At 41.5% G+C, this 116,744-nt stretch overlaps 1 protein-coding gene across 1 annotated transcript; it reads left to right on the forward strand.

Annotated features, from left to right (window-relative positions):
- The first annotated feature begins 431 nt into the window (after nucleotides 1-431).
- Nucleotides 432-96,081, forward strand: LOC124622987. Its single transcript, XM_047148777.1, has 8 exons — nucleotides 432-653; nucleotides 19,509-19,652; nucleotides 29,789-30,288; nucleotides 40,970-41,069; nucleotides 64,772-64,885; nucleotides 73,539-73,593; nucleotides 74,681-74,836; nucleotides 95,884-96,081. The coding sequence occupies exons 1-8, from the start codon at nucleotides 432-434 to the stop codon at nucleotides 95,967-95,969; spliced, it is 1,377 nt and encodes a 458-aa protein (XP_047004733.1). The 3' UTR covers nucleotides 95,970-96,081.
- Nucleotides 96,082-116,744: the final 20,663 nt, after the last annotated feature.

The following is a 116,744-nucleotide window of genomic DNA, read 5'->3' on the forward strand; positions in this document are numbered from 1 at the left end:
CACCCCTCCGCCGCCCCACACCGAACCCAGGGTTATTGTGTGGTTCGGCCCCAGGTAGACACCGCAGGGAACGTCTCACACCAGACAAGTGTAACCCCTATGTTTGCGTGGTAGAGTAATGGTGGTGTACGCGTACGTGGAGAACTTGTTTGCGCAGCAACCGCCGACATAGTGTAACTGAGGCAGAATAAGGAGAACCAGCCCGCATTCGCCGAGGCAGGTGGAAAACCGCCTAAAAACCATCCACAGACTGGCCGGTTCACCGGACCTCGACACAAATCCGCCGGGCGGATTCGTGCCGGGGACTAGGCGTACACGGTCTTAGCATGACGTGCACTGGGAATGACTAGTTTTTTGTCCGGTGTTCTCAGCCGGTGGTGGCTCAGCGCCCCCGCACCCCGTGTCCCGGTGGCTAGGCCGCCCTGCGCAGGATGCGCGACGAGGTGGACGACCTGCTGGCGCCGTGCGCGGCGGCGCTGCGCCTGCTGGGCATGTGGGGCGTGGCGACGCGGCGCGGCGTCTTCGTGCTGCTGCTCAACCTGGCCGGCACCGCGTGCGCCGCCGTCACGCTCGCCTTCCAGCCCCCGCGCGACCTCGAGCGCCTCGCCATGAACGCCTACGTCTGCGCACAGGGCACCCTCCTCTCCGTCAAGGTACCGCATCCGCACAGTGTGACCGAGCAGTCACAGCACCCATAGCTCACTAGAATGAGGTGGCGAAAGTCGTGGGATAGCGATATGCATTTATACATATGGGAGCAGTACCGCGTACACGAGGTACAAAATGGCACTGAATTGCTGGAGCCGTCATTTGTAGACAGGTGATTCACGTGAAAAAAATTCCGACGTTACTATGGCTGGACGACGGGAATTAACAGACTTCGATCGCAGAATCGTAGTTCGAGCTAGACGCATAGGACATTCCATTTCGGAAATCGTTAGGGATTCAGTATTCCGCGATAGTCAAGTGTGTGCCGAGAGTACCACATTTCAGGCATTACTGCTGACAGCCTTGGGACAGCCAGTCCTGACAAAACTCTACCATCTGGTGAGTAAATTGTATGAGTCAGGCGAAATACCCTCAGACTTCAAGAAGAATATAATAATTCCAATCCCAAAGAAAGCACGCGTTAACAGATGTGAAAATTACCGAACTATCAGTTTAATAAGTTACAGCTGCAAAATACTAACACGAATTCTTTACAGACGAATAGAAAAACTGGTAGAAGCCGACCTCTGGGAAGATCAGTTTGGATTCCGTAGGAAAGTGGGAACACGTGAGGCAATACTGACCCTACGACTTATTTTAGAAGCTAGATTAAGAAAAGGCAAACCTACGTTTCTAGCATTTGTTGACTTAGAGAAAGCTTTTGGCAATGTTGACTGGAATACTCTCTTTCAAATTCTGAAGGTGGCAGGCGTAAAATACAGGGAGCGAAAGGCTTTTTACAATTTGTACAGAAACCAGATGGCAGTTATAAGAGTCGAGGGACATTAAAGGGAAGCAGTGGTTGGGAAGGGAGTGAGACAGGGTTGAAGCCTCTCCCCGATGTTATTATTCAATCTGTATATTGAGCAAGCAGTAAAGGAAACAAAAGAAAAATTCGGAGCAGGGATTAAAATCAATGGAGAAGAAATAAAAACTTTAAGGTTCGCCGATGACATTGTAATTCTGTCAGAGTCAGCAAAGGACTTGGAAGAGCAGTTGAACGGAATGGATAGTGTCTTGAAAGGACGGTATAAGATGAACACCAACAAAAGCAAAACGAGGATAATGGATGTAGTCGAATTAAGTCGGGTGGTGCTGAGGGAATTAGATTAGGAAATGAGACACTTAAAGTAGTAAAGGAGTTTTGCTATTTGGGGAGCAAAATAACTGATGATGGACGAAGTAGAGAGGATATAAAATGTAGACTGGCAATGGCAAGGAAAGCGTTTCTGAAGAAGACAAATTTGTCAACATCGAGTATAGATTTAAGTGTCAGGAAGTCGTTTCTGAAGGTATTTGTATGGAGTGTAGCCATGTATGGAAGTGAAACATGGACGATAAATAGCTTAGACAAGAAGAGAACAGAAGCTTTCCAAATGTGGTGCTACAGAAGAATGCTGAAGATTAGATGGGTAGATCACATAACTAATGAGGAGGTACTGAATAGGATTGGGGAGAAGAGGAGTTTGTGGCACAACTTGACTAGAAGAAGGAATCGGTTGGTAAGGCATGTTCTGAGGCATCAAGGGATCACCAATTTAGTATTGGAGGGCAGCCTGGAGGGTAAAAATCGTAGAGGGAGACCAAGAGATGAATACACTAAGCAGATTCAGAAGCATGTAGGCTGCAGTACGTACTAGGAGATGAAGAAGCTTGCACAGGACAGAGTAGCATGGAGAGCTGCATCAAACCGGTCTCAGGACTGAAGACCACAACAACAACCCCACACCAAGGACAATGCAGTGACCGACAGTTATCATTTAACGACCGAGATCAGCGGCATTTGTATAGAATAGTCAGTGCTAACAGACAAGCAACACTGAAACAACAGCAGAAATCAATGTGGTACTTACGACGAACGTATCCGTTACGACAGTGCTGCAAAATTTGGCGTTAATGGGCTATGGCAGCAGATGACCTACGCAACTGCCTTTGCTGACAGGACAACATTGCCTGCAATGCCTCTCCTGGACTCGTGACCATATCAGTTGGAACTTAGACGATTGGAAGACCGTGGTCTGGTCAGATGAGTCCCGATTTCAGTGGGCAGGAGCTGATGTCAGGGGTCGAGTGTGGCGCAGCCCTCACGAAACCTTGGTTCCAGGTTGTCAAAAAGGCACTTTGGAAGCCGTTGGTGGCTCCATAATGGTATGGCGCAAAATGTTTTGCGTGAGAAACAGACAAGCTTCGAGCCCAGCACACGTGGCAACCATTGTTAATCCAAAATCAAGACCTAAATCCAAGTGGTGTAACATCTTGGCATTACTCAGTTCTTGTTTAATGCATCGAAAGATGGTTGGATTTCCACTGTCCACTTCCACAGCGTATGCTTCTTTGTCATGCTGTGTTGCAATTCGCTGTGTATTATCTGTTTCGAAACAAACCAATGGCAAAAGCTATCCATCACTATGAATAATTTCTATCTCCTTTCACTGCATGCTGCAGGAATACTTTGTCCTTCTGTAATCTTTCTTTAGTTAGGTGCTATTTCTTAGAATAAAAATGAATGGCCAAAATGTTCAATCTCCCTTTTACCAAATTTTGACTTTTTAAGATTTTCTGTTAGTCCAGCCTTTCGAAATACTTGTATTACTTCGTTTATCGGATCCAGACGTTCTTGCCAGATGGAAGTAGCTATTAATAAGTCATCAATATAAACATGTACTCGATCCAGTAATTACAGCCCCATTACTTTGGGCAAGCCTGCAGTAAGTACAACTGCACTTACATTCAAGAGGTAGAACTTTAAATCGGTAGCTTCTTCTAGAAAATCTAAAGGAAGTGTATTTTCATGATTCCTCTTCTAAGGGAATTTAACATGATGATCATATATATTAATGCGTGAGTTATGTGTTCTCTATAAAATCTCTGAAAATACTCACCCAAATTTTTCAACTGTGATATAAGTGGTATTAAACCATGATTAATGAAGCTTGTATTCAAAAATAGTTTTGGCGCAGCTATAAGTTTGCTACAGTACAGGCTAGTTGAAGTTTCTGTGATCAGCCAATCTAACATTTGTCTAATTTCTATGTTGACTACTGATCTTCTGGCCAAAGGAGTAGGATAAATGGGAAGACAATGGGGTTCGTGGAGATTCATTTGAGGATGACGTTCATATTCTTTAATTATGTCAGATGAGTTCACAAAACCATCTGAAAAATTTCACACTGCATCTGTCAATTCTTGCTTGTATGTGTCATTCAAATGTTCTGAGTCGTTTATTTTCTGTTGCTTCCAATACATAGAATTCAGCCCGTTTCATCACATATGCTTCTTGTGGAGGCATATTTTCAGTACTTACTACTGGCGTTTGTACTTTATCCAGAACCTTTCATGTGTGGTGTTTGGTCTTGGGAAATCAACTTCAACAGCATCTTTTTCAGTATGCAGATTGCTGGCAGAGAGAAGTCTGTCCTTACATCCTTTTCCAGCATTAAAGTCAACCACTAAAATGCTGTCGACCAACATATCTCCTAACACCAAAAAAATATGTTCCACTCTTTTACCATTCAATTCTAATTCTGTTCAGGCTTTTAACTCACTGGTTTTGTTCTCTGTCCAACAGATCCTATCAATTCTGCGCCACTTATTAGTAATGTTATGTTTTTTTTTCTCTTCACTTAGTCTGGAGACTAGATTTAAATCTAGCACATGTGTTCTTAATCACTATGACCATTATTTCATTTACATTAACATGAATTGATTGCTGACTGGTTTCCTGGTTTAAGCATTTAGTAGTTTCAGTTCTCAGTTGCTCTTTGCATGTTTCCCATTATTGTATGTTAATAGTATCAATGCATGTGTTTCATCCTTTACTGTATCTTCAGCCAGCGATTCAGAGCCACTAATGACGGTCCTTAGTTTTCCCTTTCATTTTGCGTGCATCCATCTTGTTTACTGTCTGAATCTCATTATTTTGCTCTGTGCCCGATTTCGGTTATTATTCCAGTACGTTCTGGGTTTGTCTTGAAACAGCTCCTCAGAAAAATTTATAAATGACAGTGCTGGTAAACCTCTACGTTATTTGACTTTCAAACAGCTGAGAAAAACTGAACGTACTCAGAAATTTCTCTCTTTACTTATTCTGATCAAAAGTAAACTGACACACATTTATTTATTTTTTTTTTTTTTTGCGCAACGTAATCTGACTTTTAATAATCCCCACAAAAGAATGGCCCTGACTAACAATAACCTATACCTTACCTCACAAAAATCTTCGTTACTCGCACTACTGCAATACAGCGAGCGCCAATACTGCCACCTAAATAAAAGATTCTAACTACTGAAGGTACTAACTACTGATAGGCATAGTTAGCAAATGAATGATTTTGATAGAGAACAAACAATGTATTTACCTTAATAGTGTTCAAAACTCAGTTCATGACATCCGGTCTCACAAATTTCGTTTTTCTGACGGACACACGTCCAGATCGGCCGCTCTCAGAACTCTGCCATCTCTCTCCCCACATCCACCACTGCTGGCGGCTCACCTCCAACTGCACAACGCTACGCACTGTTCACATCCAACTGCCCAACACTACAATAGCAAATATTCTAACAATGCAAATCAGCCACAGACTGCACACAGCACAATCAGTGATTTTCATACAGAGCGCTACGTGGCGTTACCAACATAAAAACCTAAACAGTCTCTAGTTCGTTTCACTTCAATAGTCATGACTGCCAGTGCCTTCAATTGTTGTTTACTCATGCGTGTCCTCAGTCGATTCTCTTCCGTTTCTTTCTCGTATCTCACGTAGATATCTCTTCCAGTTACCCTTGTGGCTCGCGTATTGTACAGTTGTGATATATTTCCTACGTAATTTCATGTCACTCCTCCAACAATCTCCGCTAAAAATTACCTGGCGTTCAGTAAAAGTTTTCCTTTCACAATATGGGAGACGCACACGAGTAAAATATCTAGCCCACAGATCACTTTGTTTACGTACTTTTCAAAATATTCTCTGAACGTTCCTTGTCTGAAAATACGCAGTTTCGGACTAAGAACATCGTTTTGTGACTTCTCTTGCACTCCATACGATCAACATTTTGACTATAATAACTTTTTAAATTCTTTGTATGTCTCACTTGTGCTGGTGACTTCGACTGCCCATAATGCAGTGTCAGCTTGCTTGTAATATCTGACAAACATTATTTTCTGATTTTGCATACAGTTTTGCTGCAATACACCGATGATTTTATGAATTCTACTGGGTATATGTTGCATCTTCCGCATGTAAACGTAGAAAATTGCCGGTGTTTTAGTATACTATCTTCTAGTACGTATGTAATCGCCATTGCCTCTGCCCCTATACCATTGGTAGTTTTCACAAAATTTCTTTTATTTGTTCCATTAGCAACTTGCACTCACAGTTTATTTAACCTTTTCGCAAATTTTGTAATAACGAGTCATCGACCTTGGGCTTCAAAAAAAAATGGATTGTCTGGGCTTTGATTTCTCCAAAGCGGTTTCCATTTTATGGAATTTTACGAATAAATTCGTTCCTGTTCTTGAAATCTTCCATCCGTACCCTGCTCATGTTAACTGAACTTGGTTGTTAAAATGACTTCTATCAGTACATTTTTCCCGAGATAGCATCAACTTCCACGGCTAATTCTTTTTGTCGTCTGGCCACTTGGGATCTTGGTTTACCACGGACAACAACATAAAAATGGACATCAAGGAAAGAATAGCAGAGGGAATAAAATGCATGCATTCACCCAGAGAGACACTCGGTTCTAAATCGATCTCAGTGACCACTAAGATGAAAATCTACAACAAAGGGAAAAACTATTAACACGTGAAAGAAGAGTAATGGGGAAGATATGGGGACCAGTTTCGGAAAACAGAGAATGGAGGAGGAGGAAAAACGAGGAAATCTACCTTATGATGCGAAAAACAACTATTCTGCAGAAGATAAAGAGCAAAAGAATACAATGGGTGGGCCATGTAGGCCGTATGTCAGATGGAAGACAGGCGAAGATGTCACTAGCGGGGAAGCCAAACACCAAACGCCCCATTGGACGACCAAGGCAGCGTTGGATGAACGATCTGGCGAAGGGCCTAGCAGCCCTGGGAATTGAAGACACCTGGAAGAACGGGGCCAAAACAGGAAGGAATGGAGGCAGTTTGTTGAAGCAGCGCGTAGTCTGCAGGGCCTGTGATCGCTGAATATCTGCCTATCTAGCCACAGCTTTTGTTCTTCTATCATGTTGCCATTTTCAGAACTAGGTATTTAACTACTGGGACAGCTTAGTCAATTGATCATTTTAATCCGTATTTTATCAATTATTATATAAACCGTCTGAGCAAAAGTATCCGGACACCCCTATGACCACTAGATGTCACGAGAGGCGAGCCGCCAGTACAAAAATGGGTCCGTCGGGAGAGCTTATTGGCTTCGAACATAGACTAGTTAATGGATGTCACCTGAGTAACAAATCCATCTGGGACGTTTCAACCCAGTACCGGGCAGACCTCATCTACTGTCGGACAGGGAGTTTCAAGCATTGCGGAGGGTGGTTGTAAAAAATGGCATGAAATCAGTGGAAGGAATCACTTGAGTTAAAAAGTGCTGCCAGCAGTTCCGCTGGCACAGTGAAGATTTGGGTACAATGATCGAGAGACTCCTCAAACGCCACACGTTTCTGTAGTCAGTGCTAACCGACGCTTGAAGTGGTGTAAAGAGCGACGTCATTGGACAGTGTGTGATGGAAACGAGTGACTCGGAATGATTAATCACGCTATACCCTGTGGTACCGAGGAGGTGGTGTTAGGTAGGAGATGTTTTTGTGGTTAGGTTGTGGTCCCCTTATTGTGCTTTAAAAAATGCTAAATGCAGAAGGATCTGAACACATTTCTCTGTATCCCGCAGTGCTTACAGTAGGGGAATATTTTGGGAATCGATGATTGTTTCCATCAGCTATACAATACACCCAGTCTTAAAGCAACAGCTATGAGGTAATGATTTATGGACAATAAAATCTCTGAAATGGACTGACCTCCCTAGAGTCCCACGCTGAACGCAACGGAACACCTTTGGGATGAGTTACGGTGTCGACTTCGCTCCTGACGCGTGTCCAATTGTGACTTCGGCTTTTGAGGATGAAATGACCGCCATTTCTCCACAGACATTCAGACACCTCACTGAAAGTGCCCCCAGTAGAGGTCAAGCCGTCATAAAGGCAAAGGGCGGGAACATCCCACAATAATGTCCCTAATGTACATCTGGATACTTTTAATCAGGTAATGTAGTTCCCACTCACACAAAAATAAATTTCATTGTTGGATGTTATATTATATTAACCACATAAACCGATATTCTTAGATTTTCAGTTTACATTAGCATAACTAAAATATATTAACGCATACTGTTGCATGTTCAGCATCCGCCATTACCCGAACTGCATTGCCTAGCTGTGCGTATTCAGTCACCAAGGAATAAAAATTTGTCCAGTAGCATATACACAACCAAAGTTACTTCTACAATGAATATGGTACTGACATTCCAGTAAACTGGAACATGCGTATTTTATCCCGTGATGATTCTTCTCTCTCTCTTTCTCTCTCCAAAATCACATACAAAATCTACTCGCTATAACAGCTACCAGAACATGGAGCGGAAGCAACCTCTTTTATTTCCCTTTTTCCGTCGGTGACAAATGAATGTGAGTCGGGTGCAGAGATATATTTGCTCAAGTGAGCCCGTAATCAATGTAAAAAACTTTGAATGAAAAAATATTGCATCGAACGCCGCATTATAACCACGAAACTAAACGGAATATGCCGATGTAGGTGTGAGGTATTCCACTAGATCATTTTAAAAAATTGGATACTACGTAATATCTCTATACCAATGAAATGAAAGGTACTATAGATGAGACGTTGATTGCAAAATAAATAAATAAATAAACAAAATAAAAACCTCTTTCTTTTTGACGAAGTACCTGTGTGACATGAAGTCTACCTTTCTGGAAAATATATTTGTTCATCACATTCGGCATTCTGAATTACACGTATGTTCGTACATCCCTGCAAAAAAAATTATGTGTAACAATCATTCCGTTTTCGATGATTAGGTTACGGGGTCTTTAGATGAAGGTTTTGTAGACTATGTAGGATCATATTACAAATATGGAATCGCCACATCAGAAAACGTTGGAAAAAGTGTATTAACTTGTAAACATTAAGATTCTTTATTTACCTTCTCACAAATGCGCTTGTTTCTCACTCATCAGGGAATGCTGCAGATTTAAAAAGACGCCAGCGTTCAGGAGAGGGTTAGCAGTTTTCTTAAACATGATGACTAAATATTTCGTCGCAGCTAATGACTCAAGAACAATATTTCTTTTTCTTTTTTAGTCTACGAAAAATCTAATGCACGTGTTTCTAGGGAAAAATTAGGCGATCTGGTCATACACAAAACGAAACAAGTCTATCCATCTGTTTGAAAATTGCCGTACACGTTTCAAGTTTACTAACTAAAGCGGCTGTTCAATTCTTTGTGACGACGACTGCTTTCAGTTTCATCGATGAATAATAATTGAAAGGTAATCAGTAATGAAACTTACATCATGTGTAACAATCATTCTGATTTCGATGATGAGGTTATGGCGTCTGTAGATGAGAAAGCTGATAGGACTGCTAATCCCAATGCAAAAAAAATAATTTTATAATTAGGTGGAGCATCGCTGATTGTGCACTACCGATGCTACTGTCTACAGGAAAATAACATCGCTAGAAGATTGCAATGGAATACAGTACGCCATAGAGAATATTTTCGTTTGACACAGACTGTCCATTCGACCTCAGAATAGATCACTACAATGTATTGCACCTAAACAGGATGAAAATCCTTTATTTTCACTTAAAGCTCCAGTGATAATCCTCTAGACCGTCACATCAGTTATGTATCTGCAAGTAATGCTACTAAATGACACAGAGCGGAGTACAATATACTTGTTCTCACCTACGTTGCTTGTTATCAACTACGAAAAATTAACAGCTGAGAGCATTATGGTCCAAAGTAACGCGAATTTTGCGCATACAAAGAAATGAGAACAAGTAGTATGATTAATTTTTTATTTATTTGGCCACTCTTGTTGCACCTTTTCATTTGTTGTAGCTCATTGTTAATCATTCTCCTCAGGTTTTTCAAACTCAGTAGTGAATTATTTATATTTTTGGTTAACACTAGAAGAACAGTGCCAGTCAATTTGACTAGTGAGCGTTGTTTTAACATTTAATAAACAGCGTACGTTGTAATTTAAGGGGCTTATATTTCACGACTTTTAATGTACTTTAGTGGTTTATAATTTCTGTAAAACTGAGCGAATTAAAGGACCAATGCAGTCATTTTCACCGGTGTGATATTTTTTATGTTTCATGTCTCTAAACGCACAATAATGGATTTTTACATCCACTTAGCTTATTTTATTTCATTGTTGTGATCTCGTTCCCTTTTTCATGTTTCCATTTCACTTTGTTTAGTGGAACAGTGAACATATGTCAGTTGCTGTTCTCATTGAAAGTGGTGTTGTACTCTGTAGAATTTTAGTACTCCTCATCATTACGGTGAATGTTTTCGTTCAGATGAGCTTTCACTATTTCACAAAATTACGAGTTAACATTCACGACCAGTGGCCTCGTCTGTGCCTATGCACCTTTTTATCATCGTGCTAGACCTTGCTGGAACCAACGCCTGGATCCTTTACAGAGAGACAACAGGAGAAGTTACCTGGTGAATGTTTCTTTTCAGATTAGCAGAAGAATTCTCCTCTGTATATGTGCAATCAAGGAAAGGGCCTGTTCATACATGAATTGCGAAAAACACTTAAGTACGTAAGACCTACCAGATAGAAGTATGCTAAAGTTCAAACAAAACCAAATCTGTGTGTGCAGTGCAAGAAATTAGTATGTGGTCCATTTGCTGGAAGTGTTCAGTACGTATGTGCCAAGTGTTTTGATGTAGGTAGTGGATTGATTGAAAACATGTCGGAGAAAAAGACAGTGTTACTTTCTCGTAATTGCCACAGCTATATACGTCCATTTTACTTTCTGTTATTAAAATATATATATATATATATATATATATATATATATATATATATATATATATACATACATATTTATGGCCTGTTTGGGGATTTGACTGAGAATAAAACAGAGAGATAAAAATATTGTTTTATAATTATATGTTTATTTGCAAGTTTAGTATCAAAGTTTAGTTTCAGTGAATATTGTATCTACGATGTTTACCTAGATCGTTTCTTCCTTATTTGAATATAGTTTCTACAGAAAAATTTAAGCACAGCACATTGATAGGATAAGCATAATATGTTGGTGACATTTAAAGATACCGTATTGAATTAATTTAACAAATATAACTGAAAAAAGAAGAGAAACATTATCAGTCAAAATAAACAGCAGCAGTCCATCTAGGTAGTTCGCTAATGCTGGTCCTTCTAGTGTTAACTCGAAATTTTGAGAAATAATCGAAGAGTTCCAACATTTTCATTTTTTCATCAAATATACACTTATTGTAGCTAAAATAATACGTTTCTTCCCGGCATGACTCCACGTTGAATCAACTCAGGTTATCACCACATCCGAACTCTTCTAAGATACATATGCTCACCAAAGATGATACAGTAAAAAGAGAGATAAAAAGTACAGAAATGTAAACTGAGTGCTTCGACATGTGAAACCATTATAGCTAATATTTTTTGTGTGCTTACAATTGCTGATGTTCATGAAAGTTGATTTCAGTGAAACAAAATAAAGTTGTAGGTGTTTCAAATTTTGTATTGCCATAAAAATTACTTCATAGTTAATTTGGCTGTAACAAATCCGTATATGCACAAGCGTTATTTGCACAAACACATTTTGAAAAAGAAGATTCAATGATCAAACTGAGCGCTATGCCACAAAAATTCCAAAATTATTTAACCAATATTATATCGCTACAACAAATGAAGATACCAATAAACAAGGGAACAAAATGCCATATAAAAACTTTACAGGAAACAATGCGTTAAGTCGCATGTGGAGAGCCAGACTTGCACCAATGTCGTGCACTATATTCCAGACCTCTTCACAGTGCCTCACAGAGTGACGTCCTGGTGTCAGTGTTTCATCCGATAGATGGGGTGTTAAGGTAGGCAGCGCCGTTGGAGCTTTTTGAGGCATGTTCTGTTTCCAGATTTCACCCTCTTCTGTGATCTACTATATTTTTGAGTGTTACTTCGCGTTAAAAGTGGAAACTTATCCAAATAAGCCACATGGAACAGGTCGACTGAATTCAGAGCTTTAACATAAATCAGATAGTTATAGTTAAATTTTCCCTATGTAACAAGTTATAACACGGAAACTAATCACCGTAAGAATACCAAACTTGGTAGCCTAAATGTCCAGAGTATGCGATACATGATTTCCATGCATCACAGCGCCACCGTCCAGTTCCAGCTATTGCCACCAGGTGCCGATGTGAGTCAGCGTGATTCGTAGTCCCACACACCTGACACGTCGTAGTGCACTTGTTGACGTGTCAACATGAGCTTGGAAAAAAGGAGCAGTGCATTATTGGTGAAAGTCTATTATCAAAACAACAGTAATGCGAAGCTGCACTCCGAGAATAGCATCGGCTGAAAGGATTACAGAAGGGTTCTCTTTCTCCACCAGCTGTGCGGAGCATGATAAAAAGTTTCAAATCAACTGGAGAAATGGGCGTCTCTCTAGGAAGAGATTGACGACCGGTTGCACCATAGACTGTTGATGAAATCACTGTTGCTATAGCAGCCAACGCTGCGATCAATTCCCAGTCGTCAGGCAGTTCGCGTGCTGTGTCACGACAACTGAACATCCAGTGGTCCACTGTACGGAACGTGCTTCAAACCATTTTGAAATGGTATGCATACAGGATCATATTGTACAGCAACTTGCACCAAAGGAATCACAACGACGTGTTGACTTTGCTCTCGACTTTCTCGCAAGGACTGAAGTTGACTAGGGCTAGCCCTGGACCATCCTATGGACAGACGAAGCTCATTTTTCTCTGATGGGTGACGTGAACACACAGGATTGCAGAGTGTGGGGATCTTCAACTCCAGTCACCATGCACGAAATTCCTCTGTATGGTGAACGTGTCACCGTATGGTGTGGCTTGATGGCTACGTTCATCATTGTCCCATTGGTTTTTGAACAGGTTGGGGCTCAAGGACCACAGACTAGCAGTGTGACTGGCCAGCGTTACTGCTATATGCTTCGCCAACGTGTTATACCCGTTCTGCAAGATGTGGCCCCACCGCATATCGCTCGTGAAGATCATCTGCTTCTCAGAAACACGTTTTGAAACGATCGAATTATCCGGCGATGGTATTCAAACGCTTGGCTAGCACCACTACCTGATCTCACTCCCTGTGATTTCTGATTTTGGGGCTACCTGGAGGACAGGATTTACCAGGGAAACATTCACACATCTGCTGATCTGAAGCGCAGCATATCAAGATAGGTAGCTAGCATACCTAGAGATATGCTTCGATCTGCTGTGCAGAATGTAATCCTGCACTTTCAGACTCTCCTGGGCACTGATGGGCGCCATATTGAGACCCTTTTGAAGCAGTAACGGTACCGGTATGTAATGGTATGATGGACCGTAGCAGTACATTAAAAGTGTTTCAGTTGAACTGATTCTGCATTATTTCTCTTCCCCAGGTCCCTGACATTAGTGCTACCAAGTTTGGTACACGTATGGTAATGAGTTTCCATGTTATAACGTGTTGAAGAGGCAAGTTTAATTATATCCACCTGGTATAAGTGTTACAGAGATCCTTTGGGCATTGAAACAATATTAGCTCGGAGAAGGAAGCCACTGTTTTCAAGAAAGGCATTTTACATTATATTGCAATAACTTAACATTGCCAAATGTTATTGAAGAGTGCCAGATGTTGACGACCACTCACACAGCCTCTGTATAGTGTAGCTGCACTCATGGTGTTGAATGGGTGGTGGTGATAGGCCGGTAGGCCCAGTTGGAGCACTGTTAACAGTACAGAATGCCTTTATTCAATTCCAGTAGATGAGCGAGGCAAACACGCCTCATTCTGTTGTCCCTAGTCAGCACTGACGTATAGGTGGCGGCTTCCGCCCTGGATAGTGAGTAGGCACCCTGCGATGCTGACAGAACACCTGTGGCGGCCTTTTGGAGACCACGATCGTGTTATGTACGTATGTGAATCGGGCCAACGGGTCACCAAAGATTGTTCGTGTCTTGATTTAGAATTAACATGCGATATAATATTTATAACACGATTCTACACTCCTGGAAATGGAAAAAAGAACACATTGACACCGGTGTGTCAGACCCACCATACTTGCTCCGGACACTGCGAGAGGGCTGTACAAGCAATGATCACACGCACGGCACAGCGGACACACCAGGAACCGCGATGTTGGCCGTCGAATAGCGCTAGCTGCGCAGCATTTGTGCACCGCCGCCGTCAGTGTCAGCCAGTTTGCCGTGGCATACGGAGCTCCATCGCAGTCTTTAACACTGGTAGCATGCCGCGACAGCGTGGACGTGAACCGTATGTGCAGCTGACGGACTTTGAGCGAGGGCGTATAGTGGGCATGCGGGAGGCCGGGTGGACGTACCGCCGAATTGCTCAACACGTGGGGCGTAAGGTCTCCACAGTACATCGATGTTGTCGCCAGTGGTCGGCGGAAGGTGCACGTGCCCGTCGACCTGGGACCGGACCGCAGCGACGCACGGATGCACGCCAAGACCGTAGGATCCTACGCAGTGCCGTAGGGGACCGCACCGCCACTTCCCAGCAAATTAGGGACACTGTTGCTCCTGGGGTATCGGCGAGGACCATTCGCAACCGTCTCCATGAAGCTGGGCTACGGTCCCGCACACCGTTAGGCCGTCTTCCGCTCACGCCCCAACATCGTGCAGCCCGCCTCCAGTGGTGTCGCGACAGGCGTGAATGGAGGGACGAATGGAGACGTGTCGGCTTCAGCGATGAGAGTCGCTTCTGCCTTGTTGCCAATGATGGTCGTATGCGTGTTTGGCGCCGTGCAGGTGAGCGCCACAATCAGGACTGCATACGACCGAGGCACACAGGGCCAACACCCGGCATCATGGTGTGGGGAGCGATCTCCTACACTGGCCGTACACCACTGGTGATCGTCGAGGGGACACTGAATAGTGCACGGTACACCCAAACCGTCATCGAACCCATCGTTCTACCATTCCTAGACCGGCAAGGGAACTTGCTGTTCCAACAGGACAATGGACGTCCGCATGTATCCCGTGCCATCCAACGTGCTCTAGAAGGTGTAAGTCAACTACCCTGGCCAGCAAGATCTCCGGATCTGTCCCCCATTGAGCATGTTTGGGACTGGTTGAAGCGTCGTCTCACGCGGTCTGCATGTCCAGCACGAACGCTGGTCCAACTGAGGCGCCAGGTGGAAATGGCATGGCAAGCCGTTCCACAGGACTACATCCAGCATCTCTACGATCGTCTCCATGGGAGAATAGCAGCCTGCATTGCTGCGAAAGGTGGATATACACTGTACTAGTGCCGACATTGTGCATGCTCTGTTGCCTGTGTCTATGTGCCTGTGGTTCTGTCAGTGTGATCATGTGATGTATCTGACCCCAGGAATGTGTCAATAAAGTTTCCCCTTCCTGGGACAATGAATTCACGGTGTTCTTATTTCAATTTCCAGGAGTGTATATTCTGACAGTATTGTTCCTTCAAGTTTGAAAGTAGCATGTACACTTGTTAAAGGACTTACAGGTGTTTCTGTTATGTGCTTTCGTGCGCCAAACTGTGTACTTGCCCTTTTTGTCTGTATCTTAATGCCCATGGACAAATTGTGAGGCTGGATGCGGGTATCAATACACGGACAGTGGATAGTTGTAGCATATGAGAAACATATTAAGTGGCTGTAAATCAGACTACAAATACTCTAGAAATACATTTCTGCATTATCATCTAGTTAAATATGCGATCCACATTTTAACGATAAGAGTAGCAAAAATTCAATAAAAACTGCACGTAGCTCAGATCTGCAGTCTATACTGAAAATGCACCACTCCATATTATATAGCCTATAAAACAGCAGTTGACCTAAGCTCGGCCCAAAAATCCGAGGTTCAGGAGAAATGTTCTACGAGCCTAAAAAAAAAAAAAAAATACCAGCAATCTCCCTCAAAGTAGTGCTAGGCACCTACCTACATAGGTTCAACATTACCGATCAGACCAGAATTGATTAATCCTTCTGTGCATGACGTGTTGATGCACATAGGTTTTATCCTTGATAATTCCAAGTCAGTACACGTGTAATACCTTATTACTCAATTTTAACAAATGTAAGATACGTTCACTTTATCAAATATATGTTGCAGTATAACTGATTGAAAGTAACAAAATAAATCAGCTTTATGCGTGATACTTGCCAGTCGATAGCACTTTATGACTGTGCTTGAACTCTGGAAATTAACTGAATCTACAGCACGCCGCACAACCCAAAGTGTCATCATGTTTAAATGGAATGGCGAAAGGTCACTTCGCAACCGTAAATGTTTCTCACATCGAAGGGCGTAGTATACCACTGCTGCAGCGACATAGGTGACATAATCTTAGAGAGATAGAAATCCATTAAGGTGCAGTTCGTGCCTGGTGGGTGAATGTGAGCTATGGCGAAAGTAGAGAACGCCAAACGAGCTCCATTCAAGATGAGTTCCCTCCTCCCCTCCCGCAAAATACATCTTTAATTTATTAGTAAATGGAAATGCTTAGAACGCACTTCAAACTTCACCGATTTCAAGTCACTAAGCTGTTTCTTGGCAGTTCCTACGATTTTCACGCTCAGGTGACGGAAGTTGTGGGACAGCCATATCAACACATACAGATGGCGGCAGTACCACTACACAAGGTATAAAAGAGCAGTGCATTGTCGCAGCTGTCATTTGTACTCAGTGATTCTTGTGAAAGGTTTCTGAAGTGATTAGGGCTGCACGAAGGGAATTAAAAGACTTTGACCGTGGAGTGGTAGTTGGAACTAGATGCCTGGGACAATCCATTTCGGAAAACGTTTGGGAATTCAATATACCGAAATCCATAGTATCAAGAGTGTGCCGATAATACCAAATTTCAGGCTTTGCCTCTCATCATGGACAACGCATTGGGCGCCGTCTTTACTTCATGACCGAGAGCAGCGGCGTTTGCGTAGAATTGTAAGTGCTAACGCTAGGCATGTTTTTTGATTTAACTAAGGCGTTTGATTGTGTTGATCACAAAATATTGCTCCAGAAGTTGGACCATTACGGAATATGGGGAGTATCTCTCAATTGTTTCACCTCCTACTTTAGCAACAGACAGCAAAAGGTCGTTATTCACAATGTTGAGAATGGCTGTGATGTGGCGTGTGGGTGGGGTACAGTCAAGGGGGAGGTGCCCCAGTGATCAGTGTTGGGGCCACTCCTGTTCCTTATTTATATAAATGATATGCCCTCTAATATTACAGGTAACTCTAAAATATTTCTGTTTGCTGATGACACTAGCTTGGTAGTAAAGGATGTTGTGTGCAACATTGGCTCGGTTTCAAATAGTGCGGTTCATGACAAATTCATGGCCTGTAGAAAATAAACTAACGCAAACTCACTCTAAGACTCAGTTTTTACAGTTTCTAACATTCAATTCAACAAAACCTGAGGTTTTTATATCACAAAATGGGCATATGATTAGTGTAACTGAACAGTTCAAATTTCTAGGTGTTCAGATAGACAGTAAACTGTCGTGCAAAGCCCACGTTCAGGATCTTGTTCAAAGACTTAACGCTGCCATTTTTACTATTCGAAAGGTATCTGAAGTGAGTGATCGTTCGACACGAAAATTAGTCTACTTTGCTTATTTTCATTCGCTTATGTCGTATGGTATATTTTGGGGTAGCTCTTCCCAATCTAAGAGGATGTTTTTGGCTCAGAAACGTACGGTTCGGGTAATAAGTGGTGTAAGTTCACGAACCTCTTGTCGACCCCTGTTCACAATTCTGGGTATTGGCCTCTCAATATATATATATATATATATATATATATATATATATATATATATATATATATATACTACCTACATAGGTTCAACATTACCCATCAGACCAGAATTGATTAATCCTTCTGTGCATGACGTGTTGATGCACATAGGTTTTATCCTTGATAATTCCAAGTCAGTACACGTGTAATACCTTATTACTCAATTTTAAGAAATATATATATATATATATATATATATATATATATATACATTCCTTACTGTCATTTCTTGTTCACAGTATTAGCTTATTCTCAAGAATAAGCAACTTTCACTCAGTTAATAGTCCGCAGAAATCAAACCTGCATTTGGATCGCACTTCCTTAACTCCTGTGCAGGAAGTTGTACAGTATACTGCTGCATCCATTTTCAATAAGCTACCACTCGAATTCAAAAATCCTAGCAGTAATCCACGCGCTCTCAAATAGAAATTGAAGAGTTTCCTCATGGGTCACTCCTTCTATTCTGTCGATGAGTTTCTTGAAAAATTAAGCTGATTCCTGTTGTATTGTTGGCTGCGTTTACTTAAACTTATGGATTAACTTTTTCGGATTCATAAACATTTTATTTTTGTCTGTTATTACTTTTATGTTGTAATGTTATATACTGACACGTTCCATGACCTTGGATATTTGCTCCTCAGTTTGGTCCTACGGAACTTGACGAGTAAATAAAAAAATAAAAATAAAAACAAGCAGCACTGAATCAAGAAAGCACAGAAATCAATGCGGGACGTATGCCGAAAATATCCGTTAGGACAGTGTGGTGAAATGAGCTAATGCAGCAAACAAACGACGCGAGTGCCTTTGCTATCAGAATATAGCTTTCAGCCCCTCTCTTGGGCTCGCTATCATATCAGCTGGGCTCTAGCCGGCTGGAAAGCCGTGGACTGGTCAGATGAGTCCCGATTTCAGTTGGTAATAGCTGATGGTAGGGTTCGAGTGTCGCGCAGACCTCACGAAGCGTGGACATAAGTTGTCAATAAGGCGCTGTGCGAGCTGGTGGTGGTTCCGTAATGGTGTGGACTGTGTTTACATGGAATGGACTAGGTGCTGTGTTCCAACTGAACCTATCATTGACTGGAAATGATTATGTTGCGCTACTTGGAGATCTTTTGTAGCCATTCGCGGACTTCATGTTCCCTGGACAAATCGAGTGAATGGTTCGGCCACGTAGATCGCCCAACATGAATCCCATCAAACTTTTATGGGACCTAATCGAGAGGTCAATTCGTGCACAAAATCCTGCAACGGCCACAGTTTCGCCATTATGGACGGGTATAGAGGCAGCATGGCTTAGTATTTTTGCAGACGACTTCCAATGACTTGTGGAGGCCATATCGTGTCCAGTTGCTGCACTATGCCAAGCGAAAGGAGGTCAGACAAGGCATTAGGAGCCATTAGGAGGTATATCATGACTTTATCAGCACAGTGCATGTTTGGTCTAACTGGATGAATAAATCTCTGTAGAGGATCTTGGGCTGTTATGTAAACGAGTATAATGCTGTAGAATCGCATGGAAGGAAGTGCATGAAAATATTTTCTCATGTCCATATTTTCTGGGACACTGGATCATTTATAAAAGGGCTCGTTTTTTTTTATCTGCCAGATCCATAACATTACAGCCCCGCACTAATTTACACAGCTTCAGATGCATTAAGCAGCTGATCTCCCGTGCACTCACTGTCGCATCGTGTGCAGGTGGCGGCCTTCTTGTGGCACAGAAAGCGTCTGCGGCAGCTGGCGCTCCAGCTGGTGAGCTGCTGGCGCCAGTTTGAGGATGTAGGCGGCGGCGTGCGCGCCATCTACCGCAGCCAAGCTGCCAGGGTCGTGCGCTACATGCAGGTAAGTCGCTGCTGACTTATTCTCGCTGCCAACCGGAAACACATGCCTGTTAGAATAATTGAAACACATAAATAGTACTCGATAACTACCTTTAACCTCTCGATTAGCGCTGATTCTGCTCGTACTGGGTATGCAACAAGCAACACTGCATCAAGAAAGCGTAGAAACCAATGCGGGACGTACGCCGAACGTATCCGTCGGGGCAGTGGGGTAAAATCTGCCGTTAATGAGCTAATGAAGCAGACAACCGACGCGAGTGCCTTTTCTAACATGATATAGCTTGTAGCTCCTCTTTTGGGCTCGCGATCTTATCGGCTGGGCCCTAGCCGACTGGAAAGCCGTGGACTTGTCAGATGAGCCCCGATTTCAGTTGATAAGAATTTTGTACCATTGAGTTACAGTGTCGCTTGACATCCGGAATCTGCGGCTGCAAGCTCAGGATTACTTTCTAAGCATCTTTTTCCCCTAATGTTCCATAATGTCCTTGACTGATAATTTCGGGCGTGTAGTATATGCTGAAGTTCATTCCCATGTTGATCACACCATGACTGAGACATAATCTTTAACTACTGACGATTGTAAAATACAAAATGTGCCAGAAAAACTAGCTGTTTTAATTATTCTCTAAAAGTGAATGGCATTATTGGCAACACTGGATGTTTGTAATATATACCAGCTAGGTACGCCATCTGCTGAGGTGGAGCACTGGAGCAATCCTGAACGAGCTGTGGCTGTAAAGACCTTTTACAAGAATGATGACTGTGTTGCTGCTGTTAGACGGGAGTACCGTCGTCATTTCAACTTTAGACGGAATGGTCCCGTACCATTGGCATTCGTAGTCAGGTTATGGCTGAAAAACTTTCAAGCAACAGGAATTGCACATAAGATAAAATCGTCAGGAAGGTCCAGAAGTTGTTGCTCACAGGAAATAATAGAGGAGGCGCATAATGTTCTAACCAAGAGTCCATAGCGTTCTATGAGAAAAATTGCGGCAGCAGTGTGAATGCACTATCATACCCAAAAGCGTTTCACCTATTTGCATGCAGCCCACATACCGTAGCTGTCTTGCAGGTAATCTAAGCTCTTTGCTCTACAGTCGTTTGACTATACAAAATGGAAACCACAAGAGTTCACTAGAGAACACTGATATTTAAGTTAATCAGTCCGGAAACGAATCAACACCACAATACTGTAAATACCAGGAAATGCGTCATTAGAGATGATACAGTCCCTAACGCCTGTAAACTCAATTTTATTACAATAAGTGATATTTGAAAATCACTACCAAACTTATTAGAATTTGTGTTAACTAACTCCATCACATAAGTCATTCCACTAATCTTCAGGCAAAATTAAATATCTTTATGAACAAGAGATTTTGAGACAATATCTCGACTTCTAAAGTTCTATGACAATCTGAAGTATTTTCGCTCTTTAAAAGGTTTTCCCACACCTGTGAAAAGTCGTTCCTGATACGAATGGTTGGTCACAAACTTGATATTGAACTAATCAGTTAATAGTTTTGTATCCTGGCTGGGAGGCGGCGCGTGGGTAAGGAACAGGAAAAAGGAAAATTACGTCGGTGCTGCGGTGAGTAAAAGTGGTTTACTGGTGCAAGAAGAATACATAACTTTGTACAGATACAAAGTCTTAGACCCGTCGTATGTAGAGCAAGCAAAGCGAAATTCTGGCTGGCTGCATCTGATGAAATGGGCCGAATCTATAGCGATGCTCGTCGAGCTCTCCAGCGCCGGCTAGAGGGCGCTGTCGTCGGTGTCTGTCGTAGTGCCAACCTAAGCAGTGGCATCGTAGGTATCGATACCACTAAAAGCAACGCGTTTAACACCGACAAGCGCTCTATGGAAACATCAAAATTAACATCGTATCACCAGTAGTTTCTCTGTACTCATGATTCGGCAATTATTTGAGCACATTTTTTAACTTTCAAAAAACTTGGTTCTGCATCTGGACTAGAACCAAGTACATACAGCCGCTGTAACTAGCCAAAGCTTTCGTGCCTGGCAGAGATTCGATCACAGCAACGTTCGTCACGTGAGTAAGCCAAAGAGTCGTGACATATCGAAGTTTTTACCAGTATCGGTCAGCAAATCTGAAGACTTTTGTGCCCTACCTAGAATCCTGTCAACACCATTATCTCCTTGTTAACTAACCACGAAAAACGTTTAATATAATTTCAAGTAACAAAGTTTGAACGTGTTTAAAACGAAGTGCCATTATGTAAAGTTTTGTGACTCGGATTAGAACACAGCACGTATTCAGATTATTAACTATGTAAAACCGGATGTTAGATATCGAAATTTTTCTCCAGCAGCGAGATATCTGATTGTGAAATGGGGATACAATTTTTTTGCCTGTCCAGGAATCGCATCCGGCACCTACCGCCGTTGGTTTCTGTCCACGAATTCCTTGCTCATCAGCATTGAGATGTGTGCATGTTTGACTATAAATAATATCACCTATCGTTTTTGTTGTCATCACACGGCGAGACATTAAAAATGAAAATTATTTATCAATAGTAGTTAGGTGTGAATACGCTAGGGCTTGAAATGAAACCGTGAACATGTTTGTGCTGGACCAGGATTCGGACACACATATGTGCCTTTCGTGGAGGCCTAGAAGAGTCTGCAGTCTTGGCGAAAACAACAAAACTACAGTATATCGTTCCGTGTGGTCAGATACCATGGAAGAGGAGATCCGAATTCGAGTCCCAGTCCAGCATCAAATTTTTCACGTCTCGAGTTCAAATAAAATAAGAGCCCTGTGACCTGAAGTGACTATTGGCCCATGAAATAAAATTAAGTTTACAGCATAAGGAAGCGACAGTCTGCCGCGACGTCCGCCTTTGCTGTGGCCCAATGTAAACTAGCTCTGCCCCAGTTGGTAGTGAAGGGATGTGATGATTATAATGAGGATTATGAACTACGGTGCAACATGATGTTCTTCCCTTGGCATTACTAGACGAGTAGGAGATCATTTCGTGTTTGTCTAAAATACATGATGGGATTGGCAATCGAGACCACGACTCGCAAAAAGAAACCATGATCAATCCACGAGACCACTGATGCCAACATTTACTATATTCATGGTTGTGTCTTAACGTATGATGCACTTAGCAAACAAATTAGACTCGGTGAAAAACATTCAGTTCTTTATTAATTGTTTAATTATCAGCAGGCTTCTGATACGCAAATTATGCTAGTCTCACGTCAGTGCTATGTAAAGACGCTTTTACCCATCATAGCCTCGATTCGAAGTCATTTTGAAATTTTCACTATTTCAAGAAATTTCTTGCATTAAGAAATATCATTGGAAAGTATGAAGTTACAAAATACTTCAATTATTACTGCCATAACAGACACGGGGAGACATACCGACTCCAGATCGAATCCGCCTTGCGGATTAACGGTGAGGGCCAGTGTGTTGGCAAGTCTGAACGTGATTTTAGGTGGTTTCCCTCATCCGACTAATTGAATACCGGGCCGGTACGCACGCCCCGCCTCAGTTACACGATTCTCAAACTTTAGAAAACGTTCGCACATTTTCACATGCATTAGCATTAGACGCAGACAGTCGGGATACACAAATACCGTCCCGGGGAGGGAAGGAGGGAGGAGGAGTAGTGACGAGAAGCTCATCCGGCCACCCTCTACCACAAACGTTGCCAAATCCAGTATTAACATGCAGACACCATGAGGATATGAGACAAAAGGCAGGAAAAACAAGAAGAATAAATGCGCAGTAAAAAGCATGACGCTAGTCCCACTAGGAGATCGAACAACATTACAGAAAACACACAGTAACTAAGAAGAACGTCAGTGGCTGGCAAGACACGTTCCAACTCACAATTCAAAGCAAAAGTCTACAATGTGATAACAACCAAGGTCGACGGCTGAAAGCAGGCGGCACTGAAAGCAAACCGACAAAACGGAAACTGACTGTCGAAAGCAACGGCAGAGTGAAAATGGCCGACTGGTTACTTCTGGCTGATTACCGGCAAGAGGCGTGGTACTGCTCGCTTCAGAAAATATTTGCCTGTAGTGTGGTTGTATGGAATTGAAATGCAAATGATACACAGTACGTACAAGAAGAAAACAGAAGCTTATGTTAAGGCGTTCTAGAAAAGAATGCTGAAGATTAGGTAGATACATCGTGTAACTAAGGAAGAGCGACTGGATCGAACTGAAGCGAAGAAGGCTTTATGGTACATTTTTGTTAAGCGTATTCTCCCCTGCCTTACTCATTTTGGATGCCTAATACGAGAGTCGTCCACAAAGTAAGTTCTGTTTCTATTTCTATCAGCGGCAGCGCTACGATCACAGTTCCGAGCATGTGCGGCAGTTACTCAGACGCAAGGAGAAGACATGTACGCCATTTCCAGTTCGCTGCTGTCGATGTGTGCTTTGTAGTGATTATTTATAATGTCAGTCGTAATTGAAAATGCCGCCGCGTGTGAAATCAGATCTGTGATTCGTTTTCTAAATGCTAAGAAAGTTAAACCGAAGGAAATTAATCGGAAAATCGACGAGGTTTACGGACAAAATGCTATGAGTTAGAAGATGGGTCAGACTGTTCAATGAAGGACGTGATGAAGTGCACGATGAAGAACGAAGTGGACTCGTGTCTGTGGTTACTGATGAACTAGTTCACACAATTGAAGAGAAGATTAAGCACAACCGTACGTTTACACATAGTGCCCTCGCTATGGAAGTTCCGTAAATCTCACGAACACTAATTTATGAAATTTTTACTGAAAAACTGAAATTTCGAAAACTTTGCTTACGTTGGGTACCCAAAATTCTTGCTGAACAACAAAAGCAAGGGATGGGCAGTGCACTTCAGTTTTTGACACGCTACATAAGGCTCTGGTTTTCTTTCTCGGATAGTCATGGGGGGTGAAACTTGGGTATCGTACAACACCCCTGAAACAAAACGGCAATCAATGGAATGTAGGAACACTTCATTCCCGACGAAGGTTAAGCCTAAGCAAATCTTGACACCTTGAAAAGTCATGTGCACCGTTTTTTGGGACAGAAAAAGCATTTGACGATTGATTTCTTACCGCGAGGCCAAACAATGAATGCACATGGTTACTGCGTGACCATTAAGAAATTGCGCCGCACAATACAGAACAAGCGCCGAGGATTACTGTCAAAAGGCGTTGTTTTTTTTGTTTTTTTTTTCACGATAATGCCCGACCTCACACGGCGAATGTGACCGAACAACTCTTACGGGAATTTCACTGGGACGCGTTTGATCATCCTCCGTACAGCCCGGACCTCGCTCCTAGCAACTTTCATCTCTTCTTACACTTAAATCTGTCCTTGGTGGTCAACACTTAAACGATGGTGACGAGCTGAAAAAACATGTTACCACATGGTTGAATACACAAGCGGCAACCTTCTATGAAGAAGGCATACAAAAACTTATGCCACGCTGAGACAAGTGCCTACAAAATTTCGGAAGCTATGTAGAAAAGTAGTTTAACAATTGTAGATTTTTGTACAATAAATATTTTTTCTGTATCTGTACACGTTTGTATTATATAACCAAACGGAACTTACTTTGTGGAGATACCTCGTACATCAGAGCATTGCTTCACCACATACCCCGCTGCTTTGATTGTATACTGAAATTTGTGTCTTCTACCTAAAATATCTTATCCTTAACGTCTGTAAGAAAACTTCATAAGACCTCTCTCGGTACGAAGGCGGAGAGCTCTGTAATCCACCCCATGCTTTGTGGCGTTTTCTAAATTGGAGGCAAAAAAAAAATTAATTCTGAGTCTCCATTCTACGCCACAAATCCATATTACGGATTTCATCGACAATCAATGATGAATGAATGAACTGTTTTCGAAATAATGAAGAAATTAAAAAATTATGATTAATATTTTATAAATATTAATTCATCTTGTGTGTATGGTTTGCAGCTGCATGTGTAAAACATGTTCTTTTGTTATTTTGGAATCAAGGTCATTTTTCAAAACAATCGTTTAATTGAACTTCAGAGTGCAACAACATTCGGAATATGCATTACTTACAGGGATCCTAAAATACAATTTCAGAATGACTGTAAGATATCTTCAGAATCAGCAAGCAATCAGCAATGTTGTGCTGTTGTTTTAAACATATCTTTCGTATAAAAAATTGCAATATCAGTTTAGGTTATTGTCAAAGAATTTGTTGATAGGAATTGTGATCGATTTTGCTTCATTAAAAGATAAAAGAATATTAAATTACGACGGATATTCGGAAAGTAAGGTCTGGTCGATAGTGAAATGGAAACTACAGTTTAAATCCGATGAAGCATTGCTTACATGTGCTAGATAGTGTCCCTAGTATGCCCGTGGATCTCGCTCTTTTTAGTTCTGAGTGCATAGTAAGCATGTAATGATGCTTACAAAATAGTCTATCCCGTCAAGCATGAGCGCCGGTGAGAAATTTCGCCTGATTTCATGCAGCCTTCACAACGTATCTGACATGCATATCCTTCTTCATGCCAATTCTCGGCCACACATTGCAGGGACAATGAAGACGCTCCTGCAACGTTTTCGTTGGAAAGTGTATGATCACCCATCATACAGGCCGGACTTGGATCCCTCAGATTTTCATCTCTGCTCACATGAACCGCTGGCTACGAAGAAAACGTTTTGGTACAGGCAACAAGCTGCAGATCAACACAAAGAATTGGTAGAAAGCACAGCCTTCTATGACGAGGATATTGGAAAGTTGGTACAATTCTACGACAAATGTCTTAGTCGTAGCGGCGAATATATACAGGGTGGTCCATTGATCGTTACCGGGCAAAATAGCTCACGAAATAAGCGTTAAATGAAAAAACTAAAAAGAACGAAACTTGTCTATCTTTAAGGGGGAAACCAGATGGCGCTATGGTTGGCCCGCTAGATGGCGCTGCCATAGGTCAAACGGATATCAACTGCGTTTTTTTTTAAATAGGAACCCCCATTTTTATTACATATTCGTATAGTACGTAAATAAATATGAATGCTTTAGTTGGACCACTTTTTTTGCTTTGTGATAGCTGGCGCTGTAATAGTCACAAACATATGGCTCGCAGTTTTAGACAACAGTTGGTAACAGGTAGGTTTTTAAATTAAAATACTGAACGTAGGTACGTTTGAACCTTTTATTTCCGTTGTTCCAATGTGATACATATACCTTTGTGAACTTATCATTTCTGAGAACGCATGCTGTTACAGTGTGATTACCTGTAAATACCACATTAATGTAATAAATGCTCAAAATGATGTCCGTCAACTTCATTGCATTTGGCAATGTGTGTAACGACATTCCTCTCAACAGCGAGTAGTTCGCCTTCCGTAATGTTCGCACATGCATTGACAATGCGCTGACGCATGTTGTCAGGCGTTGTCGGTGGATCACGAGAGCAAATATCATTCAATTTTCCCCACAGAAAGAAATCCGGGGATGTCAGATCCGCTGAACGTGCGGACCATAGTATGGTGCTTCGACGACCAATACACCTGTCATGAAATATGCTATTCAATACCGCTACAACCGCACGCGAGCTATGTGCCGGACATTCATAATGTTGGAAGTACATCGCCATTCTGTCATGCAGTGAAACATCTTGTAGTAACATCGGTAGAACATTACGTAGGAAATCAGCATACATTGTACCATTTAGATTGCCATCGATAAAATGGGGGCCAATCATTCTTCCTCCCATAATGCTGCACCATACATTAACCCGCCAAGATCGCTGATGTTCCACTTGTCGCATCGTGGATTTTCCTTTGCCCAACAGTGCATATTATGCCGGTTTACGTTACCGCTGTTGGTGAATGACGCTTCGTCGCTAAATAGAAGGCGTGCAAAAAATCTGTCATCGTCCCGTAATTTCTCTTGTGCCCAGTGGCAGAACTGTACACAACGTTCAAAGTCGTCGCCATGCAGTTCCTGGTGCACAGAAATACGGTACGTGTGCAATCGATGTTCATGTAGCATTCTCAACACCGACGTTTTTGAGATTCCCGATTCTCGCGCAATTTTTCTGCTACTGATGTGCAGATTAGCTGCGACAGGAGCTAAAACACCTACTTGGGCATCATCATTTGTTGCAGGTCGTGGTTGACGTTTCACATGTGGCTCAACACTTCCTGTTTCCTTAACTAACGTAACTATCCGGCGATCGGTCCGGACACTTGGATGATGTCGTCCAGGATACCGAGCAGCATACATAGCAGACTCCCATTGAGCAATTTGATCACAATAGCCGTATATCAACACGATATCGACCTTTTCCGCAATTGGTAAACGCTCCATTTTAATACGGTAATGTATCACGAAGCAAATACCGTCCGCACTGGCGGAATGTTACGTGATACAACGTACTTATACGTTTGTGACTATTACAGCGCCATTTGTCACAAAGCGAAGAAAGTGGTCCAACTAAAACATTCATATTTCTTTACGTACTATACGAATATGTAATAAAACCGGGGTTTCCTATTTTTTAAAAGAAAACCTATTGATATCCGTTTGACGGGTGGCAGCACCAACTAGCGAGCCAACCATAGTGCCATCTGGTTTCGCCCTTCAAGCTAGACGAGTTTCGTTCTTGGGGAAGATCAGTTTGGATTCCGTAGAAATGTTGGAACACGTGAGGCAATACTGACCGTACGAACTTATCTTAGAAGAAAGATTAAGGAAAGGCAAACCTACGTTTCTAGCATTTGTAGACTTAGAGAAAGCTTTTGACAATGTTGACTGGAATACTCTCTTTCTAATTCTGAAGGTGGCAGGGGTAAAATACAGTGAGCGAAAGGCTATTTACAATTTGTACAGAAACCAGATGGCAGTTATAAGAGTCGAGGGGCATGAAAGAGAAGTAGTGGTTGGGAAGGGAGTGAGACAGGGTTGAAGCCTCTCCCCGATGTTATTCAATCTGTATATTGAGCAAGCAGTAAAGGAAACAAAAGAAAAATTCGGAGTAGGTTTTAAAATTCATGGAGAAGAAATAAAAACTTTGAGGTTCGCCGATGACATTGTAATTCTGTCAGAGACAGCAATGGAATTGGAAGAGCAGTTGAACGGAATGAACAGTGTCTTGAAAGGAGGATATAAGATTAAAATCAACAAAAGCAAAACGAGGATAGTGGAATGTATTCGAATGAAGTCGGGTAATGCTGAAGGAATTAGATTAGGAAATGAGACACTTAAAGTAGTTTTGCTATTTGGGGAGCAAAATAACTGATGATGGTCGAAGTAGAGAGGATATAAAATGTAGACTGGCAATGGCAAGGAAAGCGTTTCTGAAGAAGAGAAATTTGTTAACATCGAGTATTGATTTAAGTGTCAGGAAGTCGTTTCTGAAAGTATTTGTATGGAGTGTAGCCACGTATGGAAGTGAAACATGGACGATAAATAGTTTGGACAAGAAGAGGATAGAAGCTTTCGAAATGTGGTGCTACAGAAGAATGCTGAAGATTAGATAGGTAGATCACGTAACTAATGATGAAGTATTGAATATAATTGGGGAGAAGAGGAGTTTGTGGTACAACTTAACAAGAAGAATGGACCGGTTTGTAGGACTTGTTCTGAGGCATCAAGGGATCACAAATTTAGCATTGGAGGGCAGCGTGGAGGGTAAAAATCGTAGAGGGAGACCAAGAGATGAATACACTAAGCAGATTCAGAAGGATGTAGGTTGCAGTAATACACTAAGCAGATTCAGAAGGATGTAGGTTGCAGTAAGTACTGGGAGATGAAGAAGCTTGCACAGGATAGGGTAACATGGAGAGCTGCATCAAACCAGTCTCAGGACTGAAGACCACAACAACAATAACAACAGTTTTTTCGTTTGATGCTTATTTCGTGAGGTATTTGGCCCGGTCACAACCAATGGACCAGCCTGTAGAGAAGTAGCTGGAAAGTGTAGCTAACTGTGCCAATAAAAATTTTTTGATTTTTCAATGTGGTTTCCATTTTGCAACCGGCCGTCCCTTGCATTCCGAATAGTCCTCATACATTACAACTTCAGTCAGTTTCTCCTGTCGTAATAGAACGATGTTACTTGGGAGATAGCACAGACCTGTAGCTCACTCTGCAAGAAACCTGCCGGGCGTGCGGCAGGTGATGACCGGGATCCCGACGATGATGTGGATGCTGGAGCCGCTGTTCTCCGGTGGAGAGGATTCGCCGCAGGGGCGCAGCCTGCCGCTGCCCACGTGGCTGCCCGACGCGCTGCAGCAGTCGCCCACGTACGTGCTGCTCTACGTGCTGCAGGTGTTCACCATCGTCGTCGCGATAGCCGTGTCCGTCTACCTCAACATCTTCTTCGCGGTCCTCATGCTGAGCATCGCTGCCGAGCTGCACGTCCTTAACAACAACATGATGGCGATGGGGAAGTTCGGGGAGAACGAGACGACCGAGCCCTACAAGAGAGATGAGGGAGTACATAGAGACCGGGTCACTTCCAGTTTGTTAAGCAGTCATCGTAGACCTCGTGGAAAATTAGTAGCGGCGGGCCACACGTTACCTGGGCCTGTAGCTGTGTACACACAGAATGGTAGTCACAAGCAAATGTATCACCAACTAATAAAGAATATTCGGCATCATCAAGTGATCCTTAGGTAAGTTTATTACTTATTTCTATTAGTTTGACACTGGACGAATTGTGCACTCTGTACAGTAAAAAAAGGATATATGCAGTTGGCTATAAAATTTGCAACACCATGAAGTCGATATGCAGCAAACGTCAAAGTTGATGGGAAGTGTACTACATGCTTCGATATGGAACCACACAAAGAAGCTAGGAGTAACGTATTCCTCCCTTTCGCTGAAGACAGCAATCTCACCTGCGAATCTACATCTACACCTACATGATTACTTTGTAATTCACAACTGAGTGCCTGGCAGAGTGTTCATTGGACCACCTTCGCTCTATTTCTCTACCATTTCACTATCGCATAGGGCAGGGGCAAAACGAACACTTAAATATTTCTGCGTGAGCTCTGATTTCTCTTATTTAATTTAGCTGTTCATTCCTCCTTATTTAGGTGGGCGCCGACAGAATATTTCCACAATAAGAGCAGAAGCTGGTAACTGAAATTTTATGAGATGATCCTGCCAAACGAAAATTGCCTTTGTTTTAATGACTGCCATACCACTTCACGTATCATAAACGTGAAGCTCTGTATGCTTGTTTTAACTTTATCGATGTCCTCCATCGATTCTATGTGTCGCGGATCCAACAGCACACAGCAATACTCCAGAAGAGGACTTACAAACGTATTGTAGACAATCTCTTTGGCAGATCTGTTGCATTTTCTCAGCGTTTTGCCAAATAAATCTTAGTTTTTGGTTTGCTTTACCCACAACATTATCTATATGATCATTCCAGCTTAAGTTACTCGTGATTCTAATCCCTAAGTATTTAGTTCAGTTTACAGCCTGTATATATGTGTGATTTATCGTGTATCTGAAGTTTAGCAGACTCCTCACACTTTTCGCACTTGGCACTTTTCGCACCATATAGATATCTTGTCTGAATCGTTTTGTAATTTGTTTTTATCATCTTATGACTTTATAAGACGCTAAATGACAGCATCATCTACAAAAAATCTAACAGTATTCAGATTGTCGTTTATGTAGCTCAGGGTCTATAACATTTCCTTGGAGAACACCAGATAATACAGGGTGATTCAAAAAGAATACCACAACTTTAAAAATGTGTATTTAATGAGAGAAACATAATATAACCTTCTGTTATACATCATTACAAAGAGTATTTAAAAAGGTTTTTTTTCACTCAAAAACAAGTTCAGAGATGTTCAATATGGCCCCCTCCAGACACACGAGCAATATCAACCCGATACTCCAACTCGTTCCACACTCTCTGTAGCATAACAGGCGTAACAGTTTGGATAGCTGCTGTTATTTCTCGTTTCAAATCATCAATGGTGGCTGGGAGAGGTAGCCGAAACACCATATCCTTAACATACCCCCATAAGAAAAAATCGCAGGGGGTAAGATCAGGGCTTCTTGGAGGCCAGTGATGAAGTGCTCTGTCACGGGCTGCCTGGCGGCCGATCCATCGCTTCGGATAGTTGACGTTCAGGTAGTTACAGACAGATAAGTGCCAATGTGGTGGCGCTCCATCCTGCTGAAATATGAATTGTTGTGCTTCTTGTTCGCGCTGAGGGAACAGCCAATTCTCTAACATCTCCAGATACTGTAGTCCAGTTACAGTAGCACCTTCGAAGAAAAAGGGACGAAAAACTTTATTGGCTGAAATGGCGAACAAATGTACAACTAAATGAAACTTTATAGCTCCCTTAACTCGCCGACAGATAGTGCTTAGCTCTGCCTTTTGTCGTTGCAGAGTTTTAAATTCCTAAAGTTGTGGTATTCTTTTTGAATCACCCTGTATTACTTCTGTTTTACTCTATGACTTTCTGTCATTTACTACGAACTGTGACCTTTCTGACAGGAATTCACGAATCCAGTCACACAACTGAGACAGTTTGATTAGAAATGGCTTGTAAGGTACGGTGTCAAAAGTCTTCTGGAAATACGAAATCAGTTTGACATCCCCTGTTAATAGTAATCACTACTTCGTGAAAAGAAAGAGATAGTTGTGTTTCACAAGAACGATATTTTCCGAATCTGTGTCGGCTAATTGTCAATGAATCGTTTTCTTCCAGATAACTCGGAGTGTTCGAACACAGTATGTGTTCCAAAATCATTCTGAAAATCGACGTTACCGATATGGGTCCATAGTTCAGCGCATTACTCCTATTAACTTCCTTGGGTATTGCTTTGACTTGTGCAGTTTTCCAGGTGTGGATCGGTTGTAAATGATTACTAAATATGGAGCTATTGTATCAGCATACAATGAGAGTGTCCTGACTTGGACACAATCAGAACCGGAGGCCTTCCCTTTATTAAGTGATTTGATCTGCCTCGCTACACTCAGGATAACTACTTTTAAGTTACTCGTGCTGGCAGCTGCTCTTGGTTCAAATTCTGAAATATTTATTTCGTCTTCTTTGATGAAGTAATTTTGGAAAACCATATATAGCATTCCTGTTTCAGTGACACTGTCATCAATAAAATCAGTGAACGTATTGATTGTGTCCTTCCGCTGATGTACTTCACGTACTACTAGAATCTCTTTCGATGATATTAGTTAGCAGCCATTTTGCATCTGGAATGTGATACGTCAACTATTTGTATTTTGGTGTGTAGAATCCGAATATACCTTTCAAAATGTTCTAGCACCTACCATTTTGGAGTTTTTAAAGGTTTTTTTATTTTTCGTATTCAGTATTTCTCTTTTTGCTGTTCTTCTGTTTCGATGTTTAATTGCTTGTTTTTGGTTTGCAGAGGAAAACTAGAAGATCTACAAATCGTCAGTAAATGATTGGTGTGGTATCCCAGTGATGTGAAACAGATCCTCAGTGAGTGTTTCCTGTGAAAGATAGTGCAAACTTTTTGTGTTTAAGACTTACACTAAGCAAAATGGCAACTAGTAAATCTCGTTGCTGTCTAAACCACCCCAACAACTTTTGTTATGTGTGTGGGTAATTCACTCCAAAAGCCCAAAGAAAACCAATTACTATTTTGATTGTCCTGTTGGTGATCAAGATAAAAATTTTGCTCCTCATATTGCCTGCATTACCTGTACTATAACCTTAACTGAGTAGTTGAAAGGAAAACGCCGAGCCATGCCATTCACTGTTCCGATGTTGTGGTGTGAGCCAAATGGCCATTATTCAGACTGTTACTTCTGCGTTACAAATATTTCGGGACATTCAAACAAAACTAGACATAAAATGAAGCAACCAAATGTATCTTCAGTGCATTTGCCTGTGCCCCACGATGAGAGGCTGCTTGTTCCTGTTTGTAACTTGAAAGCCACGGAACCAGACACCATGTCAAGTGAATCAGAAAGTATTGAACATATGGAAGAGTACTGCCCTCTATATCATGACACTTTACCTAAGCTCTTTAACCAAATGGAATAGAACGATTTTGTTCGCGATCTATAAGTTTCGAAACAGCAAGCTGAGCTCTTGGGGTCGAGACTGCAACAACGTAACCTTTTAACTCCAGGGACAAAAATTTCCGTTTCAGATCAAGAGGTGCTTCCTTCGCTCAATATTTCAATATGCAGAATTCAGTATGTATACGTAAAGATGTCAATGGTCTGATGACGCAGCTAGGTGTACAACATTATCCACAGGAGTGGCGACTATTTATTGACTCCAGTAAAAACAGCTCGAAAGCAGTACTACTGCATTATGGCAGTGAATTTCCATGTGTAGCTTTGGCTTACGCAATAGACATGAAAGAAACTTATGAAACCATGGCTTTGCTGCTAGAGGGCAATCAAATATAAGGATCACGAATTTCAGCTTTGCCATGATTTAAAAGCTGTTGCACTCCTTACAGGTTTACAGGCTGGATTCACTATATACTGCTGCTTTTTGTGCCTTTCGGACAGCTGTGACAACAAGAACCACTATACAGTCAAGGAATGGCCTACAGGGAAGTCATATGTTCCTGGAAACGTAAATGTGAAAAATATCCCATTGGTTCAGCCCAATATAATCGTTTTGCCTCCCCTTCATATCAAGATGGGCCTCATCAAGAACTTTGTAAAAGGTGTGGAGAAAGAAGGTGAGGTCTTCAGTCACTTAAAAGAAAAGTTTCCCAAATTAAGAGAGGCAAAGTTGAAAGAGGGTATATTTGTTGGACCACAAATAAGAAAATGGCTGAAAAGAAATGTTGGTGTTGGGACAGCAATCAGCCACAAATTTACTTCCTTTATTCAAAAGGTACCGTTACCAGTTTCTAATTCTTATGATTCATCTGCAGACGGTTTACACGCTTTCCTTATAACATGTGGTGCGTTTTTTACAGATAAATTGTCTTAAAATATAAGTAATACATAATTATAAGCACGCCACACACAGATGGTTGCGTTACAGATTTTCGTTGGATGTGACTTACGTGAAATGTCGGTTTGGAGTGTTTGTTTTCATAACATTCGTCCAACAGATGTGGATACATTCCCACTGCATTCTTATTGTTAAACACGTAAATTTTTCTCACTGAACACTTTAGATTTGTCACTGAAAATATTTCTACTACGCACATGTTTTGATACATACTGATACATACAAAGAGCTTACAAACATATGAGCATCAAAGATGCTATGATATATCGTAACATTTGAAGATGTCCTATGTTTGGAAAAGGATCATATATTCACTTATGCAACTGAAATGCTTTTTACACTAGTACAGAGACATTGATACTGTTACATTAATTACAAAATTGTTCCTCTTCTTTTAAATACTCTATAGGTAAAATAGTACATTATTTAATTACATTTAGCATCATGAGGATTATAGTAACACATAAATTTGCTACTTGATCTGCAAATGGTTCAAATGGCTCGAAGCACTATGACACTTAACATCTGAGGTCATCAGTCCACTAGACTTAGAATGTCTTAAACCTAACTAACCTAAGGACATCACACACATCCATGCCCGAGGCAGGATTCGAACCTGCGACCGTAGCAGCAGTGCGGTTCCGGACTGAAGCGCCTAGAACCGCTCGGCCACACCGGCCGGCCTTGATCTGCAAATAGGCATAGAAATATTATTATCCTTTTTGAGGCTGGAAAACAATTTTTGGAAATTTTTCAGGAAAGGGGTGTTAGCTAACTCTGTTTGTTCATTAAGGATATAGTCTGGGGTGCTGGTTTTGTGTGTGTGTATTCCTATTTCTTCTAATATATTCATAGTGGCTCCTTTGTCTGCTAGATATAAAATTTTTTATGTTGTTCTCAGTGTTTCTCACTGAATGGTTTTCTTCAGCAATATGGGCTGCAAATGCAGATTTGTTCAAGTTTCCAAGTCTTAAAACATCAATGTGTTCTTTGTATCTAATTTCAAAGCTCCTGCCTGTCTGTCCAATGTAGAATTTTGGGCATGTGTCGCATTTGAGTTTGTATATTCTTGATTTCCGGTAGGGGCTCTTGGAGGTATTTACATCATGGATTACTTTTTGTTGTAATTTATTATTTGTGGAAAAGCTGATTGTGATATTTTTCTTTTTAAATAAGTTTGCTATTGGGTATGATTGTGGGCCTATGTATGGGAGGGTAGCATATTTAGGTTTGGCTTCTGTGGCACACTGATTTGGCTTGAAGTGACTACTGTGAAGTGGATCTTTGGTTTTTGTCTGTATGTACCAAAACATGTTGTGCGTAGTAGAAATATTTTCAGTGACAAATCTAAAGTGTTCAGTGAGAAAAATTTACGTGTTTAACAATGAGAATGCAGTGGGAATGTATCCACATCTGTTGGACGCATGTTATGAAAACAAACACTCCAAACCGACATTTCACGTAAGTCACATCCAACGAAAATCTGTAACGCAACCATTTGTGTGTGGCGCGCTTATAATTATGTATTACTTATATTTTAAGACAATTTATCTGTAAAAAACGCACCACATGTTATAAGGAAAGCGTGTAAACGGTCTGAAGATGAATCATAACGATTCGAAACCGGTAACGGTACCCTTTGAATAAAGGAAGTAAATTTGTGGCTGGTTGCTGTCCCAACACCAACATTTGTCTTCAAATAACAGCCATGGTCTCCAACCATGTCATCATATGACAAAATTGCAAATTGCTGGAAGATCCAACCTTTGATACCAAACTCACAGATGTCCAATTAGCTGCTTGGTCTTCTTTTAAAGCACTTGAGGAGGGCTTTTTGGGTAACCGAAAAGACAAAAACTATGTTACCATTGTGAATGGTCTGTTGGACACCTACAAGAACATGGGGTGTAGAATGTCGCTTAAAATTCACTTTTTACATTCTCACCTTGATTTGTTCCCGGAAAATTTGGGAGCAGTAAGCTATGAGCATGGTGAACGCTTTCACCAAGACATTTTTACCGTGGAACACCGTTAACAAGGCCATTGGAACCCTTCGATGATGCTGCGGCCTTGTTAGGGAGAGCGATGAAACGGCAAACAAAAGAAGAGCTCCGTCGTCGCATATTTCACAAACCAAAGACGATTATAGGTGGAAATATCTTCTGAACCATATTGAACCTTTTATTGAGATCATGCCCTTATATACATACAAAATAGTATTGATTTCAAATGTTCTGAATGTATATTTTTGTTTGACTTAATTGATTCATTTTTCGCTATTATCATTTTTTATTCTGCTTTGTATCTAGGAAATGTGACACCATAGAGAAAAACTGACGTCACCAGTGTATTCAGCACCCCTAAACTAGGTAAATCCACCCATTTGCAAACCAGATGCAGAAAAAAAGTTAAAATTTGTTAACTAGTGTTACCTGTCGGATTTCTAGATGTACTTTTGTCGTGAAAAGTATTAAAAGCATCTCGCATTGTTCGCGCTCCATTTCGATCTTCTGTAAAATTTCGACTATCTTGAGGGTTTTGCGTTCTTTCAAACTTTCCATGCTTTGTTCTTCCTTCTGCAACAGTGTTCTAAACTGTTTATTGTACCATGGGAGATCAGTACCATCTCTTATTAATTTATTTGGAATATGTCTCTCAATAGCAGTCAATACTATTTGTTTGAATTTAAACCACATCTGGTTTACTCTTACATATTCAGATTGGAAGCAGTGGAGACTACCTCTTAGGAACGCCTCTGTTCACTATTATCTTTAGTTCTTTCTTTTTCCTGTTGCCTTTTACCGTTTGTATGTGGGGTCGACATTGGTGTATAGGTTTTGGCGGTGTTAGCGGCTTTTCGTGTCTAGACGTCCTTCCTGACACCAGGAGGGAATATGTGAACCCCATGTGTCTGCTTGTAGTATAGATTACGTGTTCAGGTGTGGTAACAGTTTCTAAACGTTTTCGGGGCACGGGTACCAGCCCAGTATTTACCTAGTTGGAGGTGGGAAACCACCTAAAAACTACATCCAGGCTGGCTGACTCACCAGACGTCGTCGTTAAATCCGCTCTTCGCTCGTCTTACCCTGTCCCATTTTACTGCAATGCTCGGTTTACATTTCAGCAAGATAACGCGCGCCCGCACACGGCGAGAGTTTCTACTGCTTGTCTTGGTGCTTGCCGAACCTTACCTTGGCCAGTAAGGTGTCTTCCCAATTGAGAAAGTTTTGGATCATTATGGGCAGGGCCCTCCAACCATCTCGGTATTTAACGATCTAACAACAACTCTATCAATCAATGCTAAGCCGAATAACTGCTTGGTTAAGGGTCAGACGTAGACCAACGTGTTATTGACTTGCTCAGTTTGTGAAACTCTTTCTCTTGAATAAATCATTCAATTTTTGTGAAATTGTAATAATTTGTTTTTTCTTACATGTACATCACGTGTACTGATTTTCGTCTCATTCGGATAATCCCTTCGTGGTGTGTCTTCTTCTTCTTTCTTTCTTGAAATGACAATAATTATGTTATGTGTGTAGCAGTTCCTGTATACAAGCATGGTCACGTAACTAGAAACAAATACTCTATTCCAGTTTAAAATCGTTGTAATCGAGGAAATCTTGCCAATATTGTGTTTCGTAGTCTGTTCGTTATTATTACGCTATTACACATCAGCATTCAGTAAGTAAAATGAAATTAAGTAGAACTATTGTCAAAAATCAGTTGCCGGCCGAAGTGGCCGTGCGGTTATAGGCGCTGCAGTCTGGAACCGCGAGACCGCTACGGTCGCAAGTTCGAATCCTGCCTCGGGCATGGATGTGTGTGATGTCCTTAGATTAGTTAGGTTTAACTAGTTCAAAGTTCTAGGGGACTAATGACCTCAGCAGTTGAGTCCCATAGTGCTCAGAGCCATTTGAACCATTTGAACCAAAAATCAGTTACAAGTTAAAACATTTTTAAATAGAAACTATTGGCAACCAACACAAATTTCCATTTTAGAGACAGGGAAAATTGTTAAGACATTAAGGAAACTCAGTTCATTTGCAAACATTACGTTTTCTATGGTAAAATGATTTCCTGTTGCAAGTTACAAGAGGATGCACGTCTGACGAAGTATGGCTTAACTGTCCACACGTTATGTAACTAATTATAAAGATATACTGAATTTTATCCACCATAAAACTTTGTGACTGAAGAATTAACAGTATGCTCAAAATAGCTTTCATATATTATCAGCACTTAAATATGTCGAATTTGCAATGTTTACAAACGCTGCACAAAACACAACCTCACCTCTCTCAACAACTAAAACAGTAAAATATTCCGGATGCTGTTTGTGGTGGTCTCTAATGTGCTGTCCTTCATGTTATTGTAAAGATTGGAACAGCGACCAGGAAACATCATGTGTTCTTAGATAAACTGTCCTCTAGGTACAACACTCTGTGCTATGTGTTGGAGAGTAAGAGCCACAAGTTTCACTTAATGTTCTTCCGAAATACACAAAACAAATATTCGTGTATTTTAACAGCATTGTGTATAATAGCTTCTTCTCCTTAAAAAGTCTTTGTTTTGAAACCATGTTTAGTCGTAGAGTAAGTATTTCACTCTCCAGCGCAACGTGCGTGCGTTTAAAACTTCCTGGCAGACTAATATTCTGTGATGGACCGGGACTCCGACCTAGGGCCTTTCCTTGAAGGTAGAAGAAAGATTCTGGAAGAAGCTATGCTGCGTGGGTGCCTCGCGAGTTGGGCTCGGATAGCTCTCCACGCGAACCGACCACTGACAATTTACATCAAACTCTGTTGTTTCGAAATTAGTTCCTGGTACAACAACCACTTAGAGACAGTTAAAATTAATAAAAGAATTAAATAAAAAAAGACACCTGTTACTGAAATAGGAGGACGCAAGCCGATGCCATCATAAAAGCTTCTTCCAAAATTTGCTGAAACATGATGTCAGCCAGATTAACAAAGGTAAGGATGAGCTTCATTGCCCTCATTTTAGCTATGTGTAAATAAGAAGAGTTTTTCCATTAAAGCGTTCTGCATATGTTACTCAATCTTTTATTTCCATCACTACTAAAGAATTTTATATCTACATTTCTTTCGTGACCATAGTGGATGACTCTGTGATTTGTCCTTAAAATCCAAGATGGTCGTTTTCTCTGAGGTATGTCTATTCCAGAAGAAGATTTAAGTTTCTCAAATATTTAGTAGTCTGCCAAAATTCCAGATCCGCCACGCTATTTCAACCTAAAGTTTCGTATTTGATCACACAATATTAGTAACTGTTCTTTATAATTTTACGCTCGATGTGGCCTGAATTAGTGCTGGATTTGGTTAGGACACTGCAAGATTGGATTGGATTGGATTGTTTGGGGAAGAGACCAAACACCGAGGTCATCGGTCTCATCGGATTAGGGAAGGAAGGGGAAGGAAATCGGCCATTCTCTTTCAAAGGAACCATTCCGGCATTTGCTTGGAGCGATTTAGGGAAATCACGGAAAACCCAAATCAGGATGGCCGCACGCGGGATTGAACCATCGTCCTCCCGAATGCGAGTCCAGTGTGCTAACCACTGCGCCACCTCGCTCAGTGAAACTGCAAGCAAATTCTGAATTATTGTAACTCTTTTTGTTACCCGACAAGCGTGGTTCACTGTAAACCATTAATTACAAAACTCACGCGCAAGACTGCACAGTAACTTATAAGTGCAACTGTCTACTTTTCTAGATAAATAATCTCTGAAGAAGGCCAATTCACCATCACGTAAGCCGGGGTTTTATTTCGCTCTAAACAGCTCCACCTTCAGTATTTTTATTTATTTCGACGTTTTTCACGTCAGTTTCTCAAGGTAGAATCGAATACGTTGCTTAGTGCTTCACTTTCCTTCCACTAGTCTTCCCGTGTAGAAGTGAAGGAAGGCACAAGAAAAACTAATTTAAACAAAGGGCAATAAATGCTTTAGAACATAATTGATGGCATTTGTCTCTCCAACTCTCATTTGGTTTGTAACTGCAAGCGATTGAGTTTAATCCCTTGGGAGCCTGAAGAGTTAGCTAACTGAGTTGCTTGTAGTAGCATTTTATTCACACTCCCTTAGAAATGACGAGGTATCGCAGGCTGCGATAAGGAAGTGAAATGGTATGCGTGTAACTTAAAAACAGTAATAAGTTAGCTACACTACGGCTAATCTTAACTAACTTACGCAAAAAAAAAAACTATTTTATTACGAAACTTAAACTGTAAATTGTGGTTTAAACTAGGTGTAAGGGTTTTCTAGTGGTATACCATATGAGAAGTATTTCTGTGATTTTTACATAACTAACGCTAGTTTTTGTTATTTACAGGTCTGTTGCAGAGCTGCAAAAAGCTATGACTCACTCTATTTTCGTTCTTCTCTTTTTAAACATGCTTAATATTTGCGTCGTCATCTTCGCTGGATCTACGGTAAGCTAATTCGTAACAATACACGCAGAACTAAACAGGGAAAATTGTTGCTGAAAGTGAATGTTGTTTCCTCAAGCTAGGTCCGTAGCCAAGCTGTAATGATAAAGTGTGGTATTACTAGAACCAAGGGGCCTTATAAGTTATTTTGGAATATCTTTCATCATTAAAGCACGTATTGTAAAAAATGTGCCCGATTTCTATACGCTGAACGTTTCAACTGAATGATGGGGTCAACTCGTCGGCTTTGACCAATGACATATTTTAGACATGAATATTAGTTTGTTTATTTTCGAGCCATAGATAATAAATTGGTTATCTTCTGTGGCAAAGCATCATTGTTGTTGTTGTTGTGGTCTTCAGTCCTGAGACTGGTTTGATGCAGCTCTCCATGCTACCCTACCCTGTGCAAGCTTCTTCATCTCCCAGTACTTACTGCAACCCACATCCTTCTGAATCTGCTTAGTGTATTCATCTCTTGGTCTCCCTCACCGATTTTTACCCTCCACACTGCCCTCCAATGCTAAATTTGTGATCCCTTGATGCCTCAGAACATGTCCTACCAACCGGTCCCTTCTTTTTGTCAAGTTGTGCCACATACTCCTCTTCTCCCTAATTCTATTCAATACTTCATCATTAGTTACGTGATCTACCTATCTAATTTTCAGCATTCTTCTGTAGCACCAAATTTCGAAAGCTTCTATCCTCTTCTTGTCCAAACTATTTATCGTCCATGTTTCACTTCCATACATGGCTACACTCCATACAAATACTTTCAGAAATGACTTCCTGACACTTAAATCTATACTCGATGTTAACAAATTTCTCTTCTTCAGAAACGCTTTCCTTGCCATTGCCAGTCTACATTTTATATCCTCTCTACTTCTACCATCATCAGTTATTTTGCTCCCCAAATAGCAAAACTCCTTTACTACTTTAAGTGTCTCATTTCCTAATCTAATTCCCTCAGCATCACCCGACTTCATTCGACTACATTCCATTATCCTCGTTTTGCTTTTGTTGATGTTCATCTTATATCCTCCATTCAAGACACTGTCCATTCCGTTCAACTGCTCTTCCAAGTCCTTTGCTTTCTCTGATAGAATTACAATCTCATCGGCGAACCTCAAAGTTTTTATTTCTTCTCCATGGATTTTAAAACCTACTCCGAATTTTTCTTTTGTTTCCTTTACTGCCTGCTCAATATACAGATTGAATAACATCGGGGAGAGGCTTCAACCCTGTCTCATTCCCTTCCCAACCACTGCTTCCCTTTCATGTCCCTCGACTCTTATAACTGCCATCTGGTTTCTGTACAAATTGTAAAAAGCCTTTCGCTCCCTGTATTTTACCCCTGCCACCTTTAGAATTTGAAATAGAGTATTCCAGTCAACATTGTCAAAAGCTTTCTCTAAGTCTACAAATGCTAGAAACGTAGGTTTGCCTTTCCTTAATCTTTCTTCTAAGATAAGTTCGTAAGGTCAGTATTGCCTCACGTGTTCCAATATTTCTACGGAATCCAAACTGATCTTCCCCGAGGTCGGCTTCTACCAGTTTTTCCATTCGTCTGTAAATAATTCGCGTTAGTATTTTGCAGCTGTGACTTATTAAACTGATAGTTCGGTAATTTTCACATCTGTCAACACCTGCTTTCTTTGGGATTGGAATTATTATATTCTTCTTGAAGTCTAAGGCTATTTCGCCTGTCTCATACATCTTGCTTGCCAGATGGTAGAGTTTTGTCAGTACTGGCTCTCCCAACGCCATCAGTAGTTCCAATGGAATATTGTCTACTCCCGGGGCCTTGTGCCCGCATCTCGTGGTCGTGCGGTAGCGTTCTCGCTTCCCACGCCCGGGTTCCCGGGTTCGATTCCCGGCGGGGTCAGGGGTTTTCTCTGCCTCGTGATGGCTGGGTGTTGTGTGCTGTCCTTAGGTTAGTTAGGTTTAAGTAGTTCTAAGTTCTAGGGGACTGATGACCATAGATGTTAAGTCCCATAGTGCTCAGAGCCAGAGCCGGGGCCTTGTTTCGACTCAGGTCTTTCAGTGCTCTGTCAAACTCCTCATGCAGTATCGTCTCTCCCATTTCATCTTCATCTACATCCTCTTCCATTTCCATAATATTGTCCTCAAGTACATCGCCCTTGTATAGACCCTCTATATACTCCTTCCACCTTTCTGCTTTCCCTTCTTTGCTTAGAACTGGGTTTCCATCTGAGCTCTTGATGTTCATACAAGTGGTTCTCTTTTCTCCAAAGGTCTCTTTAATTTTCCTGTAGGCAGTATCTATCTTACCCCTAGTGAGATAAGCCTCTACATCCTTACAATTGTCCTCTAGCCATCCCTGCTTAGCCATTTTGCACTTCCTGTCGATCTCATTTTTGAGACGTTTGTATTCCTTTTTGCCTGCTTTATGTACTGCATTTTTATATTTTCTCCTTTCATCAATTAAGTTCAATATTTCTTCTGTTACCCAAGGAGTTATACTAGCCCTCGTCTTTTCACCTACTTCATCCCTTAGAGCTACCCATTCTTCTTCTACTGTACTTTTTTCCCCCGTTCCTGTCAATTGTTCCCTTATGCTCTCCCTCAAGCTCTGTACAACCTCTGGTTCTTTCAGTTTCTCCAGGTCCCATCTCATTAAATTCCCACCTTTTTGTAGTTTCTTCAGTTTTAATCTACAGTTCATAACCAATAGATTGTGGTCAGAGTCCACATCTGCCCCTGGAAATGTCGTACAATTTAAAACCTGGTTCCTAAATCTCTGTCTTACCATTATATAATCTATCTGATACCTTCTAGTATCTCCAGGTTTCTTCCATGTATACAACCTTCTTTCATGATTCTTGAACCAAGTGTTAACTATGATTAAGTTATGCTCTGTGCAAAACTCTACCAGGCGGCTTCCTCTTTCATTTCTTAGCCACAATCCATATTCACCTACTATGTTTCCTTCTCCCCCTTTTCCTACTCTCGAATTCCAGTCACCCATGACTATTAAATTTTCGTCTCCCTTCACTACCTGAATAATTTCTTTTATCTCATCATAAATTTCTTCAATTTCTTCATCCTCTGCAGAGCTAGTTGGCATATAAACTTGTACTACTGTAGTAGGCGTGGGCTTCGTGCCTATCTAGGCCACAATAATGCGTTCACTACGCTATTTGTAGTAGCTTACCCGCACTCCTATTTTTTTATTCATTGTTAAACCTACTCCTGCATTACCCCTATTTGATTTTGTGTTTTTAACTCTGTATTCACCTGACTAAAAGTCTTGTTCCTCCTGCCACGGAACTTCACTAATTCCCACTATACCTAACTTTAACCTATCTATTTCCCTTTCTAATTTTCTAATCTACCTGCCCGATTAAGGGATCTGACATTCCACGCTCCGATCCGTAGAACGCCAGTTTTCTTTTTGCTGATAACGACGTTCTCTTGAGTAGTCCCCGCCCGGAGATCCGAATGGGGGACTATTTTACCTCCGGAATATTTTACCCAAGAGGATGCCATCATCATTTATCCATACAGTAAAGCTGCATGCCCTCGGGAAAAATTACGGCCGTAGTTTCCCCTTGCTTTCAGCCGTTCGCAGTACCAGCACAGCAAGGCCGTTTTGGTTAATGTTGGAAGGCCAGGTCAGTCAATCATCCAGACTGTTGCCCCTGCAACTACTGAAAAGGCTGCTGCCCCTCTTCAGGAACCACACGTTTGTCTAGCCTCTCAACAGATACCCCTCCGTTGTGGTTGCACCTACGGTACGGCCATCTGTATCGCTGAGGCACGCAAGCCTCCCCACTAACGGCAAGGTCCATGGTTCACGGAGAAATAAAAATAAATTAATGTACTATTAAGAAATAGATTTTTGTCGCTTGTGGTAATTTTAAATTATTTGTGTACATGTTTTGAATTATACCTTTGTCTGATACTGAGTCGTTCCAGTTGCTGATCCCTCTGCAATTGGTTTGTATGCTGTACTACGTAGGCCAAATGAAGAATAGGATACTAGTACTAGTCAAGGCGAAAAACGTAACACGTAACACTGGCATCTTGTACCTCAACTAAACTATGGAGGTTGTATCCTATTCTTCAGTTGACCTATATAGGTCAACTGAAGTACAGATACAAACTTACGTTTGTCGCTTTTCTTACCTTCGCTGGTACTATTATCCTAGACATCAGTTAATCTATGTAGGTCAACTGAAGTACTGGATACAAATTTTACTTGTATCGCATTTCTCGCCTTCGCCAGTACTAGTATCCTATTCTTCAGTTGACGTATGTGGGTCAACTGAAGTACAGGATATACATTTTATGTTTGTTGCCATTTTTGCCTTCGCTAGTGCTACTCCTATTCTTCATTTGACCTGTATAGGTCAACTGAAGTACATGATACGAATTTTATGTATGTCGAATTTTTAGCCTTAGCAAGTACTGCTATCTTACTCTTCAGTTGACCTATGTAGGTCATCTAAAGTGAAGGATACAAATTTTACGTTAGTTGCCTTTTTTTGCCTTCGCTAGTACTAGCATCCTATTTTTCAGCTGACCTATTTAGATCAAATGAATTACAGGCTACAAATTTTACTTTGTCGCTTTTTTCGTTTTCGCTAGTACTAGTACCATGTTCTTCAGTTGACCTGTGTAGGTACAAGATACAAATTTTACGTATGTCGCATTTTTCGCCTGCACTAGTACTAGGATCCAGTTCTTCAGTTGACCTATGTAGATCAACGATTGTTGGCTTTTTTTTGCCTTCGCTACTACTAGTATCCTACTCTTCAGTTGGTACTAGTAACTAGCGAAAGTGAAAATCCGACATAGGTAAAATATGTACATATGTCAACTGAGGTACACCAAGCCAATGTTACGTATGCCGCTTGCTTTCGCTAGCACTGGTATCCAATCCTTCAGTTAACCTACGTAGGTCATCTGAAGAATAGGACACTAGGCTTTTGTACTGTGAAAAAAAGTGATGTACGTAACATAACATCCGAAGTATGTATGTACGTAATATATGTTCACGATTTTTTTTCTCTGTACTACATTCCTTTGTTTCTCAACCTTTGTAAGTAACCTGTTTCTACGGGTTATTACGTTAAGAGTGGGAATGGAAATGCTTATTGATTGTGAAATTAACGTGAGAAGATTAGGGTCGCCACCGACTCTAACCATACAACTAATCAAAGGTTTGGCCGAGTCGAAAAATAAATTAATTTGATCACAGACCAAAAACTCATAAAAATACGTACGTCGTGATATCGCTCATAGGGGTTGCGATGTAATTAATAGTACTTCCCGTGCACTGTCCACGAGAATCAACCATTTAAAATAAAATAGCACATGCATGAACACTGTGCAGAAGATCAGCTCCCAGCAACACACCTGAAAGTAAGACTTAATCTAAAGCATTTTTTCTAAAATAAAAGGGGAACTAATCACTGGACCTGTGCGTAAGGAAACGCGTTGGATTTGCTAACAGGGAAGCTACGAGGTGAGTGGCTTAGGTGCAAAAATGTAATCTCGGAATGCAAGAGAAAATTGTGTATAAAATAATTTATTCCTAAGATATGGATGTGAGGCATGTACACAATTCCTGATAACATTAATTCCTAAAACATTAAAGAAAAGCGTCGATACATACACCGTTATAATCTACATCTAAAATCACTGGTGTGAATCATTCATACAACTGCTGTTGCCTGATAACTGATTGCAATAACTCGTGAAACGGTACACGTTTCGCAGTACACCCGCATGCCCACGTGGTTTGTGGAGACGCAATTTCTAGGTATCGTGGCCAAGTTGCAACAATATCACATCACACAATCATGAACAGTTAACATTCTTTAAAACAAACATGAGATCGGACAGTTAGTGATGACGGTAGCCCATCAAATTTTAATGTTCAACCACGTGGTCGGCTCCCCACGGACGAAAGATACATCAAGCAAGGAAAATTTGCAAGAAGGCAAAGCTATTAATATTTAGAAAAATGAAAGCTTATACAGGCACAGCTGAAGGCAAACAGACATTCATACAGAAGCGAGTGCTCACTTCTTATCGACACCTTTGTGTTGCGCTCTTCCGGCGGATCCAAGTCTGCTACAGAAATTTGCTAAAAGAAAAATCTGACAAAGTTTTGCATTCCTTGCTACGACAAGGCAAAGCAATCTTTCAGAGTTGAAAAGCGAGACCCAAAAGCTAACAGCTCTCCCCTCGCCAAGTAACAATGCGCCACGCGGTCAGTCTAATTCACCCTTCTTCGACTGGAACACAGCTGTGGACGCTTCCTGTACCGGCGGCAGACTGCTTCCCTTTTTCATCTCCAGCCTCCTCCACGCCCCGCATGGCCCGGAAAACCCAAAGATGCCATTTCTGACATCAACCTAACACAGGTGGATTTCTCACAAGTAGCGCAAACCTCTTTGCCTACTTGACCACTACGAGAGTTGGCTATTCTGTAAAATTGCTGCTGAATCTGTATCACTATCGCAGACTTTCTGCAGCAGACTACGCCACCATCTAGCACCGTGACACACAACCACATTCATTCAATCACACCACTATGAGAGTTATGGGAAAAGATAAACAAGGAAAAGAAAGAGAAATGCTAATGAAAATGGGCTACCGGACTAATGAAAGGTGGCCACAGGACCCTTTCACCTTCATCTATGCTTTTTAATCTTTGCATTGCCTTATCTGTGGTAACTTGTGAAGTAATTGGTCAAAGCCGACGGGGTGTATCCCATTCTTCAGTATTCCCCATTAAACTCTCGCTAATCGAGTTCTCAGTAGTTCGGCCTCTCAATAATCCTACCCATATCTGGCCTCTAAAGCTTCAACCAGAAACGACGCGCACGACAATAAATCACCGTGTGCAACAATATTGTTCGTTAATTACAACAGTAAACAATGCTGTACATTCCTGGAGGAGGAGAAATTAATGAAGAACAAATTACTAAGTAGCTGAATGGGGAAAACTGTAAGTTACATCGAATTTTAACAGATGAAGAAATAATTGAAAGTGTGCAAGAAAGTAATGATGACAGGGAGGGAAAATAGGAGGAGAAAACATGAAGGTTTCTCACACTGCTGGTGCTGAAGCTGCAGACATCTTCCTGGAGAACATTACGCAGCAACCAGATACGTGCGGTACTGATGTAATGCTTGTGTAGCTGTTGTATGCCGGCGCCAACCTCGTTTTCTATGAAAATAAATGTATCTTAGGATTTAATAAAATATAGCCGCTATGTGTTTACATTAACTGTGAGACATTCTCAATTTTCCGCTACTTCCGCTAATCCGGCACCCATATCTGTAAGAAATGCCCGGAATAGCGACAATGAAGATCGCGATTACACTATAAACTTGACGCAAAATCGCTACGGTCGCAGGTTCGAATCCTGACTCGGGCATGGATGTGTGTGATGTCCTTAGGTTAGTTAGGTTTAAATAATTCTAAGTTCTAGGGGACTGATGACCTGAGAAGTTAAGTCCTATAGTGGTCAGAGCCATTTGTACCATTTTTTGACGCAAAATACAGCTTCATTTAAATGGTCATCAAGCAAGAATTGAAGTCAAACTGCTATTTTCGAATAATTTTTTCTGCGATTGGGACTTAGTTTTATCTTAAGGTACATTCTTTTCAAGTGTGAATAGTTTTGATTTGATGAAGGAAGTTTAGCTTTTTGAATAATAGTTTATCAAACTTCTCTTGGAAAAGGATATTGATAGCATCCCTCGTACAATGAAATATTCACCTATTTGGATACTCTTACTTGCAAAACATCTTGTACTGGTATCTTCAAACACAAAATGTTTGTAGTTATTAACGTTACGTAGGACATCACTTGATGAACACTTGCTGCTTACATAATGTTGATCACCATCTAAAAGTGATATGATATTAATCACATTTCATTGACATATGTTTGCAAATATCCGGAATGGAGGAAGATACGGATTTAACGTCCCGTCGACAACGAGATCATTAGAGCACAAGCCGGGATTCAGGAAGGATGTGGAAAGTCTACGCTCTTCTCAGAGAAACCATCCCAAGATTTTCCTTAAGCGACTTAGGAAAATAAAAATAGCTGGGTGGCGGGACGATAATTTGAAACGTCATCCTACCCACTGCGCCGCCCCACTGGTGTCGAGCTCTTCAATGGGAGGAGGCCATCACTAAAAATTTAGACAATTGAAACGCTTCAGCCGCGACTAGCACACCAGATAAGTTGCTTGTGTATCTATTCTAACATTAGAAACAGGATAAATTCAGCTTAATGCAAGGCCCCAGTGATCCGTGGGTTACAGAAGAACAACAGCGAGATTGCTCAAACTGATTTGTCACATCTTGAGAATCGCATTCGTTTACTGTAGTTGGCTTCTCTTCAGCGGCCAACTCCTCTGCCGCCTCTAAATTATAGTTGCCAAATGCCCCTAATAAATCACTGTTTGTCCCAGGAACTGGCGCTATAATAAATTTTATTCTTCATAGCACTAGAGAGCCGTGCTGGATAAGGCACTGGGATGGGATTGACGGCCGAGGGTGTCCCATGGGTGTTCTATGGAGAACAGATCTGGGGATCTACATCTACATCTACATTTATACTCCGCAAGCAACCCAACGGTGTGTGGTGGAGGGCACTTTACGTGCCACTGTCATTACCTCCCTTTCCTGTTCGCGGGAAGAACAACTGTCTGAAAGCCTCCGTGCGCGCTCTAATCTCTCTAATTTTAGATTCGTGATCCCCTCGGGAGGTATAAGTAGGGGGAAGCAATATATTCGATACCTCATCCAGAAACGCACCCTCTCGAAACCTGGCGAGCAAGCTACACCGCGATGCAGAGCGCCTCTCTTGCAGAGTCTGCCACTTGAGTTTGTTATACATCTCCGTAACACTATCACGGTTACCAAATAACCCTGTGACGAAACGCGCTGCTCTTCTTTGGATCTTCTCTATCTCCTCCGTCAACCCGATCTGGTACGGATCCCACACTGATGAGCAATACTCAAGTATAGGTCGAACGAGTGTTTTGTAAGCCACCTCCTTTGTTGATGGACTACATTTTCTAAGGACTCTCCCAATGAATCTCAACCTGGTACCCGCCTTGCCAACAATTAATTTTATATGATCATTCCACTTCAAATCGTTCCGCACGCATACTCCCAGATATTTTACAGAAGTAACTGCTACCAGTGTTTGTTCCGCTATCATGTAATCATACAATAAAGGATACTTCTTTCTATGTATTCGCAATACATTACATTTGTCTATGTTAAGGGTCAGTTGCCACTCCCTGCACCAAGTGCCTATCCGCTGCAGATCTTCCTGCATTTCGCTACAATTTTCTAATGCTGCAACTTCTCTGTATACGACAGCATCATCCGCGAAAAGCCGCATGGAACTTCCGACACTATCTACCAGGTCATTTATATATATTGTGAAAAGCAATGGTCCCATAACACTTCCCTGTGGCACGCCAGAGGTTACTTTAACGTCTGTAGACGTCTCTCCATTGATAACAACATGCTGTGTTCTGTTTGCTAAAAACTCTTCAATCCAGCCACACAGCTGGTCTGATATTCCGTAGGCTCTTACTTTGTTTATCAGGCGACAGTGCGGAACTGTATCGAACGCCTTCCAGAAGTCAAGAAAAATAGCATCTACCTGGGAACCTGTATCTAATATTTTCTGGGTCTCATGAACAAATAAAGCGAGTTGGGTCTCACACGATCGCTGTTTCCGGAATCCATGTTGATTCCTACATAGTAGATTCTGGGTTTCCAAAAACGACATGATACTCGAGCAAAAAACATGTTCTAAAATTCTACAACAGATCGACGTCAGAGATATTGGTCTATAGTTTTGCACATCTGCTCGACGACCCTTCTTGAAGACTGGGACTACCCGTGCTCTTTTCCAATCATTTGGAACCTTCCGTTCCTCTAGAGACTTGCGGTACACGGCTGTTAGAAGGGGGGCAAGTTCTTTCGCGTACTCTGTGTAGAATCGAATTGGTATCCCGTCAGGTCCAGTGGACTTTCCTCTGTTGAGTGATTCCAGTTGCTTTTCTATTCCTTTGACACTTATTTCGATGTCAGCCATTCTTTCGTTTGTGCGAGGATTTAGAGAAGGAACTGCAGTGCGGTCTTCCTCTGTGAAACAGCTTTGGAAAAAGGTGTTTACTATTTCAGCTTTGCTGGTCGCGCGAGTACATCGAAAACACGCAGGCTGTTTGCAGAGACGCGGGCCACGGGTGAATGAACACTGCCCTGTTGAAAAATGACGCCAGTATACTATTGCATGAGAAGTAATATATGAGGATGCAGGATGTCCGTGACGTATTGTGGTATCATCAGAGTTTGCCGTCACACCAGATGGCTCTCCACACCACGACGCCAGGAATAACACTTCCGTGCTTCTCCAAAACACTGGAAGAATAAGACCCCTTCCCACGTCGCCGCCATACTCGCCGTCAATGGTTATCTGGGATAGCGCAGAACCGCGATTCTTCGCTGAATACATTTTAATGCCGTTCAGCAGAAACCCACGCTTACCGATGACGGCACCACCCCAAACACAGCCGTCTATGTTATGGTGTTAACGGCTGCCGACGCCTGTGACGGTAATTCGTTACTGTGGCTGCTGGTAGTCTCCGACCAATTGTGCGGGATGCCACAGAATGTTCTAGAGAGTCCATTACTTGTTCTCGGGTGGCAGGTGAAGATGTCAAGCGGTTACGATTTTCTTGGTATACAGTACGGCGCTTCTCCATTCTACTGCTCAGACGTGGTCGAGCAGAACTTTGGCGGCGAGAATGCCTGTGCTCACTTTTTCATGCAGACCTACGTTGGGCCATTGTCACATCCGAATGCCGCAGAAATCTGGTATTGCACGATTCGCCCAGCGGCCAAATGGCGACCCACAATGAAGTCTTTTTTCAAACTGTCGAATACTAATAACGCTGTCTCTCACCAGTGTGTAGCATCTCCATGTTCTCCACAGTGATCACTCAACATCTGATGTTGTTCAAGCCCCCTTATATATCCCACCAGGCCTGGAAACAACACTAAAATGAACAATACTAATATACGCTGGTGTTTGTTTCGTATCACAGAAAATAACGACAGAAATCATTTCCACACGCACCGATGGTGTGAACGTGTACGAAGTTACATAGACATTCGAACACGTCTTCTGGTTTGTTTCTATAAGGCAGCGCAGATCTACCAATGTATCAGTCAATACTCTACTGAAATCTGTCCTCATTTCTTCTAGACGAGCTACGGTCGCAGGTTCGAATCCTGCCTCGGGCATGGATGTGTGTGATGTCCTTAGGTTAGTTAGGTTTAAGTAGTTCTAAGTTCTAGGGGACTGATGACCAGAGATGTTAAGTCCCATAGTGCTCAGAGCCATTTGAACCATTTTTTTCTTGACGTTCTTCGACGTGTTAGAATTATATATTAACGCTTTCAGCTGCTGACAGGCGTTGATATACATCAACGGGGACTGGTGAAAACACGTGCCCCGAGCGGGACTCGAACCCGGCTATCTCCGGCTTGCATGGCAGACGCTCTATCCACCTTTTTTTTCGATATAGTTCGTTGCCTTTGGTCTGGGTGGACATCACAAGTCATCCGTTCAAGTTGATTGTTGATTCTTTGACTTAGTTTCTATTTTATTACAGAGAGCACGCAGCCCTCTGACCGAACACGCTGAGCTACCGTGCCGGCAATACACTACCAACTGTGCTATACGTTCAATATCCATCTGAGCCACCAAAGGTACAGAGGGTAGTGCGACTGCAGGGACTACCTCGCGCACGTCTCCAGCGAGACCCACATTCTCACCTTATATGTCCACACACTAGATTCGTAGTGTCCCTACCCAACACACTCCACACACATTCGGACATGTCCGAAAGAACAGACACCATATCCATATAAGCATATATTCTTCGACGTGTAGTTTATTGTTGTGACTTACACACTCTTCAGCACTCTTCTAAAATTAAAAAAATTCACGGATATAATCACATTTGGGGATGGAGTTAGACGGGAGTTTTCGAGAATGTCTTGCACAGACGAAATGCAGTCGTTCCACGGTCCGCTTTCGGGTGCTCAGTCTTGTGAATTCCATTTATATACACGATATTTCGAGTACCGAAACAGTCGTCCTCTTTAGGTGCTGCGTACTCTGATGTTGCTCCAGGCAATCTGATTGGTGTCCACGCAGCGAGCAGGCGTAACATAGAACACAATGAAAATGTCGTCTGCAAAAATGAAAGTAACAACTAGGATGAGTGCGAGAAAGTACGCTATAACACAGTCACGCCGAGAAAAGCTGAGGGGTCCCATGCAGTAGCTCCATCCGTCAGATGTTGCTAGTGGTGTTCCAATGATTTGGGCTGGCACGGACTTATCTTCCTCCACAAAACTGAGAGGGAATTCTATAGCATCAGTACCATAACTGTTATACGTCCGAATTTGATGAGTGCTGTCTTCTAAAACCCGTTACCACTAGTTTAAATACAATTCTTGTGGAGCTGATGCTTTTACTGTTGTAAATGAAGAACCTCAGACGTTTATATTGACGTCCACATCTGTACTCCACACGTCACACGCCACTGTGTGTGGTGGAGGGTACTTCTGCTACGAGTGTAATTCCCTCCCTTCTTACCAGCTCCATTTGCAAATGGCGCATGGGAAGGATCAATATACCGCCAAATGGTGATGGCCCCGCAGCTCGAGTCAGTTGAAGGAGGAGAAGAGCTAAGAGGAAGAGGCGGTTAAAATAATGGCAAAAGACAGTGTGTGTCAATCAGTGAGCAGTTACGGTGCACTGAGGTGGTGTTCTGCATTACAACAAGGCCCACAGCCAACATCTCAATAACTTCACTCGAAAAAGAATCATCGGAAAACTAGAAGAAGGACGAAGTATGATGAGTGCAGCATTGGACTTTAGTATTGCTCCCAGCATTGCTTCACGTGCATGGGGAGGGTTCTGAACCCACGCACCGCTGTCCAAAAGAGAGGAGGCGTTCGACCACAGTCAACTACAGCAGCAGATGACCGCTACAGAGTGCAACAGGCAAGAAGGAACTCAAACAGCGGGTGCAATTGCAGCCCATTGTCCGCCCCCTGTAGCTGAGTGGTTGCCGGCACGGTAGGTCAGCGTGTTCGGTCATAGGGCTGCTCGCCCTCTGTAATAAAAAACTGATGTCTTGTGACGTCCGCCCCGACCAAACGCAACGAACAATACCGAACAAAATGCAAAAAGAAAAAAAAAATTGGTCAGCGCGACGAACTGTCAATCCTAAGGCTGGGTCGGAGATTTTCTCCGCTCAGGGACTGGGTGTTGTGTTGTCCTGATCATCATCATTTCATCCCCATCGACGCGCAAGTCGCCGAAGTGGCGTCAAATCGAAAAACTTGCACCAGGCGAGCGGTCTACCCGACGGGAGGCCCTCGTCACACGACATTATTATTTATTATTGCAGCCCATTTAACAGGACTAATAGGCATGCAATTTGAGGCTCCAGAGTAGCACGGTGACTACATGGAGATAGTCTCTTCTACCAACGACCAGCATATTGTGTTCTGTTCACAACCACACATGGGCGGTATCGTTTGCTATTGTGCCAGGAGCACAAGGACTGGACCAACGAGGAGTGGAGTCGCTTGCTCTTCTCGGACGAGAATAGATTCTGAGTAGTGACACTGGACGTACCATTATACGGCGAGAGATGGAAACACTTAACATGGCCAGGAACGCTGTCGAATATGATCGTTGTGGTTGTCCAGGTGTTATGGTGTGGAGAGGCCTAATGTTGCATGGGCGTACTAACCTCCAGATCTTTGAATACGTTACACTCACCGATCAGCGTTGTTGTGACACTGTACTCCTTTCCCATGTGCGTCTTTCAGAGTTGCATTTGGACCTGACTTCATTGTGGATGACATTGCGCGACTGCATTGAACAGCGCTTGTGGAGAAACTCTTAGAACGCGAGTATATTCGGCGAAATCAACTGGCTTGCCCTTCCCCGCGACTTAAATCAAGTCGAGCGTTGGCGAGACGTATTCCAGAATGTTCACATGCACCATCGGCCATCCAGCAGATGTCAATCGCATGAGTGGAGGAATGGAACGCCCTACCACAAGAACTCTTTTCTGTTCTTGGTGAACGCACATCCTACTAAGAGCCCTCTCCCACCTTTTCTAATGCCCAGAGACCCTCGTAAATCACGGTGACTTCGGGGTAATTATTGTATCTGAATAAAAATGTCATTTCTGTTCCTCTCGTTGCGCCTGTCATTCAGTTACCTCCTGCACTGTACTTAGGACTTCTCTCTGTATACGGTCAAAGTTTCATAGAGCTATGTTACTTGGCAGTGACACATTTTTCGAAAGTTACTTTCGACCTCAACCTCTGCACACCACTGTATGCCGCCCAACACTCCTTGAAACGTACACTCTTAGTATTTCAGCAGTTAACCCCTCTGTGATGCACTCCTTGGATAGATCAGATTTACTTACGATTCTTTGAATTAATCTCTTGCATCTGCATTTTCTAGATTATACGAGGGTTGAAACTTAAATAGTGGCAAGTACTTATTCACAACCGATAAAAAAAGAGTTACATGTTTGTACCTGTTACTGTCTTTCAAAGTAGTCACCAGCGATGTGTAGAACCTGTTGCCAGGGATATGGAAGGCCTATTATACAGCTAGCATAGCCTGTTCTGTTGATGATGCGAATGGAGCGGTCTACTGCCTGTTGAACCTCTGGAATAGTTCTGAAGCCAATTCCTTCATATTCGGAATCAAATCAAAGTCACAAGGACTTGAGTCCATGGAGTATGGTGGGTGGTACAGTACTTCCCAGTCCCACCGACCGAAGAGAGCAGCCACAGCTTGCGCTGTATGCGCCAGCGCATTGTCGTGCAAAATGATGGGTGGGTTGCGCAGAAAGTGTCGCTGCTTCTTTCGTAAAGCTGGTCGCAGGTGATGATCCAAAAACGAACAGTAATACTGTGCATTGACGGTCTGCCGTGGAGGAACGTAATGCGTTAGGATAACACCATCACAGCCGTACACGAGAACCACCATAGCTTTGGACCACTCCATTCGCACCATCAACAGAACAGGCTCTTCCACATCGCTGGCAACGGGTTCTGCACGAAACTGGTGACTACTTTGAAGGTCAGTAACAGGTGCAAACATGTAACTCTTTTGTATCGGTTGTGAATAAATAGTTGCCACTATTTATGTTTCAACCCTCGTTTTTTTATGTACAGCGGCTGGGAAAAATACAGAAACGCCTAAAACACAACGCATTGGCATGTCTAATACGGCTATCAATCGAAATATCTTCGAGTCGTCTAGGAATGGATAAATACAGATCTTGTATGATTTCCATGCAATACTATATAATTCTTCGTGCAAAATAGTGTGCAAGTCCAAGTAACGATGATGGAGGTGGACGCCGATCACGCATCTTTCTCCCCAAAATAAGCCACAAAGGCTCAATAATACTGAGACCTGGCAACTATGATGGCCAGGTGTGGTGCGACAATTCATCCTCGTGCTCACAAAACGAGCCCTGGACGATGCGAGCTTTGCGAACAGGGACTCCTTCGCCTTGGAACACTACATCACCATTAGGGACAGTTCTGATCAGACTAAATCGTCACGTAATCCTTGGCAGTAATATAACCTTGCAGAATAACCATAGGCTCATGGAAAACCATGTTATGGCTGCCTAAATCATCACCGAATACACGCCATGTTTCACTGTTCGGATATAATCTTGGCCAGAAGTTAGAAACACTGTGAAACAAGACGCTTCCGAACGAATGACATTCTCCCTTTACTCCAAAGTCCAGGTCTTATAGCTTCGTCCCCATGTTTTTCTGTTACGGGAATTTGCAACACTGATGACTAGTTTTGCACTTCCACTTCGCCTTGCAAGTCCCTGCATATGGAGCTCCCTTCGTATTGTTTTGGTTCCGACAGGGTTCGCGGGAGCGACAGTCAGTTCTGCAATGACTTTTGGACCTGTCGTCCTCTTATTTTTCGTCACAATCTTCTTCAGTGTCCATCTGTCACTGTTACTCAACACGTGCATTTGTCTGCGTTGTGGCGTAGCAGATCATGTTGTTCCACTTCCCCTGTACGCAGTGTATATTTTAGAAATAGTGCCTCTTGAAACACCAGACACTTCGGCTTCCTTGGTTACCGAAGCACTGATCATACGAGGTTCAGTACTTTGCCCACGTTCGAAATGCACTCACAGCTACACAGAACAATAATCTGAGTGCGACTGACACTTGGAACGTATTGAGGTCATTGGACAGGTGCCGTTCGTATCACATACAAGAGCGGAACCTGTAGGCTTGACTAGCCTCTGTATGTATGTGAAAGCATGCATTTCTGGCGTATTTACATATATTTTTCCAATCCCAATAGGCATTGCACTTTAGGTCACTCCTGTCGGTTACTCTGAGGTGTTTTTACAGTTGTTACTTTTTTGCCAGTAATTTGTTATCAGTAGTGTAAAGGATTTCTTCGATTATTTATACACGATTTGTTACGTTTATTTACGTTAAGGATGAACTGCCTGACCCTGCAGGAAAAGTCGATCCTCTGCAAGTCTTCGTGAATTTTACTGCAGATTCTTCGTATTCATACGTGTACACAACAGCATCATCCGCGAACAACATCGCGTAATCTCCGACTTTATCCACTGGATCATATTTTGTACACTATCTGATCGGAAATATCCATACACCCCTCTCTAACGCGGAATTGACCACTAGATGTCACAAGAGGCGGATCGCATAAAAGGAGGCAAAGAGTGTTCCGTTGTCAATGAAGAAGCAGTAGTAGCAGCATGGACAGGTCACGATAGCTGTCAGTTCGAGCGTGGACTAATCGTGAGTCCAATCACTAGGGACAGACAATTTCGCGCGAATGATAACACGAAAAATAACTTGAAACAAGATGTTTTTACAGACATAATGGTAATCTGGGGGTTTTCGCAAAATATGCAGAATTTTATGATTTCTTCGTTCCCGTCTAGAAATGTAAATGTGAAGGTAGCTGGTTACTAATACTGATAACTGACTGTTATTTAATGCTAAATTTCGATCTAGACCTCTTTCTCAATGTTGAGGTACAAATGTAACTTCTAAAATGACCATTTATTTCCCCCGCAAGGAATTGATGCCTAGATGTGACGCCAGACAATAACAATTATACTTGGTGATCACAAACAGTATGAAAAACCTTGTAAGGGTGTTGCAGAGAAGGCTGTGCTAAGAAATAATTGTTACAAAAAATATTAGATACGGTGGGCCGTTTTCGAGTTAATTACCATTGACTTATTTCTCAGGGCAACCTGCCCTGCAACATCCTTATAAGCTTTTCAGACTGTCTCTGACCACCGTGTATGTACGAAAATTATATTTCCCCATCTTTTTATACAACAAATCGTGCAAGAACGACGCATTTTGGAGTGACCCTTTAATGTAGTGCGTCAGCGGACTCCATTTTTTTTTTTTTTTGTACGCAAGTATAAACACGAAAACCAACAAATACGTCGTTTTAGCTTCACAAACACTACACTAAACATGGCACCAGCTGTGTTTGCTATTATCGGTCAGTCAGACTTCGGAATATGCTACCCATCAGGCTGTCACCACATATTTCTTTTCGCAAAATAGTAAAAATAATACTGAGCAACTATTGAAATAAAAATTCTCAGTGTTCTGTTGGACCACCGGAAACACGTGTTTGTGACGTCATATGTTCTGTGCTGTGATTGCAAACTCATCAGGTGCCATAATGAACAAAATTACTGTGTTCGGTGGTTTTCATATTTATACTTGTGTACTGCGAAAATATGAAGTTTAATTGATGTGCTGTATTAAAGATATCACTACATGTCTTTTTTAGGCAAGATAAGTTGTATAAAAGTGTCGGGATATGAGGCGTGTTGTGCTGAAGGCAGTTCGGCTCTCATATTCAAATACAGACTCGGAGCAACAATTTTCACGTTATAGTGAAGTGTTGATGTTTTAGAAGCCAAATGTTTCATCAGTGAAATTAGAAGTTATAATAATAGAGTTTGAAGCTGCAGAGTTATTTGTTTTTTAATTGACAACATTTGCTAGGTTTGATGTAAAATTTCTTTTTTTTTCAATAATAAAAATAAATTTTGATTTTTGATGTAATAGTAATAGTGATACTACAATCCCTTCATCATAAGAATAAACCTGATGCAAACAAACATAAACTCAATGATTGTTCGGAAGCCGCAGCACACGTACACTGGTGTACTTGGTCCTACTTATGTTCAAAATAATGGGTTCAAATGGCTCTGAGCACTATGGGACTTAACATCTGTGGCCATCAGTCCCCTAGAACTTAGAACTACTTAAACCTAACTAACCTAAGGACATCACACACATCTATGTCCGTCGCAGGATTCGAATCTGCGACCGTAGTGCTCACGCGGTTCCAGACTGAAGCGTCTAGAACTGCACGGCCACACCGGGCGGCCCTACTTCCGTATTATATATCTTATTACTAAGTTATGTTAAATGAAACTTAAAGATATGCAAATGTATTAACAGCCATTAACGTTTTTCTTAATCACGCTTTATCTACGTAGTTTTTATTTCAAAAATTGTGTACAGTCACAGCATGTGCAGCGTTGTGCTCTGATTGTCGCGTTGTTAATGCACAGTTTGAAAATGGCTGAGGCTGCTTTCTCTTCCGTAGAGAAACACTTGTGTGGAATACGGTTAAAAGTGCCGAGAAATGCGCTGTTCTTAATGTTTATCATACATTTAGGAGATTATTGGCTTTGAAGTTTTTCCAGCGATATATAACGCAGTCAATTAATATATGCTTCTTGAACGTATAGCGCAGTCGCTAGCGTAATGGAATGTGAGCCTAATACAGTTATTCATGCGTTGGTGCGAATCTCCCCACTAGCATTTATTTTCCTCGTTCAATTTTAAATTCCTACATCTCGTAATTATAAAACTCTTCATCATTTTTTATGAATAATGCACGTCTTTCAATTATATAACGGACTCGAAAATCCTGTTTCCATTTCAAATACAAATTCTTAGTTATCGATGTTTTATGAAAGACTGTTCGTAAAAGTTGTTTACATTAAGAAATCATTTAATTTTTAAGGCAAACATCCTCTTTATTTGATCTATGTCCATCCTTTTGTACCACAGACGTAGCTAAGTATCGTAGAAACACGAAAAACAATCATTTTCACAGCATCGAGCACATCATACAGATTCTGCATTTTTACATTTGCTACTGTACCATTACAATATGAACCCAGCAAAACTGATTTGGAGCCAAGCCGCGAGATTTGCCCCTAGAAGTTAAGCTGCCAGACGTACTGGAACAAACGCACGCAGTTTTTTCACACCTCACTGCCGAACGCTGGCAGGATATAGAGCGACTCGTCATAAGAGACGAGTACATGCTGCGTCTGGTTGGCTTCGTAGATTCGGTTGTTGATAGGCTCGTTATGAACGTAACAGGTGACACTTCCAGAACTAAAATGTATTTCTCGGATTCGGATAAGGAAGGAGCTAAGAGATTACCAGAGGACTGACTGTGGCTTCAATATTTACCTACGAGGTGAAATCCTTCAACACTATCTTACGTTACACACAACTTAAGCAGAAAAATTACCCTGTGGTTAAGTCAGGAATTTTCATCATTCTTGTTTTTAATTAAAATAGTATATTACCTAAAAAAGATAACGTGTTGCGGTTTTCGTCTAGTCGTCAAAGGAGCGTATTGTGGGAGATTTGCAGTATATTATTTCATTCTGCTTAAAAATTAAATGACATTCGAAGCTGTATTGCTCCTCTGCTCGTCCCTTTTTACGTGCAAACTGCAGCTGGGCATGTCAATGCAGGCTGGCTGTACCAGCTGACCGGCCAGTGCTGTCCAGGTTAGGGGGAGCCGGAACTATCCATCTCCTCCATGTTAATTTTAGCAAGTAGAAAGCTCAATTTTTTTCCAAAATTGTTAAACATATTGCTCTGAAATTTGGACTACATGTTCAGTGAATATTTCTCTACAATGCTGTAATGCCATGTTAAGAAATATTTAATGGTTTTTGTTTACATTGTTTTTAAACAGATGCAAATTTTTTCTCTAAAATTTTGCACTTTTTCTTTTATAACTCTTGAATTATACAATATTTTTTTTACAATTTGTTATAAAAATGAAGGAAAAGAAGTAAAAAATATTTTGTATAAATTTCATTGATGTATTGTTAGAAGTTTTTGAGAAAATGGTCCTCAAAGATGAACATTTTAAAGTTACAGGAAATGGCTTCCAAAGTTTTTCAATGCATTCCTGCCCCATATGATGGATTATCAGCATCCTCTTCTTTTTCCGGTGTTAGTTTCCTTTTCACTGGTCTTTTCTTCCCTTTTGCTGCATGTTGTAGGCTTTTGTCTCTTCTTCTTGCACCTCTTAGTCTTTCTTCATCAATTAGGCGCATTGTGGAAATAGTGTTATGTCCTGATTGGAAACCTAAACGTTTCAGCACATCACATTTGATAATGTTTCCTTCATTGTATGTTGTCACTGCATCATACACTCCAAAATGCAATGTTTTTATCTGTACAAACACTCTTTTTGGAATCCTAATCCAAATTAAATTATTTATACTTTCATTTAGATTTTGTGTTTTCCCATGTAAACACTTTTCCAATAAACTTGGCTGAGATAAATCTCTGAATATGGGCTTAATTACATCAATTACAGCATTTGGGAAACTATTTTTATAGGCATATTCCTTCCCTGATTGGTACTAACACCACGAATCATCACCTGTGGGGCACAGTGCATGTTGTGGGTGCTCATTTGTTGGTGCAGTATGAAACAATAATGCCCATACTGCTCTCCTCACATTCTTATTGCTTCTTGTATTTTGCCTAATTGCACACCCATAGGGGGCCTAATACCTCTGCAATCTATCAATTGCTTCATCTGTCAGTCTTCCTCTTCCTCCAAGGGTCTTACCATCACTAAGCTTCTGGGATCCTAATGTCTGCTTTAGTTTGCGCAACTGAGCCCCCATGCGATTCTGCAGATGTCCAGTGCACTCCTGTTTTTTAATGTGAATATCATTGCCATAAGGTTTGAGTTCCTCTATAGCTTTATATCCCTTAGAATCACCATCTTCTAGATAGTTAGTGTATAGTACATTATACCACTCCTGTGGTCTGGAAAAAATTGCTTTCACTCCCTCTACTTCCATCGCTCCACTCGTGCCATGAAACTTTGCTTCACAACTTTCACTATGTTCGTCCTTGGTATTGCCCTTACATCTACAATGTTCTGAGAGAACAGCAACATCAGTTACTTTTCAACTGTCGCCACTGGTAGCTGTCACAACTCCATTTAGAGATTTATGACCTCTACGTTGCCATTATCCATCTAAAGCAACAGTTAAATCTTACAATTCCCATTATCTGTCACAACTTCTTCAACTGCTTTCTTCATTGTTGCTTGAGCAATATCTTCAGCCGCAGATCCCACCAATTCATTATAAAATCCAAACTTGGTTGGTGGTTTTGGCAAGTTCATAATTCCACATAGCATTGTCCCTGCAGTACTGCCCTTGCCAATGCAACGCAAGCCATACACTAGGCTAACATTTATATCATACACCTTCTTTCCACTATTACCACTACGAGGGATATTGTTTGCAGCCAGCGAGCGGTGCCGTCAGAGGTGACTCACCAAGACGCTACAACCTTTTACGCGGCGCGTCAACTTTGCAGCGGTAAAAAACACACTCAGAATTCACTTAGAAGGGTGAAACTTGATTTGTTTTATTCATAAAACTCCAAATAGTTTTATAATGAAAAAAACTAAGAAACGTTAATTTTGTAATTTTCATCGTTCCGGCTCCCCTTAAATGCGCTGGTAAAGCTGTTGCCCGGTATTATCGCTAAGTCGATGTGGGCGTAATGCACAGCACAAAACGTACCCTAATGATCGTACTTGACAGTACTCAAGACAGCTTGGCAGCAGTCCCATGTGAAACGGAAAACACAATGAGGCTCCAGCAAACGCGGAAGGATACATAGTGCAATGATTGCATCAGATTTATTCTTATGATGAACGGACTATAACAATAATAATAATGTAACTGACAGGAACATTTTCATTTACAACACATGAAGACAATGAAATACGACAGAAATAAAGAACGTATTTTAAAAATAAACCATTAGAAAATAACATCAAAATTTTCAAAAAATAACACCGATTTGAGCAAAAAACACCACCAAAATCTCCTAAAACGTTTTTTTCCGGTCCCTACCAATCTCAAATCGGCTCAAATGCTCGGCAAGCTCACTGTTTATCGCACTTGTTACGACTATATCTTGCTCAGAGTCTTTTCATTTGCAGTTGTTTGTACCCAGCTATAGAACCTTCTCTCCAGAGGTGATGTGTTCCATACGATTGCCCTCGTGAAGAAGTGAAAAGGTTCCCCTCGCACTGACAACTGCGCTACTGCTTGTAGGCCTTTATCGTTGTACACTCTTTGATGCTCCAGGAGTATGACTATTAGCTGTCTTCAACCATAAGTAAGTCGGTACTTGTTCCGATGGCAAAATCGTGATCTTCTTATAGAAAGAGTGTATGACGAACCACTACTGCCGACCCATTTCACGTTCCTTACCGCTCCTCCAGTAACTTTCATCAAGACCAGATGTCACTCTGTACACTATATAAATGACGAACAACCCAGTATTTCATTTAGATTGTGTCACACACATGCATAACTTTGCGCTTCCGGCGTATAGAAACTCATCTGAATGAACGTGTGTATCGAAATGAAAGAACAGTAATAAGTCACTTTCGACACGTAAAAACAATATTGGTCTGTTTACTAATAAGAATTTGTTACCCGAGTTATCCCAATTAAACAGCATTGCTATCAAGTGCTAAAACTTTTGGGAGAGATAATATGGAAAGGAAACCGCCTACATTGAGGCGATCAAATCTCTGATTTCTCCCTCAATTCCAGTCACGTAGCGTTGAAAGTGAGGTAATTCTTACCCAAGAGGAAAGTGTCAATTTTTTCGCTCCCGCTGCACTCTCAATGGCCATTTGTGTAGTTTTCCTGTCTACTAGAATGTAATGAGGCCTAAAAGAAAATCCGTTTCAAAACACAGAGTAAATGAAACAAAAGTCCCTCCGGGCACTACGACGCATACGTCGGGACAATATTAAAAGCTGTTTCCATTTATAGGTGAATGTTGGGAATAGAGCATTAAGTCCGTTAAAGACAAAAGGCGCATTATATCAGTTGGCCTGTGAAATACAAAATAATAGTTGATGTCTTCGATTCCAGTTTGTATACGCAAAGGAAAAAAAAAGAAGAAAAATGGCGATAACTTCTGATGACAGCGAGAAGTACGTTCTGGGGATGACATCTGATGTAAAAGTCTCCTTTATAATCAAAGAATTACACATATCAATGAACCTTATAATAGTATATATTCTCAAAACTCATTCCTTGCGTTATTCCAGGTTTGTAACGAAAATCTTACCTGGCCAGTTATCAGATAGTAACAAGTAATAGAAGTCTGTCTTTCTTTGTCATTTACTAATTTGTGTAATGTCGTTTACCAGCTGTTGCAGAAGCAAGCAGACCAAGTGGCAATGTACAAAATGTTATTCAGCGTTCCAATTTACATGTACGAGACTGGATTCTTTTGTGTCGTTGGACAAACCATTATTGATCAGGTGAGTACACTAATATTTGATTAATATTATTTTTCTTACTTATTCACTCTTTAACCTATTTACATTTATTAAATACAAAATGGGATATTTCTATTTCCACAACAAATGTCTGTAAACATTCACATTACCACAATAAATTTTTACCCAAAAGTGTAGTGTGTGCTGACTTGAAAGTTCTTGGCAAATTAAAACAGTTTGCCGTATTGGGACATGAACATTCCGCTGCAGAGTGAAAATCCTTTCTTTAAAGAACCCCCTAGGCTGTGGCTTAACCATTTCTCCGCTATTTGCTCTCTCCAGGAGTGGTAGTCAGTCAAGGTATGCAGCAAAACTTCTGGGACGTTTGGAAGGTAGGAGAGAGGTATGACGAAACTGGAACTACGAAGGCAGGTTTCGAATCGTGCTTGGATAGCTCAGGGCAGTTGGGAAAACCATGGAAAATTACAAAGAAAATAGATTAACATGCAGAATGTTTTGATAATACATGTACAGTGACAAGGTACTGTTCGATGCAACTATGGATTTTTTTCCAATGAAAGCCAAGAAAATTATGCTTTTCATTTCCGTTTAGTTTTATTATACGTACAGTGTCATTAACAAAATTTTGGACAATGACTGTTATCTACAAGAAATCTGAACAAATCATTTACATAAATGCACATATTCAATTTTTTGCAGTACACATGAAATTTTTACTGCAGGAGAAAACAAATATTCCGTGGCAAATGCTCTTTCACTTCTCTAAACATGAAGATGAAACAATAAATAAACATGTTCAGCAGAGAGAAATTAAAATCAGTTTATATTGTTTAAAAAATAATTTTAGTGGGATATAATTCTCTTGTTCGGTTGTTGCAAATTTTTAAATTAATTCCTTGCTTAATCTAATAATCTAAGTGGTATGTTGGTAGTTCTTCAGTTTTGCGCCAACTTTGTAATTCATAGTATTACAGCACAGTAAAAGATTTCAGCAAAAAAAGGAAAAAAAGTAGCTGACTTGGTAGAGCATTTGTTCGCGAAAGACGATCGCAAGTTTGGAATCCTGATCCGGCACAGTTTTAATCTGTAATCTGCCAGGAAGTTTCAACATTCGTATTAAGCAAAACGAAAATTGTTACATAGTAAATATAGACAGTGCGCTACTGGGTTTAAGACGTACATAGGATTAACTAAGAGGGCGTGCCGGAAAGTAATGCCTACGAATTTTTTTATCTGAAAACTTAAAACTTTTTAAATAAAACGAACTTTAATTTTTTTTCGGTATAATCTGTGTTTTTGGACAGCCTTCAACTGCGTCATTCATGCTCTAAATAATGAATGCTAGTTGCTTATTTTTTTCCCGCTTAGCACAACGAGGCTCGAGAATTTTTTTTATTTTCAAGTGGATTTATTCACAGAAACATTTTTTTGTGATTTTCTGCCTCTTTTGTGCTGTAGTTGTAGTTTTTGGGTTATACTGCAAGCGGAAACTCGGACAAAATAAACCTTGGGATTTTTTTATATGTTAATGTTAGAGACACTATTTCTGTTTTTGTTCTTACAAGTATTGAGCCATCTCCATTAAACAGAATATCACTCAGACGCATCAGTTACATTCTGTTTTTATAATCAAAACATGCTACAGAGATATTACGACATTAGGGTTACGTTTTGTGAGTATTTCAATATATACATAAAGTTGTCAATTATAAAATTTATTTTAGCATTATTCACGAATGAATTATCGATTATGTTTCTGTTACACGCTACAATTCGGAGCCCTCTAGCGGCAGAAGGCTGCAAATATGCTGACATGAAGAATAAAGATGTAGAATATTAATACTGGGCGGCCGAGGTGGCCGATCGGTTCTAGGCGCTACAGTTTGGAACCGCGCGACCGCTACGGTTGCAGGTTAGAATCCTGCCTCGGGCATGGATGTGTGTGACGTCTTTAGGTTAGTTAGGTTTAAGTAATTCTAAGTTCTAGGGGACAGATGACCTCAGAAGTTAAGTCCCATAGTTCTCAGAGCCATTTTATTAATACTGTTTGCGTTTTAAATAATGAAAAACTGCAACTACTACTTATTTTTTCATGTTAGCACAACGCGTTTCGAGAATTTATTCGCAGTCTCAAATGCATTTGTTTACATAAACATTTTTTGTGATGTTTGCACGTGTGATTTTCTTCCTCTCTTGTACTATAACTGTCGTCGGAAAATCGGACAAATGAATCTTGGAATGGTTTTTCTATTTGCTAATGTTGGAGACAGCATTTTTTTTGCTACTTACAAGTATTGTGTTTCCTCCGTTACACAGAATATCACACACAGGCATCACCTACACTGTTTGTTTCTGTAATTAAACATGCTACAGAGATATTACGAAAGTATGGTTTCACAAAGTATTTGTATTGACTCAGAGATATTATACACATGAAAAACACTGGACACTCATTCAAAAACGTAACTATTCGGTGCGTGAGAAACGAATGCGAAAATTTCTTCCTCACAGGTAGCACCCTCCCCTTCAGGCTGACTGCCAGATCCACAGGAGCGCTCCATTTGCAACAATCCGACGCCTTGTGTTCACTGTCATCGATCATCCTCCATACAGTCCCGAATTTGGCCCCATCCCATTTGCAAAACTTAAAGAACACTTTCGGGGGCTTCACTTTACAGTATTGAAACGGTGCAAGCAGAGATGAAACTGTGGCTTCGGCAATCAAGTGAGACATTTTACAGTGACAATATCAACAAACTGGTTTCTCGTCAGGAGAAATGTGTTCGTCACAAGTGTGTCTATAGTGAGCACCGCCTCGTACATTACCCGCCTTTCTCTGTGGCTTACATCTATATTCCTCAGAATTTCTAACATCTGGCATTGCTTTATGTTGGTAGCGCATTACCTAGGTCGACAGCTCCTGTGAGGGTGTCTTGACTTTTCAAAGTGAGATTTCTGTTCTCAAACCAACATCAGTGTTGCCCCTAGGGCACCTTTACCTTCCCTAAAGTGATCCTAAAGCTGATCGTCATCTAACAGAGCTTATATTTTCTTTCCCTTTCTTCCAACAGTTATTCTTATCAGCAGCTTGGATGTCTGAGGCGTTAAGCTGATTGTGGAATAATTCTTGCACTGCTCATACTATTTTCGGAATTGTCAGAAAGATGTTTTTCCAAAAATCTGATGGTATGTTTCCAGTTTCTTAGATTCTAGAAACCAACTTGAATAGACGTTTGGTTGCCCTTTCCCCCCATCATTTTAGAACTTTCGAAGGAATGTCACCTGTGCCTTGCACCATATTTTATTGCAAGTGTTCCACAGCTCCGTAAAACTGACTGTAACACTGGATGCCCTGTGCCTTACAAATCGATTCCAATTTCTTCTATCACGTCAGCAGACAATCCCTTCCCTCATAGAGGCCTTCCATGTATTCTTTCCACCTATACGCTTTCTCCTCTAGGTTTAACAGCGGTATTCATCCAGCACTCATAATTTTGACATTTTTGCTTTTAATTTCACCTAAGATTCTTTCCAGCGACCGTTTATTTCTCGATTTCCTCACGTTTTTGTAGCAGCCATTTCGTCTTGGGTTATCTGGACTACCTGAATATTTCGTTTCTAAGTGGCATATCGCTTTTTCTGAGCATATTTCCGTCTTCCGTCGATAAATTTTATTTCTTGTGTTACCCAGGTTTTTCTTAATAGTTAGCTTCCTTGTACCTAAATTTGTCTGTCGAAATTCGATGACTGGCCTTTTTATTTCCTCTTCAACTGAACTGCTTACTGTCGTATGCATCATTGCAGTATCTACAGTTGCAACGAACGCCAAACGCATCGCATAATTCCTCAGTCGTTGCACGTTGATTCTTCATGACAACTTTCTTGAACTTCAGCCTTCTCCTTCTCGTTACTACATTTTGGTCTGAGTTTGTATCTGCTCCTGGGTACACCTTACAATCTAATGCCTGGTTTCGAAGTCACTGTCTCATCATGATCTCACTCAAATGTTTTCTTTTCCAACCATAGCTCCTCCTCTTGTGATTTTTTACCAGTGTATTCGCTATTACTTGCTGATTTTTTGGCAGAACTCAGTCTTTCTCGTCTCTCATTGCTACTGCCGAGTCCATATTCTCGTGTAATACTGTCCTCATTTCCCTCCACTGCCACAGCATTTCACTCACGCATGATTATTAGATTACCATCATCGTTTACGTACTGAGGTACCCACTGAATTTCCTCATATACTGTCCTTGCCCTTCACGTATTGTTTGTGACATCGTTATGTATACCTAAATTATCATTGTAGGCGATGGTTTGCTGTTGATTCTGAAGAGTCTTGGCTACGAGGCGTCAACTTTTCAATCCTGGTTCGAAGAATCTCTTGATGCTGTGACCGAGCTTCCCGTAATCGGCAGCTGGGGCGGAGCATGTGAATTCAGCGGTGTATCCACGGCAGTCTCACACCCCCAGATTTTCTTGAGAAAAGACGATGAATGCATCCAGGTGACCATTCTTTGTGTTTCTGAGACACTGAGAAGGCTGCAGCGTAAAGCAGGTCCGTTTGTGTGTAAAGGAAGGCTGTTAAGCTATCCCGCTCAGGTGTTTCAGGTCCTGAAGGAACTTGGCGATATCTCCCAGCTGTGAGTCAGTCTTCTAAACGGGACAGTCCCTTTCGCAGTGAAGTGCAACACTTGTAAATCACACCGGTCCATCTTGTATGGCTATGGGGAAAGTCTGACGGCAACAAGTCACAGTGTAACTAGAATCATTTTGTTGAGAGCGAAGTGCTTTAAAAATACTGCACAAGCAAGCACATATAATCGTCGGTAGTACTAATGTTTTCAATGAAGAACAGCAAATATTTTCCCAAGAAAAAATTGGCAGTGCAGCTGCAGGGTCCCTGAGAGCGCGGGACCAGTAGCATGTGATACCGGGTGTTTATAATTAAAGTGCAGTTACACGCAGGTCGCCCGCCCGGTAGGCCGTGCGGTCTAACGCATGGCTTTCCGGACGGGAAGGAGCGCCTGGTCTCCGGCACGAATCCGCCCGGCGGATTTGTGTCGAGGTCCGGTGAACCGGCCAGTCTGTGGATGGTTACCCAACACCTGTTTGTGAATATTGTATAGATATTGGGAGTTAATGATTATAATGTGTATTTTGTGTTTAAAGGTTTGTTAGTGTATAACGTTAGTGGGTAAGGAAACATAGATGATTACGAGGGCTAAGGCGCGCTTAATAGAGACAGTTCAGGGCGCAACAGGGGTTGACAGAATGGCAGTCATGAGAGGAAGCAACGACAGCTTACACGAATTAGCGGCAGCGGAATTCGAAAGAGAAAACAGCTATTGTCGGGATCGAACAGAGCGCATGGCGTCAGCGGACAACATGGAGCATGATGCAGGGATTGGTGGGCCATTGGCGAGTCCAAGAGGTGCAATCAGGCCCACTGAACTGGTGATACTCACGCGCGAGTTCGGCAGTGGGTCACCGCGGGGCAAACGTCGCCCATGAGCAGCATGAATGGGTTACGTACAGGAGGATCGGAACGGATTAGTCCGACACTGTCGTACCGAGCAGGGTTTGGACCTTGCTCGACAGGAGACGAAAGAATGAGCAGGGGATCACCTGCAAGTCATGACAGTAGTTATCATGCGGAAAGGGGAGACTTGGAGGTTGACGGTTCACGTATCGCTGGATTCTTGGAGCGTATGATGCAGAAGATTGACGCTAGTACGAAAGTGATGCAGGAAAGAATTGAAACGTGTAGAAAGGAGAGGCAAGCTAGTCTGGAAAGAATCAGTGAAGAAACACAGAGCAGCATATAGGAGTGTAGAAAGGAAACCAGGGCGCAGCTTGCCATCATAAAGCGTGAAACATGCGGTGTGAAGGATGAAGTAAAAGCGTTGCGTGAGAAGTTGGAGCGAGAGATAGCCGAAGCGAAAAGAACCGCCAATGAGTCAAAATTAATTGCGCGGAGAGCCTAGAGAATAGCGAGAGAAACGAAGGAGGTCACAGAGAACACGACCAAGGCCGGCAAAACTGTTATAAATAAGCTGCAGACTCGAGTGAAAAAGATTGAAGAAACTGTGTCGAGCAGGAAGGAGGAAGCCGGAGAGGCACCACTGATGGCAGAATTTGCCGAATTCAAACGACAAATAGAGAACAGGGTAGAGGCACTGTCAGTCGACAGAACTTCTACAAATGCAGGATAAACTGGAGCCGATATTCAGACGGTATCCACGGAAGAGGTAACCTCGGAAGTACGGCAACGGGACACAGTATCTGTCACAGGAGCTGTGAACCGACGTGATAATGAAGCACGCATGCTGGAAACCAGACCGTTAGAACGTCAGGGCAGCTATGAACCGCGAGTCACACGTACGGAGGTACCGCGTGTAATAGTGATTTGCTGGAGGCGGAGTTCAGTAGCAGAACAACTGGCGCAAGCAATTGCTACCCGCTTAGGCGATCCACCTCGCACTTGCAAGAGTCACAGGATATCCAGGAGGCGCACGCGGAGGTAGTTTATGAAAACATCGAAACGCCACCGCAGAAAGATGAAACTAGGCAGTTTGATTATAAACACTTTGTCGGTACGCAAGTTCCAGCACTATAAGGATGATAATAATACGTTACATCCAAAAACGTTCATTGGACAGTTTGATCTAAAGTTACCACCACAGTGGCCGTTAATGTACAAACTTGACTTTGTGTGTGCGCACTTGGAAGGTGCATCAGCGGAAAGTATGCGTAGTGTTGCTAAAGGTTGCAGAACGTACCAAGAGTTCCGCGACGCATTTATGAGCAGATATTGGTGAAAGGAGACCCAAAGCAGAATTAAACAGGAAATCCTTACGATACACGACTTCGAGAGCTCAGGTTTCTGAAGTGTTGTGAAATTTTTTGAGTACATGCTGAAAAAGAATCGGTATCTGGACGAACCGTGCAGCCCTGGGGAGATTATACGCGTATGCTATATGAAGTTGCCACTTACATATCAGCAGACGCTAGCTGGCAGATGCGGAAATGACGTAGAAGCATTTAAGGGCATTCTTAGGGAACTGGAGTTTGCCTATAACGAGCAGCAGGTGCGTGAGAAGAAGAAGCAAAGGGAACCGCATGAGGAAGGCCAAGACGCGAATATAGAGAGAAACAGAAACCAGATGAGGAATAATTATGCCGGTAACGGTAACAATAGGGGAAACAACCCACAATGGCGCGATAATAGACGACAAAATTTTCCGCCACAGGAACGTAGGTGGAACCAGGGTAATAATAACTGGAACCCAGCCTATCAAAATGGAAGGGATCAACTAGTGCAGAACTGGAGAGCGAGTGAAGACCGCAATCCACAACCTGCACAAATAATCGAAATACGTCCGGCAAACCCTGGGCGTACGCAAAATGCGCAAAACAGACAAGAATGACTAGGTCAGCACACTCGGCAGCGGAAGAACGTGGCCGGGAACAAAGTAGTGTATAATTAGATTAGATTTTTGTGATTTGTTGGCGATGTTTATTTGTATTAGTATAGGCAGTGTTTTATTTGTGTTTTGTGATTATTTGTTTTATGTTGTGTGTATTTGTTTTGCTATTTTTCATGTGCTTGTCTTATTTTGGTATGGATTGTGTCTATATTATGTGTTTGATGTTAAATTTTGTTGTATGGGGACCACTGGGTCGCTTAGTATAGAAAATTTGCTTCAGCTATGACACAAACAATATTTAGAAGTATTAGATTAATTATAGAAGGGGTTATCTTATGTAGATAACTTCCTATACGAAATTTTATGGCAAGGCTATTGGACAGGAGAACTTTCAGGACAAAATCTGGATCTGTGGTGGATGGATTTTGGGTGTGATGAGCGTGTTGTGATGTGGTAAGTGGACATTGCGTCCCATCGAATGTGTTGCGTTTCTTGAGACGAGTACAGGGTGTGATGTCCGACGCGGTGGTGTTCAGGACCCATCCGTTGCGTTATTAGCGTATGGCGATAGTGGGTGTTTCGGGTGATAATTATGAGGTGGTCTGTCCGACGTAGTAGTGTTCGAGACGCACCTGTTTTCTCCATTGTGTTGCTAGTGTGAGTACGGTGATCAAAACGATTATCCGGTGGCCAGTCAATCGCAATTAGGCGATAGGGACGCACCAAACATGGATAATTCGTAATGGGAGCGATGAGGATGTTGTGTGAAAATGCAAGTTTTGAGCCGCCATAGAAAGACGTAAATCAGGTGGCTGGTCGCACACAATAGCGTGATCGGCAGACCTTATTGATGATTTGCGCCGTTGGAGTGTTGTAGAGACGTATTACCGACGCTAGCCGAGTCAGGGCTTAACTATTTGAGTTAAGCAGAGACACTAAAACAACACGCCATTCAGTTTAAAGGAAGATAATGAAGTTCACCACAAAAGATAGATGCTCTGAAGTCCAGCCATGAACCTTGACCGCTATCACTGATTTTTACTTGCTGTAACGTGCAAAACTAACTCTTGTTTTGTTCAATAAGCATGACGTTGAATTGAGCCTACCGTTACAGACAGAAGCAGACTAGGAGCGGAAAACCAATACCATAACCAGTCAAACAAGCACAACATCAAAGGGGTATCGGAGAAATTCGGAGTTACAGTAACCTACAATAATGTGCAACAAATGTTTTTAATTGTTCACAGATAATAGCAGCAACTGAGCGACGCCAGGGAAAGGAGTTTACTATAAAAGGTCACGGTATGTTGACGTCAACTGTAGAAAGTAGAAATTAGTAGTTAGAGACCATGTGGTGACGGGATGACTAAATTAATAAACGTTTATTTTATCCGCAGGAGAAGACCATCATGCTTGTTTCTGTAATTTTGTTTTGAAAATTTTGTTTTAGAAATGTCTTTCTGTAAAATAATTGTAATATATTGTACGTGACGACGTAAGAGTGGTTCAAGTGGCTCTGAGCACTATGGAACTTAACATCGGAGGTCATCTGTCCCCTAGAACTTAGAACTACTTAGACCTAACTAACTTTAGGACATCACAGACATCCACACCCGAGGCAGGATTCGAACCTGCGACCGTAGCAGCAACGCGGCTCCGGACTGGAGCGCCTGGAACCGCACGGCCACCACGGCCGGCTGACGACGTAAGAGGAAGTGGCTTAGGCAATACGTAATCATGTATAAAATATCGTATCCTTAGTGAGTGCAGTTACACTTTGTGGCGGTGACTGACCAGCTGACGACGAGCGGGACAGCAGACGAGAACCACGAGGGAACTTCGTCCACATGAGCACGTTTGCTGCTGCTGCTGCTGCCACTGGCGGATCGTGAACGCTTCATTTTTGCACGTTTAATTACTAAGACGTGACAAGTACTGGACGAACGAAGTATACGAGCAGTGTGAGAGTGAGGTGGACCGTGCACTGATTTATATAGGTCCTGCCTAGCGCGTGTATGTAGCCGCGGGGGTGTGACATAGAGAGATGACACTATCCCTCTCTCTCGCACCGCGCCACGGCAATAGGAACTAGACACGCACCACGTGGTGGATACAATGGGTGCGACCTTCTTGTTGTTGTTGAATAACGGTGCTTTGGAATGGTGGTGGTGTTATGAAAATATTTACGAAAGGCTATGCCTAGCGCGTATATGTAGGCGGGGGTTGTGTCTCTGACGTCATGGGCGCCATCATGGATAACGGTACTTTGGAATGGTACCGGCATTGGAATGGTACCGGGCTTGTTCCAGTACTACTATCAACAGCTCTAATTACATGTGCTGTACATGCGACCACCTCTGGCCCACAGTGCAGCCAGCACTTGTTCCAGGGGGAGCGGCTCTCCATGTCGGCGTTCGCCAGCGCCTGGCTGGACAGCCCCAGAAAGCTGCACCGCTTGCTGCTGGTCTTCATGCTGCGCTGCGCGCGTCCACCCACCATCACTGTCGGCAAGACGTACACCCTCTCCAAGCGCACCTTTCTCCGGGTACGTATCTGCACCACTGCCCAACTGTTAAGTCAGCTCAACCAGACACACTAGACTGCTCTTCCCAAACTGCATGTCGGAAGAGTTAAAGAATGGGAGAATGGGGTGATGCATACCCACAAGATGTTCACTTTGTGACACTTTGAAACTTCGGATGTCACTGAAATAAATCCCTCTTAGTTTTGTTGCGTTGGCTTTGTATGTTGGTGAAGGAATATTTTTTTTTTAAATCTTGCCTCTAACGTCTTGTTAGTTTCGTTGTCCTGCAGAGAGATAGCAACAATAAGGGAGCACTCCAAAATTATGTCCGACATTGAGGTGCGTATAAAATAGAGGCGCATCACTGAATTCTTCTCTGCTGAACTTACTGAGCCAACTGAAATCCATTGACACTTGCTAAAGGCGCAGAGAGGCGATACAGTATACGGGGCTATGAGAGGCGGAGGGTACTGCATTTCAGTAGTGGTACAAAGCATGTACTGTCACGCCCTAGTCCACCCTGCACAGCTGCCATCCCTCATAATAAGCAGCGTCTCCATCCCTCATAATAAACAATGTCTCGATAAAATCACCCGTTATGATTAGCGGATTACAATCAAGGAATTGTGCACACAGATGAATGTCTGCTGTAATGCTTTGTACAAGATGTTATGCAACTTGATTGTTGAAAATGTTTACAGGTTGCTTACTCCAGATGTCAACACGAGACTGAAAAATAAACGAATGGAAATTTTTCGGGACCTTCTGGAGCAGTAACATAATAAATGGAAGTGATACGTAGTATCGCTACTAGCAACCACGATCCAAAGGACAGTCAGTGGAGTGATGACTTCCGAATTCCCCAAAAAAGAAGGGGTTCAAGGTACAACAGTCTGCAAACAAAGTAAAGAGCACAGTCTTCTGGGATAGGTAGAGTATAGTTCTTCTGGTTGTTTCGGAGCGCAAGACAACGGTCAATTCAGAAGGTCGCAACAAGAGACCAACTAGACTGAAAGTCAAAAATTCCAGGAAGTAGAGGAAAGAGGAAGAAAGCTTCTACTTGTAACATGAAAACCCCTAGTCCACCACAGTTTTCTGGCCATGGATCTCATTCTCAAATTTGGATGGACTGTGCTGCAACATCGCCCGTACAGTCCATCTTTTGGGCCTATAAATGAAGCCCGCATTTTCCAGACTCAGATGCTTTCGTCAGAGCTATAAGACAGTGCCTAGCCACTACGATGTTGCGACTGAAAGGCGTGGACTGATGACAAAGATACGATCATACGGTTGTTCTCGCAGATATGCGCCGGCTAGCCGCACTTTTTACTAACAGAACAAGCTACATTATACCGGGCGGCGAATGTTAAATAAACTGGTAATTAAGGGTGTTTTCAATATACACAGGCTTTTTATTAACAGAACAAGGTACGTTATACCGGGCGGCGAATGTTAAATAAACTGGTAATTAAGGGTGTTTTCAATATACACAGGCTTAGCAACACTATCAGACTGCACGCTAACGATTCTGAGACATACAAAGTTTAGGACGACTTGGACTGCATTCACATTTGGTGTAATTAACGTCAGACCTGACAGTATCTGATTACAAGATTTTATATAAATATAACTTTAGGAATAACAGTAAAAAGTCGTATGAACTGGGAAGAACACATAACAGGAATCTGTATAGAAAACCACATGCAACTCTCTTGTGAGGCTATCTCTAGTGTATTAAACCAAAGTTGGAAGTTCTTATCACGTAGATATGACAGCAGATATCGAATTCTTAATAAGTCAGCATAGCCAGTATGGCAAATCGGCGGAAATGGTAGGATAACACAAATGGGAATATTTGGAAAAAAAGGCGACTTCATGCACGCGAAACACTGTAGGGTAAATTTAGAGGAAGACTTTACAACAGTTCTGTCGCCAGTATCGTACATCTCGCGTTGCTATGAAATTTCTCTCTCTTTAACATGGTCCATTTGCCAGCATGAAATGTTCTTTTCATTTCGTGCATGTATATATGAAGGGTGTTTCAGATTAGTTGTTCGTCTCATATATTTCCGAGATCCTCGATAATATCGTAATTATGTTTTCGCGCAGATGAAATCCTCACTAAACGAAGTGTAGGCTCTGGTCATGGCTATATTCATGCTATGAAAAATTCAAATGGCTCTAAGCACTATGGGACTTAATCATGGTATGAAGATATCGGTACTAACTGCGCTTTTTTAAATAGAACTATGGAAATTTCTGCTCCATGATTCGTACATCTGAAAGAGATGAATTCAAACGTGTTCCACTTTCTGAATTCAGATAAGTAGTTTTGAAGATAGCAGTATTTATACCTCAATATTTCTCTGCTTTGAGCAACAAATTGGTTGTTATCACGCAAAACTGTTGCGTCCGGTTGATGGGACTCCGCTGATAGAGTCTAATTAATGTCATCTGTTACAATTTTTAAATACAGTCTTGGTGGCAGCTGATGTTAACTTCTGACCGATTTCGGTCTTTTAATTAGGGGACATCATCAGAGTGTGCACTGTAATAAGAAAAGTAAAAGTGCTATATTACATAGACAAGTCAATGACGTAGACGTATACTCTAAAACGATGTATCATTACCCATCTGGATGACGGCGATGGCGCCTAACACGCTGTGGGGGCCTCAGTCATTGTAACTGATGCTGATGGCTAAGCAGCCACGAGTTATGTAGGGTAGAGAGACGCCGCTCCATAGCATAAGGCATCGGCGTCAGCCAGTAGGGAAAGACTTACATATCGTTTTGAGTCTTCATTTTTAAATATTTATGTTTTAAATTTAATTAATTCATTTATGGTTCATAATCTATGTTAGAGCCAGCCACATAAAATGCATTAAAATTTAGTGTAATTCGTTAAGTGAGGTCCAGAGCTACTGGTATTTATTCGTAAGAAAACCAGGTGTATGGCATATTGATACGAAACGATTTTTACCATCAAATAGATAACAAATCTTACAAATGCAACTCGTTATTCTAATAGTTGTGGCTATTCTAATAGTTGTGACAAAACCGTTGAACAGTCGCACAAATATTACTTTATGATACCAGTAACGCCAACGATTTTACAAATGACGTGTATACGATTTTAACATAATTTCTACATTTTTACTGCTCTTCTTAAGACGACCATTCAAGTCATGAGACGCCTAAATATCAGTAAATAGAAAGATGAAGACCGTAGCTCGTGGTCTTGCGGTAGCGTTCTCGCTTCCCGCGCATGGGGTCTCGGTTCGATTCCCGGCGGGGTCAGGGTGCTGTTGTGTCGTCATCATCATTCATCCCCATTTCGGACGGAGGAAGGCAATGGCAAACGACCTCCACTAGGGCCTTGCCTAGTACCGCGGTGCGGGTCTCCCGCATCGTCCCCTACGCTCCTCGGAATATGGGATCTCATCATCATCATCAGAAAGATGAATATCTGTCGTGCGTTATTATTAAAACCAAAAGCCGTCAACACCCTCAACAGAAAATCATGACTAACCCGATCAAATGCATGATAAAAATCAATAAAAAGTAAACCTCCCGACACGGCAATAGTGGAAACGATAGAGATAAGATCACGACATTCAGCAACGGGAGCCAAAAGTACGACCCTGGACACAACTTCGATAATGCGCGATAATGTCAGCAAGCAAAACCGACAAGCGACTGTTTATCACCAGCGCTACGACTTTATAATCAAACTCGAGTAGCGTTATCGGTCAGACCTTATCCACGGACAGATGTCCCGTCTTTTTGGGAATTGAAACGATTTTTACGAGCTTAAAGGAGCCACAGATATGTACCCCTTGCACAACTTCATTCACCATAGATGTTACCGTATCTCCTATCAGAGGCCAAAACCGAACACAAAATTCTTTGGGAAGCCCATCCAAATCCGGTGATTTGCGGGAAGGAGACCGAACTACAACGTCAGATATCTGATCACTGTGAAAAGTTGCCAAAAACTCCTCACGAAGAGCTGGAGTAACAACACTGTCAAAGAGGGAAATAAAATCAGCAGACGGTATACCGTCTGATGCCACTCCTATGTAAAGATTGGAAAATACCGGAAAGTTCATGCGTTATATCAGGTTGGGATGGCCACTAACGTGCATCTATAGGACGAAGGGTAGTGAGACATGTCCTCTGAAATCGCGTTCGAAGCCGACTTAGATTATACAGAAATTTTTGAGAACATTTCTCTTGGAGTACAGCGTTTTTTTTTAATTACGTAAAATTGAACGTCAACAGTCACAACCGCACGAAACTTCTTTTTTTATGATGTTACCGATTCCGGTCTGTTTTAGACCATCTTCAGACCTCACACCATGATGGTAGATAGTGGCTGTGAACGGAGCAGGCGCTACGACTCTACGAACGCTGACTCGCCGTGTCGTGGCGCCTGCTCCGTTCACAGCCACTATCTACCATCATGGTGTGAGGTCTGAAGATGGATTAAAATATACAGAAACAGGTAACCTCATAAAAAAAGAAGTTTCGTGCGGTTGTGACTGTTCATGTTCATTTTTAAGATTATACAGAGACGCCAACTCATCATGGAGAATCGAATGCAGCTGAGATCGCAAACGAAGACCATCTAATTGTAGTCTTTTGGGTTGCAGGAGTTTCGCCTTCACACGATGAACTTCCATAAGTCTTAAAGGGACATCTCGAGCACTATCATAAAGACCACGAAGGTCAGTATACTAAAATTCCTGAGTCCTCATTTCAGCCGCTTTACCAGCCCTAAAGCGACTGAGTGCAGCGACTAGTCAAAATTTAGCAATGTCATCCCACCATTCCATAATTGAGGGATAACGCACTGTCTAACCGATTGCCTGCCCCACACGACAGCAATGATATCATCCAGAGAGAGGTCCGCCAGACGTAAGATGTATCCGCTGCAGGACATGGTTAAGAGCCACTGAAACAGCACAGTGATCAGTGAAGCTGGCAGGGATTACATCAACTGACAAGAGTTGGCTGTATAAGGAAGCAGACGAACAAAAGTGGTACATTCGACTACTAGAAGTACTGTAAAATATGTAAAATGCATACCTGCAGATCAAGGAATCCTGTAGACTCAATGACGCCAGTAAATCATTAAGTTCACGACAATAGTTATAGTTGGGAGTCCGAACCACACGACGTAAGATGCAGTTGAAATCTGCCCTCATCAAAATCTTTGGCGGATTTTGACGAAGTAAATAAATGACTTCCTCCTTATAAAAGTTTGAGAGGCCATATGTACGACCAGATCCAGATGTAGCATAAAGAAAAATTAAGGCATCATAGAAGCGATACCCCATACCCTGACCGTCGTCATGCGTATCAAAGTCTGTCGACGGAATGCCATCCATGTAAAGCACGGCCATGCCAGTAGAATTTTCTTGCGCAGTGTTAAAAAACATAGAATACCCAGGAAAAAACGCATCAGATAATACTTCTTGCAAAAACACATCAGCTTGGGAATCATAAACAAACCGTCGTAACGCAGCATGCCATAGTGGAGAGCTTATCCTGTTAACATTTAAGGTAAGAAACGTATACATCTACGTTAATTAACACAAGTAAGGCATGAAAGCAGAACTAGAAAAAAATGTACACATCACGTCCCACTCTCCCCAGCACCGGCAGAAGGCGCGGATGAAGTTACAGGATCTGAATCCTCTCGACCGGAAGGTGCAGATTCCATGCTTTGTCTTTTTCGTCGCGACGCTGCACGCTCAGGTTGAAAACATTTCACACCACTCAGTGACAACCTAACTTCTTGACGCGGAAGGGTAGCGGCTCATCAAAGACCGCTGTGGGGAGGGAGGAGTCCCCACTCCACGCAACGGAAAGCGAGAAATACCACCGGGAGCGATGAAAGTCATCACCAGGTAAAGAAGAGACTAGCGATGCAGCGTCTGAAGCTGTCTGCATCATCTGACTGCCCGGAAGAGAATCCGTAGTAACCTGTTCTTCTGTCGTATAAGATTGAGGAAGAGATGGCATTTCACTAGAACACTGGAATGGCGGGACACCAGACGATGTTTCCGGTAAATCATCGGATCCCACCGGAACAGACGTTTGTAGAATGGATGAGAGGACGCACGTGCAACATTCATTTCAACATCAACAGAACCAACCTTGCCAACCCTGGCGAAATAAGAACCGTAGTTATCGACGGTAATCATAGCATCACCACTGAATGAAGCACCACCCACCACCACCACCTTCTCGGAGAGGCGGTATTGGGGCGGGGAGGGGAAGGAACGGGAGGGGGAGCGGGGGGTGAGTTTAAAATCTTCACCATTCTGAGTCCGCCGGTGTTTAAGTTGTGCTACCGATGCCGGCGCATTAACGGCAACAGGTGCCGCATCTGGACCTGCCGGTAGCGGCTGAAAGTCGTGCGGAGTGATGGCCAACGTCCTCTAAAGCTGGGAAATACTGACAGCAGACTGCGAAGACACTAATTCAGCTAATGGCAACGGACGACGTTTTCCATAGGACGACTTTAAAACCTTAAAACGGCGGGGACAGTGGATAAGAAATGGCCACTTTCATTGCATAGCAACAGGTTCCTTCTTGCCCTGCTTATGTTATATGATTCCGGTGACCACAAACATTCAGGTGTGAAAGTATATTCTTTTGAACACACATTTCTGCGGTTCGTATACCACAGCAACATAGCAAGCAATGCTTAACAGACCAGCTTTCCCGCTTAATATACCGAACGGCTCCATAAGGAAACATAAGAAAAGAATCGTTCACTTCGGGTGGAAGATTGGAAACTCTAATCGGAATATACTCGATCACCGCATTTGCAAGGAGGACAGGATTAACGGAACCATCACGATGATTAAACATCACCTGAGAATCAACCCGAGAAAGACGCCGGTCTACTTGCAAGGGGTCTGGAAACTTCACAAAAAGTGCGTGCAAATCAGAATCAAAATAATCAGTATCTACTTGATCAGATGTAACACGAATCGGAACAACCAACAAACAGTGAACTTCTAGAGAGCCGGGTTGCACATGACGCGTACTCTTGTCAAAACTGAAACGAACGGTACCCCGACGAAAGTGTTCTTGAGAGAATGGACAGACATCATGCCGCGGGCAGAGAACGCCGCCGCCAGAGCACACCAACGACGAATTCCGCTAGGCAAGAATGATGTAACACCGACTGATACACACACGAGACTACGTACACGAAAGTTCGACACACGCGGTGCTGCTATACAGGCGGAAGCAGGAACAACCTGCTCACTCGACTCGCAAGGCAGAAAGGGCTACGGAGATGGACATAGCCTTGATAATATCTCTACAAAATCGTAGCTTCACAAACGATTTTGAACGAAAGATGATTTGACATGTTTCAAGATTTGGTGGTGTGACGTGTGCTGACTGTGGTGTGCTCTCCTGCACTTGGTTGGGCCACAACTCAGCTCTCATATACTGGGCTGGCGGGACACCCGGCTGCGCGGCAACCGACCTGCCTCGGGGAACGAGTTACTGATTCTTCCGAAAGACGGAGCCTTACAAAAATTTTAATTTGAAAATCAGAGTGTTTTATTCTCAGCAATTGTTTTACAAGTCATTTTAGCACATTGCTTGGCTAAGTTTTAGTTCATGGGGGTCATTTTTTTATTTATCCGACACGTGTAACTATAACACGCAAAACTTTAAAACAACAATGTTAAGGCACAAAGTATGTACTACTAAAGTGAGCGCGGGTTTTGTACAGATGCAGGTACAGTGGTTGGACAAAAATATGGAAACACTGCGAGAAATGCTTTCTTGAACATGAATGCAGATGCTAACCAAACCTGCAGAATGTGTTGTTATATTTGAGCACGGACCAGGGCCTTTGCTAGGTCTTCTCCCGCCCTCGGCGAGAACTAGAAAAATGACGCCCCTTCTTTTTTTCCTACTATCGGTCTCCCCAAATCCGAACCCTCCATCACCACCAACATGCAACGGCACCACAATGTAAATCTCCTATTATACTTATAATCATTAATCTAAAGTGACAAAACGTCCTCATTTTCTGGGGACAGTCCTCAATTCAACCCGACGCATGAAAAATGACCTGCGGAGACAAAAGCAAAACGCAAGGCAGTGCATGAAACCCGCTCGAGGGCTCGACATATACGAATCAAGATAATATTTGTTTATATTTTGTACTCCGTAGTGGCTGTTTTAGTTTTGAGGTAGGTAGAGGCAATGTGTTTGCTTTCGTCAAAGTAAGTAAAGACTTATTAAGTAACTCTTCCATATGCTTCTAAAAACTATTCGATGTTTCAGTTTTTCCTCTTTTTCATTTTTTCTCCTCATTTACTCAATTTTTTCGCTGTTTGATTTGAAATTATTTTTTCTGCCTTTTACCGCCTCTAAAATTTTGCCGCCCTAGGTAGCCACCTAGTCTTGCCTAATGGCAAATACGGCCTAGCCATGTAGGGCACCTGTGCAATGCCCTCAATACGTTCCAAATGTGGGTCGTGGTCAGAACACTGCTCTGTATAAAATATCGAATAAAAACACTTTCAGCCGTCAAAGTTTCCAATTGTTATCTTATTTGAGCAACCAGTTTCAGCGCTACATTATGCCATCTTCAGGCCCCTTACCGACGTCAACGAAGAATCCCATCTCTGGTCCAGTCAAAAAGGGGCCAGCATTCGGTGACTGGTATCTGCAGATTTTTAACACTGCAATCCCTCCGATCGTCACTTGCAAGCAATGTAAAATTTTGTCAACCGATCTGATCAAAAACTCTCAGAACTTTTTAGCTTTTGTAAAATCATTAAGCTTTGAAATCATCTAGTCATTCGCGGAATATAATGGAGAGAAGGACGAAATACTAAATTCGGTCTTCCGAAATTGTTTCACCACAGAAGATTTTAACAGAGTTCCTCTTTGAAACTTCCTGGCAGATTAAAACTGTGTGCCCGACCGAGACTCGAACTCGGGACCTTTGCCTTTCGCGGGCAAGTGCTATACCATCTTAGCTACCGAAGCACGACTCACGGCCGGTACTCACAGCTTTACTTCTGCCAGTATCTTGTCTCCTACCTATCAAACTTTACAGAAGCTCTCCTGCGAACCATGCAGAACTAGCACTCCTGAAAGAAAGGATATTGCGGAGACATGGCTTAGCCACAGCCTGGGGGATGTTTCCAGAATTAGATCTTCACTCTGCAGCGGAGTGTGCGCTGATATGAAACTTCCTGGCAGATTAAAACTGTGTGTCCGACCGAGACTCGAACTCGGGACCTTTGCCTTTCGCGTGCAAGTGCTCTACCATCTCAGCTACCGAAGCACGACTCGCGCCCAGTGCTCACAGCTTTACTTCTGCCAGTATCTCGTCTCCTACGCACACTCGGCTGCAGAGTGAAAATCTCATTCTGGAAACTTCCCCCGGGCTGTGGCTAAGCCATGTCTCCGCAGGAACCTTTCTTTCAGGAGTGCTAGTTCTGCAGGGTTAGCAGGAGAGCTTCTGTAAAGTTTGGAAGGTACGAGACGAGATACTGGCAGTAGTAAAGCTGTGAGCACCGGCCGTAAGTCGTGCTTCGGTAGCTCAGGTCGTAGAGCACTTGCCTGTAAATCGCAAAGGTCCCGAGTTCGAGTCTCGGTCGGGCACACAGTTTTAATCTGCCAAGAAGTTCCATATCAGCGCACACTCAGCTGCAGAGTGAAAATCTCATCCTGGAGAGTTCCTCTTTTCAATCATTGAACGAACGTCGAAATGGCAGATATTGAGATAGACGATCGTGGTGTAGAAAAGTGATTACAATCGCTTAGTAGTGGAAAGGCATTAGGATCAGGTGAGGTAGCTGTAAGATTGTACATAGATTACGCGAAAGAACTTTCTCCCCTTCTACCAGCAGTTTATTGTAGATCGCTGGGGCAACGAAGGGTACATAACGACTGGACAAAAGCCCAGGTCATTTCCGTTTCCAAGAAAGGCTTAGATCACATGAACACAGCTACAGACCTATATCGTTGACATCAATGTGTTGCAGAATCTCCTCTCTAAAAATCAACATAGCTTCCGCAAACAGAGATACTGCGAAACTGAGCTCATTACGTCCCTCCATGAGCTCAGTAGCGCTGTAGACAACGGTGCTCAGGTTGATCCTGTGTCCCTTGACTTCAGGAAGGCATTGATATCATCGCATACTAACGTTACGTGAAAAAAATATTAGCTCGTCGACTATCAGACCTGATTTGCAACTGTATTCAAGACTTCCTTGTGGATAGAACTCAACATATCGCTCTTAAAGGAATGAAATCGGCAGATGTAATTTTCGTAATACCTCAAAGAAATGTGACAGGACCTTACTGTTTACATTGTATATAAATGATACAGTAGAAAGCGCCGGGTGCTCTTTAAAGCTATTTGCAGATGATGCGGTTCCCTATAAGATAGCAGCAACGCCAGGAGACAATATAGATTTGCAGAATAAACAGCAGAGGATTGATGGATGGGGCAGGCTCTGGCAGTTAACCTGGACGTAAATAAATGTAAGATATGTAAGGCAGCAAATTTTGCCACCATACATTTAATGATATTTTTAATTCTTTTCGATTTATATTTACGATGCAGAATTAGAGTATTAAACATGTCACTGGCTATTATTGGCTAGCGCTATGCACTAACAATTTCTGTAGTATTCCATGTTTGGGAGTTAGACCTGAGTGCTGACAGAAACGACGAAGTGGGCTATCCTCAGAAACCGCTATTGGCTAGACGGGTTGGGAAAAGCGTTGTCGTGTTCTGCAGGGGCGATCATAAACTTCCCTGAGAGAGAACAGAGCGAGGAGGTGGCGATTTACAAAGCCAGAGCCCACAGATCCCCCGTAGAATGGACAGTGCAGGTGGGAGGAAGCACTCCGGTGGGCAGAAAAAAAAATTCGGCATGTGTATGTGGAAAAAAAGCCTCGAGGGCAGAACAAGGCAAAAAGAAATCCTTTTTAGTGCGAAGGAAAGTGCGAGCTCACATACTACGGTCACGAGCTGGCCACCAAGGAATCTTCTCACAGAAGTGCCGGGGCACACTTCCCACTAACAAGTAGAGACGCGTTTTTGATTGGCGGTGCGCTAAGGATGTAGGAGGGGCAATGGAAACTTCCAGCAAATCTTCTGAAAGGAATATGAGCTTCAGGTGGTGGTGGTAAGTTCCTATGGGACCAAACTGCTGAGGTCATCGGTCCCTAGGCTTACATACTACGTAATCTAACTTTAACTTACGCTAAGGATACTGCACACACCCAATGCCCGAGGTAGAACTCGAACCTCCGACGGGGGGTAGCCGCGCGAACCGTGGCAAGGCGCATCACACTGCGCAGCTACTCCGCACGGCTATGGTACCTAATCCAACCTAAGCTAACCTAACCTAATATTGCAGAATAATTTATTTAAATGACCAGTTATGCACATTTCAAGGGTCATCTTAAGATTATGAGCTCTGTAAAGATATGATAGAGCTGTTTAACCAGGGAAGTCAGCCTATACGTAACATAAATACAGATCAGAAATACTGAAGCGTGATATTTGGCTGCAGCTATACATGACGTGTACCAAGGATCAGAAACACAATAACGTGGTGTTTACCCGTTTGGCTGGAGCTGGTGGCGTGGGGAATAGCTCTGTGTGGTCACAATGATAATTCTACTAGTGCCTGCCTGCCAGGCGTTAAATACAGTACCAAAACGTGCGCATTTGCTGCAGTACGTCACCTGCAGCCGATGGGAATTTAACTTACGTAAATAACTTAACTTTTGAATGAACTGTAAAAAAAATAGGCTAGCTGGGCAACTAGCACTGTGCAAATGTGACTGTTCAAACAAATAATACAAGTTTTTACTAATCTTGCTACAAATTTATGAAAGACTTTAAAATAGAAACACCAATAGGACCAACTGTAAGATCGTTGAATTCCACCTGGTGACCCTTCTTAGCACTTCTGAGACGCCGTTTCCATAGAAATACCGATAGGATGGCTATTGGAGGACAAAGATAAGCAGCAAGGTACCATTTCCATGGAGACACTTCATAACGCGCTCATGTGACAAGATGTCTGGAGGACGCTGTTACCATGGAGACGTCATTCAGGCGGCCGTTAATGGTTACAGATGTGTTTATCGAACGCTTTTCCTAGAGAGATCATGCAGTTGCAATAGCCGTTGGCCACTGTGGATACAACTAGAAAACGTTGTGGCAACTGCGATGAATCCGCCTTGTATCGACGTAAATACCATTGCAGGTGTAAGTTGATGTTATATCATACGTTGCTTAAAGTTATCAGCACTAGAATGCTCTTAAGAACATTGAAGTCATAACTGGGTGGGAGAAAAATAGAAAACACTTAATGCCAAATAAGTTACAGTATGAAAGAAATTATGTAAAGCATTATGTTCCCTATGGGGTGGTCTCGCGGTGGTCTCGCGGTTCTAGGCGCGCAGTCCGGAACCGCGCGACTGCTACGGTCGCTGGTTCGAATCCTGCCTCGGGCATGCATGTGTGTGATGTCCTTAGGTTAGTGAGGTTTAATTAGTTCTAAGTTCTAGGGGACTGATGACCACAGCTGTTGAGTCCCACAGTGCTCAGAGCCATTTGAACCATTTTTTTTTGTTGGTACCTTAAAAATAGAAAGAAAATGTTTATGATGATTGTTAGACATGGTCAGGTCCTGAAAATTTATGGTTCCTTGATTTTCATATTTGAGTGTGAAAGCTATATCTGGGAATGCATCATTCAAAACAGTGGTTAAATTATTTAACTCTTCTCTTGATCCATTCTATAATAAAAGTATGCCATCTATGTATCATTTGTAGCACACAATTATTCTGAAAATTTGCAGGTTTTCTCCAAAAAAAAAAGTGTTTTCTAAATGACTGACAAAAATATTGGCAATTGAGGTAATTTTCCATTGCTAGGTTATCATTCTATCTATAAGCCCTGTAGTCGAAAGAAAAACTGTTCAAGATTAATGTAGCCTGAAGGAGTTTAATGAATTCCATTGTTTCTTCACAGTTCATAATACTGTGTTTTAGCAAATTGTTTTTAATAATACCAATAATTCTGGCTATTGGAATATTTGCGTATAGGTTCTTGATGTCTAGTGAAACAAATTTAGGTGGGACAGTTAGAGGTAATTTTTGTTGTTAAAACATAAATATTTTTGATATTTGAGTTATTTCCAAAGATGTAAAATTCTATTAAAATTTCATTTAGTTTTGTTTTTTTTGAGAATATATGGAGGGCAGTTACTGTTATTAACTAGGGGGCATATTGGCTGTTCAGTCTTGTGTAATTTAATTTGTGAACTATGTCTAAGCAATTGTAGGTTCACACATTTTAATTGTTGTTTATCTTCTGATAAAAATAAAAGAAATATTGTCATAAATTAATTTTCTTATTGTGGACTGAAACTTAATGGTTTGTTCTTTAAATACTTGTGTTAGGATATTCTCAGTGAAGACAACTAATTGTCTTGGAGATGTATTCTCCTTCTTTAATTATATCCAGAGTACTACTATTATCCACTTTTGTAATTCTGGAGTGATGTGATTCCAGTTTCTCATTAATACTTTCATTAACTCTATTTCTTGAAGATTTTCATTTTTGTTTTTCAGCTTCTTTTTCTCTATTATTTATTTGGTTTTAATAGCAGTTTTATATGTGGCTTGTTTACTTAATTTTTCGCATTTAGGGGTAATTTTAACATAAGCAATAATGCATTTTATGGTTGAGTGATCTAATGTGGAAGTTAAATTATACTTAGCCCCTTCGTGAGTAATGTCATTTTGCAAGAAGAAAATTGGATGTCTGTTACATTCAATACTCATGGATAAAATTGGTTTGTGGAGGTTGGTCAAAGGGAACCTCTAGTTACTGATTGATAAGATTAATTTTGCTGTAATTCTCACTAACGCACTCTCATATATAATTTTTTTTCATAAATTTCGTTATTCAGTATAGAAGTAATAGTAGGGACATTTGATTACTGAGTGAGGGATGTACATTCTGAGTTCCAAATCATCCTTCTTTTTATAGACATCTCTAATTTTATATGTCATCCATAGGACGCTGCTTTTCCATTGTTCAAAGGAGGAAACATGAGAATTAGTATTAATTTTCGGCACTTCATGTTTGATCTGATGCTAAACATCACTTGTTGAAGCTAATTTTGAAATTTAATTTCTTATTTTTGGTTCTCAGTATTTTAAAATATGCAAAAACCTGTCAAGGTAAAGCATTCATAATTTTAACCAAAATAGGAAGGAGGGAGCAACGATTTGTTCTTAGTGATCAGTTAGAAAAGACGGTCAAAACTGCAGAATCATTTATTAGAATGACCAGTTTCGACACATTTAAATGGTCATTTTCAGATTATGACCACAGTATGCTTGTTAATTAGGTAGGTCAGCCTTTACATAACATATACGAGGATCAGAAATATTGTAACATGATATTTCGCTGGAGCTTTACATAATGTGTACAAAGGATCAGAAATACTATAATGTGGTGTTTATCCATTTGGCAGAAGGCAATATTACCCATAGCCTTGGAATTTGGATACTATTCCTAAAGGAACATTGTTGAACACATTGCAAGAGCTAGAAATTTTCAAGAAATAGCCTTTTTCGACTTTTTGGAGATACAATATAGGAAAGGCTACTGCTTCTTCGCTCTTCATTTTTTCGAATGTTATCTATATGTTTGTTATCAAGGATTTTTAGAAAGAACCAAATATTTTAATAGTTTTTATCACTTGGCTCATCCTATAATTCCAATATACTTGTTATAAATTTGCCACCATTACGAATTCATATTTTTTATTCTTTTTATTAAGCTTAAACTTAAAAAAGAACATCATGCTTTACATAATTTCTTTCATATTGTAACTTATTTGGCATTCCTATTTTCCTCCCACCCAATTACGACTTCACTGTTCTTTCGAGCATTCTAGTGCTGATAACTTCAAGCAGCATGGCATAACTTCAACTTACACCTGCAGTGGTATTTACTTCGATGTAGGGTGCATTCATCGTAGCTCTCACGTCGTTTTCTAGATGCATTTACGGCGGCTAACGGCTGTCGCAACTGCATCATCTTCCTAGGAACAGCGTCCGATAAACACATCTTTAGCCATTAACGGCCACCTGAACGACGCCTCCATGGTAACAGTGTCCCCCATACATCAGGTCGCCTGTGGCCGACATGCAGCATCTCCATGGAAACGGCATATTACAGCGTCTCTTTGACTACCAGTAGCCATCCTACCATATTTCCATGGAATCAGTGTCGCTAGAAGTACCAAGACGCGTCACCAACTGGCATTCAACGATCCTACGACTGTTTCTATTGGCGTTTCTGTTTTAAAGTCTTTGATAAATTTATAGCAAGATTATTGAAGACTTGTATTATTTGTATGAACAGCTACATTTGAAGAATCTGTACGTACAATTGACCTCATTTATTTCTTTTTTTTTTTTACTTTTTATTCCCAAATTATAATGTAATTTACGTAAGTTAAATTCCCATTGACTACAGGTGATGTAATGCAACAAATTCGTACGTTTTCATACTGTATTTAACTCCTGGCAGGCAGCCACTAGTAGCAGTTGCCATTGTCATCACACAGAGCTGTTCACCACGACGCCAACTCCAACCAAATGGGTAAACATCACACTATAGCGTTTCTGATCCTTGGCCCAAGTTATGTATAGCTCCAGCCAAATGTCAAGCTGATGTATTTCTGATCTTTGTATGGGTTACGTAAAGGCTGACGGCCCTAATTAACAAGCACTCACGTATCTTCACAGGGCTGATAATCTGAGTATGGCCTTTGAAACTTGCCGAAACTGGTCGTTTTAATAAATGATCCTGCGCTCTTGACTGTTTTCTTTTTCAATTTTTCGGGTGATTGGCAGATACATGATCGATGTAGTGGAAGGTAATTTTTTTTGTAACGGGCGCTGGGATTCGTCGTCTGAGCGCAAACGTAAACGCCGCGTGGCACACTTCCCTATGGAGATCGATCGAAGGCAATTCCATCTGGGCTTCAACCTAGACACTACGCCGGCGAGAGAATCAGGTGGTTTCATTCTGAGAAGTGTTGATTTCGCCACAAGCAGCACGTGAAAGTCGTTTCTCTGTGGATAGAGTTCTTATTGTTATCACTCGAGTAACACTTCTTTAGCTCTCTGTAGAGATTGACACACATGAAAGTGCTGCTTTTCGGAAGAATGCTAGTCGAATTTCAGTTCGTGACGACGATGATGATGACGATTTTGGTTTGTGTGGCGCTCAACAGCATGGTTATCAGCGCCCGTACAAATTCCCAATATTTACACTTCCCAGCCTAGCAATTTTTCTCAGTTATGATGAAATGATGAGGACAAAACAAACACCCAGTTCGCTGGCGGTGAAAACCCCCGAACTGGCCGGGAATCGAACCCGAGACCCCGCGTTCAGTTCGTGACTACTGAGCAAATAGAAATCTTGGCTCGTGTTCTCTCGTACTACGGTAATTTCAGCCCTAGGAGTTTGCGGACAGCATCTTGCGTCCACTGTGTAGGCAGAGAATTACAGGTATGTCACGTACATCTGTTCAGCTTCCAATGCCCCAACGATCAGACTATCAGTACAATGTAACTGCAGTCCGTACTATAATAGGTGATATGTGCACTTTGGTTTGAAAGACAGGGAAACACTCACAATAAGTATGTTGAGTTCCATTTGCTTGTCTACTGAGATTTTTCTCAATGCGATAGTCATGGTGCAGGTCTTCTGTTTGTCACCTCTAATCAGCACCTGTTAACTTCGTGTCCATCGGTCAAAAGGAAGTTAAACGTATGCTCTGCCAGCCTCGAAATTAAATTTAGAATGGAGTGTGACAATGCGTACTCCAAATTTTTACAATTTTTTGTACTCCATATGTTTTTTTCAGAATAAATAATGTATGGTATCGAAGCTGTTATTGATTATAGTAGCATCCCGATAGGAAGAATTCGTTTGATGTGCTAAACTGAAGTGAGGTAAAACAACAACACGATACTTATGGAACTTCTTAGGTGATGGTTGTCAATGGCAGGATCGTTTTAATCATTTGTAGGTGTGGGAGTCCCACTGCGGAGAGAACTTTAGGCAACCACGCTTAAACACGGGATTTACAGATATTGCGCATACATAGGAAAAGAAAGCCACTACTATATGAGGGCTATTCAAAAAATTCCAGGACTTTATCCACAAAATTTTTCTACACTCACCTTATACTTATTGCGCATGGTCTCCTTCGAAATACTCCCCTCCGCAACTGATACTCCGCTCCGAACGCCGTTTTCACATCCGGAAGCAGTCTTGGTGCGTCCCTTGCTGGATCGCGCGAAGCGCCATCTGCGAATTTTCTTTTATCTTGGAGGAGGAGGAGATCAGTGTTTAACGTCCCGTCGACAACGAGGTCATTAGAGACGGAGCGCAAGCTCGGGTTGGGGAAGGACGGGGAAGGAAATCGGCCGTGCCCTTTCAAAGGAACCATCCCGGCATTTGCCTGAAAGGATTTAGAGAAATCGCGGAAAACCTAAATCAGGATGGCTGGAGACGGGATTGAACCGTCGTCCTCCCGAATGCGAGTCCAGTGTGCTAACCACTGCGCCACCTCGCTCGGTCTCTTTTATCTTGTCTATCGTTGCAAATCTTCGTTCTTTCTACGGGGTTTTCAACTTTTAAAATAAAAAAAAGGCCGCAGGGACCATGTCTGCAGAGTACGGAGGATGAGGCAGCACAGTGCTTTCTTTCTTTGCGCAATAGTCACGCATCAACAAGGACGAATGCGCTGGTGCGTTATCGTGATGCAAGAGCCATGAATCTTCTCGGCACATTTCGAACCGTTTCCTTCTCACATTTTCTCGCAGACGTCGCAACACGCCTTGATAGTACCATTGATTAACTGTTTGTACCTGTAGAACGAATTCATGAAGAACTAATCCTTCAAAGTCAAAGAGAACTATCAGCATGGGTTTGACATTTGACCTGATCTGACGAACTTTTTTGGTCTTGGAGACCATTTTCTCCCCTTTCCCGACCCTTTTGAACATCAAACCTTGGTCTCAACATCATAACGGTAGACCCACGTCTCATCACCAATTACGATTTTCTTTAAGGCACATCTCGTTTTCATTTGCGCGATCGGAAAGCTCTTCACAGATTGCGATGCGAAGGTCCTTCTGGTCTTGACTCATGATCAAATGGCTCTAAGCACTATGGGACTTAACATCTGAGGTCATCAGTCCCATAGACTTAGAACGACTTAAACCTAACTTAACCTAAGGACATCACACACACCCGTGCCCGAGGCAGGTTCGAACCTGCGTCTGTAACAGCAGCGCGGTTCCGGACTGAAGCGCCTAGAACTGCTCGGCCACAAAGGCCGGCCTTGACTCATGAGCCATGGTGCGAATTGAGCGGCAAAACGATGCATTCCAAGATATTGTGTCAGGATTTTTTTTTGGCATGATCCAACTGAAATTTCACACTCTTCTGCTATCTCTCGGACAGTCGGACTTCAATTCGTTGACGTTCCTGACATGAGCATCGTCGGCAGAGATCAAGGGCGTCCTGAACGATGGTCATCTGTTCCTTCCGTCCGGCCATTTCTAAGCCGTGTGAACCATTCGTAACACCAAGTACGGCTTAAGCGCTCATCACCGTAGGCTTCTTGTGTAATTTGGAGTGTGTCTGTAAAAGTTTTCCTGAGTTTCATGCAAAATTTAATGCAGGTGTGTTGCTCCTCTAATTCTGCCATCTCGAAATTCGCAAACTATATGACACAACGTTCTACTCAGTATAGCACTGAACAATAATTAACAGACATGCAACAATGAAATTTCCGGCAGCTACACGTTAAACACAGGAGTGTGTATGCATGCCAACGGCATTTTGCTTCAACACAACATTGGCGCGAAATTACGAATGTTCCGGGATTTTTTGGACAGACCTCGTGCAAATACACTATTGATGAGAAACTGCTGGAAACACTATCTGCTTTAAAATATCTAGAAGTAACTATCCAGTGCGACCTTAAGTGTAATTACCAAATAAAACAAATAGTAAGCAAGGCAGATGCCAGACTGACATTAAGAGGAAGAATCTTAAGGAAATGCAACTCATCCAAGAAGGAAGTGTTTTACGACACTTATTCGACAGATTCTTGACTATTGTTAAGCAATATAGGATCCTTACCCGATAGGCCTCATAGAAGATGTAGGGAAGATGCAACGAGGAGCGGCGCGTTTCCTTACAGAATCCTTTAGTTGGCGCGAGAACGTTACAGAGATCGCTGCGAACTCAAGTGGTAGACGTTACATGAGACGCATTGTACATCACGAAGAGGTTTACTGTTGAAATTTCGAAACAGTACTTTCCCGTACGAGCCGAACTACAAACATCTCGCATAATGACCACGACGAGAAAATTCGAGAAATTAGAACGAATCCAGAAGCTTGCCGACAGTCATTCTTCCGACGTGCCATTCGGGAATGTAACTCAGCAATAGGTGTCAATTATTGGTGCCAGAAGTACCCTCCGCTACACACCATTAGGTGACTTGCTGAGTATGACGTAGACTTCTCGATACTGCAGTACACCGACTTTCGCAAGTTCGTGTCATTTATATTCGTTAAGATATTTTTGCTCGTCATGGTTTTATTTATAACTCTTGCCTATATCTTTTAATTGTACTCATGCTAATAATCATGCTGTTAAGCGTCCTAAAGCCCCTGTAACAAAAGTCTGTTCCCGCTTCCGGAGGCAAAATCCCAAGAAGTAAATGCATATTTAGTATTGATATTCAAAACTAATATTCAGTGTTAAAAAGAGGAAATCGTTAGCGGAAAGTAGTCTGCTCAGTTTGTTTGATACCCATATCCATGGTCCCCGTGGGACACAATGGCAGCTGGAGAACTTACAGTCGACAGACAATAATCAGATTTGACTAAAATGTCTAGGATTTTCAAAGTCTTTCGCCTGGTTCAGCAGTTTAAGTGAAGGCAGGCCCAGGCAAGTACAGCGTCACAACTAGTGCTCGCTGAGGGTGGCAGCAAAGTTAAACAAGAACAGTTGACATGAAGTGTTACTAACGGGTCCGACTTTTAACGACCAGCACTTAGAGGCCGGCGACCATCTTATCACGTCCTTAGTATATATAGTATATTGGTGGCTCATGAGACAGTAATTTATGTAAGTTGCCAATTAATAATAAGATAGGTAATCATGCCGTCAAAGGTGCCTCCCGCAATGTCACTATTAACTCTTGAGCAAAAACGTTTGGCGACGATCACTATGTAAGAATACTAGTGAAACCCACCGTAACCACTCTAGGATCTTGTAGACCAGCGAAAGATGACGGATACAATAAACGTTCCAAAGTAGCGTGTTCTCGAGTGTACTTTATATTGTTGATCCACCAATTCCAGTAACACAAAAGATTGTGACGTATTGTCTCGTACTGCTATTACATTTCTCTGAAAAGCAAGTCATTCAGACAAATTGTACACTCATCTTAATTCTACACACTGCAGAACTGATTTACTCTTTTTGTCCGTCTACACCGTAGAACTTTTTCACTCGTTTTGTTCTATCCTCCACTTGATTTATGGTTAAAGAAGCTACTGCAGAGGTTATAAACAAGGAAAGAACAGTTCTACGATAGTTTGCTGTAACTTACATGCTTCGTTCTCAGAGGAAGAAAAAAATATATGCACTTGCTGATATTTACTTTGGTTTTTGTATTCTTGTATGTCTAAGTTTTTGTCGTTACATGTTGTTAGAGAGAACATCTTTGTATTTATAAAGATTAGTTATAACTCAGTTATTTATATTTTGACTAGAGAAAATTTTAGTTACTGAGTGAGAAACAATTTTATGTTAACTGTATGGTATAAGAGCATAAGAAATAAGCTTACTGATACTTTGCATGCAATGTGTTCTCATATTACTTTCACTATGCTGTAATTAAAGAGAACCCGTTTTACTTCTTTCTCTCAGATACTGAATGGATCGTACACAATGTTCAATATGCTGTACCAGTTCCAGAGGAAGAGGTAATGTCAGTCATGGAAATGAATATTTGAACTGGCGGATGACAGACGTCAACTTCTTACTGCTTTGTATTAGTGTAGTTTAAGTAAAGATAGTCTACCACAAAATGTGTAAAGAAACTAATTTTATGAAGATAAAACGTAAACAAGCAGCATCGTTGTCTAAAATTCATTTATAGTAATCCTCTCACTGTAGTTTTCATTGCCTTAAGTTGAATAATTGCTCCATTACGTTTGTTTCATTCAGGACTGTAAAGAGAAGCCTTTGCTCATTATGAGGACAAGTAATTGTTCCGATGACCTAAAGCAGGCCCTAGCACAAAAATACTATCGGCAAAACTGCTTATGAAAGCAATAATGGCATGAGACCACGTTCTGCGAGACAGTTGGTACGTGAAGTACGCTCAAAAAACAAAAAGAGAGAAAGAGCGCTGTCTGTGGAATGGTAGACGTTCTAGTCCTCCTCAGGCACACAGTTTAGTGTCATCACTCATCGTATGTCATCAAATCAAGGTGAGGAACTAGATATCTCATGCGTTAAGTTATTGGGTTCCAAGCCGTCTGGCAAAGTTTAAATGCCTTCCCCCTGCACATAAGAGAAATGAATTCCGCAAGCCTGTCCGGTCCATTCATTCTCTGTAACCTTTCGCCTTTCTTTCTTATCTGCAGAAACATAAAACTGAAGGTATCTTTAATCTTCCCTGGCATTCACTGAAATCTTTATTTCATCCTCGTCTGTTCTGTCGTATTTTTTCAAGTGCCACATGGTTTGAAAATTACTGAAATTATGAAAGTTGTTATTGTTGCTTTCCTTCAATTCCGTAATCATAATTTTTTAGGTTTATCACTATTGTTGTAACCACAAATATTGTGATAATTGTTGCTGTATGATTACAAATATTTGACAGAATGATGCTCTACAATGATCAACTTGAAAAGCTTCATTTACAGGACGTCCTACACTTGAAGGCTCAACATTAAGCGGACGTCAGAGGCTCCTAAACTAAGTTTTTCGGGTTAAGGAAATTATTTCAGGTAATATGTTCTTGAATGAAAAATGCATGATAGTTATGCGTTTGTAAACTGCCTGTGTTTCATAACTAACGACTGGTCCCTGGGTAGAAAATAGTGGCCCTACATTTATAACCTATATAATATTATAATCGTCAGGGGCGTCTACATTGTGGAGTTTACCAGTGTTTAGGAATCTAGACTAGTTGTCGAAAATTGAATATTACTCTATTCAGGAATTTGTAGCGAAGCTTTTAAAGTATGGCGAAACTGCACCCAGACAGTACAATTAATGTACAGAGAAACATCTAGTAACACACGAACTGGAGCCAGCAATCGTTACCTTGATTAGAAATTTGCGGGAAACTATACAGAGCTGGCCAACGTTCTTGACAGTTTTGCGTGCAGTAGAGTTTGACGAAATAATATTGGATCGTGTTTGAGAGAGTTCATCAATAACATATTCGTCAATATTCCCAACAAATATAAATTTTGAAGAATACATTGTGGAGAGTACCCCAGCAAGTACAAAGAATGATCGAGTAAGCAGGTTTCAGATGTCTGTGTCATTCTATAACAGGCAACAGAGAGACCTGAGAAAGTGTGGCTAAATTTTCTGCGCCACTATAACGCACGCATTGATACTAGCGATCAGTTTGAACAGTTGATACGAGCTTAAAGTAGTTTCTTACGGTATTAAGCTGTTTACATAAAATAAAAAGCTAAAAACACCTTTCCAAACAAATTTTCTTCATCTCGTGATAGTTCAGAAATCTCTACAATATGTGTAATTGTGGTTCCAAATGCTTGAAACACCCTTCGTAAAAGCGCGATGTACGAGATATGATCAAAAAGTAAAGGGAGTTTTTGTGTTTTTTTTTTTTTTTTTAAATCATTATATATTCATCGAAATGAACTTTGTCTCCATCAAAGTAATCCCGCTTAGAAATAACACTTTTCTGCTAACGCTTTTCTCAATTTTGGAAGCACTTCTGATTTCGTTATGGTGTTCAGCACCTTCAACGATTCTGTTTTTACCTCATCAATGGTAGCAAAACGACGTCCTTCCTAGTTGTTTCAGCATAAGGAGTAGAAAGAATTCGCAGCAGGCCATGTCCGTTGATTACGGAGACCGAGGCAACATAATGGTTTTGCTTTTTGCCAAAAAACACTAACAAGCATTGAAGTTTGGGCGCGATCATTATAGTGATGCAATTTCTACAAGTGGTTTTGCCACAATCCTTGTCGTTTTCTTCGGATTGCTTTATGCAAACAATGCGTAACTTGAAGTTACTAGTCCTTATTAGTATTGGGACAAGGCGGTTACTTCCGAAGTACCGTTATCCAAGATGGCGGCGATGACGTCATCAACTGACACCAGTTGATGACGTCATCCAAGATGGTGGCTGTGAAGTCAGTTGATGATGTCATCCAAGATGGCGACCGCGACGTCAGCTGATGAGTCAAGTACCGTTATCCAAGATGGTGGGAAAGTGCCATCCCCCCTGAGACACCCCCCTGGTGGGAAACTCAAATTCCACCATGACAATGCAAGTTCTACTAATCAAAGAAAACAGTGGGAAATTCAAATTCCACCATGACAATGCAACTTCTACTAATCAAAGAAAACGGTGGGAAAGAAAGTGCAGTTGTGGTACCTCCGCTAATCCAAGTCATCTGACCACCACTTCTTCCTAGGATATGGCATGAAATTTGAATTTTGACAGTAAAGAAAGGTCAATTGGGCTATCTCTTTTAACCTATGAAAATGGCGGGAAACAAAGGGCACTTGGGCTACCTCCACTAATCTAAGTCACCCGACCACCACCTCGTCCTAAAAATGGTGGGAAGAGAACTCAATCTGTGCTGGGCATAAGTCTTCATTTTGCATGCACTATTTAGTTAAACAATATAGACACTACAACCATCCAGTGTAGTCTCCTTGGGGTCCAGAATCCAACTGACCTAGTACACAGTACTGCCACCAGAGGGCACTAACGTCCATTCCATGACATAATTCAAGATGGTGAGTCCAACAATGGGAGGAAACGGTGTGTTCACCATGAGGTCTGGAGTCCAACTGGTCTAGTACACAGTACTCGCACCAGAGGGCACTGTTGTCTCTTCCCTGACATAATCCAAGACAGCGGTCTGGTGGTGGAGAGAAAGTGCCTCATAACTGAAAATTCAAGGGTATATTGTTTATTTATAAAAGAAATCAGTTTGTGGGTGATTGATTTCTCTTGCTCATTATTCTCTGCTGTTTGGAAAATGTAAGTCTTGAAAGAAGTAATTACATTGAGCAAACAAGATCCATAACCTAATGTCTCTGCACTATACTCCAGGAGTATTAACCTGATGGTTGGTTCTTTGTCAGCACTTAACCTATTGTTCAGTTAAATGGTTCTCCATGTCACCCCCATTTCCTTAAACTATTCTATTGCCTTTGATACATAATTAAGTAATTAGTTATGTCCTTCCTCCGTTTTGTGGTACAATTTTCGAATTTCACATGCATTTGAACGCCATTTATGGAACATTATTGTTTATCACCCACCCCTTTAACTTTTGTACCGAGTATTACATAAAAATTATCAAATTAACCAAGTGTCTTGCACTTAATCTCCTGTTCTGCTCCATGCCACCTACTCACACTCACCGTCCCCTTAAGTATTGTACCGCTAAAACCACGCCGAATTTATGCAAATCAATTAACTCGCCAAATGCATTCTCCATCGTGGTCGTAACATAGCACCATATCCGTCACGTGCTACCCTTCCTGCTTTCAACATATGCAAATGTTCTCACTGCAATGTAGAGACTCCTATATCTCAGCACAAAGGATGTTGCATGAATGAATCGAGCATTATGATTGGCTCTTACCGAATTTACCCTCCGAATTACTGATGCAGCCAGTGTGGAAGCACCATCCGACTGTTCTTTCTTTCTGCAGACGAGAGTTTCATTGGCCAAAAAGCTATTTTACACAGATCGCCATATTGCATCGACAATTAAATCTTGCAAAGTGCCCCTACATATCGTCAAATACAGAAAGACTCTTACTCAATTACACTGCTTCCCTACTGAGGACAGGAGCATGAACATTAGAGTGTGAAACAGATCTACAACCCAGCAACATATCACCACGCACCGTGTCGATGCAGTAAACATACAATTCATATCCTGCGTCAAACAACATCACCCGTTTTTACATCATTCATGAAGACAGACAGCACCGTATATACTCCTCACATCAGTAGATATTTTCCCGCAGCCAACGGTCACAAGTCATCCACTCCCAATGCTCAACCAGTGCGCCCTCAGCACACCAAAATCACTCTTAGAAATGTTCCATAAATTCAGTCTCGCTTCCCCTTGGCACAAACGTGTTACTCATTTTGGTCCGGACCAACTTCCTTGTTTGCTCACTTTTCTACACTCATCTCCAGACTCTGAGATTATATGAAGACATGTATATTCACATGATTTGCTAGAATATCACACCATTTACGCGGTACTTCTCGATATCAAGCACACAGCTGTATCTTAACTATCACTTGCGCAACATAATTCTGAAGTGGTAGACAGGAAATTATTTCTCCAGAAACTCGAAACATTAGCTAGGTGGAGGGTGCTCTAAACCACTGAAACTGGAAACTAATCCAGTCTGTGAAGACTTTTACATGAAAAATCTGGACAAAAGAAAATTAGAGTAAACTGATATTTCCACTCACTGCTACCAATGTCGTGATGTAACAGATTCCAAATCATCCCTATCATTTACAAAATCAAATAACGTGTTTCAGATGACTAGAGCGCCCAGAAAAGTGTCTTCCACCTTCGAGATGCATACACAGCAATCGATATTCGAAAAACTAAATAAGAACACGAAATGTGAAGAAGCAGTCAACAAAACAATTTACATGGGCGGGAATAATGGCCCGGTGCAAAGACACGTCCATATTGAATCTTCTCAAATTTCCATGTGATCACGAAAGATATCCAACACATATTAAGTATTAGTTCGGTATTCGGTCGTCTAGAGGTCAACCCGGTTATGATGTCTACATTCCTACGATCCAACAGGCCTCTCCATTCAGACAGAGCCTACCAATAATTGGAAATGTGAATCACCTCCACACAGGTCACACCAAGGACGCACAGGTAGAATACCATCCTAAGAAATTGGTCACATTTTTATTTATCCCTGTACTTACAAGTAAATGTTACGATTGTAGTGTCAGTTGAAACGACATTCCACAATGAGCGAAGTATCGGAAATATACCCTGTTGACGGCTGTAGCACTGGAAACAGAAATATCAGTACCATTCTTATGACTTGACATACTCTTCCCTTTGCTACCACAGTACTCGATGTCAAATCCACAACTTCCTTATGAACGGACATAGCCATTTCCTTTCCACATGTTGGAACACAAACACATACTTTATAAGCCTGATGTTCAAGATTACATTATCACTCACCCCCTACTACTAAGTATAATACTTCGTCCCTAACCGATCACTAGCGATATGAATTAATATTGTCCGAAAATCAACGATGGGTGGGCATGTCTCATAAGTTTTTCTTGCGAGTGCTACCACCATGCCTTAGAAAAAAAGGTTTAATCGTCTTACAAACCGCCAGATGTTAAAAAACCTGATCCCATCAACTACTGTACGTTATTGTCACAAGCAGTCTTGTTTCTACATGTGCACATAAGTATCAATGTTAAAAGCTATAAGGGCTTCGTAAATCCATGTATGGCATTACCTACAAATCACATGGTTTTTCCAGACAAATACCGAGACAGTGATAATAGGGGCATATATTATCAGACTGGCAGTTCGGTTACACGTAACCTACGATGTAACCTCGTCATACAACCGCTCCATTTTGAAAGTGATTTGGCTAAGGAATGTGGTATGAAACCAATATTTGCAACCCCTCACGCTACGGCTACTAGATATTTCTCCAGTATTTGTGACATATTTTGTCTCGATACTATGTCAGAGGTTCTGCGCTACATCCACTGAGTTATAGGTGATGACTGATTGAGAAGCATCACAACAGCAGTAGATGGTGTGCTGAATGAGGTCATAAGAAGTGTACAATAGCTTTTCAATCTCTAGTGTTACGCTATCCACTAGAAATGATCTCTATGATTTGGAATCAAGACTTTCCATTCAACCATATACTTCCATTGGATCCTGTGGAGAAGCCCTCCAATTAATACTGTCACTAGTGAATCATATTTCTCGCACTCTCATGTCTCGAAATGAGTCACCCTTTGAAAAGCTAGGTGAAACAGTAAAACTGGTTTTAGTAAACCCCTACGCATCCTGCAACACCTCTCATTTCTACAGCTTTGCACATGTGATCGTTCCAATTTAAGTAGGAACTGAGAAGAAATCGAAGAAAGCCATACCCACCATCTTCTGCAACCTATGTAGAAACAGAACAACCTGCGTTAGTGTGACAGGACTGTATTTTGACCATTCGGTGGCCAAGCATGCATTTTGGTACGTATCCAAACCAGATACAGATACTACATCCCTAAGAATATCTGTGTCTATTCACATCTATGAGCCCAACATGCTATCATCGTTATTCTGTACCATCCAACAGAAAAACTTATGAACTATAAAAGCTCCACTAACTTCATCCAATATAGAACTTACTTAGGCACCACAGATATCGAGATGACACATAGCTGCGGTGGGGGTCCAATGCGGAGAGAGAGATGTTGCAATACTTCCCAGAATAGCACAGGGTGCATTCCTCCTAGCAATCCTAATGGGACAGCCCATCCGTCACTGAATTCACACATGAAGCTACTGCTGCTGCTGTTACTGCAGGTGTGGGACAATTCTACTAAATATACAGGTATCGATCCACTGCAGAGGCCAGTTTAAAGTTTCATCATCTGTACTGTAGGAGGACGTTCGTATCTCGTGGACTACACTGTAAATCGCAAGAGACGCTCCCTGTGTCCCTGTCTCTTTGTGTGAAACTATTTTTTTCTGCTGTAGCACGCTTTGTACACTGCCATTTTGTTTCTTCTGCCATGACTTCGAGGTCGCTGTCAGATTCTAAACCGACATTAAGACCTTCTGATCCATGGCCTCTCGAAGAAAACTAGAAGTCACACAGTGTAAATCATATTGTTACTGCGGTTACCATAACACACAACACACACTGGATGTTTTTAAACAAAAGACAATTACAACATAAGGAAACTGGAAGAGTTGTGGAGAGTTTCCAAACTACAGTCCTAAGGTGATCCATGAGCTCTACGTTTAAACTCACCTGTCATAGTGATGGTATAGCTGATGACTCTACATTCCATTTCGACTGATTCATTATATTGCAGTCACATGTGCGATAACTGTTTCAGTGTTATCCACTCTAGAAGGTGCTGTACCTCCAGCAAAACTCTTTCTCCAACTGAAACAAGCGATGTCGGCCAGTCATTATTTGGTAACCAACAGTTTGCCAGTGGAAAGATGAGATGGAAAAGACCCCATCGACGTACTCTAATAATAAGCATCACAGTTGATAGTGTGAACAATTTTAGCAATTTTACATTAATTTCAACACCAACCAATGATGCGACAGCATGTTTCCTATTCTAAGTATCATAGATAAACCACCTCTTCTCCACTTTGCGAGTATTATTGAGAATGTGGATAGATGATGTTCATCCTTTGTTAATTCTCGAGCACATACACCATCAAAGTATATCAGACAGAGCTCTACATATTTCTAACACCTCGAGCATAGTGCTTAATTTACGATCTAGCTCTATGCTGATGGGAGTCACAGAGCATTCTCGCAGTCTTAGGGTAAAATTAGAGACTGAAAAACCCCCAATGACACTGTCATTGACCAACTCGATCTGCAGCACCGTCACCAATTTAATCTGCAACCGACCAGAAGTGGACCACTACATTCCACGTCTCATGAATGAATGGAGCTTACCGAGTCCTCACCCATTCAAATTCACAAGATTCCTTGAGATGCCCCATGTTGAGGAGGTTAGCACTCCTTATTGATTTATAGTAACAGATCTGAAAGTGTCGTGATGTAATAGATGACAGTTATGTAATGTACAAGCAGCTTATCAACAATCTGACCACAAATAACATATTATCAAGAACACAGTTTGGATTTCTGAAGGGTTCTGATATCGAGAAGGCTATTTACACCTACAGTGAAAATGTACTTAAGTCATTAAATAACAAATTACAAGCAGCAGGTATTTTCTGTGATTTGTCAAAGGCTTTTGATTGTGTGAACCACAACATCCTTTCAAATAATAGAATTCTACAGTGTCATGGGCAGTGTTGTAAAATGGTTCAAGTCATACCTAGCTAACAGGAAACAAAGGGTGTCAGTACAAGGGACTAGTGAATTAAGTCATCAGTCATCATCAGAATGGGAAGAAATTACATGTGAGTCCCACAAGGATCCATCTCCGGGCCATTGCTTTTTCTTGTGTACATTAATGATCTCTCATCAGTTATACTGCCAGAGGCAGATTTCGTTTTGTTTGCAGATGACACAAGTATTGCAATAAATAGTATGTCGAGTGTAGTTCTAGAAAGATCTGCTAATGATGTTTTCATGGATATTAATAAATGGTTTAAAGCCAACTCATTGACATTAAACTTTCAAAAGACTCACTACATGCAATTCAGAACCTGTAAGAGGTTTCCACCCAGCATATGCATAAAGTATGAAGAAGAGCAGATAGAAGAGGTTGACAGTCTTAAATTCCTGGGATTACAACTTGATAATAAATTCAGTTAGGAGGAGCACACCACAGAACTGCAGAAACGCCTTAACAAATCTGTATGTGCAATTCGAGTGTTAGCAGACATAGGAGACATAAAAATGAAAAAGCTTGCATACTTTGCCTACTTTCATTCCATAATGTCATATGGTATAATATTTTGGGGTAATTCTTCAAGTCAAACAAAAGTTTTCAGAGTCCAAAAGCGTGTAATACGTATTATTTGAGGAGTAAATTCATGGACGTCATGTAGAAACCTCTTCAAAGAACTGGGTATACTAACCACTGGCTCTCAGTATATTTACTCCTTAATGAAATTTGTCCTAAATAATATACCTCTTTTTCCAACAAACAGCTCAGTTCATACATACAATACCAGGAACAAAAATGATCTGCACAAAGACTTAAAAGCACTTACATTAGTTCATAAAGGGGTCCACTACTCAGGAACACTCATCTTCAATAGTTTGCCAGCAAACATAAAAAATTTAGTTATAAATAAAGATCAATTTAAAAGGAGCCTGAAAGACTTACTAGTGGCCAACTCCTTCTACTCCATTGACGAATTTTTTAATAGAAACAAATGATGTATTGTATATATTCATACTATTAGTATTGTTATTTCAGCAAAAAAAAAAAGTTGACATGTTCCACATCCACAAGGATCTCCTCAGCATGGATCTATGGAACGAAAAACTAATCTAATCTAAGAAGTACAAGAAATTGATGACTTTTATGTGTGGTGGAGCTCCAAGCGGATGGAGTTCGACGCATTTTTACATAAATCAACCAAGTTCTCAATTTTAAAGTATTATCTCAGATGCTAGGACCAATACCTGGAAGGTAGCGCTGTTCACATCCGATCACAGTTCAGAAATTATATTATGCCTGCCTCAGCGTTATATAAAATGATCGTTAGTAACGGGGAATACCTCTTACAAGGAAACAGATAAACGCATAGCAGCAGTGTCTGACATGTAAAAATTACAAGACATTCCGCCACTAAGTGTGTAAACAGAACATCTGTCAGGTAAATGTATAACCAGGGATTGCAGTGCCCCACAAGCACCTATCGCCAACTTAGTTATGAAGCTTAAGTCTTGATTTTACACCCAAGATGCGACAGAAGGAAGGAATACATTACATAAATCATAGTTTGATTAGAGGAATGTGTAACTTCCTATCACTCATGAGATGTAAGTCCTCTGATGACCGACGCATTTACCGTTAACGATCACAGGTAGACAGTGCTTTAAACCACATACATTACACATGGGTGTATATGAGTAGAGCGCAGGCTATGTCACATGACCGATGCATCCTGACAGAACAGTGGAAAAATTGACCTGCAGCAGTTTCTCCCTCTCTGGAATGCATCATCAGTCTACCATTAAATCGTGCCTTGTTACAGCTCCATCTCAATCGATCATCCCTTCCACTAACAAAAAAATGAACGTCATCTGAGCACATTCACAATGATATGGTCAAAGTGAAGAAGGGGTGGTTTAACTATGATAATGAGAATGGGAAACATGCTATCACATCATCAGTTGGTGGATAACACTGAAACAGTTATCGCACATGTGACTGCAATATAATGAATCAGTCAAAATGGAATGTGGAGTCATCAGCTATTCCATCACTATGATGGGTGAGTTTAAACATAGAGCTCATGGATCATCTTAGGACTGTACTTTGGAAACCCTCCACAACGTGACCAAACTCTTCCAATTTCCTTATGTTGTAATTGTCTTTTATTTAAAATCATCCAGTGTGTGTGGTGTGTTACGGTAGCCGCAGTAACAATATGATTTACACTGTGTGATGTCTAGTTTTTTTCGAGAGGCCGTGGACCAGACGGTCTTAATATTGGTTTAGAACCTGACAGAGAACTCGAAGTTGTGGCAGCTGAAACAAAATGGCAGTGTACAAAGCGTGCTACAGCAGAAAAAAATAGTTTCACACAACGAGACAGGGACACAGGGAGCGTCTCTTGCGATTTACAGTATGGTCCACGAGATACGAACGTCCTCCTACAGTACAGATGATGAAACTTTAAACTGGCCTCTGCAGTGGATCGATACCTGTATATTTAGTAGAATTGTCCCACACCTGCAGTAACAGCAGCAGCAGTAGCTTCATGTGTGAATTCAGTGACGGATGGGCTGTCCCATTAGGATTGCTAGGAGGAATGCATCCTGTGCTATTCTGGGAAGCATTGCGACATATCTCTCTCTGCACTGGACTCCAACCACAGCTATGCGTCATCTCGATATCTGTGGTGCCTACGTAAGTTCTATATTGGATGAAGTTAGTGGAGCTTTTACACTTCATAATATTTTTCTGTTGGATGGTACAGAATAACAATGATAGCATGTTGGGCTCATATATCTGAATGGACGCGGATATGCTTTGGGTTGTAGTATCTGTATCTGGTTTGAAAACGTACCAAAATACGTGCATTTCCACAGAATAGTCAAAATACAGTCCTGTCGCACTAACGCAGGTCGTTCTGTTTCTACACAGGTTGCAAATGGTGGTGGGTATGGCTTTCTTCGACTTCTTCTCGGTTCCTACTTAAATTCAAACGATCAAATGCGCAAAGCTGTAGAAATGGGAGCTGTTGTAAGATGCGTAGGGGTTGAGTAAAACCAGTTTTACTGTTTCATCTAGGTTTTCAAAGGGTGACTCATTTCGAGACATGAGAGTGCGAGATATATGATTCACTAGTGACAGTATTCATTAGAGGACTTCTCCATAGGATCCAGTGCAAGTATATGGTTGAATGGGAAGTCTTGATTCCAAATCATAGAGATCATTTTTAGTGGATAGCGTAACACTAGAGATTGAAAAGCTATTGTACACTTCTTATGACCTCATTCAGCACACCATCTACTGCTGTTGTGATGCTTCTCAATCAGTCATCACCTATAACTCAGTGGATATAGCGCAGACCTCTGACACGGTATCGATACAAAATTCGTCACAAATACTGGAGAAATATCTAGTACCCATAGTGTGAAGGGATTGCAAATAGTGATTTCATACCACGTCCCTTAGCCGAATCACTTTCAAAATAGAGCGGTTGTATGACGAGGTTACATCGTAGGTTACGTGTAACCGAACTGCCAGTCTGATAATATATGCCCCTATTATCACTGTCTCGGTATTTGTCTGGAAAAACCATGTGATTTGTAAGTAATGCCATACATGGATTTATAAAGGCCTTATAGCTTTTAACATGGATACTTATGTGCACATGTAGAACCAAGACTGCTTGTGTCAATAACGAACAGTAGTTGATGGGATCAGGTTTTTTAACATCTGGCGGTTTGTAAGACGATTAAACCTCCTTTTCTAAGGCATGGTGGTAGCACTCACAAGAAAAACTTATGAGACATGCCCACCCATCGTTGATTTTCGGACAATATTAATTCATATCGCTAGTGATCGGTTAGGGACGAAGTATTATACTTAGTAGTAGGGGGTGAGTGATAATGTAATCTTGAACATCAGGCTTATAAAGTATGTGTTTGTGTTCCAACATGTGGAAAGGAAATGGCTATGTCCATACATAAGGAAGTTGTGGATTTGACATCGAGTACTGTGATAGCAAAGGGAAGAGTATGTCAAGTCATAAGAATGGTATAGATATTTCTATTTCCAGTGCTACAGCCGTCAACAGGGTATATTTCCGATACTTCGCTCATTGTGGAATGTCGTTCAACTGACACTGCAATCGTAACATTTACTTGTAAGTACAGGGATAAATAAAAACGTGACTAATTTCTTAGGATGGTGATTCTACCTGTGTGTCCTTGGTGTGACCTGTGTGGAGGTGATTCACATTTCCAATTATTGGTAGGCTCTGTCTGAATGGAGAGGCCTGTTGGATCGTAGGAATGTAGACATCATAACCGGGTTGACCTCTAGACGACCGAATACCGAACTAATACTTAATATGTGTTGGATATCTTTCGTGATCACATGGAAATTTGAGAAGATTTAATATGGACGTGTCTTTGCGCTGGGCCATTATTCCCGCCCATGTAAATTGTTTTGTTGACTGCTTCTTCACATTTCGTGTTCTTATTTAGTTTTGAGAACATCGATTGCTGTATATGCATCTCGAAGGTGGAAGACACTTTTCCTGGCACTCTGGACATGAGAAACACGTTATTTGACTTTGTAAATGATAGGGATGATTTGTAATCTGTTACATCACGACATTGGTAGCAGTGAGTGGAAATATCAGTTTACTCTAATTTTCTTTTGTCCAGATTTTTCATGTAAAAGTCTTCACAGACTGGATTAGTTTCCAGTTACTCTATGGTTTAGAGCACCCTCCACCTAGCTAAAGTTTCGAGTTTCTGGAGAAATAATTTCCTATCTACCACTTCAGAATTATGTTGCGCGAGTGATCGTTAAGATACAGCTGTGTGCTTGATATCGAGAAGTATCGCGCAAATGGTGTGATATTCTAGCAAATCATGTGAATATACATGTCTTCTTATAATCACAGAGTCTGGAGATGAGTGTAGAAAAGTGAGCAAGCAAGGAAGTTGGTCCGGACCAAAATGAGTAACTCGTTTGTGCCAAGGGGAAGTGAGACTGAATTTGTAGAACATTTCTAAGAGTGATTTTGGTGCGCTGAGGGCGCTCTGGTCGAGCGTTGGGAGTGGATGACTTGTGACCATTGGCTGCGGGAAAATATCTAGTGCTGTGAGGAGTATATACGGTGCTGTCTGTCTTCATGAATGATGTAAAAACGGATGATGTTGTTTGACGCAGGATATGAATTGTATGTTTACTACATCGACACGGTACGTGGTGATATGTTGCTGGGTTGGAGATCTGTTTCACGCTCTAATATTCACGCTCCTGTCCTCAGTAGGGAAGCAGTGTAATTGAGTAAGAGTCTTTCTGTATTTGACGATATGTAGGGGCACTTTGCAAGATTTAATTGTCAATGCAATATGGCGATCTGTGTAAAATAGCTTTTTGGCCAATGAAACTCTCGTCTGCAGAAAGAAAGAACAGTCGGATGGTGCTTCCACACCGGCTGCATCAGTAATTTGGAGGGTAAATTCGGTAAGAGCCAATCATAATGCTCGATTCATTCATGCAACATCCTTTGTGCTGAGATATAGGAGTCTCTACATTGCAGCAAGAACATTTGCATACGTTGAAAGCAGGAAGGGTAACACATGATGGACAAGGTCCATGTTACGACTGTGAGGAAGAATGCATTTGGCGTTATTCGGCGCTAGTTTCGTGAACAGGTTATATTAGGGCAAGAATTTCCGTACGTAAAAGTTGAGACATTTTAGATAGTGAGTCGTCATGTGGACATTTCGTGGCAATGTGGCAATCCATCTGGGGCAGGTACGCAGGGCTGGACGTAGCCTGCATGTTCTGTTATGATCACAAGGGAGCCTTTGTTATTCTGGACCAGATATCTATAGCACATTCTGTGATGTCAGTATCTGTAGGTGTAGCATCAGCAACAGTAAACACACATGCTGGCCTTAGGCGTTTCATCTATGAGATCGGTGTGAGCACACCTTATAATTCTGTAGTGAGGTGGACAAGGGTGTGAACAGTACTTCACATGATCGGCGAGAACGTGACGGCAAAGGAGGACAAACTGCGGAATCGGGCCACTGTGAGCTGCCTGTTTGCTGCAGCCCTAACCCGCTAGCCTGAGGGGGGGTGGGCCATGGATGCCAGAGTGATGCTGTGGCAGCTGTGGCTGGGAAGGGGTTGGGGTCGGCGGTGGCGGCTTTGCCGGCGGCCATCGAGTTGCAGGATGTGTTTTTTACTTGCAATCTTTTGTTTAAACTGTATTCCATCAGTTTCACAGACCAATAGGATGATTCGAATTAAAACCACTACCCTATACACGGTAAAAGTATCGATTTAATTAATTTGCATAATATTTTATATCAAAGTTGTGTTATCAGTACAATAGTTAAGGGGAGGGTGTGTGCGAGTGTGTGGCATGGAGCAGAACAGGAGGTTAAGTGCGGAACACTAGGTTAATTTGCATTATTTTTATGTAAAACGCAGTACAGAAGTTTAAGGGGGTGGGTGATAAAGAAGATTGGTGCAGAAATGGCGTTCAAAAGCAAGTGAAATTCAAAAAGTGTACCACAAAATGGAGGGAGGACATAACTAATTACTTAATTTGGTATCAAAGATGATAGAATATTTTAATCAAATGGGGTTGACATGGAGAACTACTTAACAGAACAACAGGTTAAGTGCCAACAAAGGGCCAAACATTAAGTTAAGACACCCAGAGTATAGTGCCAAACATTAGGTTATGCAACATGTTTGCTCCATGTAATTACTTCTTACAGGACTTACATCTCTACCAACAGCAGAGAATGATGAGCAAGAGAAATCCATCCCCCACAAACTGAATTTCCAGTTATGATGCCCTTCCTCTCCACCACCAGACCGCCATCCTGGATTACATCAGGGAAGGGATGACAGTGCCTCTGGTGGCAGTACTGTGTACTAGACCAGTTCGACTCCAGCCCTCATGGTGAACAGACTGTTTCCCGCCATTGTTCCCCCCGCCATCGTGCATTATGTCACAGAATGGACGATAGCGCCCTCTGGCAGCAGTACTGTGTAGTAGGTCAGTTGGACTGTGGATCCCATGGCGACTACATTGGATGGTGGTAGTGCCTGTAATTGTTTAAGCAAATACTGCATGCAAAATAAAGACTTATGTCCACCACAGGTCAAGTCCTCTTCCCGCCATTTCCTCAGACGAGGTGGCAGTTGGGTGACTTAGGATAGTGGAGGTAGCCCAAGTGCCCTTTGCTTCCCGCCATTTTCATAGTTTAGTAGAGATAGTCCAGGTGATCTATCTTTACTGTCAAAATTCAAACTTCACGCCAAACCTTAGGAAGAGGTGGCGGTTGGATGACTTGTATTTGTGGAGGTACCCCAACTGTGCTTTCTTTCCCACCAGTTTCTTAGATTAGTAGAAGTTGCATTGTACTTTTAGAATTTGGACTTCCCACCAGGGGGTGTGGTGGGGGGGGGGGCAGGATGGGGGATACGGCAGGGGTGCACGGCACTTTCCCACCACCGTCATCAGCTGACGTCACGGCCGCCATCTTGGATGACATCATCAACTGACTTCACAGCCGTCATCTTGGATAACAGTACTTTGGGGCAGAAACCGCCTTGTCCCACTACTCTTATTGACTGTGCGACCATAACACAGGAACTCGTGATGCACTGTCCCATTGTAATTGACGAAAACAGTGTGGAGAACCTTCGCATGTGATCGAACTTATCGAACTGTTTTGCCTTGGTTGTTGAGGCATTTTCCACTGGGACGATTCGACGTCATACCCATGTGCCTATGATTCATCACCTGTTATAATCTTCTTTAGAAGTCCTGGATCGTTGTCGACTTCATTCAGCAATTCTTCAGCATTTCATGCCCCAAACATTCCCAAAACACCCAAAAAAAATTGCTTGGCATGAGCCAAAGGATTTGCCGACATCATCAGCAACCCCTCTGATTCGACTTTCTTCCAGAACCATTTTCTTTACTTCTTCAACACTTTGAAACGTTTATACCAGTTTTAAACTCTTATATTACTCATAGTAGGTTCTCTTCAGCCACAGTCAACATTTCGAATGTGGTGCTGCACTTTACTCTATTTTTCAAGCAAAATATAATGCAAATTGTTTGATCCATCTTTTTCGAAAGTAATAAATCGCCAAGCACTCGAAAACACGTATAACCTTTTCGATTGTTAAGAAGGAACTAAATATCGAAAACAGCTGAAAATGCAGACATATGTCTCAAAAATCTGTACCAATAAGTAAAAAATATTTCTGAGAATTGGATGTATAAGGCCTGCGAAATTAAAAAATTCCCACTACTTTTTGATTGTACCTCTTATGTAGCTCAAGATATAGTGGAGGAAGTGAAAGTCCTAATGTGGTGGTGGTGGGAGAGATGTAACCCTAAGTCTTCTTACAGGCGAATGATAGAACAAAAGTAATTTGTATAGCAACGAAATAATTACGTAACATATTACATCTAATAAAAATATTCACTTGTCGGGTTTTGGTTTGAAAATATTGTGCATGTGGAGAGCCATATGGAGAGACGACACGTGCCTTCATCATGAGACGGCTGTCACAGCTAGCTGGGAAAGACGTGGTAGGACACAGTAATAAGTATTTCATCCTTCCCTGAACACGTGTAGACCTCCACATATCTTCTATTTTAGCACAACAGGCACGTTGTGAGATACAAGAATTTTTGCGAAAGATAATATCTTGTAATCCCCAGCAATAACTAGCATATCTGTCAGTGAATTTGAAGGATAGGGAAATATATTCAGCGTTTAACTACAACTAGGGTGAAATGTTTTTCCTTTAAATTTGATGTAGAAGACATAACATTGTTATTAATTTCAAGTAGTGTTTACAGCAATAGTGATGGGATCCAGAAGATCAACTTGTGAATTACATGGTTGAATTACTGTTATGCAATACACAACTAAAAGTAGCTCACGTCTGAATCAACAGCTACACTCCCTACTACTGCTGCCTGATTGCAGGACGTGAATTACAAACTGGGTAGCAGATTTTACAGAAATTGTGAGAAAAATGGCGAATGTGAAAAGAAATATTCGGAATTAAATAAATATGTCTTGGATGAAAAGGAGGAAGTACTTCAAGTGGTAGCTATTTGCTGATCAATAATTTGAAATTTGAAGGAAGTTGTGCTATAGATGGTAAAGAGTAATTGAAGATGAAGAAATTGTTAAAAAATTAAAGTGATGAGGACCTGAAGCAACTACATATGAAGAAAAAGCTTTTGGTCACAAAATTATATTTATCCATTTCCAGGATTTCCAAAGCAAGTAGGAATGAAAGTAAGATGACTGATTACTGTGGTGAACAGCGACTAATTCTAGTGAACCGGCGGCGGCTACACAGCGATTTCCGGTTCAAGACGCGGTGGCACAGTGCATTTAACAGTACAATGAGAGTGCAGTACAGAAAATCCAAGTACAACGAAAAAACTATGGAAACTTTTATTTTTAGTTTTGCTTGATATTGGGCTGTTGGAAGCTTAGAACAGTGATTTCTGGACACGTGTAAGGGAATTTTGTGATATGAGGAAATGTTGTTTCCGTAATATTAACTGTGTACCAACATTAACACATAAAATGGGAGAACATGTCAAGGACGTTTTGACAAGCTTAAGTGAACAATTTAAGGCATACAAAGAGGCTAGATTCGAAAAATTAAATATTAAAATGGCACAATTAAAGTTAGAAATCAGTGTTGAAATATGACAGTTAAGTTCCGGACTTGATGGAAAGGTTAAATCCTTACAGAAAGCCAACTTCAGATTAAATAACTAAATTTCTGAGATAATTAAGCCAAATAGCTCCAGCAATGTATTTGAGTCATATCTGGAAAAGACTCAGACAAATCAATCATTATAAGAATTAAGAAAAACTGTACTGGATTTAAAATACGTCTGAACATATTTAAGCGATGTGACTTAGCTGGAATGAGTTTGGTAAACCGTTTAAAAAGCAAATACTGACACAAAACAAGTATAAAAATCTGCTGAAAGGGAATATACAGAGATGCAAACCTGATTCCAGACGATAGCATAAGATTAAATGTTTTAGAACAGTACAAAAATCCAGATGAAGCTACTATGTCAGGTTCCACTTGATCTACACTGGAATAACATAAAATGATTTAATTAATCAAAAAGTTGAGGAAAGATAGAATCATCTGTTAGTACACCTCCTTCATCAGGTGAGCCCAAGAAACCAATCGGAATTTGAAGACTGTGAGGAGTTAGCAAAGACTAAGTAGGATGCAAAAAGAAAGAAATATAGAGAAGGCTGTGGTACTCCATCCGATTTTTTGGAATTTCGTGTAGAGCCCAGGAAAATTTTAAGTGAACAACTCCCAAAATTTAAACTGGAAGGAGATGTACATCCAACTAATGTTCAAGCCATTGGGACGATAGTAAAAAGTAGATAATCGATAAATAAAACCATTGCAACCGGATTACCAACATGCAAAACAAAAACGCTACGAATTTATGCAACAACCTTTCATTAGCAAATACCAAATATATTGTGAAAAGGTCAGAAAGAGGTGGTGGTGTACCTGGAGAACATCTGGGAGTACAGCAAAATTCCAGATGGATCACATCATAGTCGGGCAGATATCCCAGAATCACGTATTGCACTGTAAGGCTATGCAGGAGCATATGTAGACTCAGATCACAATTTAGCAAATATGAAGAGAAAGCTGAAGTTTAAGAGACACCAGATAAATCAAAGTACAAAGAAATGGGATAGGAAGTACTAAGGATTGATTAGATGCACTTGAAATTCTCTTTGGATATAAATATTTTGTTCTGAGGTCAGAAAGTATTTCACTTCAAGAGGGATGGACATCTCTAAAGCAGTCAGAGAAGTTGGAAAGAGAAACATAGATACAAATAACGTAACTGCGAAGAACCCTCAGGTTACAGGATAAAAAAAGAAATTCTTCAGTTGATGACGAAAGAAGTACAAAAACTTTCAGGGAAATTCTGGAGCACAGGAGTAGGTATAAATCACATAGGAATGAAATAAATAGGAAGTGCAAAGAAGCTGATGGTGAAATGGCTGCAGGATAAATGTGACAAAATCGAGGAAGAATTGGCTGTTGAAGGGCTTATTCAGCATATGAAAAGGTCAAAACACTCTTTGGTGAAATTAAAAGCAAGGATAGCAACATTACAAGTCCAAAAAGAACTGCTGTGAGTGGACAGGTGAAATGAGTGCAATGAATGCATCTACGAGGGAGCTGAATTCTCAAGTTAGACAAATGGGGAAAAAGTGTGAAGACATAGAGGATCTGGTACTAGACTGAGAAATTAACAGAGCTTTGGAAGACTTGTGACCAAATAAGGTGGAAGCGACAGATAACGTTTCCATGCTAAAGTCATTGGAGGGGGGGGGGGAGGGGGAGGGGAGTGGTAACCTAGCGACTATACAATTTGGTGCAAATAATCTGTAAGTCTGGAGACATACCGTCAGACTTTCAGCAAAATATCCTTTCCACAAATCCTGAAGATACCAATGTCAGGTAAGTATCAGAACTACCACACTATCAGCTTAATGGCGCACGTATCCAAGCTGCTGACGAGAATATTATGCAGAAGAATGGAAAAGAAAATCGAGGAGCTGTTGGATGATGATCAGTTCAGCTTTCAGAAAGGTAAGGACACTAGACAGGCAGTTTAAATCGATAATGGAAGAAAGACTTAAGATAAGTCAAGACATGTTCATAGGATCTTTCAACCTGGAAAAAGTGTTCAACTACACAAAATGGTGCAAAATGTTCGAAATTCTGACAAAAATAGGAGTGAGCAACAGGTAACGATGGATGATGTACAGTTTCTACAATAACCAAGATGCAGCAACAAGAAGGAAGAACAAGAATGGAGCACCCAGATTACAAAGGGCTTAGACAGGGATGTAGACTTCAATGTTACTTTAGAAACGAGAATCTTAAAAGTAACGATTTGTGAACATAAGACAGGAATTTAGGACGACAGAAAAGAGTTATGACATATTCTCACTTTAGGACATATTATAAACTCGGGAAAATTTTCTAAAGTAACAAGACTCTTGCATTTAAGAAGTAGAAATAAAAGATAAAAGGAAAGTACATAGATTTGTATTAGGGATCCCACCACATAGCTATCTAGAGTGTGAGGGTTCAGCAAATCATCAAGTCTCTCACTTGTGAAGTAGCGTCATACATGAACAGTCCACACAGCATTGATCCATACAAATCTATTGCAGCTAGATCTCGAATTGCTTTGGTTACGTTTTACACTGAGGTTTGGTAGCCACTGTCCATGCTGAGCTGCTGATGACAGTCAGCACAATTGCCCAATTTTTGTCATTAAGTTCTCTGCCAGGTTGGACTG

Source organism: Schistocerca americana, chromosome 7 (genome assembly GCF_021461395.2).
Source record: "Schistocerca americana isolate TAMUIC-IGC-003095 chromosome 7, iqSchAmer2.1, whole genome shotgun sequence".
NCBI classification, from domain to species: Eukaryota; Metazoa; Arthropoda; class Insecta; order Orthoptera; family Acrididae; genus Schistocerca; species Schistocerca americana.

Bases quoted from the DNA above. Each gene is read 5' to 3' on its own strand.
- LOC124622987 (XM_047148777.1), top strand. From the start codon at position 432: ATGCGCGACGAGGTGGACGACCTGCTGGCGCCGTGCGCGGCGGCGCTG. The intron at 19,653-29,788 runs GTAAGTCGCTGC...GGCGTGCGGCAG, and splicing joins GGGTCGTGCGCTACATGCAG to GTGATGACCGGGATCCCGAC. The intron at 64,886-73,538 runs GTGAGTACACTA...AATTGTTCACAG, and splicing joins GACAAACCATTATTGATCAG to ATAATAGCAGCAACTGAGCG.